The sequence below is a fragment of the Phacochoerus africanus genome, chromosome 9, assembly GCF_016906955.1.
Source record: "Phacochoerus africanus isolate WHEZ1 chromosome 9, ROS_Pafr_v1, whole genome shotgun sequence".
NCBI lineage: Eukaryota > Metazoa > Chordata > Mammalia > Artiodactyla > Suidae > Phacochoerus > Phacochoerus africanus.
This window is the reverse complement of record NC_062552.1, coordinates 31922030-32024183: the sequence shown is the minus strand read 5'-3', so window position 1 is coordinate 32024183 and position 102154 is coordinate 31922030. Positions and strand designations below refer to the sequence as shown.

Here is a 102154-nt window from a genome sequence, read left to right as displayed (position 1 = left end):
ACACAATGGCCAAAGCTGTCACATAAGGGAACTCAAATTCTAGGGCTCTATTCATCCCATGGACAAGCGTTCCAGAGGACCCAGAAATCTGACAGAGCTCTGGTCAATGGTCACTAACGGGCTGGCCTGAGTGCCAGCCAGGTTTGTTTCTGCTGCCTCACACCAAGCACAGGCTTAAAGCAAAGGTATACCAAGGAACCCTTTGCATGGAGGGATGTGATGGGTAGGAGAGGAGGGGAAGGGAGAGAACCAGAATGTGATTTTAGAGGTTCCCGTCGTGGCTCAGCAGTAACGAACCCAACTAGTATCCGTGAGGATGTGGATTTGTTCCCTGGCCTCACTCAATGGGTTAAGGATCCAGTGTTGCTGTGAGCGGTTGTATAGGTCGCAGACGTGGCTCGGATCTGGCATTACTGTGGCTGTGGTGCAGGCCCACAGCTGCAGCTCCCATTCGACCCTTAGCCTGGGAACTTCCTCATGTCTTGGGTGTGGCCCTAAAGAGACAAAAAAAAAAAAAAAAAATTGGACCAATTCAGTTGAAACTAAGGCTGAATGAGTCTATCTTCTAGCTACCAGCTTCCCCACGCACCCACCAAGAACATTAGAAACGCCATACCTGAGAAGACCGTGATCTTTTTGTTCACTATTCTGCCTTTGGAAGAAGCACGAAGGGGGAGTTTGTGGAGGAAGCAGGCAGCTTCTCTGCCTGGGTATCACCAAACAGCCCTAGCTTTGGAAAGCCGTCATACAAGGATTCCTCTTAACCCTGTACCTATATAGACTCCGTCAGCACCACTTCCTGCCAATGAGCTTCGAAGTTTCTGATTTGCTACAAGAAGTGCTTTATTTTACCCAAGGCCACCAGGTAGTCCTAGAGCTTGTATGCTGTCCCTGCTCTTGAGTGAATATTTGACCTGAGACTACCCTCAGCTTTCATCTTTCCAGAACAGGGGCCAACAGTTTAAAGATGTGTCCTCACGTGGAATTATCTCCACTCAATGATAATTTCCTGGACCTCTCCTCCCTTCACCATATACTTTGTAAAAAAGGTCATGAGAGGCGCACAGATCATTTAAGACATTACCATGGTCTTGCCTCAGGCACTGTTTTCCACCGCACTGGTCCCTGTGCTCTTCCTGACGAAGCAGCACATGAACCCTTCCTCACTCTCGGCAATGTTTAGGTTTCTTTGCTGAGTCCTCGCAGAGCTCACTGGTTGCCGATTCTCCCACAAGTGCATCACCTCACACTCACCCACACAGAACCTCACCTGTCACTTTCCTGAGTATTCACAGCCCGGTTTGTGAATCTCCTGTGATTTCACTTTTCTTTCTTTCTTTTTTAAATCTCTTCTGGTTTATTTTTCAATGCCTGGAAGTAGTGACATTTGATTTGCATAGTAATATCCTACTTTCAGGTTATTTATAAAGTTCTTAAATAAGGTTAAACCAAGTATCAACCTCTAGGAAATTACCCTGTTAATATCCTCTCTAGAAAGATGTTTATTCTTAAGTCTCTAAGTTGTTTCCTAAGCCTGACAGAATATTCCCATAATCTCATAGTAATTGGTGTTTTTAAAAGTTGCCTCAGTGAAGAACGATGACAAAAATTCTTTAAGTCTGAGCAAATTAGATCTTGTTCCTTCTTGAATGCATGTTTCTTTTTATCCTCAAAAAACTAGAACATACAAGTCAGGTGTGATTTCCCATAAAGGAAAGAAACCATTTTATCTTTCCTCTAACAGGTCGTGTGTGATTAAGGCTTTAGTGACACTACTTTACCATCTTGCCAACTCAAGGTGAGTCAGCTGATGAGCTTCTGTCCAATTAACACAGCTTGGAGCATATCGCAGAGCAGTAAGAATGAAGACAGAGTGCTGGGAAAGAATTAAGTAGGAAGGAAAAAGGGGGAAAATACCTCTTTTATCAGGCAGGGGCAAAAACGTAGCTGGGTTGAAGGGTTTGTTTTGTTTTGTTTGACTTGAGTCAAAATAACACAATTTTAAAGAGCCACAGTGATAGAGAGGGATGAGAGGCAGCAGGCCGAGATGTTTATGTTACAGTTTAAAACATATTTTCAGCTCCCAAACCACCAAGTGCTAAGGACAATGCTGGTAGAAACTCACAGCGCTGGGGAAGCAGATGTGCCAGGGAGCCCAGGGAGATGGGAAATGAACTCTGGGGTGCAGCTGTGGAAGACAGAGAGGACTCGGCAGGAACGGGGGGCCCAGCACCAAGCTCCCTGTGGACCCCATCACATCATGCCTCCAGCCTAACTCAGAGTGAATATTTTCCTTGACCGAGATTACAAACAGGCTGTGTTACCGACGATGGGAAGGATGATATAAGTGAGCCGCTACTGCTGTTTACTTCCTACCGCAGCATCGCAAGGATGAAAGTATCACAGAAAGGAAGCTTAACCCTGGAAAATCTGATTGTAATTCAGCCAAGACCGTATGAGCTTGGTTTCCTTTCCAAAAAAGGCAGAATCCATGTCTCACTTATTCTCGTCCCTCCCCTGGCTCCCACCCTGCTGGCTATTTCCTGTTCCTTTCTACCACCGTGGCCGCAGCTCAGGCCAAGGACTTCTCAGTCCACTTACAGGAGGCTCTGGGACACAGCATCTTTGGTGGCTCTGTGGGTGACTGGGGAGATGGCTACTCTGTCCTGTTTGTACAGGTTGTGGAGGAAGCAAATGTCTCTGCCATGGAACCAGGCGGTGAAATGACCCTACAGTGTTGAGAAGATGCCACCCAGTGCACAGAGGGCCAAAAGGCTTTATACAGGCAAGACGTGATGCTTGAGCCACACACAAAGCTGCCCCCAACTTCCGGAAAGGTGGTCATGCTTCACCCTGTCTCCCACACAAGTCAGCACAGCTGTAGAGAGGACACCGCCAAAAGCGGTGAGCCTCCTCTGCCGACCTGTCCAACACTGGTCGGCGCCTGTCGCGGGTGGTGCGACTGCTGGTGATCTCCTCCTCTCTCCGCAGCACAGATGTCTGAGCCTCTGCTGTCAGAGCTCAAAGAGGGGGTTATATTTCCTAATCTCCTGAAGAAGTTTTTCTTTATCCTGGTTGGCCTGAGCCAATGCTTGTTTAGTTTCTATAAGTTCCTTTTGTAGGGTAGGCAGTTCTTTCACCTGAGAAACAGTAAGTAATTCACAGTTAATGAATAAGGTAACACACTCGCAAAAACACCTAATAAGGGAATGAGGGGGAAGAATTCAAGCAGGACAACCCACATGTTTTGGCCAATGATCAAGAGAACCTGACCAGATCTTTTCTAGGAGCCTAATCCCCTCTTCAGGGCTCAGCGGTTACAGGGATGGCAACAGGTGAAAGATGTGGTAGCACATTTGCATCCAGCTCCTGATTTACTTCCTCAGTTCAGCACTTCTAGAAGCTGCTGCCAGGTGACCAGAGCCCACCACCCAGCTGTACATGGCACAGGCAACATTTTCAGCCCTCTGGGTGATTACAGCCCCTAAGGGGTCATGGGAAAGGTACGGCTCAGCTAGGTCCTCCCCTGCGGGCACCAGAAACACCTGTTCTTTGGGGGGCTGCCTCTTCTCGCTTTTCAGTACTTCAGCTGATGGTCTGTCCTGAGCAGCAGCTAGAAAAAAAGTAAAGGTTCTAAATCACAAACTGCTGGCAACAGGCAGACAATTCCTAGTTGTCACCTCTTCCCTTACAGGGGAAAAAAGGCAGAGGAGCCAGGAGGCTGTCAAGCCCAACTCACCACTGATGTGGAACACACCATCATCACTGCGCTTCAGCACGACATGCTCCATGGCCAGAGTGATGGGGACAGGGCCTGGAGATGTCGGATAGATGGGGGGGATATCATCCTGCACAAAAGAGGGAGACCACGTGATGTCCTGAACCGGCTCAGAGCAACTGAGGTAACAAGCCAGCTTCTCCCGTGGAGTTGAAGCACTTTTATGTCACTGTGTACCCATACATCCTTGCAGGGTGTGCGAGGCACAACTGAGCCTCTCCCACTCTGGAGACGGTGAAACTGAGGCTCTGACAACCTAATGTGCTTGCACAGTCATGCTGCATGCCACAGGTTAGGCTAGAGATAAGGCCACCTCACTGAACCCAGGAATTTTGCCAGTAACACATATTTGTGTACTATACTAAAACCGACAAGGAAGGCTAACATGCATTACCTCACTGGATCCTCATGTTTTACAGTGACAAGAAAAGAAGTTAACAGCTGTCACTGCCAGAATCCCTTGCCTGACAAAGTCTAGGGTAAAATCTGAAGTTCCTCTCACCTTTAGAGTAATCCTGGAGTTCAGGAGCTCAATCTTCATGGGAACTACCACTGGGGTCTCCTCGTCCTCCAAGAAAGGCCCCAGGCCATTGAGCACCGAAGTGAGCAGCTCAAGGTCACAGCCACGGAGCAAGAAATGCAGGAAGCCATTCTGTGCAGCCAGCAGAGAATGAACAGCTGCACCAGGGCCCACCTCAAAGCGAAGGCCCACAGCTGGCCTGATGTAGTCAGTCTTCAAAGTTGAGGATTCTTGAAAGCTTGTGCCTTTGACAAGAAAGGCAGGAAGAAAACATTAATTACTAGCCAGTGATTGTTGTAAGCACTTTATATATCCTTAATATGCATAACAATCCTATGCCAGAAGTATTATTATCATCCCCGTCTTAATTATGAAAGAACTAAGGCACAGAGAATAATCTGACCAACTTGTAAGTAACAAGGATACCATGCAGGAGTTCCTGTTGTGGCACAGCGGAAACAAATCTGACTAGGAACCATGAGGTTGCAGGTTCGATCCCTGGCCTCATTCAGTGGGTTAAGGATCTGGTGTTGCTGTGGCTCTAGTGTAGGTCATCGGCTACAGCTCTGATTAGAACCCTAACCTGGGAACCTCCATTTGCCACGGGTGTGGCCCTAAAAAGACAAAAAAAAGGGGGGGGGGACTTGCATATAGGCAGTCTGACTGCAGATTGTGGGCTTGGCTAATTTGCTATAATGCCTCTCATGGCAGAAGGGAAATTAAGGACCAATAAAAAGCAGGCCTTGCCATGAATCTGAGGCATTGGGCTAATGGCCAAGGGAAAGCTCTTAAAACAGAGGACCCTCGGAGTTCCCACTGTGGTGCAGTAGGTTAAGAACGCAACTGCAGGGAGTACTCATTGTGGCACAGGGGAAACAATCCGGCTAGGATCCATGAGGATGCAGGTTAGATCCCTGGCCTTACTCAGTGGGTCGGGGATCTGGAGTTGCCGTGAGCTACAGTGTAGGTTGCAGATGTAGCTCAGATCCTGTGTTGCTGTGGTGTAAGTCAGCAGCTGCAGCTCCAATTCGACCCCTAGCCTGGGAACTTCCATATGCCATGGTTGTGGCAAAGGAAAAAAACAAAAAAAAAAAACAAAAAAAAACCCAACTGTATCGACTTGGGCCGATATGGAAGCATGGGTTCAATCCTCTGCCTGGTGTAGTGGATTAAAGGATCCAACATCACTGCAGCTGTGGCACAAGCCACCATTGCACTCGGATTCAATCCCTGGCCCTGGAACTTCCATATGCTACGGTGCAGCCATAAAATTCAATAACAAAAACATACAGGACCCTCAACTCTTCTCCATTTGAATGTCCCTTCCTTCCTCCAAGTCTTTGTCTTCTCATGTCTGACAAAACCAAGCAGGAACTATGATAATTTCCTGAAAGCTGTATAAAGAACAATCTCAGGTGTAGCCAAGGATATGGAACAACTTAATATCTCTATATAACTGCAAATTGGCGCCCTATTTTGGAAAACCAGTTGGCATTATCTAGTAGAGTTAAAGCCATACCCGCACTAATGACCTAGAAATTATATTCTCAGGAATATAAACCTGGAGAAACTCTGCAGCATACATATCAAAGACATGTACAAGGATGGGCATGTCAAGACAACCCTATTTGAAATAGCAAAAAACAAGACAAAACTGGAAACAGCCCCAATGTCTGTTCAGAACAGATTGAAGAAGTAAATAGAGTAATGGGTTCAAGGGATATTTGGGGAGTGATGGTGATGGTTGCAGAACTCTGTAAGCTTACTAATATTTATCAAACTGTATGCTTACAATGAGTGGATTTCATAGTATACAAATTATACCTCAAGCAGTTTTTTGTTTGTTTGTTTTTAGGGCTGCACCCGTGGCATATGGAGGTTCCCTGGCTAAGGTTCAGATCGGAGCTGTAGCCACTGGTCTACACTACAGCCACAGCAATGCAGGATCTGAATCGAATCTATGACCTACACCACAGCTCACAGCAATGCCAAATCCTTAACCCACTGAGCAAGGCCAGGGGTCAAACCTGTGTCCTCAGGGATGCTAGTCAGATTTTTTCCCCTGAGCCACAGTGGGAAGTCCTCAAGCAATTTTTTAAAAAGCAAAAACCAGTATATTTCTACAATAGACTATTATAAAGTAGTGAAATGAATGAATTATAACTAACTCAACAACCTAGAAGAATATCATAATACTTGAAAGAAGCTAACAGAAAAGAATACAAACTATAGTTCCATTTAGAAAAACCTGAAGGAGTTCCTGTCATGGCTCAGTGGTTAACGAATCCGACTAGGAACCATGAGGTTGTGGGTTCTATCCCTGCCCTTGCTCAGTGGGTTAAGGATCCAGCGTTGCCATGAGCTGTGGTGTAGGTTGCAGACGCAGCTCGGATCTGGCGTTGTTGCTGTGGCTCTGGCATAGGCCGGCAGCTGTAGCTCCGATTAGACCCCTAGCCTGGGAACCTCCATATGCCGCAGGTGTGGCCCTAGAAAAAGGCAGAAAGTCCAAAAAAAAAAAAAGAAAAGAAAAACCTGGAAACCTGCAAAGCTAATTTATACATTGATACAAACACCTGCAAAGAATTGTAAAGTAAAACAAGAGAATGATAAATACAAAATAGTGATTCCCTCTGAAAGATGAGAGGCAAGAGAGGGAGAGGGGTTCAGGGGACTTCAAAGGTAGTCTTGCTGTTCTATTTATTAAACTAGGCAGTGGGAACATGAATTCTTTGTATCGCTAATATTTTACACTATGTATATATAAGTAATAAGTATTCTTTAGTATCTACTCACTTTTTTTTTTGCTTTTTAGGTACGTACCCACAGCATATGGAAGTTCCTGGGTTAGAGGTCGAATTGGGAGCTGTAGCTGCCAGCCTACACCGCAGCCAGAGCAACACCAGATCCAAGCCGAGTCTTCGACCTACACCACAGCTCACGGCAACGCCAGATCCTCAACCCACTGAGCAAGGCCAGGGATCGAACCCGCAACCTCATGGTTCCTAGTTGGATTCGTTAACCACTGAGCCACGACAGGAACTCCTCTACTCAATATTTTTTTAAAACATTGTTTAAAACAAAGCATGTAGCATAAGCCCAGATTTCCCCCTGTTATCTTTTAGAGTATAAATGATAATTCATATCAAAAGACCTAACCAGAAGTTCCCTGATCAGAAACAGCTTGTTGTTGGCAGCCTCACAAACAAACAAGTGAACACTGTCCTCATGCATAAGCTTTGTGAGCACCTGGGAAGTGAAGATGGAGAACAGCCTGCTGAATGCAAAGCCCCAGAAAGAGCTCCGGGAGGCCCCTTGCCAGAATCAGGCTTCATCAGAATTCTTCCTCCCCCAATGGCTGCTGGAAAGAAGGCCCAGGGTAGCTGCCCTTGGAGCACAGCGCCAGGAGCAAATTAAGCTATGGCTGTCTCAGAAAAATCCCACCAGCTCTCTTGGAATGGGCACCATCCTCACCTGGGCACTGTCCATGCAGGAACTGCCAGAGTCCCACGGTGCCCAGCTGCTGGAGGGTCAGCTCCTCTGCCTGCAGGGCCACGGTCAGGTCCTCACCACGTAGTTCAATCCCCAAAGACACCGCACTCACCTTCAGGACCAGAACTGAGACCTGTAAAAGCAGACTCTCTCAGTGGAGTCCCAGGCTTCCAGCTTAGAGCCTACCCTCCGCAGAGAAGAAAGCAGAACCCTGACCAGGTGAAGATTGAGGTCCTCCCCACTGGGTGAGACGGAACTGTTGGCCTCTGGTGACGCCTGGCCATAACTATCCACAACAGGGCTCCCTTGAACACCAGCACTGTCTACGACATTTGGCAGAGACCCTGATGGAAGAGATTCTGGACCAGACTCTGCATAAAAAGATAACAGAAGAAAGTTAAAAAGTTCTATTCAAGTCCAATCTCTAAAAACAGTGACAACTATAAAGGCAAAACAAAACATTTATGAGACAACTGGAAATTGAATACTAACTAGATATTTAATGAATTAGGGAATTATTGTTAATTTTTAAAAGTATGATAATGGTATTTGGTCACATTTTTTAAAAAGTGTGTAAATGGAGGCAACTCAAGTGTCTGTGGACAGGTGAATGGTTAAACAAAATGTGGTAGAAACATACAGTAAATATTAGCCTTACAAAGGAAGGAAATTCTAACACATACATGCAACATAAATGAACCTCAAGGACATGAAGTGAAATGAGTCAGTCCCAAAAGGACATACACTGTCTGATTCCATTTACACGAGGTACCCAGAGGGACAGGAAGTAGAATGGTGGTCGCCAGGGGCTGGGGGAAGAGGGAATGAGGAGTTATGGTTTAATGGGTAGAGGGTTTCAGTTTTGCAAGAGTTCTGGAAACAGATAGTGGTGATGGTTGCACAGTGATCTGAAGATATGTAATGCCACTAATGTTTAGCTTAAAAATAGTCAAGATAGTAAATTTTATGCTATGTATATTTGACCATAATTTTTAAAAATGTTTAATATTTAACAAATTTTGTATATTCTAGAGATGCATAATATTTATGGATAAAATGACATGGTTGGGATTTTCTTCACATTAATATGAGAGTCAGGGAAGTGAGCAGAAGAACACATGAAACAAGATTGCCATGAGTCCTTACCTATTAACCGAATCTAAGTAATGGGTATATGAAGGTTCATTATTTTATTCTGTCTTTTTTAAAATATTTGGATTTTTCCATAAAATATTAATAACACAACAAACATCCAGCTTAATAAACAGTGCTTTCTTTTTTTTATTTTATTTTCATGTAGATTTTTTTTTTCACAGCCACACCTGCAACACATGGAAGTTCCCAGGCTAGGGGTAGAATCAGAACTGCAGCTGCCAACCTATAGCATAGCCACAGCAACACCAGATCCAAGCCGAGTCTGTGACTTACAACACAGATCACAACAACGCCAGATCCTTAACCCACTGAGCAAGGCCAGGGATTGAACCCACAACTTCATTGTTCCCAGTTGGATTCGTTTTTGCTGCAACATGATGGGAATTCCCATTTAGATATTCTTAAGGGATGATTTTAAAAGTCCTCATTTCAATAAGCTGAAGGAACCAGTGTAACTCCTGGCAGTGATTAATCTAATTACCAAAAGTTACTTGTTTATCATAGACAAAAAGCTCCTAATTAATTTTCCAACAATAAAATACATAGTTAGACAAAAAACAGACAACAAACTCAACAAGCCACTGACACCAGCTGCAGAGTTAGTCCTACTGCTAGGGCTACAAGCTGTAAGACTAGTACTCTCTTCTTTGATCTGAGTCTTGTTCTGTGATAAAGGTCAAGTACTAATCAATAACCTAGAAGATGTGGGGATAAAGTCAGAGCTACAAATCCACTAAAATTTCTTTCTCATTTTGGTTTTGTTTAAGAAAATGTCTAGGGAGTTCCCGTTGTGGCTCAGGAGGTTAAGAACCTGACTAGTCTCCATGAGGATGAAGGTTTGATCCCTGGCCTTGCCCGGTGGGTTAAGGATCCAGCATTGCCACAAGCTGTAGCAAGGTCACAGATGCAGCTCGGATCTGGCATTGCTGTGGCTGTGGCACAGGCTGGAAGCTGCAGTTCTGATTCAACCCCTGGCCTGGGAACGTGAGGCCCTAAAAAGGAAAAAAAAAGGTCTATCTCTGCTCCTTCTGACCCTGATGGTCTGAATACAGCAGCAGGAAGAACCCTCTCTGAGCTCTACAACTCTGCCTGCCTGCTTCCACCTACCAGACTCTAAGAGCATCACAAAGCTCTCACTGCCATCACTATCCACAGAAATCCGGTCTTCAGGGCCACTGTTATCCAATGAGACACCATCAAATGACTGCTGAGATACTGTCCTCTTCATGGAGAAAAATCGGAGTCGGGCTGCACCTCCACTTACTGGGGCTGCCACCCCCTCATCTATCTTGGCCACGGGCTCCCTGTTTAAAAAACAGAAACAAAAACCACAAATGAGGCTTAGGAGTCATGCTGTTCCATTCCCTTGCAATACCATTCTTTTCAGCCCAGTTACTGTATCCATAAACTTTGATGTCAACTATTACCTGCTATAAGTCACACTATATTTCAACTGCTAGCGGTTCCGAATCCTCATATTCCAGTCTTTCAAATTGCACAAGCAGTTCTCCCATATCAACATTAAATGTGATGGTTATTCAGGGTCCTCCCATAAACAGAAGAGACCAACTATCTAGAGCCCTGGTACCCGAGGCCAGCCATGTTCATTTCTCAAGTATTTGCTGAATAATCTCTGCGAACAAGGCACCATACAAAGCACAGGGCAAGGTGGGGAGTGAATAAAGTGATGAATAAGACATTCCCTGTCTGCAAAGAATTTATATTCTATCAGGAAAGAGGAGACATACATAAATAACATTACATGGGAGTAAGTCACACATACAAACCAAAGGCTGGGCGATACAAAGAAGGGAAAGGATGAAGAGAAGGGATCAAAAATGGCTCTGTGGAACGAGGCAATGTTTGAGGTGGTCCTTGGACTATGAAAGAGGGAAAAGGACCTTCCATGGGGAAGACACAAATGAGCAAAGGCACAGAGCCGGAAAATAAAAAGTGCCTCTGGAGACCAGTGAGCAGCTCAACTCAGCTGGAGCATAAATTTTGCTGGGGGAGAGCAACGGAAGGTAGAGAGGAAGTTTCTTTAAAAAAAACCTTTAAAAGACCCTTTAGGAGCCTGTTGTGGCTCAGTGGTTTAAGAACCCAACTAGTATCCAAGAGGATGCAGGTTAGATCCCTGGTCTCACCCAGTGGGTTAAGGATCCAGCATTGCTGAGAGCAGTGGTGGAGGTCACAGATACAGTTCTGATCTGGTGTTGCTGTGGCTGTGGTGTAGGCCGGCAGCTACAGCTCTGACTCGACCCCTAGCCTGGGAAAATCCATATGCTGCAGATATTGACCTAAAAAGCAAAAAATAGGAGCTCCTGTCATGGCTCAGTAGCTAGTGAACCCGAATAGCATCCATGAGGATGCGGGTTCGATCCCTGGCCCTGTTAAAGATCTGGCGTCACTGCTATGGCTTGAGTTTGATCCCTGGCTGGAACTTTTACATGCTGTGGGCACAGCCAAATAAATAAATAAAAACGATTTGTTGAATGAAGGATGGAATTCTTCCTTCTCTGTTACTCTGGCAGATACTGAAAAGGTGCACTAGAAAGGGCAAGTCCAAAGCCCCAGCTTGTCTATTTACAAGATACAGGATCCACGGCTCATCCTCTCTGAAGCCTCAGTTTCCTAAGTTATAAATAGAATACGAACATCAGAAGCTACCTCACCAGGCTGCCATGGGGGCCAAATCAAACAAAATATTACATGAGAGCCCACTGAAAAGAATAAAATATCACAGAGGTGCCAGGTATTATTATTCTGATAGAGCCTCTCTGTATCAATAACAGTGAATCAGTAAAAGAGAAAACAACTTGATGCCAAGAAGCAATAAATGTTGACTTGAAAACTGTCCAAGAGAAGGCCAAGCTATACGGTGATATGCGAAAACCCATGGGATTTTGTATTATTTTATCGCAATCTCTGGCTCTCCCCTTACCACCAAATCAGATGTAATCATGAAAATAAAGTCTCTCCAATTGGCATATTTTTATCCCCTAAGAGACTGAAAGTCCCTCCGCTGCCCCACAGGCAACTCCGAAAACTAAAGGCTTTGCCACATTCACCAGGCTGCTCTATACCCGCCCCTGGACTATGTGGTGCTCCCTAGTCTCCAAGCGCACACGGCAGGAGACCTTGAGCCCCGGGGCCAGAGCGGGGAGGAAGAGGCGATGGGAAGGAGGCAGAGAACCACTCACTTGGCTGGAGGCAGAGACAGCATCCTGTGCACAGTGGAGGTCATTCGGTCGCGGCCCAGACTGAAAGCATCCTTTGTCAGGGACACGGCTTCCTTGGTGAGGTCCATGGTGGCATGCAGCGCCTCCTTGGTGGCATCCTTGGTTATGTGAATAGCACTGGACAGCTCCCCCTCGATGTTCTTCAAGGGGATGAGCTCACTCTGTCCATTCACAGCAGTGTCCCTGCCACCTGGGGGCTTCAATGGAGCTGGGGAGCTAGGCATTTGGGTTCTGCTCAGTTTCTTGGCCTCTAAGGAATCGACGGCCTCATGGCCCTTCCCTGCCTCCTGCTGTGCAAGAGCATCTGAGTCTTGCATTTCTCCACTGCTATGGAGAGGCAGTGGCCTATCCTGGGATGCATCCGGATTATCCACGCCACTATCCTCCAGAACCTTCTCAGGGCTTGCTGGGCTCTGTTCGGAGGAGGCGTCAGACTTCGGCTCCCTATCCTCCGAAGGAGACAGCTCCGAATCTATGAGGCTGGTAGTGTCTGAACCCTCAGAGTCAGCTTCCACGGTCCCAGGGGCAGGATGCATGAGCAGAGCCACCTCGGCACTGGGGAAGAGGACCCCAATGCAAGCTGTCTGGTCCTGCAGGGAAGACCCAGTCATAGCCTCTGTATCCTTAGTCAGCTGCTCCTGCAGACCCTGTAGCACCTCTTTCAGCCGGAGGAGAGCCAAGTACTGGTAGTGGTCAAGCCGCACACGCACGTGTGCCGGGGAGTGTACAAGCACATGCACGTCCGCTGTATCCTCCAGCTCTGGCAGAGGCCCTTTGTTGTCCACACCAGTGTCGCCTTCTTTCAGAATCTCCATGACTTCTGTAAGGCCTGAGAGGCTTTTCAAATCATGCTCGGTCTTTGACCTCTGATGGGACCCAGTGTCAGGGGCAAAGGCCTCAGAATGGACAGGACTGCCAAAGCTGGCTGATGGTTTCAGCCTCCCTTCTGTGGCCAGAAGGAGCTTCCGTGCCTGGGCTTGCTGCCAGCGGAGGGGTAGGCAGGCCCAAATGGACAAGGGGAAAGGGGCCACAAAATTCAAGGTATGGCCTTTGAAGTTCTCTGTTCCCTCAAAGTCCAAGGAGATCTGGGTGAAGTAGACGGACCAGAGATCCTGGGAGGCCTTGAGCCTCTGGGGAGGGAGGGTACTAGACTGAGGGAGGTGGGAATCCACCTGGAAAGCATGATGCAAAAAAAGCATGTGCAGAAGGCTAAAGCCGCCTGGAACCTTGGGAAACTGAACATAATTGGAATGAAAGAACTCAGCAGCAGCAAAACCCCGGAAAAGACTCTGGAGGTCTGGACAGCTACAGTGTGGGGCATGACGTGTATTGGTGGCAGTCATGCCTGAGGCAGAGAAGACAAGGGCCTGGGGACGATGCAACCCAGCCTGCTCTCTCTTCTCCAGCGGGAAGCTTACCTTCAGAGAGACAATGAAATGAAACTCAATTCAGAATGGCCATCTGAGCAACTCCACCACCCACCATTAACACACACCTGAAAGACCCTCTGGGCTGTAAAACTGTTTTCCTTCACTCCTATCAAATGGCCAGGACAGACCCCTGGATTATAGCCAATGCAGAAATGCAGCTGCCAACAGGGAACAAAAATCCCGCTCTCTCCCCACCTTCAACCAGAAAGCATCCAGTCGAATGTCCACGTGTTCATCCTTCTGGCTTGGATCTTCCAGTTTGTAGATAGCTTTGAACTGCTCCAAGCTGTGGTATAAATCCAGGCAGAAGAGGTTTCCCCAGAGCAAGCTGACAGGATCCACCGTAAATGTCAGACCGTTTAACTGAATGTAGAGGTTGGGACAGGGAACTGGAAAGCAGGGAAGAAAAGAACTGCCATGTATGAAGCAGCAGCTCTGCTCTTATTTACCAGCTAACGTTCAGTTTATTATCAAAATAGCAAAGGTACATTTTTACACAGGGAAGAGTTTTCAACAAAGATGTGCTAAACTACCTCAAACACCTAAAACTCCTAACATGAGAATATAAGCAGAGGCCCCATGGCTGACAAGTGTGAAGAGCATGCGCCTGACCATAAGAAATGTCCAGAGCAGATGCTCACCTGGAAGCTCCTGATTATCTGGGAAGTAGTACTCCGTGAACTCGATGTGGACGGCCGAGACCTGAGTGGGCAGGTTGTGAAGCTTCCGACTGCAGGAGAGAAGGGTAGATGGCTTCTTACTTGGCTGTCCGGCGGTAGAAACCTATGCAACCACAGATGGCTGTTAGCGTCTGTATAGCACCCAGAATACAATTTCCTCAATCTCCTCTGAGGTAGGAGGCCAAAGCCTCCACGTTCTTCCCAAGTCTGTCACGGGAGCACAGCGCTTTTCACTGTTATTCCAGGCACTCCCACCCCTGGCCCGCACTGCCTACGAGGTCGCCTGTTCAGTGAAAGCTTTGCAGTGGGGTAGCAGGAGGAAAGTGGGGGATCCCCAGTCCTGACCTCAGCAGCCATGCACAGCAAGAAACAGGCCCTAGTGTGAAATCCACCCGGAAGGGAAGGCAACAGCCCCTGAATTCCATAACCTTGGTCCCACTGGCTGCCCTTCCAATGAGTGGCTCCACCCGGTTCCAACCCTGCCCCCCGTGCCCTGTGCTCCTCACCTGGTGGATGTCCAAGTCATCCACGCGGATAACCAAGCAGCTGGAACGCAAGCGATTCCATGCGGGGGGCCGAAAGACAGCCTGTTGGCCCTGAGAGGGGCTTCTCTCAAGGGGGATCTTTCGAGGACTGGAGAGAGAATCTATGTAAAAATAAGAAGGTGGGAGAAGGAATCAGATACATTCAACTCTCATTATTAAGAGAATTCGGAGAGTAAAACCCCTAAGTTCATTAACGCTTTACGTAGGAAAGAAAGCTTAACCCTGGCAAGGCCCTGGAGGGAACTAAAAAACCGTAGTCTCCTTAGGACCAAGACAACATGCCACTGAACAGAGGTGATTAACAACCTCTCTTCAACAGAGCAGCTATCCCTGGAGACAAAAGGATGCTGTAAACAACAAAGTCACGGATGCCTCTTCATGGGATAAAGTTGGAATACTGAGCTGGGCCTAAGTTGGGATAAGTAGCCAGTTCAGTGCTTTATCATCACTGGATATTCAAAGGTCAATGTCAAGAGGCTAAGCAATGGGAGTCCTTCAGCTCCTCATAACCCACCTGCTTTCCTCCGGAAGGGAGAGTCTACCCCCAGGTACCAGGGTGGTTTCAGACCTGTCTCCTCATGCCACTTCTCCACTTTACTCTGAAATTCCATCACCAGCTTCTGGGCCCACTGGCCTCGGGTCTCCATGGCCTCACAGTGACGTACCCAATGTTTGCAGTTATCACCTGTGCCATAAAACAAAGCGATTCCCACTAAGGTCATGATCCAATGTCACAATTTTTCTTTTCCAATGGTATAATTTTCCATAGTTCAGAATCTGGGAGTCCCCGTCATGGCTTAATGGAAATGAATCTGACTAGTATCCATGAGGACACAGGTTCAATCCCTGGTCTCACTCAGTGCGTTAAAGATCTGGCATTGCCATGAGCTGTGGTGTAGGTCGCAGACACGGCTCAGATCTGGCATTGCTGTGGCAGTGGCGTAGGCCAGTGGCTATAGCTCCGATTCAACCCCTAGCCTGGGAACCTCCATATGCCACAAGTGTGGCCCTAAAAAGACAAAAACAAAAACAAAAAAAACAAAAAAAAAAAACAAAACAGAATCTGATCCCTCCCCCCAATCCAAAATTTTCTGGGATAAGTAAAAATTAGTGAGAGCACTCAAGTTCTTCTGGATTCTATATGCGCTTTTTCTCTAAGGCTCCCTGCAGGCCAGATACGGACTGCTGCCATCTTTGACTATGGACTATTGGAGAAGCCCTAAAACTAGTGGAAGTGAGAGGCAGATCGCAGAATCAAAAGCAACATCTCTCCGCACTGTCTCCCCTCATACATCTACTCATCAATGACAGACAGTCATCAGTAGTAGACTCTGCAAATTTCCAGATGTCCTCTTGAAAAAGACAACACCTCTCTGAGCATGTGCTGCAATCCCTGGCACCCTCCTGCTGGGCAGTCAGCATGAACCTAGGCATCTGCCCTCAACTCCGAGGCTAGGCTAAAACTGCTCCCATTCAGAATTCTCCTACCTGCCGAGTGGAAGGGGTAATAGTCAAATGCCATCTTGCGGAAAGTAAGCTGCATTGCACCACCCATGAGTCTGTTTGCAGAGACACCTATAAAAGAAAATTAAAGATGAAAAGCAGCAGAAGGCACGAAGGGGTCTAAATACCACTGGAAGCACTTGAAAGTCCTCCTAAGGGTCAGCTCCAAAGTCTAGCTGATACACAAGTACAGCTCAAAGGCCATGATATCAGGTGATCTGCAAGGCTGAGGCCCTGTTCTTTTGAACTGCAATGGACATTCTCTAAAAGATTTAAAAAAGAAGAAGAAGCATATTCCATTGTCTCTGTAAGTGGCTGCCAACTTTCAGAAAGACGAAAGGCAAAAAATGCAAAACTCATGGAGTTCCCATCGTGGCTCAGCAGAAATGAATCTGACTAGCATCCATGAGGGCAAAAGTTCGATCCCTGGACTCTCTCAGTGGGTTGAGGATCCAGCATTGCCGTGAGCTGTGGTGTGGGTTGCAGATGAGACTGGGATCCTGCATTGCTGTGTCTGGGGTGTAGGCTGGCAGCTACAGCTCTGATTGGACCCCTAGCCTGGGAACCTCCATATGCCGTGGGAGCGGCCCAAAAAATGGCAAAAAGACAAAAACAAAAACAAAAAACAAAAAAGAATTGTAAAAACATGGCCTATTTCTTCTGCGTAGATGTGCTGCCTGGCCCACCCTGTTCTGCACTTCCATCCTACTTCAGATGATGGGAAACACATCATCCTCAGCTGTAGGCTGGTACACCTACAACCAGGAGGGTCATTTCTATCCAATCTAGACATCACCACCCCAAGTTCTGGACTAATCAAAGACACACCTGCACCAATGTTCCTGATTCTCAACACTTTTTTCATAATTACCACCTCTTAGGAATCTGTTCAGATTTTTTTTCCTAATTGGCTCCTCTCTATGAAATTTAATACCACAGATATACCATGTATCTCATGTACTATATGTCTGTTGTGCTTTGTACACAAAAAAGAATAAAAATAAAGCTTTTTCCTCTTATTAAATGCAAAGTTAAGAAATACTAAGTAGGAGAGTTCCCGTTGTGGCTCAGCAGGTTAAGAACGTGACTAGAATCCATGAGGATGTGGGTTTAATCCCTGGTCCCTCAGTGGGTTAAGGATCCAGTGTTGTTGCAAGCTGTCACAGATGCAGCTCGGATTCCATCCCTGGCCTGGGAACTTCCATATGCCATGGGTGTGGCCAAAAAAAAAAAACGAAAATAAAAATAAAAATGAGTAATTCTTTTAAAAGTTAAATTAAAAAATTTAAAGCTGGAATTCCCATTGTGGCTTAGCGGTAACGGACCCAACTAGTATCTATGAGGATTCGGGTTTGATCCCTGGCCTCTCTCAGTGGGTTAAGGATCTGGCATTGCCATGAGCTGTGGTGTACTGCAGATGTGGCTTGGATCCTGCTTTGCTATGGCTGTGGTACAGGCCAGCAGCTGCAGCTCCAATTTGACCCTTACTCTGGGAACCTCCATATGCCTCGGGTACAGCTCTAAAAAAGAAAAAAAAATTAAAGCTATTAATACTACTTAACTTTATAACTATATTTACTGAGTAACCTTTTTTTTGGCCTTTTTTTTTAGGGCTGCACCTGCAGTATATGGAAGTTTCCAGGCTAGGGATCAAAACAGAGCTACAGCTGCCGGCCTACACTACAGCAACACAGGATCTCAGCCGTGTCTGTGACCTACACCACAGCTCACCACTCATGGCAACTCCAGATCCTTAACCCACTGAATGAGGCCAGGGATCAAACCATCCTCAAGGATACTAGTCAGTTTTGTTACCGCTGAGCCACAATGGTAATTTCCTGAGTAACTTTTAATGTAATTTATTTCTTAGATAAATTATGATGTACAGATTCACATGCAATTTAGCAATTTATATAAATACATAATAGTGATGTAATCAAATTTTTAATTAAAAAAAATTTTTTTGTCTTTTTAAGGCCACCCCTGCGGCATATGGAGGTTCCCAGGCTAGGGGTCAAATCTGAGCTGCAGCCACCAGCCTACATCATAGCCACAGCAACGTGGGATCCAAGCTGCATCTGCAACCTATATACCACAGCTCACAGCAACACTGGGTCCTTAACTCACTGAGGGAGGTCACGGAACAAACCCACATCCTTATGGATACTAGTTGGGTTCATTACCACTGAGCCACAGTGGAAACACCCGTGTTATATCTGAGATTTTTTTCACCCCCACCCCTCACTGAAGAACCAGTTTTCACTGTTCAGAATAGGCAAGCATCAAGACAGAAAGATCAGTGGTTATGTGGAGCTGTGAAGTGGGCAGTGACAGCTAAAAGATACAGAGTTTCTTTCAGGGATGCCAAAAATGTTCTAAACTTAAATTGTGGTGATGATCACACAGCCCTATGAATATACTTTAAAACACTGAACTGTATATTCTAAGCGGATGAATTGTATGGTATGTGAATTATATCTCAATAAATATATATCTCTTTAAAAGAGCACCTGCTGTGCTCTTTACCTGCTGTGGGGTGATATGCATTACCTAGGCTACCAGAGGGAGATCGATTCACAGCCATGCTCCCTCCATTGGATTTATTTGGAACTAAAAGAACAGTAAACCACACAGACTGAGCATAATAAAATAAGGTATAAAACTGAAATCAGGGAGTTCCCGTTGTGGCGCAGTGGTTAACGAATCCGACTAGGAACCATGAGGTTGCGGGTTCGGTCCCTGCCCTTGCTCAGTGGGTTAACGATCCGGCGTTGCCGTGAGCTGTGGTGTAGGTTGCAGACGCGGCTCGGATCCCGCGTTGCTGTGGCTCTGGCGTAGGCCAGTGGCTACAGCTCCGATTCAACCCCTAGCCTGGGAACCTCCATATGCCGCGGGAGTGGCCCAAGAAATAGCAACAACAACAAGAATAACAACAACAACAAAAGACAAAAAAAAAAAAACTGAAATCAAAAGTAATTATCAATTACCAATATATTTAATTATAAACACATAAGCATACATGACACATAAATGGTAAATGGTATACATAAATGACTAGTTAAAATTCTCCAGTAAGCAGGTGAGAAGAGACGAGCTTAGCCTTAAGAGAGGTAAGGAAAGTTTTGCTCACAGCCCTTATCCAGAGGGGAAACAGTTAAAAAGAGGTAGATTGGGAGATTCTGTCATGGCTCAGTGGTTAACGAACCTGGCTAGGATCCATGAGGTTTCAGGTTCAATCCCTGGCCTCGCTCAGTGGGTTAAGAATCCAGCATTACTGTGAGCTGTGGTGTAGATCACAGACATGGCTCGGATCCCACATTGCTGTGGCTGTGGTGTAGGCCAGCAGCTGTAGTTCTGATTTGACCCACAGCCTAGGAACTTCCATATGCCGTGGGTGCAGCCCTAAAAAGCAAAAAGAAAAAGATGCAGATGACACTCTTTACCCCATCAACCACCAACGTCCTTCTGGAAGCCTGAAGAGTAAGCTGCTCCAGTTTGATTTTAAGGGACACTGCTGCCCCATCTCAAGCCAAGCTGTTCCCAGTGACCTGCCATGTCTCTAATAACTTCACCTCCAGTACCAAGGGATAGATGGGTGTGTTAGGGGCCCCAACATCCAGGCTATGATGTCCCTAAGTGATAAAGCAGAGAGATGTAGCCTTCAAGGAGTCTCTAGAACAGCACTGTCCAAAAGAACACCTTCTATGGTCCATAGACTATAATGAGTGCTTGAAGTGTGGCTGGTGCAAATGAGGAAATGAATCTTTAATTTTATTTAACTTTGATTTTAATTCAAATAGGCACATTGGCTACTGGCTTCCATATTAGAAGAGAGTTCTAGAGCAACACTAGCCAATAGAAATATAATGTGAGCCACATAAGAAATTTAAAATTTTCTTGTAGTACTTAAAAAACATTTTTTTTGAAAAGTGAAATTAATTTTAATACTATGTATTATTTAAACCAATATGCCCCAAATATCACTTCAACATGTAATCAATATGCAAATAACCATCAAGTTATTCTACTCTTTTTTTGGACTAAATCTTAAAAATCCCATGTCCCCCAACTCCAGAGAATCTTAGCACCCTTCCACAAATGCCTGTTCTTCCTTCCTCTTTCTTCCCAAATCCAAGTCACAAGAACTCTGTGTTCCCTGCCCCTTCACAGAGTCCTATACCACCCCTGGGTATGTAGGCTGGGAGTTATCCCCCATCTAAAAGCATCTCTTCCAAAACTTCCCTAAATTCCACCAAGTAGATTAACTTAGCTTAATAAACAAATGGGGGCTTCAGGGGAGGCTAGTCCTTCACATCTTGGTGTAGATTATAGGACCCTGACACACAAACAGAACAGTGATATGTAGCCCTCAACAAGCAAAAAGATGGGAGTTCCCTGGTGGCCCAGTTGGTTAAGGATCTGGCACTGTTATTACTATGGTGCAGGTTCAACCCCTGGCCCCAGAACTTCCACATGCCTCAGTCAGTGGGTTAAGGATCCAGTGTTACCATGAGCTGTGGTATAGGTCGCAGACATGACTTGGATCCTGTTGCTGTGGCTGTGGCATAGGCTGGCAGCTGCAGCTCCAATCGGACTCCTAGCCTAGGAACTTCCGTATGCCACACCTCCATGTGTGGGGCATTAAAAAAAAAATTTTTTTTAAAAAGAATCTGATCATATTGGCTCGAGTGGCTGAGGAGGTGCGGGTTCAACCTCCAGTCTGGCACAGTGGACTAAAGGATCTGCACTACTGAGGCTGTGGTGTAAGTCACAGCTGCAGCTCATATTCAACTCCTGCCTTGGTAACTTTCATATGCCATGGGTATGGCTCTTAAAAAGAAAAAAAAAATATTTCTGAAAGGATTAAAAACAAAACTAAACCCCCAAGGTCTTTATAGTAACACTTGGAAGAAACAACCAAACAAAATAATAATAATTTTAGCAAAGAATTTCCAAAACTAGTACGTGGCAAACCAGTGAGTAACTTATTTCCTGTGAAGGCAAAAGCAATCTTTCTGCTGTCACTCCTCCTTCCAGCTCTTCCATGTTGAGAGCAGAGAGGGGCTGAAGTTACTTCAAGACCAAAGTATAGCAAACCAAGAGAGACAGTCAGGTTTGGTGCCCCAGCAAGAAGAGGCAGTAGGTTTCCCCAAGGAAAAGGAATTGATGGATACTCCTAGGTAACCATACGAGTTACCACATGGCTCAGAGGGTTAAGGATCCAGTGTTGTCATTGCAGTGGCTCAGGTCACTGCTATGGTGCAGGTTTGATCCCCAGCCTGGGACCTTCTGCTTGCCACAGGCGTGAGAAACAAAACCTTCGGAGAGGTTAAGGGAACAAGAGCACAATCTACCACATGACAGCATCTAAAACCAAGAGCAGGTAGCAAAGGGGAGTAGAGGGGGGACAAAGAGTATTGAAGGAACCAGCATCAGAGAAATAATAACACCTAAGAGTTGCCTATGACTAAGGTTCTCCAAATTCAGTCTATTATTTCGTTTGAGCCTGATAACAACCTGTGAGGTAAATGAGTAAGATGTGATTTTTTTTTTTTTTTTTTTTAAGGGCCGCACCAGCAGCATATGGAGGTTCCCAGGCTAGGGGTTGAATCGAAGCTGTAACTGCCGACCTACACCACAGCCACAGCACTGTGACATCCAAGCTGCATCTGTGACCTACACCACAGCTCATGGCAACGCCGGATCCTTAATCCACTGAGCGAGTCCAGGGATCGAACCCGAGTCCTCGTGGATACTAGTCAGGTTCATTAACCACTAAGCCACAACAGGAACTCCAAGTAAGATATGATTTAACTCAAGTTCACAAATGAAGAAACTCAGGGAGATGAAGTGATTTCCCTAAGGCTCCTGAAGGAAAGAAATGAGTCACTTTTTCATTCTGAATAAATGTATATGTGTATGTAATACCTGTTGCTCCATGGATGAAAAAATATGACAAGAACACAGCATAGGGAGTTTCCACTGTGGTGCAGTGGGTTAAGAATCTGACTGCAGAGGCTCAGGTTGCCAGGGAGGTGGGGTTTTGATCCCTGGCCTGGAGCCATGGGTTAAAGGATCTGGTGCTGCTGCAGCTGTGGTAGAGGTCGCAGCTGTGGCTCAGACTCAATCCCTGCCCCAGGAGTTTCCAGGTGCTGTGGGTGTGGCCATTTAAAACAAACAAACACAGCATGAGTTCCATGCTTGGGAAGAAAACATTTACACATGACTATTGATCAAAGATCTGAAAATTCTGAGGTTTCCTATAGTTGAATTTACTTTCCTGAAAGCTTAGTCCAGTGGTTACCATTGCCCAAAGGACTCAGGGGAGGGGAAAAAAAGTATGCATTGCTCGGGCTCTAGCCCTCACAATTCCAATTTAGCAGGTCTGGGAAGAAGCCTGGCAGCTGTAGCTTACTAAGTATCACAGGTGGTTCTGCTGTATCTTAAAAGAGCACTAGCTGACAGAACTGCCAGAGGAGCACTAAGGCCCAAGGAAGCCAAAGTAGTCCAAAGAGTCTTGAAAAGAGCCTTCCATCCCCAGACTTTGCCCAGAGCTGAAGGCACTGGTGGACCACCCCGCCCAGGCTCAGGCCTCATGGATACCTGGCTCTCGGGACTGGCTGTCATCACAAATGTGCAGGTCCAGGCGGGAGACGAGCAGATGGTAGGAGGACTCTTTCACATCAAATTTCTCAAAGTACTGGCTGAGGCGGCTGCTGCTGCTGCTGCTGCTGCTCCCCTGGCTGCCAGCAAACGCCGGGGCCCAGGACTGCTGGGCACTGGGAGCGGGTGGGGTGATCTACATGCAACAGAGAGAAAAACAAGAAGTCCAGGCCCACAGAGCCTCCTTGCTGGCCTTCTTGAAGCTTTAGTTCAGCCTGAAGAAAACCACAAACTGACAAGATGCCCCTTCATAACTATTGACATGGTAGCTCACTTAGGTCTGTCCCACACTGCAAAAAACCCAGTTATAATCAGTCTAATAACTGTAGGAGCACTGTTCTGAGATTAGAATTGCCTTCTAAGCCCTCAGCCCCCGAGACTTAGCTGAGAGATGCTAAAACACCTCCTCCAGGAAGTCTTCCCTAAATGCCCTCATTCAGTCCAGGGAGTTGGATGCCTCTTTGTGCTCTCAGGGCACAGGGTTTACTTCTATTAGAGCACTTATCACATCATATTGTAATAACTTGTTTATGGTCCCCATTTTAGGACAGAGAGAATTCCGAGGACAGGAACAAGAGGCTTTCCAGTGGCTAGCACCGTATACCTAAAACACTAGAGGTACCCAATGAATAGTCAGATACACGGGCAAAGCCTATGCGCATCCAGAAATGAATGACAAATTCCCCCAAATAAACCTAGTAAAGTCTAGACTCTACTGATGCAGGTATGAATTAGGTTCAGCCTCCCATCTCCCATCCCCACCAAGGGTAACTGTTTTGCCTCTAACCTGTGCAGGTTCAGGGGCCAGGCTCTTTCTCTGCTGGGCTGACTTCTCCATGGCCTCACTCAGTGACTCTGCGTATTTCATCATAGCCTTGAGCTGTGAGTCAGTCAGCACCCAGAGCAGGTCATCCAACAGGAACATCAGCTTGGAGGCTATCACATTGCAATCTTTGGTCTGAAGGGGCCACAAAGAACACAGGGTTCCACGGCTGGTACCACTCCAACTCCTCACAGTGACTACTGCCCAACCAATTTCAAAGATGGCTCTTCAATCCCCAATTCATGAAAGTATCAAGCACTTTGGAGAGTCAATTTCTTATAAAACTGCTAAAGCTTTCTGTGAGAGACAGGAAGCAGCAATCATCAACTGTCGGCTGGCTATGTCTCTCTACATGTGGGTAAAAACGGTGGTTTCCAAAATCATAATGTCAGGGAGGTGGGAGTGTTCTCCCATCAGTGGATACAGTGCAACATTGAATTGCAGGCCCTCCCCTTTCAAATGTCATTCTAGGGGCCAAGAACATTCAAGAAGGAAGAAACACCCACTCCCAGGCTGTCCAGGAGAATCAGAGATGGAAGTTTTCATGAGGTCAGGGAACACACTCACTCTTCTCTTGAGAGCTATTTGGATCCTGCCTTGGTTGGTAATAAGCCTCAGTGGAGTGGTGACTGGGTCCTGATCACCATTGTCTGTAGCATCTGCCTCAATTCGAAGTGTTTGCCAAGTGATCTCCTTAAATGTTAAAACCTAGGAGAGAGAGTAAAATCCCTTAATTCTGCGGATGAAATTAATTAAGAGGAAGGAAGTCCAAGGGAAAGAGATTAGCAAGGCAGAGACCCAGCATTCTCAGCTGGGACTGTCCCCGCAGAAGGCAGTGAATCAGAGATCCGTAACTGAGGAAAGGATGCAGCAGTAACCCTGGGGTTCCCGGGGATGCTCCGTGTGAGGAGATCCCCAAAGCAGAAACAATATCCTCTAAGAATCAGTCCTACTGTGAATCCCCCCTCCTCCCTGCCAGCAATGCAGGCTGTCACCTCTCCTCGACGGGGGTCAGTGATGCGGGTGAGGCGGAGGTCACTCTGCTGCCAGTTGGGGTTGACACTATAGCCCTGGAGCTGCCACAACTCAAAAGAAGCGTGGAAGGCCTTGGAGTGAATCTTGATGGTGATGGAATTGACGATGATGAACATCCCCTCCACCACCTTCTCGGCAAAGCCATACTCACTACAGCAAACGAGGGAGACCAGTGTTCAGAGTCATGCGAGACTTCATGCATACTCTTTATACTGGAAGACATCAGACAAGATTCTTTTTTTTTTCCCTTTTTAAGGGCCACAGCATATGGAAGTTCCCAGGCTAGGGGTTGAATCAGAGATACAGCTGCTGGCCTATACTACAGCCATAGCAATGCAGAATCCAAGCCAAGTCTGCAACCTACACCACAGCTGAGTGAGGCCAGAGATCGAACCCACATCTTCATGGATACTAGTCAGATTTGTTTCCATTGAGCTGCAATGGGAACTCCAGACAAGACTCTTAACGATGCCTGTTTTTGTCTTTTTTTTTTTCTGTCTTTTTGTCTTTTCTAGGGCCACACCCGAGGCATATGGAGGATCCCAGGCTAGGGGTCCAGTCAGAGCTACAGCTGCTGGCCTACGCCAGAGCCACAGCAACACCAGATCCGAGCCTCATCTGTGACCTACACCACAGCTCATAGCAACGCCGGATCCTTAACCCACTGAGCAAGGCCAGGGATCAAACCCGAAACCTCATGTTTCCTAGTTGGATTTGTTTCCTTTGAACCATGACGGGAACTCCCAATGATGCCTGTTTTTGGGTGCTAGAACTATGGGTGATCTTCAAAAATTTCTCTCCTCCCATTGTTGCTTTGCTAAATTTTTTACATATCAAAAAATTTTTATGGAGTTCCCATTGTGGCTCAGTGGCAATGAACCCAACTAGTATTCATGAGGATGTGGGTTCTACCCTGGCCTCACTCAGTGGGTTAAGGATCCAGTATAGCCTTGAGCTGTAGGTTGCAGATGTGGCTTGGATCCTGTGTTGCTGTGGCTGTGGTGTAGGCTGGCAGCTGTAGCTGTGATTTGACCCCTAGCCTGGAAACGTCCATATGCCACAAATGCGGCCCTAAAAAGCAAAAAGCAAAAGAAAAAAATATGACGATGGAGTACTCTTTTTTGGTCATGCCTGTGGCATGCAAAAGTTCCTGGCCAGGGATCGAGCCCATGCCACAGCAGTGGCAATACCAAATCCTTAACCCTCTGAAACAGCAGGTAACTCCTGGGATTGTTTATATATATTTATGTGTATATATATATTTATATATATAAATAAAGAATGGATAAAAGAAAGAGTTGACCTGGAAACAGTATCCCTCCTGTTAGAAAGAATAAATTGAAAAATCTTTTCACAGTCCTGAAATAAATATTTGAATATTGTCTGTGAGGAGAGGGATAACTATAGAAACACTAGGTTTCTATAATACCTTCAAAGACAGAACGTACTCTGTAAAAGTAGTGAAAAGAGGAAAGAAGTCCGGCTAGGTGAGCATGAGGTTTAATACTGTGACATCTGATCAAAAACAGTCCCATAGAGATTCAAATACACCCCAAAGAGCAAAGCTGAACTTCCCGGTGAGAAGTCAGGAACCTCTCAGGCAGGGAGAGGAACAAAGGCCATCCATCCTTAAAGTCCTTCAGGACATGGAAAACACAGATGCTCTTGACATACAGGGGAAACGGTTCTCATTAAAAGAGATAACAAGAAGGTCTGAGAATTACAAACTGAAATATTTATACATATATATATTTCCAATTTATATCATAAAGGGCTAATATCGCTGATGTATAAAGAGTTTTATACATGAGAAGAAAAATACCAAAAGATCAATAGAAATGGGACAAAACAGGGACAACTCGCAGAAAAATAAAAGCCAATAGAATTTAAACATAAAATGATGTTCAACTCCCTTATATATCAAAACTACACTGAGAAACATCTGATTTATGACAAAGGTGATAGTGCAATAGGGAAAAGACAGTTTTTTCAATAATGGTGCACGGTCAGCTTGAGGCTATCCATAGAGAGAAAAAAATAATATTGACTTTTATCTTACAACAAACAAACAAAAAACCAGTTTCAAGACTGACTGTAAATCTAAATGAGAAAGGTTCAATAATAAAGTTAAGACAATAAAGTTAGAAGAAAACACAGGAGAATATCTTCATCCCTTAAAATAGGAAAAAAGGAGTTTCCATCTTGGTGTAGTGGAAACAAATCCAACTAGGAACCATGAGGTTGCAGGTTCGATCCCTGGCCTCACTCAGTGGGTTAAGAATCCGGCAGCTGTGAGCTGTGGTGTAGGTCACAGACACAGCTCTGATCTGGCGTCACTGTGGCTGTGGTGCAGGCTGGCAGCTGTAGCTCCAATTAGACCCCTAGCCTGGGAACCTCCATATGCCACGGGTACAGCCCTAAAAAGCAAAAATAAAATAAAATGGGAAAAGAACCCTTAAATAAGACACAAAAACTGGCTAACCATAAAGGGAAAATTAAATATATAGAACTATGTTAGAATTAATAATTTCTGGTCAACAAAAAAAATAACATTAGCAGTGATAGTGAACCCACGTAGTAGGAGAAGATATTTGTAATACATGTATATAACCAAGGACTCGTTCCTGAATATATAAAGAACTTCTAGAAATTAATGAGAAAAAGACAAATAACCCAAAAGATAAATGGGCAAAATACTTCAATGTTTTTTGAGAGAGGGTATTTAAACCAATCACTGAAAAATGCAAATTAAAGAGTTTCCTGGGGCACAGCAGGTTAAGGATCCAGCATTGTCACTGCTGTAGCCTGAGTTACTGCTGTGGCATGAGTTCGATCCCTGGCCCAGGAACTTCTGCATGCTGCAGGTGCAGCCTAAAGAAAAGAAAAGTTACAGGAGTTCCCGTCGTGGCGCAGTGGTTAACGAATCCGACTAGGAACCATGAGGTTGCAGGTTCGGTCCCTGCCCTTGCTCAGTGGGTTAACGATCCGGCATTGCCGTGAGCTGTGGTGTAGGTTGCAGACGCGGCTCGGATCCCGCGTTGCTGTGGCTCTGGCGTAGGCCGGTGGCTACAGCTCTGATTCGACCCCTAGCCTGGGAACCTCCATATGCCGCGGGAGTGGCCCAAGAAATAGTAACAACAACAACAACAACAATAAAAACAACAAAAAAAAAAAAAAAAAAAAAAGACAAAAAAAAGAAAAGAAAAGTTACAAAATAAAAGTATAATGTAGAGTTCCTGCTGTGGTTCAGGAGTAACAAACGCAAATAATATCCATGAAGATGCAGGTTTGATCCCTGGCCTTGTTCAATGGGTTAAGGAGTGGGATGGGTTGGGAATCTGGGGTTAATAGATGCAAACTATTGCATTTGGAATGCATAAGAAATGAGATCCTGCTGTATAGCAATGGGAACTACATGTGGTCACTTATGATGGAGCATGGGGGAAGATAATGTTAGAAAAAGAATATATATATATGTATGTGTGGCTGGGTCATTTTGCTGTACAGTAGAAAACTGACAGAACACTGTAAACCTACTATAATGGAAAAAATAAAAATCATTTGGAAAAAGAGAAATATAGGAGTTCCCGTCATGGCGCAGTGGTTAACGAATCCGACTAGGAACCATGAGGCTGCAGGTTCTATGCCTGGCCTTGCTCAGTGGGTTAAGGATCCTGTGTTGCTGTGAGCTGTGGTGTAGGTCACAGACACGGCTCGATTTGGCGTTATTGTGGCTCTGGTGTAGGCCAATGGCTACAGCTCCAATTAGATCCCTAGCCTGCGAACCTCCATATGCCAAGGGAAGTGGCCCTAGAAAAGGTAAAAAGACCAAAAAAAAAAAAAAAGAGAGAGAGAGAAATATTTCTTTAAGGTGCTGGACATTGTTGAGGAGTCCATACTAAAGCTGTTTCTTGGAGTCCCCATCGTGGCTCAGCAGTTAATAAACCCGACTAGGATCCATGAGGATGTGGGTTCAATCCCTGCCCTCACTCAGTGGGTTAAGGATCTGGTGATATATTAGTGTATATACTAAAAACCAGTGAATTGTATACCTCAAAAGGATGATTTCTAAGCATGCGTTTTTTAAAATATGCTGGAAAAATACTAAGTGACTTATGTACAAGGTAATGTATTGCTACACTATTTGCAAGAGCAATAAATCTGTAATTAATTTAAATATCTGTCAAGAGAGAACTGGACATAAACTATGATGCCTCCACAAAATATACTGAGTATTTTACAGGTCAAAAGGAATAAGAAACATCTCTCTATATACTTCTATTAAGTGATCTCCAAGATATACTTTTCAAAGACAAAAGCAATATGAAAAGTGTTTAGGGTACACTTTTCTTTCTTTTATGTAAGAAAGAAAGTGGGGACAAAATAAATATACATATAACATACCTTGTCTTATAGTTTTAATTCTGGAACTATGTAATTTAACATAGTTAAAAAATAAATTTACAACAATTTAAAAATTAAAACCACACTGATATAAAACTCCTACGAGTTCCCATTGTGGCTCAGTGACTTAAGAACCTGCCTAGTGGGGAGTTCATGTCATGGCTCAGGGGTTAATGAACCCGACCAGTATCCATGAGGACTTGGGTTTGATCCCTGGCCTCGCTCAGTGGGTTAAGAAGAATCTGGTGTTTCCATGAGCTGTGGTGTAGGTCGCAGACGTGGCTTGGATCCCAAGTTGCTGTGGCTGTGGTGTAGGCCAGCAGCTGCAGCTTGATTCGACCCCAGCCTGGGAATCTCCATATGCTGCGGGTTCTGCCCTAAAAAAAAAAAGAATAAGGGTTCGATCCCTGGCCTCCCTCAGTGGGGTTATGGATCCAATGTTGCTGCAAGCTGTGGTATAAGTCACAGATGCAGCTCAGATCCAGCATTGCTGTGGCTGTCATGTAGGCTGGCAGCTGTGGCTCCAATTTGACCCCTAGCCTGGAAACTTCAATATGCCACAGGTGCGGCCCTAACGAGACAAAAATCAAACAAAAACCAAAAAACTTCCTAGAAGATAATGTAAGACAAAACCTAGATAATCCTGGGTATAGAGATTACATTTAAGATAGATATAACACCAAAAGCACAATTCATGAAAGAAATAATAGATACACCGGACTTCATTAAAATTAAAAATCTGTGAGAGTTCTCATTGTGGCATAGCAGAAATGAATCTGACTAGGAACCATGAGGATGCGGGTTTAGGATCTGGTGTTGCCGTGAGCTGTGGTATAGGTTGAAGATGAAGCTCAGATCCCGAGTGGCTGTGGCTATGGCACAGGCCAGCAGCTGTAGCTCCGATTTGACCTTTAGCTTGAGAACTTCCATATCCGTGGGTGAGGCCATATAAAGCAATAAATAAATATATAAATAAATAAACAATTCAAAAAAATTTTTAAATGGACAAAAGACCTTAATAGATCATTTACCAAAGATGATATACAGATGGCAAATAAGCACATGTCTTATAAGCTCTACATCATCACATGTCATCAGGGAAATGCAAATTGGAAGTTATAGTACAGTGAGATTGTACTATACCCCTATTAAAATGGCAAAAATCCACATCCCTGACAACATTTAATGCTGACAAGGATGTGGAGCAGCAGTAATTCTCATTCATTGCTGGTAGGAAAGTAAAATGGTACAGCCACTCTGGGAGACAGTTTAGTGGTTTCATCGAAAAGCAAACATGCTCTTACCATGTGATGCAGCACTCATGCTCCTTTGTAGTTTCCCAAAGGAATTGAAAACTATGTCCACAAGAAAACCTACACATGGATACTTATAGCAGCTTTAACCATAACTACCAAAATTTGGAAGCAACCAAGCTGCCATAACAGCTGAATGGATAAATTGCTGTACATCCAGACAATGGAATATTATTCAGCACTAAAAAAGAAATGAGCTATAGAGTTAAATGCATATTACTAAGTGAAAGAAAACAGTTTACAAAAATGGAATTATACTGTATGATTCTAACTTGTATGACATTCTGGAAAAGGAAAAGCATATGTTCTTGTTCTTTTTATGGGAGAATGACATTTAGAAACCATTGGGTTGAAGTTCCTGTCGTGGCTCAGTGGTTAATGAATCTGATTAGCAACCATGAGGACGTGGGTTCAATTCCTGGCCTCACTCAGTGGGTTAAGGATCCAGTGTTGCCATGAGCTGTGGTGCTAGGTCGCAGACGTGGCTTGGATCTGGCATTGCTATAGGCTCGCAGCTGCAGCTCCCATTAGACCCCTAGCCTGGGAACCTCCATATGCCACTAGTGGGGGCCTAAAAATAAAGGAAGGAAGGAAGGAAGGAAGGAAGGAAGGAAGGAAGGAAGGAAGGAAGGAAGGAAGGAAGGAAGGAAAGAAAGAAAGAAAGAAAGAAAGAAAGAAAGAAAGAAAGAAAGAAAGAAAGAAAGAAAGAAAGAAAGAAAGAAACGAACGAACCTCAAAAGACCAGTGGTTGCCAGGGTTTGGAGTGGGGAAAAAGATAAATAAGCAGAGCAGAAAGGATTTTTAGGGCAGTGAAAATACACTGTATGAGGAAGTTCCCTTGTGACAAGTGGGTTAAGTATCCAGAGCTACTGCAGATATGGCTCAGGTCGCAACTACGGCCCCAGTTTGACCCTGGCTGGGGAATTTCCACATGCCATGGGCACAGCCAAAATAAATAAGTAAAACTCAGTGTATGATAAGATCCTGGTGAATATATGTCACTATACATTTGTCCAAACCTAAAGAATGTACCATGAAGAGTGAACCTTAATGTAAACCATGGACTTTGTGTGATTATTAGGTATCAGTGTAAGTTCATCTACTGTAACAAATGTCCCATGCTGGTGGGGGTGTCAGTAATGGGGGAGGCTGTGCATGTGTGAGAGCAGGGGGTATGTGGGAAATCTCTGTGCCTTCCTCTAACACAACTGTTTAAACTTAAAACTGCTCTTTAAAAATATGTTTTGGAGTTCCCGTCGTGACTCAGTGGTTAACGAATGCGACTAGGAACCATGAGGTTGCGGGTTCAATCCCTGGCCTTGCTCAGTGGGTTAAGGATTCGCTGTTGCCGTGAGCTACAGTGTAGGTTGCAGATGCAGCTCGGATCCCGCATTGCTGTGGCTGTGGTGTAGGCCGGCAGCTACAGCTCCAATTTGGGGTCTAAATTTGACTGATTTTTAATTTGCTTTTCTTACCTAATTGCTGCATATTGTGGACATCTCACTGCAGCATTGTCAGTAAGATCTAGAGTCAGATCCTCATTCTAAAAGGTATAGTTTTTTTTAATTAAAATTTTATTGAAGTTGATTTACAATATGTTAATTTCTGCTGTTCAGCAAAGTGCCTCGGTTATACCTATGTGTATATTCTTTTTCATATTCTTTTCCATCATGGTTTACCCCAGGGTATTGAGGAGCGCTCCCTGTGCTGTCCGGTAGGACCATGTTGTTTATCCGTTCACCATATACTAGTTTGCATCTGCTAACCCCAAACTCCCAGTCCTCCCCCTCTCCTCACCCCCTTGGCAAACACAAATTTGTTCTCTATGTCTCTGAGTCTGTTTTTGTTTTACGGATAACTTGATTTGTACCGTATTTTATATTCCACATATAAATGACGTCCTGCAGGATTTGCCTAAGAAGCCTAGTATTCTGTTCCCTGTTCCCAGTGGGTTAAGGATCTGGCGTTGCCGTGAGCTGTGGTGTAGGTTTCAGACTTGACTTGGATCCCGTGTTGCTGTGGCTCTGGCATAGGCTGGTGGCTACAGCTCTGATTCGACCCCTAGCCTGGGAACCTCCATATGCCATGGGATCAGCCCAAGAAATGGCAAAAAGTCAAAAAAATATATATATATATATGTTTTAAGGGGTTCCCATTATGGCAGTAACAAATCTAACTATTAACCATGAAGGATATGGGTTTGATTCTCAGCCCCGCTCAGTGGGTTAAGGATCTAGCACTGCTGTGAGCTGCGGTGTACGTCAAAGACCTGGCTTAGATTCAGCATTCTTGTGGCTGTGGCATAGGCTGGCAGCTGCAGCTCCAATTAAACCCCTAGCCTGGGAATCTCCATATGCCCCAGGTGTGGCCCTAAAAAAAAAAAAAAAAAATCAAATCAAGCCTTTAAATCTAACTACACCAAATATAACGTGTAGAGCTCTTCAGAGCCACAGTGTATTGTAAAAAAATATCTTAGAGACAATTTGGAAAAAATAAATATGAAACAAGTATTAGATGATATTAAGGAATTCCCTTTTTTTTTTTTTTTAGGAATTCCTATCTATTAATTGTGATAATAGTATGTGGGTTTTTTTTCCTTAATCCTTGTTTGCTAAAGATAAATAATACAGAAATATTTACAGATGGAATCACATGGTGTCTGAGACTTGCTTTCAAGTACTACAGCCTACATACACACAAAGTGGCAGAAGAAGGGTAGAAAAAGAATGGTAAAATATGGATAATTGTAGAAGTTAAATCGTGGGTATATGCGGGTTCGTTAAACTATTCTCTCTACTTTAGTGTATGTCTGAAATTTTCTATAATAAAAAGTTTTTATTGTAGTTCCTACTGTGGCTCAGTGGGTTAAGAACCCAACTAGTATCCATGAGGATGTGGGTTATATCCCTGGCCTCACTCAGTGGGTTAAGGATCCAGTGTTGCCGTGAGCTGTGGTGTAGGTAGCAGACAAGGCTCGGATCCAGCGTTGCTGTGGCTGCCCAGGAATTTCCATATGCCATAGGTGCAGACCTAAAAAGAAAAAGAAGTTTACTTTTTGGAGTTCCTGTCGTGGCTCAGTGGTAACAAACCCAGCTAGTATCCATGAGAATGCAGGTTCGATCCCTGGCCTAGCTCAGTGGGCTAAGGATCTGGCGTTGCTGTGGTGTAGGCCAGCAGCTACAGCTCTGATTTGACCCCTAGCCTGGAAACTTCCATATGCTGTAAGTGTGGCTCTAAAAAGACCAAAAAAAAAAAGTTTTTGTGTTTTAACTAAAAGAGGATCTGGACCAGTTAATATGCTAGAAACAACAGATCCAAGGCAACTAACCTCTGTCCTGAAGCGAGGGCGATGGGAGACTGCCCATTGGGGTGCCGAGGTTCCTCACATGTCTTCATCTCCACTTCTACCTTGTCCAGACACTGAAACAAAAGCCATGGAGAGTTAATAAGCATCTGCACAAAAACCCACACAGCACAGACTGTGTCCTATCCATCTCTGTGCTCCAATACCTAGGCAAGTGCTGTGCCCACAGTGGAAAGACAGTAAGTGTTTTTGTGGGTTTTTTTGTCTTTTCAGGGTTGCACTAGTGGCATATGGAGGTCCGAAGGCTGGGGGCTGAATGGGAGCTGTAGCTGCTGGCCTACACCACAGCCACAGCAACTCGGGATCCAAGCCTCGTCTGTCTCCTACACCACAGCTCTCGGCAACGCCAGATCCTTAACCCACTCAGTGAGGCCAGGGATCAAACCTGAGTCCTCTTGGATACTAGTCGGGTTCATTACTGCTGATCCACATCGGGGAACTACAGATAATAACTGTTTGTTGAATGAATGAATGAACGAACTGAATTGCAAAAGAGAGGCCTCATCTTCCCCCCTTCCATTTCCATTAGCAGCAGAACCCCTTTACATGCATGGGATTAGCTCATAGCAGAAAATGAAAACAAACCAAGTTACAGAGAGGTAACTATTCCTGGGGACTCCAGTGTTTGGGACAAAGACATGTATCAGGAGTTCCTTTCATGGCCTCACTCAGTGGGTTAAGGATCTGGCGTTGCCGTGAGCTGTGCTTTAGGTTGCAGATGCGGATCAGATCCTGAATTGCTGTGGCTGTAGTGTAGGCCGGCAGCTGCAGCTCCGATTCAACCCCTAGCTTGGGAACTTCCATATGCCACACGTTCCGCCCTCAAAAGAAAAAAAAAAAGTCATATATCATTCAGTTCCTAAAGGGCTTTCAGCAGATAATCACCCAACAGTCCACAGGACCAAAACTGCTAATCTTTCCTCTGTCACGAATCCAAAACAAATGTAAAGGTAGAACCTGGGCAGCAAAACTTGTTACAAAAAGCAAAAATCAAAACAAAACAAAACCAACTCAGACATCAGAGTCTTGTGTCTCAATGCTAATTGCTACACTGCTCAGTAGTTCCAGGAAAAAGCCCAGACAACAGTCACTCCGTCTCCAAGAGCAGCTCACCCGCCTGACAGAAGCACCCACACTCCCAAAAGGGACAGCCTACAGGACTTCTCCCCGTCTTAGGTCTTTTAAAACCTCGCCCTGGCTATCCCCACTGGATTACTTGAAATCAAGAAAGGCCATTACCAAGCAAATTGGGTGTGTCTTCAACTTTGTCCATTGGATCTGCAAGAGGAAAGCAAAGACTCAGGGCTGTGGGAGCCACCCCTCAGGAAGATGGGCCCACTGGCCAAGGAGAGCAACAGCAGCCTGACCCGCTTTCTCACCCGGATGGAGGCCCTGTTGCAGTAGACCCGAGTGATGGCTAACCAGGTGGGAAGCTCCAGCACATTCTGGAGAACCTCTTCATCCAGCTCCAGGTTGGTCAGCTGACCCTCCCCTTTCAGGGTGCTCAAGTTAATTTTGTCCGGGGAAAGATTCTTGGTGAACCTGAAAGAGTGATGATAAGAAGCTATTATTTCCATGGAAATCTGCAAGTGGGCATTATAACCAACAACACTTCTCGATTTGGAGAAAAGAGAAAATTGAGGAACAAATGTGCTCTAGTGACCACACAGCCTCTACGCCATGTAAAATGTCAGGTGAAACATATACTGTCATGACTGTCATCTTTCTGCTAAAGAACCTACAATGGGGATTCTGGAAAGATGGTTGTAGCAGTGGCAACACAGCCTTTAGTATTTCTGAATCCCCACATAAAAACAGCATCTACAGGAGTTCCCATTATGGCTCAGTGGGTTAAGGATTCAGCATTGCTGCAAGATGAGGCTTGGATCCCTTGTTGCTGTAGCTGTGGTGTAGGCTGGCAGCCATAGTTTCTATTCAATCCCTAACCTGGGAACTTCCATATGCTGCAGGTGCAGCCCTATTAAGAAAAAAAAAAAAAAAAACCTAGCAACTAGAAAGCAACTTAAAAACCCATGGATAACATTTAAAACAAAACTAGGAGTTCTTGTTGTGGTACAGTGGGTTAAGGATCCAGCGTTTTCACAGCTGTGGCTTGGATCCGATCCCTGGCCGGGAACTTCAGTATGCCGAAGGTGCAGCCATAAAATTAAAAAACAAAAAACTAGATGATAGAGAGTCTTTATAAAACCCCTACATACAAGCAGGAAGGGGAAAAAAATATCAACAGCCAAAAGACATGAGTGCTATAAGCAGCTGTGCAGATCAACACAGAGGAAAACAACAGAGCATCTGACCAGAGAACAGAAGAATCCTAAGATAACCAAGTACTCAATGAAAAGCAATGTTGGCCAATCGAGAATAGCAACCAAAACTGGAGGGGGTCTTGTCACACTGCAAAGGGCCCAAAGGGGCTGACGCAGTCTAACTCTATTAACTCACAGAACTAACCAAGGCTCCGTCCTAGGACAGGGTGCCCACACTGAGAAGAAATTGCTGGAAGAGGAATCCAAACTGAGCGAAACAGAAATGTAGAAGAGAGTTGGAGTTCCTGTTGTGGTGCAGCCGAAACAAATCCGACTAGTAACCATGAAGTTGAGGATTCGATCCCTGGCCTCACTCAGTGGGTTAAGGATCTGGCATTGCCATGAGCTGTAGTGTACGTCGCCGATGCAGCTCGGATCTGGCATTGCTGTGGCTGGCAACTGTAGCTCCAGCCCCTAGCCTGGGAAGTTCCATATGCCACAGGTGCGGCACCAAAAAGAAAAAAAGAAAAAGAGAGTTCCCTGGTAGCTCAGTGGGTTAAGGATCTGGCTTTGTCACTGCTTTGGCATGAGTTGCTGCTGTGGCCGGGGTCTGATCCCTGGCTCAGGAACTTTCGCATACTACAGGTGCAGCCAAAAAAGAAAAAGGAGAAGAAGAAGAAATGAAGAAAAGAGATGGTGCAAATAAAAGTGGGTCAAGGAATGGTAACAGACCAGGACATCTCAGAAAGTAGGCCACTGTATTTTTTTACTACTTGAAACAACAGTTGAGAGGGCTCCACAAGGTTAGAATATAAAACAGTAACAGGCTGATTACAGGCTTGTTAAGTAGGGTAAAGTGAAGCCCCAGACCTTTACACATACCTTTACTGATGTGATAAAAGAACACACAACCCCCAATAACCTTGCCAAAGGGACTGAACCTGAATCTCATTGTGCTACTGAGTCCAGTTGCTAATGTGCAGGAAATACAGAAAACAAGAGGAAAACCGAACTGCACCTTATGTATGCAATCAGCAAAATCCAGATCATGGGAAACTGTACAGGTCAAGTGGCTTGGACATAAACAATTCACACAGGTGCCAGTCTTCTCACTATTACACACTCATTGTCTCCAGCTGGTTCCCATGCTCTTGCCACTCATGCCCTTTCCTGGAACATCCTCATAATGATTTAACATTCAAGGCACAATTCACTCACTAAGGCTTTCTTTCCCTAACTGCTGCAGCTCACATTAAACTCTTATCTCCTACATCCTTGGAATCTGCACACACACCTAAGTCATAATCAGAGAGGGTCTTAGGATGTTCTCAATGTCTTAGGATGTTCCCCTGCACACTAGATGTTAAGCTAACTTTGAGGTCAGAGGCTTGGTCGTAGCTATTCCTCCTGATCAAAATAATTACCTGACAGATGCTGGGCCTACGTACATCTTGGGTAACTGCCCTGCTGACCGACTACTCCCAGCTCCCTTTCTGCATCTTTTCAGCTGGATCAAGGCCGGTTCCTCGTAGTATAACCCTCTCTCCTGTTTGACAAATTGTCTAGATGAATCTCATCCCTGTAATTTCTCCCTGTTGTTGCCTCTCATAATCACTATTTTCTACCCCAGTAATGAATTCGATTTGTCCATTCAGCCATAACTATACTTAACCCTTACATATATTAGATGCTAATAGTTAACTTCAGGGGCACATGTTGCTGACCAACGTTTTTTCCCACATATATCCTTTCCTTTCACTAAGCAGGGCTTCTGATTTTCCCTGGGGCATAAGATCACGGTGCAAGGGTTTCATCTTTACTATTTTCTCCCGCAGGGCCTAATATGATGCCTAATGTGCCTAATATGTGAAAGGTTCTGAACCTTTTTTCTTTTTTTTTTTTTTTTTGCTTTTTAGTGCTACACCTGCAGCATATGGAAGTTCCCAGGATAGGGGTCGAATTGGAGCTACAGCTGCCAGCCTACACCACAACCACAGCAACACAGGATCCAAGCTTGAATCTTGGACCTACACCAGAGATCACAGCAACACCAGATCCCCGACTCACAGAGCGAGGCCAGGGATTGAACCCACATCCTCATGGATACTAGTCGGATTCATTTCTGCTGCGCCACAACGGGAATTCCCTGTAACAATTTTTTAAATGATGGTAAAAAAAATTTTTTTAGAAATTTATGAAATACAGGAGTTCTCGTCGTGGCACAGTGGTTAACGAATCCGACTAGGAACCATGAGGTTTCAGGTTCGATCCCTGGCCTTGCTCAGTGCGTTAAGGATCCAGCATTGCTGTGAGCTGTGGTGTAGGTTGCAGACGAGGCTCGGATCCCATGTTGCTGTGGCTCTGGCGTAGGCCAGCGGCTATAGCTGTGATTTGACCCCTCACCTGGGAACCTCCATATGGCGTGGGATCGGCCCTAGAAAAGGCAAAAAGACAAAAAAAAAGTAATTTATAAAATACAAAACAGTACTATATGATATTGAGAGATAGGTAGGAAAACACTGGCATGATAACAAATTCAGGACAGTGCATATCTGTGGAACGAGGGGTGTGGTCCATAGGAAGTTTCCCCGGTATGGACAATGCTTATTTCTCACATTGAGGGGTGACTATATGGCTATTCATTATATTACTCACTAAGCCCTTTTTTTTTTTTTTTTTTGTCTCTTTAGGGCCACACCCATGGCATATGGAAGTTCCCAGGCTAGGGGTTGAATAGGAGCTGTAGCTGCCAGCCTATACCACAGCCACAGCAACGTGGGATCTGAGCCACATTTTCAACCTAACCACAGCTCACAGCAATGCCAGATCCTTAACCCACTGAGCGAGACCAGGGAGCGAACCTGTATCCTCATGGATACTAGTTGGGTTTGTTAACCACTGAGCCAGGACGGGAACTCCAATATAATAGTTTTGAGGACTATATATCACCTCTCCTCCAAACAAATCTAATAAGACCCCACCTCCCTACCTCTATTGAGAGTCATGCTAGCAGTGAGCCACGGTCAGAGATGGGGATAAGGAGCCCCTCGATATGCAAGAGCAGGAAGAAAGGGTGAGAATCATTAGATAAGCTAGTTTTCCTTATGATAAAAACCTATTTTCAAGAAAAGAAAGTGATAGGGACTTTTTTCAAGTATGTTGCTCTCTGGAGAAAAAGGAACATATTTCAAATAAAATGAAACAGTCAAAAGTAAGTTACACCACTTAACTAGCACTGACATTCTCAGAGTGACCATACTACATAGGTACCATATATATAATTCCTATATTGTGTTCCATGCAAAATCTAACTCTATTTACAGCTCCATATAAAATAAATGTCATTTTTCAAGCCTTGAAAAAATAAAAAAGTATAAGACTGTTACATTTCATCCTAACCGTGCCAGTATTTAGGAGGATGTGTCTCAAACTGGTCCTTGGATCACAAAGGAGGACTCACTTTGGTGTGTCTATTTTAACATGCGGATTACTGGGCCAGACCCCAGGTAATGCTGACTCACAGTGGGGAGGGGGAAGGAATCTACATGTTTAACATACTCCAGGTGATTCTTCTTTTCTCTAAAGTTGGAGAAAGGTTTAATTGGAGGTTTCGGTTAACGAGTTAAGATGATTCAAGGAATGGAAAATGAAAGTCTGTAGACGGAAAAGAAATGCATAAACTCATTCTTCAAGAACAAAGTTTTCAACTTCTAGTCTTATTATAGCTTGGTGGTTAAGAGCACAGGCTTCAGAGTTAGACATGAGCTCAAAACCTGGCTCTCTCCCTTACTAATGTTGTGACTACGCAAACTGTTCAACCAAGTTTACGGGGCTGTCGGGATTAAAGAGCTAACATACATTAAATACTTGGCACTTATTAAGTGCTCAATGATTAGTAATCATCATTATTTCTAGATTGCATTGCTCTCTCCCTTTAGAAAAGGCTTAAATCATTATCTTTAAATGGTGCTCCCTTGTGGGCTTTGAATCCAGCTTTGTCGCTGCAGCAGCTTAGGTCACTTCTGTAGCGCCAGTAGGATCCCTAGCCAAGGAACTTCCACATGCAGCAGGTGCAGCCGAAAAACAAAAATAAAAACTTGCTATCTTTAAAAAAAAAAGTTTAGGAGGCTTAGATTATTATTCTAGGACTCAGGTTGTCTTCAAGAGAGACCCCTCAGATCTACCTTTCTACCTCAATGCATCATCCTCTGTTCCTACTATGCCTTTTTTTCTGGCCAGGCCTCAGCATGTGGAAGTTCCTGGGCCAGTGATCACACCTGTGCCACAGCAGATGACAATGCCAAATCCTTAACCACTAGGCCACAGGGAACTCCCCACTATGCCTATTTCTTTCTTTCCTTTCTTTCCTCCTTCCTCCTTTCCTTCCTTTCTTTCGGCTATGCCTGAGGCATGTGGAAGCCCCTTGGCTAGGGATCGAATCCACACCACAGCAGTGACCCCAGCTGCTATACTGACAACATGGAATCCTTAACCTGCCATGCCACAAGGGAATTCCCCCCACTATGCCTATGTCTATTCTTTCCACCTGAGTATCTAGAAACTGAAAACTGAACAAAGTTAAAATGGGATTAATGTGGAGTCCCCATCATGGGACAGCAAGAATGAATCCAACTAGGAACCATGAAGTTGCCAGTTTGATCCCTGGCCTCGCTCAGTGGGTTAAGGATCTGGTGTTGCCGTGAGCTGTAGTGTAGGTCACAGATGTGGCTCAGATCTGATGTTGCTGTGGCATAGACCGGCAGGTGCAGCTCCGATTCAACCCTTGCGTGGGAACCTCCATATGCTGTGGGTTCGGCCCTAAAAAACAAACTAACAAAAAAAAACCCCAAAAAACACTGAATTGCTGTTCCCCAGAAAGGCTTCCCATTATATCTCACTCTGGCTCCAGGAACAGATTTTCACCCCTTGTCCCTCTAATACTAATGGGTCACTAGAGAACAACCACAGACAGGGAACGAAATTATAAGTAAAGCTAGTCAAAGTCCAACTTGTAAAGGCAGGTCAACCAACTGAAAACAACAGGGGTATAGTTTGTTACTAGCAGAGTCTATGGCATTTGCAGCCATGTCATCTGGCAAATGACAACACTGACTTCTTCAGGGCAGTTCTGTGGAGAGAATTCTGTGCCCCACTTTATCCTGACAGTAACCAGGTAGCCTTATGTTTCTGATGGTCATGGAAATGACTGCAAGTGTGTGAACACCAGCCAGCCAGGACTGGGACTAACCTCAGTGGGGACCGCTCAGCAGCCTGCTGGCACACTGCCCCTGTCAACTGCACTAACAGAGGAACAATCAGAAAAGCACAAAACCCAGAAGGACCTGTCTTCCTACCTCAAAGTTGATAAGGCCCCAGATGGTAAGTAATCATTCGTATTTTCAGGTAGTACACAGAAGAATAACAAGTGGGAAGGTAAACTTCATTTTATGATACAATTTTGACTTATAAGAGTAGAGAATCTCTATACAGAGATTACCTGCTTCAACCTCTATCTACTCATACAATCCCTCTTCCCTGTTGTCCCAGACATTGTTAATCTGCCTGGACATACAGGAATGATGATTTAACATCTTTTTCTAGGCCACTGCTGAAAATGGAGCTTCAAATAATTGTATGTCCTTTTACCCTACAGGCGAGGCTGTATCAATGTCCTTTGGTGAACTAAGAAAGTGTCATTTGAAAACATAATTAATTTGGTACACCACACATGGGGATAAACCTCATTCTCTGACTTACGACTAGCAGAAAACCAAGCTACTAATGTTAATGATAACATTTTATTTTGTACCAGGAACTGAACTAAGGAAGTTAAACATATTATCTCAATTAGCCTTCATAATACCTCATATGAAGTATGCATCACTACCCCCTTTTATTTCATATTATTATTTTTTAAATAATGCTGAATTTGATCCCTGGCCTCACTCAAAGGGTTAAGGATCCTACATTGCTGTGACCTGTGGTGTAGACTGCAGACCCAGCTTGGATCTGGCATTGCTATGGCTGTAGTATAGGCTGGGATCTGCAGCCCAGGAACTACCATATGCCTCCAGTGTGGCTGTAAAAAGAAAAAAAAAAAAAATGTGTTCCTCCCCAATATACCTGGAACAGAATGAATTTATAAGCAATTTCAGAAATGGTTGGATGAAAAATGTATCTATATGTATAACTGAGTCATTTTTCACAGCAGAAATTGGTACAACACTGTCAATCAAGTATACTTTTTTTTTGCGGGGGGGGGGAGCTGCACCCTCGGCATATGGAGATTCCCAGGCTAGGGGTCAAACTGGAGCTACAGCTGCCAGCCTACACCACAGCTACAGCAACGCCAGATCCGAGCTGCATCTGTGACCTACACCACAGCTCATGACAATGCTGCTTCCTTAACCCATTGAGCAAGACCACGGATTGAACCTGCAACCTAATGGTTCCTAGTCAGGTTCATTTCCGCTGCACCACGATGGGAACACCTATTTTTTTATTTAAAATAAGAAATAAAATAAAAAGAAATGGTTGGAGGACATCCTTCCCCTTTTTACAACCTACTATAGACTGCTTAACCTGTGTAAGAAGAATAAATCAAAATCTGGGGGTAGGAGTTCCTGTCATGGCTCAGTGGTTAACGAATCCAACTAGGAACCATGAGGTTGCGGGTTTGATCCCTGGACTCGATCAGTGGGTTAAGGATCCAGCACTGCTGTGAGCTGTGGTGTAGGTTGCAGGTGCAGCTCTGATCCAGTGTTGCTGTGGCTGTGGCATAAGCTGGCGGCTACAGCTCCAATGGGATCCCTAGCCTGGGAAACTTCATATGCCATTGGTGCAGCCCTAAGAGGACAAAAAAAAAAAAAAAAAAATCTGGGGGCAGACGGAGTTCTCTGGTGGCACAACGGGTTAAGGATCTGGTGTTGTCACCGTAGTGGCTTTAGTCCCTGCTATGGCATGGGTTTGCTCTCTGGTCTGGGAACTTCCACAAGCCGCAGGTACAGCCAAAACGTGGAAGGGGTGGGGTAAGAGTTACAGTTTAACTCCATCAAAAACCTTTCTGCATTTCACCAATCCAATCAGACTAATAAAATCTTTCTTAAGTATGCCCAAAGCTAATCTACCACCATTCCAGCACTAACGCCCAGTCTTTACCAAGAACCCTGACAAGAGATCACAGAGGTCACTGCCATCAGCTCTAAGATCAAATATGCAAGTAAGTAATTCACAAGAACTGAACAGCACTAAACGGCCAAGAGTGCTCTAATTATTCTCTAAGGGCTGCTGATGGTACAGGCAGATCTTCTGGGCCACCATGGGCTGTTCTCCCATAGCAGTAATAATAATATAATGTACATTTGCTTTTTCATTTATCAATTTACTTTTAGGAGTCAACAAAAAAAATGGATAAGCTAGTTAGTTAGTTGTTTTTTAGGGCCATACCCGCAGCATATGGAAGTCCCCAGGCTAGGGGTCAAATCAGAGCTGCAGCCACAGGCCTATGCTATAGACACAGCAACGCAGGATCCGAGTTGCATCTGTGACCTGCACCACAGCTCACAGCAATGCTGGATCCTTAACCCACTGAGAGGGGCCAGGAATTGAGCCTGCATCCTCATGTATACTAGTTGGGTTCATTAATGCTGAGTCACAACGGGAACTCCATGATATAACCTTTTTAGTTTCTCAGAAATGCAGTATGAATTCTAAGAATTCTTCAACGTGTTTTTGTCTGCATTTATCATAATAACAAAGACTAGGTTAAAACATGATCCCTGGAGCCAGTTGTTGTGGGGGAGGTTTATGGAGGTTTGCTTAACCAAGGAAACCACTGTGATCTGAGATCTAATCCGAAAGCACCCAACAATTCCTGGCACAAATTTCATTCGGTATTTGTGCTCCTAATTGAGGATGATATCACTGAATCCAAGGGTGGCTGAAAAGGCTAATGGCAACCTGCTATTTATTCCACTTCAAGAATGTGGGAAAACATTTTCTAGCCATCTGTTACTGTTACTGAGCATAGAAGCTAAGATGCAACCAAGTTGGAAAAACAGATTTTGATCGGGTTTCACTTCTACCAGAGGATTGCAATCTGCCAAAGAGACAACAGAGAAAGGCTCTCAGACATCTTTGTGAAAATGTAGCACAATGTTGGGGAGTGAGAATTCTAGATTTGCAGATTCATAGACTTTCAGAGCTAGAAGGGATCTTAAATAATCACTCAGTCCAAATCTGTAATTTGCAAATGGCCAAAGTTAAATGACTTGCACGAGAGTCAGAGTAAAGCTCGAACTAATTCAATGGCAGAAATGGGGCTTAACCCAGCTTTCATTATACTCTCTCACTACCCTGCACCCTGTAATTCAGTACCTTTATTGTGAATAACAGAATCAATAAATTGTAATAATCAGCCTGCTTCAAACCCCACAGAAACTGAACCCTCATAGAAGAAGTAAATGTCTGCAAATACACTTTGCTCCCTTCACTGGTTTTTTTTTTCTGCTAAGGTGATCACAGCCCAGGCCTTGGCTTCTAAGCGTCCTACCCAAGTCCACATCAGAGTATTTTCACTGACCAGCCACACCACAGACTTCTAGTAAATCCTTTAAGCAAAGATGTAACCCAATGCTGAAGTAACTGATTTAGACCCAAGACCCCAAAATTATCTCAACAAAACACCTCAAGCATTAAAGTAGCTAACATTATTCCATCCTGATAACCTTCTGGAATATGCCATTCAGTCTTAGAGGTTTGCTAGTTAGTTTTGCTCTCAAAACTTCTGCATGATTGGAGATCCCACTGTGGCTCAGTGGTTAATGAACCCAACTAGTATCCATGAGGATGTGGGTTCGATCTTTGGGTTGAGGATCTGGCGTCGCCATGAGCTGCAGTTTGCAGATGCAGCTCAGATCCCACATTGCTGTGGCTGTGGTATAGGCCAGCCACTAGAGTCCCAATTCGACCCTTAGCCTGGGAACCTCCCTATGCAGCAGTGCGGCCCTAAAAAGACAAAACCCAAAAAACTTTTGCATGATCAGATACCTGACTTTCTGGAGAAAATTCTCTGTCTAGATGTTTGTTGTTCACAATATTGGGTTTAACTTTTTTTGTGTGAAGTGTAATTATATAGAGTGACTTATTTCTGAACTCTCTATTTTCTTCCACTGATTCATTTACCCTTATGCCCATACCCCACTCTATTACTAAAGCCTTGTTTTATTTTATTTTTTCTTTTTATGGCTGCACCCTTTGGCAAATGGAAGTTTCCAGGTCAGGGACTGAATCCAAGCTGCAGGTGCAACTCAATCCACAGCTGTGGCAATGTGCAGCCTTTAACACACTGCACTGGGTATCGAACCCACACCTCCAAAGTGACCCCAGCCACCGCAGTCGGATTCTTTTATTTTTTTTCCTCCTTTTTTTGTATTTTTTTAAACGACAGTTCATTTACAATGTTGTGCCAATTTCTGCTGTACACATATATTCATTCTTTTTCTATCATCCTCCATCATGTTCTATCTCAAGAGATTGGACACTGTTTCCTGTGCTATAGAGAAGGACCCCATTGTTTATCCATTCTAAATGGAATAGTTTGCATCTACTAACCCTAAACTCCCAGTCCATCCCACTCCCTCCTCCCTCTCCCTTGGCAACCACAAGTCTGTTCTCCATGTCTGAGTCTGTTTCTGTTCTATAGATAGGTTCATTTGTGCCATATTTTAGATTTCATATATCAGTGATATCATATGATATTTGCCTCTTTTCAGACTTTCTTCATTTAGTATGAGAATAACTAGTTGCATCCATGTTGCTGCAAATGGCATTATTTCATTCACTTTTATGGCTGAGTAGTATTCCATTGTGTATATGCACCACATATTAATCCATTCATCTGCCAATAGGCATTTAGATTGTTTCCACATCTTGGCTATCGTGAATAGTGCTGACATCAACATATGAGTGTGCGTATCTTTCTGAATTACAGTTTTGTCCAAATATATGCCCAAGAATGGGATTCCTGGATCATGTGGTAGTTCTATAGCTTTTTGAGGTACTTCCATACTGTTTTCCATAGTGGTTGTACCAATTTACATTCCCACCAATGGTAGGAGGCGTCCCTTTTCTCCACACCCTCTCCAGCATTTGTCATTTGTAGACTTATTAATGATAGCCTCTCTGACCAGTGTAAGGAGGTCCCTTATTGTAGTTTTGGTTTGCATTTCTGTAATAATTAGTGATGTTGAACATTTTTCATGTGCCACTGGCCACCCGTATATCTTCTGCCCATTTTTTGAATGGGTTGTTTTTGTTGTCATTGTTGAGTTGTATAAGTTGTGTATTTTGGAGAAAAGCCCCTGTTGGTTGCATTGTTTGCGACTATTTTCTCCCATTCCGTAGACTGTCTTTTTGCTTTTTTTATGGTTTTCTTTGCTGTGCCGAAGCTTGTAAGTTTGATTAGGTCCCATTTGTTTATTTTTGTTTTTATTTCTATTGCTTTGGGAGACTGACCTAAAAAAAACATTTGTACTGGGCCGGGGGCGGGAGGGAAAAATAGTAAACATTTATACAGTTTATGTCAAAGAATGTTTCACTTATGTTCTCTTCTAGGAGTTTTATGGTGTCTTGTCTCATGTTTAAGTTTTTAAGCCATTTTGAGTTTACTTTTGTGCCTGGTGTGAGGGTGTGCAGTCAGATTCTTAACCCACAGCACCATGGCAGGAACTTATTTTATTTATTTATTTATTTATTGTTATATTTTTAGGGCCACACCTGTGGTGTATGGAAATTCCCAGGCTAGGGGTCAAATTGGAGCTGTAGCTGCCGGCCTACACCACAGCCACAGCAACACTGGATCTGAGCCACATCTGCAACCTACACCACAGCTCACAGCAATGCCAGATCCTAACCCTCTGAGCAAGGCCAGGGATCAAAACTGTGTTCTCATGGATACTAGTCAGATTCATTTCTGCTGAGCCATGACGGGAACTCCCATTTCCATATAAAAGTTTTAATTAACCTACCAATTTCTTTTGGAAAAAATAGTAAAGCACCTGCTGAAATTCTGAATGGGATTGCATTGACTCTATAGCTCAATTTAGGGAGACCTGAGATAATAGAAATGAGTCAGCTTATCCTTGAACATGGTACACATGTATTTATTTAGGTCTTCTTTCACCTCTCCCAGCAATGTTTTATAATTTTCAGTGTATCTCTTTTCTTTATTTCTGTATACTTAATGTTTGACACTATTGTAAAGGATATTTTTAAATTTTTTTCTAGTTTTTTGTTGCTAGAATATAAGTGATATTTTTATATTGACTTTGTATCCTGCACCCTTACTAAACTCAGTTATTAGCTCTAGAAGTTGTTTTGTAGATTCCTTAGGATTTTCTTTTCTTTTTTTTTTTTTTTCTTTTTAGGGCTACGCGTGTGGCATATGGAAGTTCCCAGGCTAGGGGTCAAACTGGAATTACAGCTGCCAGCCTACACCACAGCCATAGCAATGCTGGATCTGAGCTGCATCTTGGACCTACACCACAACTCATGGAAACGCCCAATCCTTAATCCACAGAGCAGGGCTAGGGATCGAACCCACGTCCTCATGGATACTAGTCAGATTCATTTCTGCTTTGCCACAAGGGGAACTCCAGGATTTTCTATGTAAATAATTATACCATCTGTGAATAGAGACAGTCTTACTTCTTCATTTCCAATCTTGTGACAACTGATATTTATATATTGATCTTGTATCCTGCAACCTGGCAGAACTCACTTTTTTTTTTTTTTTTTTTGCTTTTTAGAGCAACACCATTGGCATATGGAGGTTCCCAGCTAAGGGTCGAACCAGAGCTATAGCTGCTGTCCTATACTATAGCCACAGCAACACCAGATCCCTGGCCCACTGAGAGAGGCCAGGGATCAAACCCACATCCTCATGGATACTAGTCAGATTTGTTTCCATTGCACCAAATGGGAATTCCCTAAACTCACTTATTAGTTCTAATAAAAAATTTTTTTAAAAGTCATAAGATTTTCTGCATGGACGTTCACATTATCTGCAATATCCTTGTCAGGTTTTGTTTTTTGTCTTTTTGTCTTTTCTATGGCCGCACCCGCGGCCTATAGAGGTTCCCAGGCTAGGGTGTCTAATCGGAGCTATAGCTGACAGCCTACACCACAGCCACAGCAACACCAGATCCAAGCCGAGTCTGCGACCTATATCACAGCTCACGGCAACACCAGATCCTTAACCCACTGAGCAAGGCCAGGGATTGAACCCGCAACCTCATGGTTCCTAGTTGGATTAATTTCCTCTGCACCACTACAGGAACTCCCTTTAATATCTGTTGTTGTTGTTGTTGTTGTTGCTATTTCTTGGGCCGCTCCCGCGGCATATGGAGGTTCCCAGGCTAGGGGTTGAATCGGAGCTGTAGCCACCGGCCTACGCCAGAGCCACAGCAACGCAGGATCCGAGCCGCATCTGCAACCTACACCACAGCTCATGGCAACGCCGGATCGTTAACCCACTGAACAAGGGCAGGGACCGAACCCGCAACCTCATGGTTCCTAGTCGGATTCGTTAACCACTGCGCCACGACGGGAACCCCCCTTTAATATCTTTTTAACATCAGTAAGATCTATCCATGTCCCCTGTTTTATCCATGATAGTATTTTTTTTGGGGGGGGGGTGCACTGCATGTGCAGCATTTAGAAGTTCCCAAGCTAGGGGTTGAATCGGAGTTACTGCTGCCAGCCACAGCCACAGCCGCACCAGATCCGACTGGTGTCTGCAACCTATACCACAGCTCATGGCAATGCCAGATCCTTAACCCACTGAGCTGGGCCAGGGATTGAATCTACATCCTCATGGGTGCTAGTCGGGGTTGTTTCTGCTGAGCCACAATGGGAACACCCCATGATAGTATTTACGTTTTCTCTTTTTTTCTTGATCTTGCTAAAATTCATTTTTGATCTTTAAAAAAAAATTTGACTTTATTTATTTTCTGTATTGTTTGCCCGGTTTTCAATCTTACTGACTTCTACTCATATCTTTATTTTTCCCTTTTTCTATTTATTTATTTTCTCATTTTTTTTCTAGTTTTTTAAGTTGGAGACTTTGATCATGATTTAAAACTTTTTTCTAGTACAAACACAGTTATAAATTTCTCAATACCCATATTATTTGTTGTATCCCACAAGTTTTGATATAATTTTCATTGTCAACTAGCTAGAAATAACCTTGTAAATCAACTATACTTCAATAAAACTTAAAAAATACTAGCTGGAAATATTTTCTTTCTTTGTCTTTTCTTATGTCTCTTATGCTGTACCCACGGCATATGGAAGTTTCCAGGCTAGGGGTCAAATCGGAGCTGCAGCAGCCAGTCTACACCACAGGTCATGACAATGCCAGATCCTTAACCCACTGAGTGAGGCCAGGGATCAAACTCATATCCACATGGATACTAGTCAGGTTTGTTACTGCTTAGCCACGATGGTAACTCCTGGAAATATTTTCTAATTTCTTTATGATGTCTTCTTTGGCCATGAGCTTAGAAATTATTTTAAATATCCCAAATGGTGGGAGCTTTTCTTTTTTTTTTAAGGGTTTTTTGTTTAATACATCTGAAAAATATGCAAATACAAAGAATTCAGACATAGAAAAGCACTGGTTCAATACTAATGAAATTTACAAGAATTAGGATTTGGGGAAGGTGGGGACGTTTACCTAGAATTTTTACAAACTGGAAACTGCAACCAAAATAAACTGATAAAATCCCTATTAACACTTATGAAGAGTCTGCATATGATTCTCCCCAGGATTTTTATTAAGCTAGAGAGACTCAACTGGCTGCCCTAGGGTTCCTCATACGCAAAACAGAAATAGGGGGATTCCCCTGACTGGTCCCCATGTTGTTAAATGTTCTCCCCACCCCCATCCCACCCCCAGCTTCTTAATGAAGCAGGTCTCCATTCTCCTAACTTGGAAGAGGATGTGAATCATCCATAGACATCTGTCTTCTAGCACCACCCCTCGGATTTCCTCTATATACCAGGTCTTCAGCTGTGTTCTAGGAAGACCACATCACACAATATTCAGCTGCACGTCTATGCTCAGCATATTAAGACAATGACTGACGGGGGGAAAAATGTTTTTTAATCACATACTCAATCCATTTGGTGTATTTCAAAAGGTGCAATACTTTGCTTCATTTATCAGTGAAAGAAGTTAGAAATTAACTTCAAAAAAATAGGAAATGGCAAATGAATTTCTTTGAAAGTCACAGTCACATATAATGCATCCTAGAAAAAAGGAGGGGCAAGACAGGTTCCAACCTACTTTCATGAGTATCATCAAATACTGGACCTACTTAAGGGTGGAGAGAAAAGGCAGCTTTCAAAAAGGAGTATATTATTAAATGAGGCGTTTACTATATGCCTTCCTAAGAGCACCAGGTGGGAAACATGTTTTCTAAACTAGATCTAGGAAGTGGAATGTGGAATCAACCTGTCCTCTTCCCCTTAAGGAAGGGCTGTCCAATGGTTAATGAATTTAAAAAACATGACTAAATAAGAACTCGCCCCCACACCACCCCATCTAAAAAACAGACCATAAAAGCAGGGAGGGGGAACCCTAGATATCCCAGATTACTCTCCAGAGTGGAACCCAGGAAGAGCTTCAACCATCACAAGCATGCCTTGCTTTTAAACAAACAAACAAAAACTAGTACTAATCACTTTCCTGACAATACACAACTACTCAAAATTAACTAGTACTGAGAGGGGAAGGAGGCCGTGCCTACAGGCCTTGTCTCACACGAGTGCATATAGGTAGGTGCAGGGCATTTGTCATTATCGCAAAAACAAATTTTGATTTTTATTTATTTTATTTTTTTGCTTTTTAGGGCCACAACTGCGGTACGTGGAAATTCCCAGGCTTGGGGTCGAATCGGAGCTACAGCTGCCAGCCTACAGCAATGTGGATCCGAGCTGCGTCTGCGACCTACACCACAGCTCACGGCAACACCAGATCCCTGACCCACTGAGCGAGGCCAGGGATTGAACCCGCATCTTCATGGTTCCTAGTTGGGTTCGTTAACCGCTGAGTCACAAAGGGAACTCCCAAATTTTAATTTTTAATCTTTAGTTTGATTTAAACATTGCTTTCAGTATGATGCCAACACCAGCTGTGCAGAAAGGGCTCTGGAGAGACGTTCATAGCAGCACACACCTGCAGCTCTTCTTCGGTTCTAGAGGCTCCAGGGCAGCCAATGTTGCTGTGTCGAATACATTCTTTAGGCCTTTCTGTGTAAGTGCAGAACACTCCACATACTTGACAGCCTTCAGGTTATGGGCCAGTTTTCAGCAGTCTCTGGAGTGGAAGGCCTCTGTTTATTCTGGGCAAGGAGAGGGGTCATCTCTGAGATCAATTTGGGTCCCAATAAGCAAGAAAGGAGTCTTTGGACAGTGGTGAGTTATCTCCGGCACCCACTTTTCTTTCACGTTTTCAAACAAGGATAGAGAGACCACTGAAAAACAGACTAGAAATACATCTGTTTGTGGATAACTCAGCAGTCGTAATCTGTCATAATCCTCTTGCCCTACAGTATCAAAAAGTCCAAGAGTGTGTGGCTCTTCACCAATCATAACTGTGACTGCAGAGTTGTCCAGAACAGTTGGTACGTTTGTTGTGTAGGATATCAGGAGACATGTTTTACCAACGGCACCATCGCCCACAACGCACTTAATTGTCTACATTGCTGGAACAGTTCTGTATCCACTTTACATATTTCAAATTTGATGACGACCTCAGCTCCTCCTCTGGGCATTGGCAGCACTTCGCAGGGTCTCCTCAGCCGCCCAGCTTTTCTAGTTACGTTATTGTTATTGACTTCTAATTTAGTTCCACTGTGGTCAGGGAATATACTACATAAGACTTCAACATTTTGAAGTTTACTGAGACATATTTTACACATATGGTCTATTTTGGTGAAAAATTTATGTACTTAAATGTGTATCCTGCAGTTGTTATGTGTAGTATTCTGTAAATGTCAATTAGGCATGGTGGTGCATGTTATTCATATCTTCTATATCTTTACTGATTATTTTTCAGGTTGTTCTATCAACAACTGAGGGAGGATTAGAAATATCCAACTATGATTTTGAATTTGCCCTTTTCTCATTTCATTTTTTTAATGATTTTTATTTTTTTCCATTACAGTGTTTACAGTGTTTTATCATTCCAAGGGCAATAGTTTGCATCTATTAACTCCAGATTCTCAGTCCACCCCACTCCCTTCCCCCCTCCCTTGGCAACCACAGTCTATTTTCCAAGTCCATGATTTTGCTTTTCTGTGGAAAGGTCCATTTGTGCCATAAATCAGATTCCAGATATAAGTGATATCATACGGTATGTCTTTTTCTGACTTACTTCACTCAGTATGAGAGTCTATAGCTCCATCTGTGTTGCTGAAAATGGCATTATTTTGTTCTTTTTTATGGCTGAGTAGTAGTCCATTATGTATATGTACCAAAACTTCTTAATCCATTCATCTGTCGATGGTAATTTAGGTTGTTTCCATGTCTTGGCTATTGTGAATAGTGCTGCAGTGAACATATGGGTGCATGTGTCTTTTTCAAGGGAAGTTTTGTCTGGGTATATGCCCAGGAGTGGGATTGCTGGATCATATGGTAGTTCTATATTTAGTTTTCTGAGGTACCTCCATCCTGTTTTCCATAGTGGTTGTACCAGCTTACGTTCCTGCCAACAGTTTAGGAGAGTTCCCGTTTCTCCACACCCTCTCCAGCATTTGTTTTGTTGACTTATTAATGATGTCCATTCTGACTGGTGTGAGGTGGTACCTCATAGTAGTTTTGATTTGCATTTCTCTAATAATCAGTGATGATGCGCATTTTTCACGTGCTTGTTGGCCGTCTGTATATCTTCTTTGGAGAAATGTCTATTCAGATCTTTTGCCCATTTTTTCATTTGCTGTTGAGTTGTATAAGTTGTTTGTATATTTTAGAGATTAAGCCCTCATCAGTTGCACCATTCGAAACTATTTTCTGCCATTCTGTAAGCTGTGTTTTTGGTTTTTTTATGGTTTCCTTTGCTGTGCGAAAGTACCCTTTTCTCATTTTATTTATTTATTTATTTATTGCTTTTTAGGGCCACACCCACAGCATATGGAGGTTCCCAGGCTAGGGGTCTAATCAGAGCTACAACTGCTAGCCTACACCACAGCCATAGCAATGCCAGATCTGAGCCACATCTTCAACCTACACCACAGCTCACGGCAACGCTGGATCCTTAACCCACTGAGCAAGGCCAGGGATTGAACCTGCAACCTCATGGTTCCTAGTCATATTCATTTCTGCTATGCCACAAAGGGAACTCCCCCTTTTCTCATTTTAATTGTCTGTTTTTATTTCATTTATATTGAAGCTCTCTCAGGTTGATACACATTTATCATTATTTGTTTTTCTGATGAAGTTACTTTTACTATGAAATGTTTCTTTTTATCTCTAGTAGTAATCTTTGTCTTGAGGTCTATTTTGTCTGAAAATATAGCCATTCCAGCTTTCTTGTGCTTACTGTTCACATGATGTACCTTTTTATCATTTCCACTTTTTTTTCTTTTTATGGTTATACCTGTAGCATATGGAAATTCCCAGGCCAGGGGTCAAATTGGAGCTGTAGCTGTGGCCTACACTGCAGCCTGAAGCTATACCAGATCCTTAACCCACTGAGCAAAACCAGGGACCTGCTCCACAGCAGTGACCTGAGCAGCTGCAGTGAAAATGCCAATCCTGGAGTTTCCATTGAGGCTCAGTGGTAACAAACCTGACTAGTATCCACAAGGATGTGGATTTGATCCTTGGCCTAGCTCAGTGGGTTAAGGATCCAGTGTTGACATGAGCTGTGATGGAGGTCACAGACATGGCTCAGATCTGGTGTTGCTATGGCTGTGGTGTAGGTCAGCAGCTACAGCTCCAATTTGACCCCTATGCCAAAGGTATGGCCCTAAAAAGCAGAAAAAAAAAAAGAAAAGCCAACATTTAAGCTGTTGTGCCCCAAGGGAAATTCTCCTACTGCTTTTTTTTTTTTTTTAATTTAGTTATCAGCCATTATTTCTTCTAATTTTTTTTTTTCTGTCTTGTCCTTTTAGGGCTGCACCAACAGCATATGGAGGTTCCCAGGCTAGGGGTCGAATGTGAACTACAGCTGCTGGTCTGCACCACAGCCACAGCAACACAGGATCCAAGCCGTGTCTGAAACCTACACCATAGCTGAAGGCAACGCCAGATCCTTAACCCACCAAGCAAGGCCAGGGATCGAACCTGCAACCTTATGGCTCCTAGTCAGATTCATTTCTGCTGTGCCATGCCAGGAACTCCTCTCCTAATGTTTTTTAATGCCTTGTTTTAGTTATCAGTAGACAACAAATCACTCCAAACCTAGTACCATAAAGCAATAAGCATTTTACTACGCTCACAGATTCTATGCATTAGAAATCCATTTGAGAGACAACTGCAGTTGCTTTTCTATGATTCATGATATCTGGGGCCTCACCTAGGAAGATATGAATGGCTAGGAGTTGGGATCACCTGGACGCCGCTTCATTCACATGGATGGGCCCTGAGCTGGAATGTCCCAAGGGTTGGGCTCAGCCAGGGCTGTTGACTGGACACCTACATGTGGTTGCTCCATGTAGCCTGGATGTCACTTTTACTCCCATTCTGTTGGTTACAAGTAAGCCACTAAGGCCAAGAGAAACACATGTAGGATGATACTGTTTCAGCCATCTTTAGAAAGTACAGTCTGCAAGATAAGACATCTCCTTTCCTTCTAGAACTCCAATTACACTTTTTTTTTTTTCTTTTTGGCTATGGCCAGGGCATATGGAAATTCCTGGCCCAGGAACTGAACCTCCACCAGAGCAGTGATCCAAGCCACAGCAATAACAATGCCAGATCCTTCACCCACTGAGCCACAGGAAACTCCAATTATACATATTTTAATATTGTCCCATAGTCACTGAGGCTCTGTTTTTGTTTCTCAACCTTTTCTGTTCTTCAGAATAGATAATTATTATTGTTCTGTTTTCAAGTTCATGGACACTTTCTTTAGACATTTCCGATCTGCTGCTGAGCAAATCCAATAAATTTCTCATATCAGATATTGTACTTCTAAGTTGTAGATTTTACATTTGGTTCTTTTTATACTCTCCATTTCTCTGCTAAGATTCTCCATTTGTTCATTTATTACTGCCAAGTTTGCTGTAAAATCCTTGTCTGATAATTCCAACATCTGAGTCATCTTGGGGTCATTTCTATTGACTGCTATTCTCTGGACAATGAGTCACATTTCCTTTATCAAACATCTAGTCATTTATTATTGCATACTGGACATTATTGAGATTCTGGATTCTGTCAATCTTCCTCTGAAGAATTTTGTTCAGTTGGGCAATTAATTTGGCTAGTTTCATATTCCAAACTCTGTTTTCCCTGTAGGGGACAGAGCTGAATCTTAGCTCTTTTCTTTTAGCTTTCAACCACTGTCTTTTCTAGGCCCTGTGGAGACTTCTCCCACACACATCAGGGATTTGAGCACAGTTTAAAAGTAGATTTAGGGCACCCCTTCTGTCCTTCCTTCTGAGATTTATCTCCTCATTTTCCAGTCCCTCTAAGAGCCCTTAGCTCTATCCTGACTCCCCCAGCTTGGAAGACTGCAGACTTTTGCTTAAGTGTTAACCATCACCCACCATGCAAACTGGGGAGTATCCTCAGGCAAAATGCTATATAAATGAGAATTCAACCAGCACAGTTTTCATCTTTCAAGTTCCCTGTCAGTTAATGCCTTGATTTGGTCACTTTCCAAAGTCTTCAAGTAGTTGTTTTTTATATATTGCTCAGAACTCATAATTGTTATATGAGGGAGGGTAAGGCCAATATAAGATACTCCTATATTATTAGAACTAGAACCCCTTTCTACTATCACTATGCTTTCCCCAGGAGGCAACTATGATGTGAGTCATCAAAAATACCTATGACCAGATGTGAGCAAATGCACCCTCTCAGAGAGGTCAATAAAGATAATGGGTAAGTCATGTTCTTTCCATTGGTATAGCACTTACTATAAAATTTCAAAGCAATATAAAAAGGTATAAAAGAGGGAGTTCCCGTCGTGGCTCAGTGGTTAACGAATCCAACTAGGAACCAAAAGGTTGCAGGTTCGATCCCTGGCCTTGCTCAGAGGGTTAAGGATCCGGTGTTGCTGTGAGCTGTGGTGTAGGTCACAGACAAGGCTCAGATCCCATGTTGCTGTGCCTCTGGTGTAGGCCGGCAGCTACAGCTCCGATTTGACCCTTAGCCTGGGAACCTCCATATGCTGTGGGAGCGGCCCAAGAAATGGCAAAAAGACAAAAAAAAAAAGGTATAAAAGAGAAAATGACAGTTTTACTATATAGAAGTAATTATACATCAAGACAGACAGGTGTATAAAATAAAATATTCCATATATTCTAAAACTTGCTTTTTTCTTCAATGAATAATGTATCTTGGGAATTTTATACTGTCAAATTTTTAATGCTTTTTAGTAATTGGATAGTTATCTACAAACAATACCTTTGTATAAATGTACTATAATTTATTTAATAAAGTCTCCACTGATTTCTCTTTTACATCAATTTCATTAAATAGCCTTGTAGGTTTTTCTCACTTTTTGACTCCTTCTCTAGGATGGATTCATAGAAATGAAGCTGCACATTTTACAGTTTGACAGATATTGCCAAATTTCCCTTCATAGACCTAATACTGATTCATGCTCTCAACAAGTATAACCAATTGTACAAATTTCTCCATACTTATGGTAGCTTTGTCATTTGAAATACTCCCATTTACCCTACTCCCCATCCCAATATGAGGCCACCCAATATTCTGGAAATTCTGGAGAGGTTTTCCTTCCTTAATTCTCAACAACAGTCCTGATGAACATTCTAATTCCCTCCTCTAAGCCTGGCACCTTGCCAAACCCTACACTGTTTAGCCGAAACCATAATGCCCTGTCTGGTTTGAGCCAGTCTTGTTCTAGAATTGAACACGTGTAATTTGGCCTACTAGCAAGGGTCCAAAGGGCTCAGTGGTTAACGAACCTGACTAGGATCCACGAGGATGCGAGTTCGATCCCTGGCCTCACTCAGTGGGTTAAGGATCCAGCATTGCCGTGAGCTGTGGTGTAGCTCACAGACTCAGTTTGGATCCTGAGTTGCTGTGGCTGTGGTGCAGTCTGGGAACTTCCGTATGCCATAGGTACAACCTTAAAAAGCAAAAAAAAAACAAAAAAAAGTTAGTAGGTTCAAGCCACATAAAGTAGTTGTGGAAGACACAAAGAAGAGTGCACAATAAAGTACGGGTCTCTAATCCTATGAACAGCACTATGAGCTAGGACTGTGTCATTTAGATCTTTGTCTAACACAAAGTCCAGGATAAGCATGCTCAGTGAATGCTTATTGACAATAATAAGAAACAAATCAATGATAATTGCCAAATAAGGGGAACTAATGGGTATATCCAACAATCCATCCACATTCTTTCTCCCACTGCAAAGCAACTATATAATATGTCTGATTATCCAATCATGTTAAACCAAGTTTAAGAGTGTCATCTGAAAACACAGAAATAAATACATCAGTGCAGCTGAGGTAGAAGGCACACCACACCCTTCCCATTCACAACAATCAGAAAGTAGAGGTTTTTAAAAGGGAGAGAGAGAAAGAGAGACTAGGATATTCTAAAAGCTCTATCTAAAAGATTTTTATAATAAAAAATAAAATCAGGAAAAATAAAGAAGATATTTCTGAGAAAATTATTTTTAAAATAATAGCTAATATTTCATAATTGTTTACTCTATTCCAGGCACTGTCTTAAGTACTTTCTTATATATTTTTATTTAATTTATCTCAATGACCACAACTATTGCCTCCAAATTACAGATGAGGAAACCTAAGCATAGAAAGACAGGATAACTTGCCCAAGGTCACAGAGCTAGTGAACTAGGATTCAAGATTAGGCAGTCTGGCTCAAGAACTTGCAGTCTTTCCTATACTAAACCATCTCTCTGACTTTTAACAAAGGTAGAAAAGTTTGGAGAAACTCCAGTTGCCTCAGACCCAGGTCGATAGCAACAGAGAACAAGCTAAGCCCTATCCAGATGCCTTGGCATAGTACCCAAGCCTCTGTGACCCGGCCCCTATCCTTCCAGTATCATTTCCAGCTGGGTTCCACCCTTCAACCCCACATTCCAGGATGCAGAACCAGAGGCACTCTCCTAAATACACTTGCTACTCCTCAACCCAGAACTACTGCTCATGCAGCAACTTCTGCCTGGCATCACCTTTCTGCCCTTGACTGTCTGTGCCCCCTGGCGCCGCAGATACTTCTGAATACTTGACTGAGCTTATTGTTTACAGGTCTGTTTGTCTCTATAGACAGTCAAGTCCTCGAACAGGAATCTTGTCTCATTTGTCTTTGAGCTCCTGGTGCTTGGCATACAATGCAGATGGTCAATAAAAGTTTCTGGAAAGAATTAATGAATAAATGGTCTCAGAAACAGAGTCCTCAAAGACAGCCCAGGGCCTGGAGCTAGCTGAGGGGAAGGTGAGACCAAGAATGGCTGAGACACCACCTGTAAACCTTCCTCAAAGAGGACGAGGAACCTCTCCTGTGGGCTCAGAGGTCTAAGAAGCCACAGTCAACCCCACCTGAAAGGAAGGGAGACAGCAAGAGCTCTGCTGAGGTTCAACAAAAGGACATCCCACAATACACCGCCAGGCCTCCAACTTCATGTCAACCTTTGCTGAGACATTTCCTTAAATGAAATGAGTTCCTGGACACTGCAGCCCCTTCTTTCACACAGATTTAAAAAAAAAAAAAAAAAAAAGAGAGAGAGAGAGAGATGGGGAAGGGGCGGAAGGCAGAGAGAAAATCGAGAAAGAAAATTTATATTAGAAAAGGGAAACGCATATTTTCAGCTCTGCCTGGAAACGTGTTACACCAGATGGCAGAAGGAAGTCAGCTTGAATGAACTTAGCCCATCCCTATCTGGATTTTCTACATATCAGAACACCCCAAGTCTCAAATGGCTCATACATACCACAAACTGCCACTCAGACCCCTGCCCCATCCTCAGTGCTGCTGCAACAGAAACTATTTTTGGAAAATAAAAAACAATTTCAGAGCTTCCAGAGTATCTGCAGATTCAGAAGCTACGCAAGAGTAGCTTAGGAGAGCTGACCCTACAGGACATATTACGAACCAGAGTTGGTCTAATTAGAGCAGCACTCCTGCCTCAGAATATGTTCTCTCTTCTTCCCCTTGACTTAGCTGAAATTATATATACCCTAAAGGATTGGGAATTTGGTAAGAAGGTAAGGAGAGCAGAGCACACAGGCCTGGAGGTAGGGAAGAATGGTAGCAGAGCACTGAGAAGCCATGACAAGAGGGCCTTAAGAGGTGAGAGAGAGGCATAAAGGAGAGAAGAGAGTGTGCCAAGATCAACCTTCAGCTGCTTCAGATTTGAGTCTAAGTCAGTGGTCCTCAACCCTAAGAGACTCAACCTGATGAGTGGCACTGCCAAGAGTGACAATATTTCCAAAACAAAGTTCCAAACAGCCGCCCCTCCTCTGACCCCTCACCCTGTGGTAGCTGCAGTCCTGGAATAATCACTGTAGTTTTTTTGTTTTGTTTTGTTTTGTCTTTTCGCCATCTCTAGGGCCGCTCCCGCAGCACATGGAGGTTCCCAGGCTAGGAGTCCAGTCGAAGCTGTAGCCACCAGCCTATGCCAGAGCCACAGCAATGCCAGATCCAAGCCACGTCTGTGACCTACACCACAGCTCACAGCAACGCCGGATCCTTAACCCACTGAGCAAGGCCAGGGATCAAACCTGCAACCTCATGGTTCCTAGTCGGATTCGTTAACGAACCGAGCCACAGCCACGACGGGAACTCCATAATCATGGTAGTTTAAAGCTGTGCAGTATAAGTAGACTTATATAATCTAAACAGGTAATTCACCTCTGTAAACATCTAACACACGTTCAGAAGTCAAAAAAGGACAAAGGACAATGATCAGAGCTGAGCCTGCAACCTACACCACAGCCCATGGCAATGCCAGATCCTTAACCCACTGAGCGAGGCCGGGGATGGAACCTGCATCCTCATGGATACTAGTTGGATTCGCTTCCACTGCACCATAATAGGAACTCCAAAAGGATGTTTATGTATGTATAACTGGGTCACACTGCTGTACATAACAAATTGGCAGAACACTGTAAATCAACTATAATTAAAAAATTTTAGAAGCTCCTGTCATGGCTCAGCAGAAACGAATCTGACTAGTATCCATGACGATGTAGGTTCAATCCCTGGCCTTGCTCAGTGGTTAAGGATCCAGTGTTGCTGTGAGCTGTGGTATAGGTTGCAGACGTGGCTCAGATCTGGCGTTGCTGTGGCTGTGGCGTAGGCCAGTGGTTACAGCTCCGATTCAACCCCTAGCCTGGGAACCTCCATATGCCATGGGTGTGACCCTAAAAAGCCTAATAATAATAATAATAATTTTTAAAAAGAATAAAGACCAGGAATAAAAAACAAAAACTATGAAATCTGAATTTTAGTTTCTTAAGATAAAAAGTTATGCCAATGGGGTACTAAGCTTACAGAATAGAATGAAATTATTTAATATCCAAGGTAGTCTGAAGATAAAATGTTTAACAAAAACCTGAGTGCCTAAAGAACAGCCCCACTGGAGTTCCCTGGTGGCCCAGCAGTTAAAGGATCTAACATTGTCATTGCTGTGGCATGGGTTCAACCCCAGGCCTGCGAACATCTACAGGCTATGGATACAACCAAAAAAAACGAACAGCCCCTCCTTTTTATTTAAGGTACATGATTGTTATTTTGACAGGGAGCAAAGCTTCACATCCATTCCAAGTGAGAAATGTTATGGGTTAATGGTTACAACTTACCCGAATCATTTTCATTGGACCCGCCCAATTTGAACATTTATTCAAAAAGATCTTATGTTTTCAAGGTTCTGACATTTCCATGTGACTAAAATTTACAAATATATCAGAATTTGAAAATTAGACAGAGGCACAAATAAATTGGCCATCTGGTTTACCACAGATGAAGTAAAGAGATTCTCAAAATATATCCACCAGAAAAGCTAAAATGAAAAAGAGGAAAAATACCAGGTATTGGCAAAGATGTAGGGCAACCAGAACTTCTGGTAAAAGTGCAATTGGTACAGCCACTTTGGAAAATGGTTTGGCAATATCTATTAAAATTTAACATACACGGAGTTCCCGTCGTGGCTCAGTGGTTAACGAATCCGACTAGGAACCGTGAGGTTGCAGGGTTCAGTCCCTGCCCTTGCTCAGTGGGTTAACGATCCGGCGTTGCCGTGAGCTGTGGTGTAAGTTGCAGACGCGGCTCGGATCCCACGTTGCTGTGGCTCTGGCGTAGGCCGGTGGCTACAGATCCGATTCGACCCCTAGCCTGGGAACCTCCATATGCCACGGGAGTGGCCCAAGAAATAGCAACAACAACAACAACAACAACAACAACAACAAAGACAAAAAAAAAGTTTAACATACAGGAGTTCTCCTATGGTGGGTTAAGGATCCAGCATTGTCACTGAAATGGCCTGCATTGCTGCTGTGGCACAGGTTCGACACCTGGCCTGGTAACTTTCACATGCTGTGGGCATGACCGAAAAAAATTTAACATAGACATATAGAAATCCCACTCTTAAGTATATCCCCAAGAAATACGTGTTCATTTTTTCACTGAAGGATATGTATTAGAATGTTCCTAGTGGCACTATTTATAAGCATAGCCCTAAACTAGGAACCTATCCAAAGGTCCATTAACAGTGAAATGTAGAAATAAATTTAGGTCTAGTCACATAATAGAATACTATACAGCAATTAAAAAGGAAAATCTACAAATTGATACAAGAGAGATTAACTTCACAAAAATAATGTTGAAGTCAGACAGGACCATATACACTCCATGATCCCATTTGTATAAAGTACAAAAAAAAGACAAAACTAATCTACATTGTTAGAAATCAGGACAGTGGCTACGCTTTGGTGGAAATAATAATGGAAGATGAAACAAGGGGGCTTCTTGGTGCTGTTCCTTCATGTGGGTGCTGGTGACAAGAGTATGTTCAGTTCGAAATACTCAATAGATTAGAAGTATTATAGCAGTAGGGTGATTAAAGAGTGCACCTCTAGAATGACAGTGACTGTGTTTGAATCTCAGTTCCATCACTTATTAGTTATGCTTTGGGGCAAGTTATTTAACCTCTCTGCGCCTTTCTTTTTTTCTCCCCTACCCATGGCATATGGAAGTTCCCAGTCCAGGGATTAGATCTGAGCTACAGCTGCAACCTATACCACAGCTGTGGCAATGCTGGATCCTTAACCAACTGCACCACAGCAGGAACTCCTCCATTTCTTCATCTATAAAATGGGCCTAATATGTCTGAGATTAGTCTGAGAATTAAATCATCATAAGACTTGGAAACTACTTATTCACACAGTTGGCTATTATTAAATATCTGCTAAGTAAATAAAAGTACTTATCCTCAAACAACACTACAAGAAGAGGAGGGAAACAAAGACATCCATGATTTCACTATTACTAGAAAATGCACAGAATAATTATTTGGTGATAATAAGTAAAGTCTTGTATAAAGGTGGCTGACCTGGAAGCTGAGACTAGGCCTACAAACCTTCACCTAAACAGAACCCTGGGCAAGCGGTCAGCCTCTCTGAGCCTGCAGCTCCCCGCTGTCCACCATCTGGCTGGCTCAGACAGTTCCTTCAGGCTGATGAGTAATAATGAGTAGAGGAGGCACTGATCAGAAACTAAGAGTGTTGAGTTCACAGTCAGGCTCTCTTATTCTCCAGAAGGACTCTGAAAACTTCTATACCTCGGAGTTTCACCTAATGCTTTTTTTTTTTTTTTGTCTTTTGTCTTTGTTGTTGTTGTTGTTGCTATTTCTTGGGCCACTCCCGCGGCATATGGAGGTTCCCAGGCTAGGGGTTGAATCGGAGCTGTAGCCACCGGCCTACGCCAGAGCCACAGCAACGCAGGATCCGAGCCGCATCTGCAACCTACACCACAGCTCACGGCAACGCCGGATCGTTAACCCACTGAGCAAGGGCAGGGACTGAACCCGCAACCTCACGGTTCCTAGTCGGATTCGTTAACCACTGCGCCACGACGGGAACTCCACCTAATGCTTATATTTTTAAAAATAGCTACCATGTCTATCAGCCATGTCTCTGTCACTCTGGGTCACATTTCCAGCAGCCACTTAGAGTAAATAATTAAGACTTCTGATGGGTTTCTACAAGAGCCATTTGGCTGAGGTGTTTTCATCCACACCATGGTAGTGTCCCTAGCTTCTCTGGCCATGTTATAATAGCTACTTTTTATTACTACTTCCATGCCAGACACTATAATAATACTTTATCCCCAATTCTCAAAAAAAGTCTGCCAGGTATGTATTATTCTTCCTTATTCTCATCTTTTATGGATAAGAAAACTAAGGTTCAGAAAGGCTGCTCTGGGGAGTTCCCGTCGTGGCGCAGTGGTTAACGAATCCGACTAGGAACCGTGAGGTTGCGGGTTCAGTCCCTGCCCTTGCTCAGTGGGTTAACGATCCGGCGTTGCCATGAGCTGTGGTGTAAGTTGCAGACGCGGCTCGGATCCCACGTTGCTGTGGCTCTGGCGTAGGCCGGTGGCTACAGATCCGATTCGACCCCTAGCCTGGGAACCTCCATATACCGCGGGAACGGCCCAAGAAATAGCAGCAACAACAACAACAACAACAAAGACAAAAAAAAAAAAAGAGAGAGAGAGAAAAAAAAAGAAAGGCTGCTCTGTTCATCAGGGGGCAGCTGGAAGGTGAATCTAGCCTGTCCAGCTCCAGAAAAAATGCTCCTTCCCTGAGCCATAGTCCCTTGACTTACTTTACAATCAATCACACTTCTTCTTACTTGTACAACAAAAAGACATGAGCTAAGGCGATCTAAAACAAGAATAATCCAATTCTGTGAAAAATCCATTTTGGATATTTTTAAGTGATTACTTTTGTTTCTGAGTAAAGGTCTCCTCCTGGGTCTGTTTAAATGAACACTGTACATTGAAGCTATTTGTATTACACAGCTGCCATCCAAAGCATAGGATAAAGCCCTTCGAAGACATTTATACTTCTTCCCTGCTAAATCTCCAGTGCCCAGATCAGCACCTGGCCTGGAGTGGACATGTAACAAAAATGTCTTGAATACATCCTCCTTAAATCCTTTACCAAACACTCTACCAATAAGTAGGATGCATTCCAACAAGATACTTTACTATCTGAAACTTCATGACCAAAATTAAATGTAATATGCAAGTCACGGGGATATTCTTCCTGTGGTAGGATACTCCTCCAGGTCAAGTGGCACTGCCATCATCAGCAAGAAGTAATTATTAAACACCTACAAATATTACTTAACATAGTAACCCAGTATACATTCTCTCTTTCCCCAGCAGGTTTGGCAAGCCACAGAAGCTACAGTTCCCCTCCAGGCAGGCCAGCCTCTGTAGGTGTAGTAGAGACCATACAGTGACACACATGTCACAAGCAGGATCAGGCAGCTTTTCCAAGTTAGACCACCAGAAAGGTCTCAGGAGTTTGATCTTTCCCCCAATGAGACCCACGTCCTAGCACCTTTTCCTTAAGCCTTGAAACTGCAGCCCTGAATAACCTTCTTCTCCTCCTCCTCAGTCAACCACACAACCCTGAGGAAATAAGAAATTTCTGCCAATGTCCGATATACCTATTCTCACTTCATCTAAAAGAGATACTTTATTTACTAAGGATCACTGAATGTGTCAGCACATACTATTAAAATTTCTTTTTTAAAACTCCATCTTCATAGAGAATACACAAAATATGTGTGTCCTACAGGGGAAAGTATACCAGAATTAGGAAGTCAAGTTCTATTTCTCTACTTTAAGGTCCACTGCAACTTGGGCAAGTCACTTTTCCTCAGTCATAAAATGAGGGGTTGAACTAGTCAGGGGTTATTCACCTAATTCCAGGATGCCTTATGGGGTTAAGGCATGTGCTTTAGGGGTTCTCAACTCTCCCCATCCAGGGAACTTATATAAAAAATTACCTGTTTGCATATGTGGATTTTTCTGGAGAAGTCTATGGCTTATATCAAATTGTCACACAAGTTGTGGCCCAAAAAATAACCATAGCTCATGTTTTATTGAGAACTTACTGTGTGCTAGACCCTTCTATATCAACGCATGTAAGTCTCACAATAACCCTTTGAGTTAGATACTATTATTATCCCCACTTTACAGTTGAAGAAAGTAAACCAGAAAGAGCCCTGGCTCTTAAACACAGCACTACTTTAGGTGAGATCACCTCTAAACCCTAAAATTCTCTGATTCTATGCTTTTTCAAAATAGTTCATTAGTGGTTTTCTTTTAGCTAAATTTTCTGTCTCATTTCACAATCATTAGTCCTACACTTAAGTCTTTACACAGACCAGCCAAACTCATGGAACACTCAAATGTCAGCTGAAAAAGAATATATTAGGGAATTAACCCAAGTAACAGGTCCAAAGGCACTTTCTAGCTCCAGCTTCCAATGTGCTTTTACTTTCAAAAGATGTATCTGAATCTAAATACTAATTAAATTCTAAAATCAAAGTAACAATAAATTAGCCAGACTGTCAGCCAGAAAAGGCAAAGGGGTGGTAGCAACAGTGTTTCACACCACTAACCAAGGCAATGAGAAGAGGAGGAAAGATACATTAGTGCAAGGCCTGGGGTCCCATATTGACTGACTTCTCCCCCAAATTCCACCTCCAGAAAACCACTGACCCCCTAAAGCCAAGGCTGGGATCAGTCTCCACTTGGGAGACAAAGACTGTCTAAAGGTATCAAGGCATCACCAAGCCCTGCCTGGAATAAGGAGTTGAAAAGGAAGTGAAAGGCTAGATTCCAGTTCTTGTGGACACCAGTTCTTGACAACCCAGAATCCTAACACAGGGGGCAGTGGTCACCCAGATTCAAATGAACTCTTTGGCCCACCACCTGGTTCCAGACCAAATGACTTGAAGGACATAACATTGCTTAGTAAGTGGCTACAAAGCAGAAGTGGACATCGTTAGTTCTTTCCACAGGCCATCAAAACACCTTCACATCTTAAAGGGAAGGTTGTTGAAACTTCATGCCCAGCTCTCATGACCTTTCTCCATTTAGTCTGTGATAAGGAGAAGAGAAGCAAAGGAAGGAGAAAGGAGATCAGAGGCTCGGCCCAGGGTGCAAGAACTAGACCTTTTTTCTAGGGCTGCACCCACGGCATATGGAGGTTCCCAGGCTAAGGGTCAAATCGGAGCTATAGCTGCCAAGCCTATGCCAGAGCCACAGCAACGCAGGATCCGAGCCGCATCTGCAACCTACACCACAGCTCACGGCAACGCCGGATCCTTAACCCACTGAACAAGGGCAGGGACCGAACCCGCAACCTCATGGTTCCTAGTCGGATTCGTTAACCACTGCGCCACGACAGGAACTCCATCCAACTAGCCTTTTTTCAAGGGTGATGCAACAGGGTCAGCCAGACGATGAAGAGGAGGAGCTGGGAGCTTCTGGGAAGGAGAAACCAGTGCCCGGGTTGGAAATCTGGGCGGAAGAATGGGTCATGCAAGACTGGATGACAGGGTCATCTAGACCGGGCCGGAATGAAGGGTCTAGTCCGCGGCATAAGGAGGAAGAGGAAGGTGGGGAGGGGATAGTGGGCGGGTAAAGAGGCGGGCTGAGAGCCCGGAGGGAGGGACAGCGGGTCCTTAGCGCAGAGGAGACCACAAGGGGTGGGCAGGGAAGGGTGTAAAGGCGGGGGCCACGGAGTGACGGGCAGAGGGCCCGGGGGACAGACATGCAAGGGGACGGGGTGACCTGGTGGGCAGTGTGGGACCTGAGGGCGCGAGCAGCCGGTCAGGGCACTCTGGGCGTCGGCAGGGACCGGGGTTGCTAAGACGAGGAGGAGAGCCTGGGCTCCCGTGCACAGGCAGGGGCGCCGGGTCCCCGAGGGCCCAGGGCGAGGGAACAGCAGAGCGGTGACAACGGTAGGAGCCACCGGAGCGGGGAGGAGACTGTCCGGCTCGAGTTGAGGCGGGGATGGCCGCGGAGTCCCGGCCCGGAGCACGGCGCAGGGGGGGAGGGTCCAAGGGGACGAGGAAGGGCCCGGGACCGCTGGGGGCCGGCGCTGGCGCTCTCACCGGGACAGGTGCTTCAGGATCTGCTTCTTAATGAGCCCGGCCATGCCGGAGCCGCGGCCCGCGTGGAAGGCAGGCGGGCAGCTGCGGCCTCCTCAGCGACGGAGAAGAGGCGGCCCCTCACCTCGCCGCGGCGCGGGGACCGGATGCCGCCGCCACAGCCGCCGCCATGGCGCTCTCCTGCCCCTGCCCGGGCGTCTGGAGCTCCGCCACGATCCCACCCACCCGCGCGGCGACGCGGAGCTCGCGCGCCGCCCGCCCGGCTCGCGACCGCGGCGGCCTGGGGCGCGCGCTCTGAGAGGGGATGGCGCGGCGGCGGGAGCGCGCGCGGCGAGGGGCGGGGTCCCCGCTCTCCCTCAGCTGGCATCGAGCGCCTCCCGCCTGGCTCGCGGCGGGCCGGGGACGAGCCCTGTTGGAGGGGCGCGCGCGGCGGCGGAGGGGCGCGCGCGGCGGCGGGGGCGCGCGCGGGGCGGGCGGGCGCCCTGCTCTCCCTCAGCCTGTGGTCGGCCTCTCAGTGGTGGGAGATCCGAGAGCTTCGCCTCTGAGCTTCGGGAGGTACACACCCCGGCAGTAGTCAGGAAGTCTCAGGGAAAGGCGGCGTGTAGTGTTTTCAGGAACTTGCTAGCTAATTGCATACCTCCTGGCCCCTTCTCATTCATTTCCCTCACACGTTCACTCATTTGTTGAGCACCAGCTCACCGCGCTCCGGGATGACGCTGGAGTGAAAAGTAGAATCGGGGCGCTCTGCTGCCTGTGTTAAGGGGTGAGAGCGGGCACCCCTTAGCCTCTACCTGGTTAACCAGTGGGTACTCGTTTTATTTGGCACGGGGGTGCACTGCAGAGACAGCACAAAGGGAGACTAATTTTATTTTATTTTTTTATTTTATGGCCGCACAGGCGGCATATGGAAGTTCCCGGGCCAGGGATTGAATCCCGGCTGGAGCTGCCATCTACCGGGCCGCTGCCAGAACAAGGAACACTTTTGGGGAGGGAGGGCTTTTTTAGGGCCGCGCGGCACATGGAAGTTCCCAGGCTAGGGATCGAATCAGAGGTCCAGCTGTCGACCTATACCACAGCCACAGCAACGCAGGATCCTTAACCCACTGAGCGGGGCCAGGGATCCAACCCGCACGGACAATATATCAGGTTCTTTTCCGCTGAGCCACGAAGGAACTCCAGAACAAGGAATCCTTTAACCCACCTCCCGGTGCTGGGGATTGAACCCACACCTCCGCGGTGATCCCAAACCGCTTCAGGTGGATTCCCAACCCACTGCATCACAGCTGGAACTGAGAGACAGAACCAAGGACTTTAGGGATCAACTTGGTTTTACAAATAAGGAAACTGAGGCTTAGGGAAATAGTTGAAAGAGCTTATTCAAGGTAACAGCTCAAGACTAGAACCCAAGTATTCTTACTCTCAGCCCCATGCTACTTCCACTCTATTTCGTCCATACACTTTATTTTATTTATTTATTTATTTATTTATTTATTTATTTATTTTTGCTATTTCTTGGGCCGCTCCCGTGGCATATGGAGGTTCCCAGGCTAGGGGTCGAATCGGAGCTGTAGCCACCGGCCTACACCAGAGCCACAGCAACGCAGGATCCGAGCCGCGTCTGCAACCTACACCACAGCTCACGGCAACGCCGGATCCTTAACCCACTGAGCAAGGGCAGGGATCGAACCCGCAACCTCATGGTTCCTAGTCGGATTCGTTAACCACTGCGCCACGACGGGAACTCCTCGTGCATACACTTTAAAAAGTTAACCCAGGAATTTCCTGGTGGCCTTGCGGTTGGGGATCTGGCACTGTCACTGCTGTGTTGTGGGTTCGATTCCTTGCCAGGGAAATTCCTCATGTGGTGGGCCCAGCCAAAAAGAAAGGAAAAACAAAAAAAACAAAAAACGGCCTAACCCATATGCCAGGGACACCTGTAGATTCTGGCAAAGGTGGGAGGGTGGCAGTTTTCTAGACTTAAACCTTTAAGCAAAAACCTGAGCAAAATACTCTCCAAGAGAGGATTGTAAGTAATTTGGCAGTCAGTTAATTTTAAATTTATTCACTTGTGAATAGGTAATACAAGAACCTAACTCAAAAATTAAGTCTCCTCCCTCCCCTGTCTTCAGCCATCAATTCCCCTCCCCTAACAGTTATGACTCCAGAGATAGTCTAAACATGGTGACATGGCGAGCCATGTAAATATTAGTTTTGTTTTGCTGTTTAGGGCCACACCCGCAACACATGGAGGTTCCCAGGCTAGGGGCTGAATCCGAGGTACAGCTGCCGGCCCATGCCACAGCAATGCAAGATCCAAGCTGCTTCTGCAACCTACACCACAGTTCATGGCAATGTCGGAATCCTCAACCCAGAGAGAAGCCAGCTCTCGGACCCACAACCTCATGGTTACCTCATGAATCCTCATGGAAACCTCGGATTCGTTTCTGCTGCACCACAACAAGAACTCCAATGTTAAATTTTTCTAAATAAATAAACAGACAATGCATTCGTGTGCCTATCTCTTAGTCATGGCAAGTTCAATTTTCCCCATAAGTCCCCAAATTACCTTTTAATTTACATACTAATTTTTACGGTCTCAGGTATGGCATATGGAAGTTTCCAGGCTTGAGTCGAATCAGAGCTGCAGCTGCCAACCTACACCACAGCTCACAGCAACACCAGATTGTTAACACACTCAGTGAGGCCTGGGATCGAACCTGCATCCTCATGGGTACTAGTCAGGTTCATTTCTGCTGAGGCAGGACAGGAACTCCCCCATTGGCGTTACTTGATTGTCACAGCTTCTTCAGCTCCAAGTCTGGTACATAGGAGGCAAAAAGAAAACCTGGAGAGCGTATTATGTCGTTCCGTTCCCCAGGTCCCAAGTTCCCTAGCAAGTCTGCCTTCTCTCCACCTTTCAGGGTTTCTTATGCTTTTTAGTCATATACAATGTCCAGGGTTTCAGATGTAAGAAAAGAAAAATGACATCAATTCCTTCCTTCTGGAAGCAGAACTCAGTACGTTTTTAAAAACCTTTTATGTCAAAGTAATTATAGACTCACAGGAAGTTAAGATAACACAGAGAAGCCCAAGTACCCTTCACCAGCTTTCCAGCAACGGTTACATCTTACGTAACTACAGTACATTGTAAACCCAAGAAACCGATACTGGCATGTGTGTGCCCGAGAGCGTATGTTTGTGTCTCTTTAATCAGGAATGTAGACTTGAGTAAATACTACCACGACAGAGAGACAGGACTATTCTACCACCACAAAGATCTCCTTCATGCTCCCCCTTTATAGTCACTCCCTGCTCCCCCACCACCCCCAACACCCTTGCTAACCCTTGGCAACTACCAATTTGGTCATCTCAATAATGTCATTTATATAGGGAATCATGCAGTAGGTGACCTTTTCAGAATGGCTTTTTTCACTCAGCATACTGCCCTTGAGATCCATCCAAATTGCTGAATCAATAGTTCATTCTTTTTTTTTTTATTGCTGACACGGTCCACAATCCATATGTGCTTTAAACACCTAGGTGATCAATTTCAGACCCAGTATCTTCCCTCATCTGCTTGGTAGGATGGCCACATATCTAAATTCATGACTAAAGACACATTTGTACATACTCTGCTTTGTACAAATGAAAGAGGACATACATAATGCCCAAAGAAAGATTATGCAAACTAGGAAAGATAGTTCATAAAAAACTCAAAAGCACGAGGGTTGAGTAGCAAAGAGATAAAACTGCTGTCTATAGTTTTCTTGAGTAGTGTCTAGTTTGTGGTAGCTATGACTTCAAAACGACTTATAACAAAGTGCACATACTTAAGGTGTACAGGAATTCCCTCATGGCTCAGCAGGTTAAGGATCCAGTGTTGTCACTGCAGAGGATCAAGTCACTGCTGTGGCATGGGTTCGATCCCTGGCCTGGGAACTTCTATATGCCACAGGCACAGCCAAAAAATAAAGTGTACAGTTTTTAGTTTTGACATGTATACACATCTGTGAAGACATCACATCAAGATAATAAAATATCCACCATGCTCAACAGCACTAGCTGTTTGGAGCAACACTGGCCTTGCTGCTCTAATAGAATAAGTAGACTCCCACTTCAAGGTCCCTGTACTTACTGGAAAGCTTGAGCCCTAGGCATTTGCCTAACTTCCCCCCAACAACTATTCACTGTCTTTCCCACGGAGTCATCTCTGATCTGGCACTCCCTATGCCACTTAACCTGCTTTATTTTTCTTTATGGCATGTACCACCTAACATTGGTATTTTTGTTTATTGTCTGTCATCCCCTTTAGAATGTAAGCTCCACAGGGAGTTCCCTGTGGCATAGTGGGTTAAGGACCTGGTGCTGTCACTGCAATGGCTTGGATTGCTGATGTGGTGTGGGTTCTATCCCTAGCCCAGGAACTTCCATATGCTGAGGGCATGGACAAAAATAAAAAAAAAAAGAGAAAATGTAAGCTCCCTAGGAGAAGGAAGGACTTTGTTTTACTATCATGTTCCCATCACTCAGAACAGTGTCCAAATGCAGAGCAATGTTAGAGGGGCAGACCTGAGGCAGGCTAGCAGGACAAGCTCATCAATTATTACTCTCCTCCTAGAGCACCTTTATCAGTTAGGTAGGTTCAACTGCATATAACAGAAAACTCAAGATAACAGATGGCTTCCATAAAAAAGATGTTTACTTCTCCTTCACATACAAGTCTAAGGTAGGCAGTACATGGTACCTCTCCAGTCACTAGGGACCTATGTTCCTTCTATCTTGCCAACATCATCTTTAGTTGCCAATTCATGGTCCAAGAGGTTGCCTGCATTTCAAACAAACATCATATCCACATTCCTGACAACAGAAAAAAGGGCAGAAAAAAAGCATGTTCTCTCCTGCCACATGGCCTCACCTAGCTACAGCTATGGGAAATGTGCTATTCATCCAGATAAAAATTACACAGGCTATTATTAAGGATGGTAAAAGATACTGGGGTGGGCAATCAGTAATGTCTAATCACTACTCCAGGCTCTTCCTTTTGTCCTCTTTACAAGCTTCTACCTACCAGCAGAGGCCCAAGAGATAAAAGGCATGAAGAGGGGGAAAATATAGCAATTGAGTATAAAGGTAAAATTCTTTATCCTACCTTTTACTTCTTTATTCTTTCAACAAGTACTAGGATGTGATGTTTAGGCAACAAAGAGCAGGGGTAGATGAGGAAACTTGTTTCTTGGGGTCACTGTGAAAGCTAACTACTTACAAACAGGAGTTCCTGGTGGCCTAGAGTTTAAGGATCCAACTTTGTCACTGCTGTAGCTCAGGTCACCACTATGGTGTGGGTTTGACTCCTAGCCTGGAACCTTCATATGCTGCAGGATCGGCCAAAAAAAAATAGTAAGTACTTACAAAGGACTGAGACTTTGGCCTCTGTTGAGTCCAAAGTCTCATTACTAGATGAGGATATAAGTCAAGGGGCTCTTCTTGACTGGCAGCCAGGACAAGGTATTTATTCAAAAGGAACAAGTATGGAAAAACTAAACAATCATCTGATGGGTAATGAAAATTACTGTCACCAATGAGGAGCAGATGGCTGTGTGCCTGCTGCAGACGTGATATCCCAGGGACACCACTGGGAACACGGACCAAAACGTAATCATGAGGAAATATCAGGGAAACCTAATATGAGAAATGAGGAACATTCTATTAAACAAAAGCTGGTGAGGAAGTTCCCCTGTGGCTCAGTGGGTTAAGAACCTGACTAGTATCCATAACGATAGAGGTTCAATCCCTGGCTTCGCTCAGTGAGTGAAGGATCTGGTGTTGTCATAGGTCTCAGTGTAGGTCCCAGACACGGCTCGGATCCTGCGTTGCTATGGCTGTGGCATAGGCCGGCAGCTCCAACTTGACCCCTAGCCTGGGAACTTCAGCATGCCACGGGTTCAGCCCTAAAAAAAGAAAAAGGAAAAAAAAGGTGGTGAGACAGTCAGAGTCATAAAGGACAAAGACAAGCCGAAGGATTATTCTAGATTAAAAGACACTAGAAGATATGACCAAAAAATGAAGTACATTATTCCAGAGAGGATTCTGTAAACTAAGAACAATGTTGGAACAATGGAAAAAGTCAAAACATGGCTGGTAGATTAAGTTATTGAATCAGGTTGATAACTAAACCACAGCTGTGTATGAGGGTATACTTTTTTTTTTTTCTCTCTCTTTCTAGGGCCACACCCACAGCACATGGAGGTTCCCAGGCTGTGGGTCGAATCGGAGCTGCAGCCACAGGCCTCTGCCATAGACACAGCAACCCAAGATCTGAGCTGCGTCTGAGACCTACACCACAGCCATGGCAATGCCAGATCCTTAATCCACTGAGCGAGGCCAGGGATCAAACCTGCACCCTCACGGATACTAGTCTGGTTCGTTACTGCTGAGCCACAACAGAAACTCCAAGGATATACTTATTCTTTTTCTTTTTTTTTTACAACTGCACCTGCAGGATATGGAAGTTCCCAGGCTAGGCTCAAATCTGAGCTGTAGCTGCCAGCCTATGCCGCAGCCACAGCAACGCTGGATCTGAGCTACATCTGTGACCTACACTGAAGCTTGTGGTACCACTGGATCCTTAACCCAACTGAGAAGGCCAGGGATCAAACCTGCATCCTCATGATACTACGTTGAGTTCTTAACTCGCTGAGCCACAACAGTAACTCCTGGAAATACTCATTCTTAAGTAAAGGGCATGATTTAAACAATTTGGTCTCAAATAGAATGTACACATAGAAGAGAAGGCAAAGAGTGCAAGCACAAATAATAAAGCAAGAAGAAATGCTAACAGCCAACAAAAGGTGATTTAGGGTGATTCTGGTCAAAGGGTATAATATATAAGCAGTTCTTAAATTTTTCTGTAAGTTTGAAATCCACCACCCTGACCCTTGAAGAGCAAGAACAAGGAGTTCCCACTGTGATGCAGTGGGTTAAATATCCAACTGCAGTGGCTCAGTGGAGGTGCATGTTCCATCCCCTCCCTGGCACAGTGAGTGAGTTAAGGATCCGGTGTTGCTTCAGCTGTGGCACAGGTCGCATCTATGGCTTGGATTGAATCCCTGGCCCAGGAACTTCCATATACTGCAGGTGCAGCCATAAACTTAAATAAATAATTTTTTTTTTTTTAAAGAGTGAGAACAAGTAACATTCAGATTATTCCTGTACTTTTTCTTTTTAATGGCTGCACCCACAGCATGTGCAGGTTGCCAGGCCAGGGACTGAACCTAAGCTGCAGCTGTGGCAACACCGGATCCTTTAACTCACTGCTTCTGGCCAGGGCTCAAACCCTCTGGAGCACCCCATGCTGCTGCAGTCAGATTCTTAACCCACTGTGCCACAGCAGAAATTCCCTCCTGTACTTTTCAGATCAGCTATTGTGCATTTGATTCTAAACCAGAAAGTCTAACCTTTTTAAGTTTTCAATTGAGAAGGAAAGAAATGTCTCTAATTAGTTAATATTTATTAAGGTTTTCAGGAGTTCCTGTCGTGGCTCAGTGGTTAATGAATCTGACTAGGAACCATGAAGTGGTGGGTTTGATCTCCGGCCTCGCTTAGTGGGTTAAGGACCCAGCGTTGCTGTGAGCTGTGGTGTAGGTCGCAGACACAGTTCGGATCCCGAGTTGACATGGCTCTGGCAGAGGCAGGCGGCTATAGCTCCGATTAGACCCCTAGCCTGGGAATTGCCGTATGTCACAGGTGTGGCCCTAGAAAAGACGAAAAAAAAAAAAAAAAAAAGGTTTTCATGTAAAACAATATACCAGGCAAGCCTTCAGAACACACTGCCAGAGAAACCTAAGGTAGGCCATGCTTTTTCTCTTCTGTTCACCAAATAAAAGATACCATCTGACTGAAGCTATATAATTGGGACAAACACTTAATCACTACTGGACTTGTTCCATACAAGATGACCAAATTATCCTGTGGCTCTATGCAAGGATCCCATTTCTCATGCAGCCTGGAATCAAGGGGACTGGCATTCTGACAAACCATTAAAGCCAGGCAGTAGACATGATGACAGCTTAGACTTTAACTACCCTCCCGATGGCCCTGGATCTGTTCACAGAAAAGGAAATAAATATGTTATTCCACACTGACACTAACTTCTTCAATTCTTGATGTCTATTGGTATTCTGGTTTGCACCTATAAAAATTCTCACATTACAGCAGACTATTTCATTTCAACTTGTCTTTTTAGGGCTATACCCCCAGCACATGGAGGTTCTCAGGCTAGGGGTCAAATCATGGCTGTAGCTATTCGCTTATGCCACAGCAACACCAGATCCGAGATGCATCTGTGACCTACACCACATCTCACAGCAACAGAGTCTCCAACCCACTGAGCGAGGCCAGGGATCAAACCTGCGGCCTCATGGATGCTAGTCAGATTCGCTTCCGCTGAGCCACGACGGGAACTCCTTGACTCATATTTTAGAATTAAAACCAAATGTCTAGGAGTTCCCGTCGCGGTGCAGTGATTAACGAATCCGACTAAGAACCATGAGGTTGCGGGTTCAATCCCTGGACTTGCTCAGTGGGTTAAGGATCCGGTGTTGCCATGAGCTGTGGTGTAGGTCACAGGCGCGGCTCAAATCCCGCATTGCTGTGGCTCTGGCGTAGGCTGGCAGCTACAGCTCCACTTGGACCCCTAGCCTGGGAACCTCCATATGCCGTGGGAACGGCCCAAGAAATGGCAAAAAGACAAAAACAAACAAACAAAAAAAACAGATGTCTAAAGGTATAAATCAACAGCAGTAAATAGGTTCATCTTCTTCACAGCCTCTTACAAAGGAAGTGTCTTCTAATCCTTCACTGTAATAGTTTGCCCTAGAAGGAGTTAAGAAACAAAATAAAAAGAACTTATTTATTCCCACTTTTGACCACTGTAGCTAAATATGTTAAACTTTTAAGTTATCATGTGGTTTTTCTGAAACTATATAAAACAATTTCTTCAGCTAGAAATGTTTCTAGAGTGGATTTTTCAACCTTAAGAACATACTGTGGAAAAAGCTTCCTTTTAGGAAAATCTGGGTTATTGCCAAGTATCTGAGGCTATTTTAAAAACTTAGATAGGTATATCTGTGGGCTTTATGTACACACAGGCTCTTTGCCCCACGCCTGACAAGAGTTGTCCAAACCAGAAACCTGCTGAGTCACATGTAAACTCAACTGGCAGTATCCCCTAACAAACACTTAAGTCTGCAGAAGATTTTAAAAGCAAATCTGAGCTATAAAAATCAGACATATAAACTACCAATTTCTGAGACTCAAGACCTTCTTTAAAAATGTGACAATAAACAACTAAGAAGCAACAAGCAATCCTGGCAAAAAGTTCAGACTAGGAAGTTGACTCAGCTCTACAGAGGCTGAATATAAAGATCATCTCACTGTAAGGAACTCTTATTTCTAACCTGTTTACAAAAGGACAGCAGCAAAAAACACAGTGTTAGGTGAACAAACCAAGGTGCAGAATAATGTGCATCCCCATCAGTACAGAACTTCCTTCTTCTGGAATATGCCACTTTGTGGATCCATCATACTTGATAAATCAGCCCTCTGTCATGGACATGTATGTGACTTCCAGTCTTTTGCTGCAGTGCATAATCTTGTACACATGTCACTCTGTACATGTACCAGTCTATCTGGAGGATAAATTCCTAGATGTGGAAATGCTAAGTCAGAGGATATAGGAATCCCGTAATTCTGAAAGTTAACTGCCACATCCTCCCCGGAGGTTCTAACAATTTTCACTCCCACTTGCAGTGTGAAATAGGAGTTTAGTTTTTATACTGAACTGAATATGAACAGTGTCAATAGCTTATTATAGATGGCTCCCTGAAAATACCTCTGTTTTATAGCGTGGTAATATAACAAATGACGTTCTAAAGATACTTTCTGCACCATGGAAATCTGTGTAATTTTTCTATTACTAACAGAAAACTTTCTAACTATTTAAAGTCCAAGAAAAAGAGGAGCTGAGAGAAAGGAGAAGTTGGGGTTAAAGCAATTCTTGCTATTCTTAGCTGACATGCACTTACTGTGAAGGCTTTTTCCCTACTTCAGCATAAAAGACTTCAAAATTTCCACTTACTACACAATGTATTTATTATTCATGTGAAAATTAACCATGTGCTATTTATTACTTTAATCAACAAAAGCTCTACAAGGAGTTCCCATCGTGGCTAAGTGGTTAACGAACCTAACTAGTATCCATTGAGAATGTGGGTTCGATCCCTGGCCTTGCTCAGTGGGTTAAGGATCCAGTGTTGCCATGAGCTGTGGTGTAGGTCGCAGATGCAGCTCAGATCCCATGTTGCTGTAGTCATGGTGGAGGCCAGCAGCTATAGCTCCGATTAGACCCCCTAGCCTGGGAACCTCCATGGGCTGCTGGTACAGCCCTAAAAAGACAAAAAAAAAAAAAAAAGCTCTACAAATGTTAGGTTTACCAAAGTCTTTGCACAAGAGAACTTTACTAAATAAAGACAAGGTACCCAAAGGGACCCACCCTATAGCTAAGGGAAAAGAACGTCATGCAGAGGGCATGCTGAAGAGAGAATGAGTTAGAGAAACACAACTGGGATGCCTCATCTTCTTTATAATACAAAAAGAACACAGAAGGGAGAAAAAAGGAACACGTTTTTAAAACTAAAAGAGTTGACAATTTTATTTTCACATTTCACAATACAAATGAAAATTGCTTTTTGTCCCACTACTCCCCTCCAAAACTACTCTCTCTTTGATAGGAAGGGGGAGGAGTCTTCCTTGTCATGCTGTTGGAAAACACCCAGAGTCACAGCACCATGATCTCCTGGTGAAGCAGAACAAGTAACATAAAACTGATACAAAGAGGCTCCCCAATCTCCTTATCTGTCTGGCCGAGTCATTCCTGGCCGAGTGGGCACCATCATGGGGCGGGCGGGAGGTCTCATCATTGGGGGCCCAGGCATCATTGGCATGTGGCCTCCCATAGGCGGCCTCATTCCAGGAGCTGCAGGCAAAACAAAGAAAAGGAAAAAAAAACAGTCAGAAAATACTACAAATGAGAGCTTGATGGGACTTCTATTAAAGACAAAAAAAAGTAGCCCCCCCTGCAAAATGCTGGAAAAAAGACATACTTGACAGAAGAAATGCAACGAATTCATCACATTTGTAAATTACTAAGACATTCTCAAACAAAAAAACAAAAAGGTCAACACAAGAACCGTATGGGAATCATGATCTAATGATAGTAAGGGGGAAACTATTAATAGACTGCTTTCCAGAAATCACCAGGGACTAGTTCCCTAAATTGACCTTTTTCTCACTCAGGGAAATTCACAACTATGTCACATGTTACTCAGTCAGCTCTTTTAATCAGTTCTATCCACCAGGAGCTATTTCATGAATGTACACAGGCACAGAGGACAATCTTACCACTAAGCGTTTGTTCGGAGTTGTAGGAAAGGTGAGCAGGAGGCCCATGCTGAGAACCTGTTAGTAACCATACTTAGCTCAAGTCAAGAAAAATAATAGGCAATAATGTGATTCATAACAATTAGCACACACACACACAAATCTGACTTTTCTAATGCATTTCAGAAACTATTAATAATTTTTTTTGAAAGTTCCATCAATATACCAGTCAAATAAATGAGCCAGGGAAGGGAGGGCAAGCAGACAGGTGGGGGCTGGGGAGGAATACAGGAAGCTTTGTGGGACAGGTGACATTCTACTTCCTCAGCTGGGTGGTGGGTTCACGGTATTAATTATATTATTATGCCTCATAATTTTCATGTTACGTATCTTCTTTGTAAATATCAAATTTTACCTAATTATTTTTCAACTAAGTAATTTTTATTAAAGGCCTGCACTAAATGGTTCAAGAGAAAACTGTTGAAAGTTGAATATAGCCTCATCACAAAAAGTAAACACAAGTATATGCAAAGACACAAAATCCAACAAGAACAGATTTTTTTTTTTTTGGTCTTTTTGTCTTTTAGGGCCACACCTGTGGCATATGGAGGTTCCCAGGCCAGGGGTCGAATCGGAGCTGTAGCCACCAGCCTACGCCAGAGCCACAGCAACTCAGGATCTGAGCCGTGTCTGTGACCTACACCACAGCTCACGGCAACACCGGATCCTTAACCCACTGAGTGAGGCCAGGAATCGAATCCAAGTCCTCATGGATGCTAGTCAGGTTCGTTAAGCACTGAGCCATAATGGAGACTCCCAGAATTTTTCAAGATAAATTTCAACAGAAACAGAAAATACTAAACTTCTAAATAACTTATTTTAAAAAAAATCCCTCTATAACATCACTTGTATTCAGCATTTCTTAGAAGAAACTGATCTAGACCAAAGATTGAAAACGAGGCACCTGAAAACTCATTTGCTTTGTACTCCATCATGTATTAAATTTTAGTTGTCAACACTGGCAACTAATGTCTTATTACTGATAAGTAATTCTAGATTCTTTTTTTCATTGTTTTATTTTAGAAATGTTCAAACATACACCAGCATAGGAAAAAGAATATAATGAACATCCATGTACCCATCATCCAGCTTCAACAAATATCCACCCATGGCCAACCTCATTTATCTTGTCCCCATTCACTCTTATCCCTGCCCACCCCCCGACTTCTCAATTGTTTTAATGCAAATACCATAATTTTATTATTTTATTCCAGCTAAAAACAACAACAAAATACTCAGGAGAACTGGCAATACCCAGTCTGCATTTTCAAACCTCAACCACAGGCTGATGCTGAGCTCTCGAAGCCTCCTTTAGATGGGTCATGCATTCCCAGCTCATACCCTTAATTCCTCTAGGAATTTGAATTTGTGACCCCAATTCAAGAATGTAAAAGACATCTAAACCACTCTGATTGTGCTTTGGGTTCACAAGCCAGTTAAGGCAGGAGGACGACCTCTCTACATCCCTGTAATACGATACCCACAGAGAACATCCTGAATCCTTCTGGCTAGGAAGCTACTCTAATACCTTTGTAGAAAAAGAACTGTTACTATAAAAACTAAGCTGATACTAAGACTCAGGCAAATCATTCCTCACAAGTTCTCACAAATTTGGTAGGTAAGACAATCATCAACAATTGCACCTAAATTTCCTCATACCCTTTAGTGAAACTAAAGTTGGTAAAGAAGCATCATGGGTATGGCTTATTGCTTAATACAAGAAACATACGCTGCTCTAATCAGTAGGCTCATTTTCAAAGCAAAGGCCCTGACCAGGTATCAGAAAAATCTGCAAATTAATGCACATTTATGTGTATGTTAAAATTCTGAGGTAGAAGTTTTTTTTTTTCCCCCTTGTTGAATAAAAAGACTAACTACCAAGCCTAAGGCCTTTTTCTTATATACTAATTTGGCCTAGTTAAACTGCAAGATTAAATAAACCATAAGGGGTAGCTCTGCTCCAAATCAAAACTGAGAAGTTTAGCAGCATAAAGATCTATCTACTCTTCCCTTTATTCTGAGTGGAACAAGCTCTTCCACTCTTCTCTTATTATAAATGGCCAAAAGTCAAAAGTCAGGAGGGGGCAAGCAAGCAGGAGGTGGGGGCAGAAGGAAAAAAGAGTCTTAGCTTGCTTTTAGTATCCAGGGTCTTTGGAAACCATCTAATTACACTAATAAACCAAAAGCTTCTTTTTCTTTATCATTATAGATTCACCAAATGTTGTTTGTTTCAATAACACATTTAGACAGCTAATTAAGAATTCCATTTAAATGGAGAACTAGGACACAATGGAGCATCCTAGAAGGAAAAGAGGTTCAAACTTACCAGGTCCCACGGGCATCATTCCAGGAGGAGGGGGGCCCATCATTGGCATCATGGGAGGGCCCCCCATGTGGGGTGCTGGCATCATACCAGGACGAGGAGGACCCGCTAAAAGAAAAAATGGGGCCTGAGATTGAGATATGCTTGCATAACAACATTTTCTCTTATTAATGAAACAGGGCCTCAAGGTCTGGCCCAAATTCTGTAACAGTTCTGTAACTGCTCATAGTTTCTTTTATAGCAGTAGATCCACAAAAATCGAATGCTACAAAACTTTATTTACATTATGACTAAAAAAAAACAAGAACAATCCTGCTTAGACAGAAGTGGAAGACAAAGACAAGTTCCCTTGGTTAAAAAATTCCAGCAGTTTTAGGAGTTCCCGTCGTAGCGCAGCAGAAAAGAATCCCACTAGGACCCATGAGGTTGCAGGTTCGATCCCTGGCCTCGCTCAGGGGGTTAAGGATCGGGCGTTGCCATTGGTGTGGGTCGCAGACGTGGCTCGGATCTGGCGTTGCTGTGGCTGTGGTGTAGGCCGGCAGCTGTAGCTCTGATTAGACCGCTAGCCTGGGAACCTGTGGGTGCAGCCCTAAAAAGACAAAAAAATTCCAGCAGTTTTGGAGTTCCCTGGTGACACAGCACATTAAGGATCCAATGTTGTCACTGTTGCGGTGCAGGTTTAATCCCTAACCCAGGAACTTCTGTATGCTGCAGGTACAGTCAAAAAAAAAAAAAAAAAAGAAAGAAAGAAAACAAACAAAAACCTAGGTTTCCCCCCCTACAACTTTTTAGGGGCACACTCGCAGCATAAGGAAGTTACCAGGCTAGGGGTTGAATTGGAGTTGCGGCTGCCAGCCTATGCCACAGCCACAGGAACAGCAACGTAGGACCCAAGCCTCGTCTGCGACCTACTCCACAGCTCACAGCAACGCCAGATCCTTAACCCACTGAGCGAGGCCAGGATCAAACCTGCATCCTTATGGATCTTAGTCAGGTTCGTTACCGATGAGCCACAATGGGAACTCCCACAAAAAGCTAGGTTTCAGAGAGTTTTGGAAATATGAAAATGTACATGCAGAGATATTCCTTACAGTATCATTTACAATAGCAAAATCTGGAAAGACTTAAATATCCAACAATAAATATGGTAACATTAATCATGATACATTCATACCACTGACTATTCTACTTAAAATGGAGCTGACTGCCAACCAATCAGGACAGAGTAGGAGAGAGCAATGACTAAAGCTGCTATGAGTTGAGGCCTGACCAGTTCCCAGGATGGCAGGATTCCATGAAGGGTTTGGTGGGTTACTAGCAGTCTACCTGCATCAGTGTTCGACTATATTATACACAGACTACTACTTTTTTTTCTGACCTTGCCCACGGCATGTGGAAGTTCCTGAGCCAGGGAATCAACCTCATACCACAGCAGTGACAATGCCAGATCCTTAACCTGGGATCCTTAACCTGCTTGCCACAGAGAATTCCAACAGGCTACTTGTCTATGTTTATAGCCACAATTATTTACAGGACTGCATTTTAGGTCTGAGTTCAATTTCACTCTGAACCCTTCCAGGAGGGCCAAAGAACTTGGCCCGGTTACTCGATCTCTTCTTGTCTGTCATGCAGAAACAGCAAATATTCCCAGGGAGTTGAGGCCTTTGATCCATTCCTCTTTTAACTATCAATTTTTGTCTTTCACGAGGTATTTGTATTAGGGTTAGATGGGTTAGAAGATAAAGACTGAGGAATTTATCAGCTACTCAGTCCTCCAGTGTTGTAATCAAAGCAGTAAATAATTTAGTGGACTCAGCAATACCTCTGTACATCGGCTAATCTAAACCCAGGTACATTCTGAGTTTTCCACTGAATCTCGGATTAACCTGAGATGCCACAAATATAATATCCTAGTAAAATGCAATCAGGAGGTAACTCTAAAGATGTTTCAGAAACTATACCACTAAAGCTGTTTCATATTCTTATGTATTCATTTAATGAGCACTTGAAAGCCAACAAAACAAAGCACCACCTGCCCAGTTACATGCTTCAAGATCAAAACTTCATAAACTTACGGAGACTGGGAGGAGGTGGGATCATTGCCCCCGCAGGAGGAGGAGCAGAGAATGGAGTAGGAGGTATCTTTCCTTGCTGAAATGCAGCGGCTTTGAAGAGATTGAGAAAAAAATAACACACAATGAATAAGAATTCAACAACCGATTTATTTACTTATTTATTTATGCACTTATTGTCTTGGGGCGGAGGGGAACACACCTGAGGTATATGGAAGTTCCCAGGCTAGGGGTTGAGGGTTGAATCAGAGCTGTAGCTGCTGGCCTACGCCACAGCCACAGCCATACCCATAACAGATCCAAGCCACAATTGTGGCCTACATCACAGCTCACAGCAATGCCAGATCCTTAATGCACTGAGCAAGGCGAGGGATCGAACCCATATCCTTACGGATACTGGTCAGATTTGTTTCCACTGAGCCATGACGGGAACTCCCAACAACCCACTTGCTGATGAAAATAACCACTTTCTTTCAAACCTTTAATGGTCCCATTATTTTACTCTAAAAAGCATCAATCTAAGATTACTACAACATGGCCTCTAAAGTTCTCAAATCAACTTCAGGTATTCACCAGCTAAAAGTGTAATTAATTGCCCTACTGATTGGGCTTAAAAAACCTTTTTATTTAGTCAGCATTTCTATGGATGAATTAACCATGAGAGACTGGAGTGAAAATCTTCTACTTATAAATGTTTTACCCAAGACAAGCAGTCATCTTTAATCTGTAGATGTAATTATACTCTGTATAATAACAAACAATCTGCAATCATACTCAATTCAAGCTGCTCATAGTTTTGTTTGAAAATACACATGATACCTGCCCAGAGGCCGGGCTTTGTAAAATGTCAATCCTTCTTACATATGCTTTCCTGCGTCAAAACAATACACCACTTGGGTTTAACAGTTTTAAAGACAATGCACTGAATGAAGAGATGTGAAAGAAACAAAGATTTCAAAGCAAGAGCCTGCCCTGAAGGAATCTATAATCTTAAAAAATGTCCAATAGGAGGAAGGGACAGTAGGTGCCATGTCCAGCCACGAAGATGGCAAGAAGAAGCCCCTGAAGCAGCCCAAGGAGGTGGACAAGGAAGATGAGGCATTCAAGCAGGAACAGAAGAAACTCAGTTAAAAGCAAAGGCCGCAGGGAAAGGCCCCTTGGCCACAGGTGGAATTAAGAAATTTTGCAAAAAGTATAAACTATTTGTTCTGCCTGAGGCAATGATGTCCATTCCTGTTTAAACATCTGGATTCCCTGTTGTAACGTCTTTTGCCACCTATAGCTAGAATGAAGTGTTGTCTTGGAACCTATTGTACATTTAAGAATAAACTTTTGTTAAAAATTAATTAATTAAAATTGTCCAATAAAATTACCTTTTTTCTTTCAGATAGTATGAGGTACAAATGAAAACAAAAGAAACTGAAGATCATTTATATTCGGTTTGGGAAGGGAATCATCATAAATACACTAAAATACACATTCATGAACTTTATTCCTGAATCTGTTAGCCCTTCCCAATTCAGTGCAGCCTGTAGCCCAGGTACTTCCCAATTCTACCCCACCCCCACTAGTGATAATTCACCAGGGCCAGACCCCAAAACTGACCTAGGGTGGAGATTTATGTCTCCAAATAGAATCTGTGTTCTCTAAGGGATCATATCCCTTAGAGGGGATATGGGTTTTCCAATCAAAAGACACCTTGAACACCCTGTGTAAGGCAGCCTGCAAAGACTGAAGCAGGAGTGGTGAAGCCCCTGGCTCAGGGGCAGACTCGTCCAACGGTGCGCCCGCCCCAGGAGGTTATGTTCCTAAGGGCTCGCTTCCTCTCCTCTGACTTCCATCAAAAATGTTTATTCATCCTAAATTATTCTGGGTACAAAAAATAGCAAACATAATGCTAACCTTTAATGCAAAAAGGTTCTACCATATTTTCAAATAAAGGGAAAAGTGATTACATTATATTCTTCCCAGACAAAATGGAACAATGTCTGAGATTTGCTCCCTAATAATCCAGGGGGGGAAAGGGAGTAGAGGAGGCTATTTGCTGGCTCCCAACAAGGGTAATTTTGTCCCCTTGGGGATGCCAAGCAATGCTTGGAGGTATTTTCAGTCACAGCTGGAAGTCACTATTAGCATCTGGTGGGTAATAGGTTGCTGCTGAACATCCTACATAGGACAGCCCCCCAGTAAAGAATTAGCCAGATGTAAATATCAACAGTGCTATGTCTGAGAACCTTGGTATAAATGAAACAAGACTATTACAGTTGAGTGATGGGGCAGAGCAGATCATGAGGTGGTGGTGACCATGGGAGGTTTGGTTAAAGTTGTCTGTTGTGCTTAAGTGCTGGAGAGGGTGTGGAGAAAAAGGAACCCTAGTACACTGTTGGTGGGATTGTAAATTGGTGCAATCACTGTGGAAAACAGTATGGAGATTCCTCAGAAAGCTAAAAAAAGAACTACCATTTGATCCAGCAATCCCACTCCTGGGCATCTATCCAGAGAAAACCATGACTCGCAAAGACACATGTACTCCGATGTTCACTGCAGCAATATTTACAATAGCCAAGACATGGAAACAACCTAAATGTCCATCGACAGAGGAGTGGATCAAGAAGAGGCAGTACATATACAAGATGGAATATTACTCAGCCATTAAAAGGAACAAACCACCGCATTTTTAGCAACATGGATGGACCTAGAAATTATCATGCCAAGTGAAGTCAGTCAGACAATGAGACACCAGCATCAAATGCTTTCACTGACATGTGGAATCTGAAAAAAGGACAGAATGAACTTCTTTGCAGAATAGATACTGACTCACAGACTGAAAAACTTATGGTTTCCAAAGGAGACAGTTTGGGGGGTGGGGGGATGTGCTGGGGTTGTGGTATGGAAATCCTATAAAATTGGATTGTGATGATCATTGTACAACTATAAATGTAATAAATTCATTGAGTAATAAAAAAAATTTTTTTAATTAAAAAAACTAGCAGGATTTTCTATTAATCTAAGTCTGCACTGTACTAGTGTTACAGGTTTCAAGTCCCCTTGAAGGAGATTAAACCCCAAAGCCTCTGGCCATACCTCACTGTAATGCCCCTTCCCCCACCTTAACCAGCCTGGGCTGCTCACTCCCTGCTAGAGAAGGAATGTCGCCCATTCCTCACCCACCTCTACATAACCTGTTCCCCATGCAAATAAGGCATCCTGACCAAGACCAATCAGAAGAACAAACTGGGTCTCAACTCAGGTCCGCATCATGGGGTATAAAGACTACTGCAGAGTTGGGCCCTTGTTTTTAACCCAAGTGCACATGAGTCTTCTCTCTCCCTCCCTGAAAATGTACTTTTACCTTAATAAATTTCTAAAATGTTCGCCATTCCAATGCTTTGCTATGGCGAGACAGGGACCAAGGAAACTGTGACTGTATCACCAGGATTGGAGAGAGGCCTGCACCTAAATTTATCATTGCGAAATTAAACAAAATTATAAACTAAGAAAAAAATAAAATAAAGTTGTCTATTGTGCTTAAAATTTTCTGTGATTGCTCTGCCCCCCCCACCCTGGCCAACTTTTTTGGCTGAACCTGAGGCATGCGGAAGTTCACAGGCCAGGGATTGCACCTGCACCACATCAGCAACTTGGGCTGATGCAGTGACAACACCAGATAATTAACCTGCTATACCAAAGGGGAATTCCCTGTTTTGCTTTTAAAAAAAAAAAAAAAAAAAAAAAGCACTACCATCAAAACCATACTTGCCTGCCAGCTGTTAGTATGATGATTAGAAAAGACCATCTTTCAAATACACCAGGATAATCTAACATAGAAATGCAACATCTCCTTCTGGCAGTGCCTTGAACCCAATGATGTTCCTAACTAATGATTCTAATTAAACAAACAAAAGAGGTGGTATGTACAGCAGGGGTCCAAAACATGCCCAGAATATTCAGGCATATCAGTTACTTCCTTTCTGATCAGTTATCTTTGATACCTGATTGCTCTAACCTCAATAATTAATATTAATGTGTTTCCATATCCCTGGGAAACCAATGACCTTCCACTTCTTGCATTCAACTCATCAGAATGCTCCTATTTATTATTCAGAATCCACTGCTTCTGTGAAAAACAACAGAGAGACAGAAAGAATGGGACCATTCTACCACATCAGAACAATAGACCGAAACATACTTGTTTTGTCAATCAGGCTCTGAGCCTGCTCTTCCATCCATTTCTGATAGTAGTCTTTCACATTCTCTTTGTGCTTCCTACCACTGCAGTGTGTCTTTCTCACAGATGGCTGTAAAACAAAAATATCAGTCAGAGAAACAAATATCCAAAACCAGGAATTTTTTTAAAGCCTTACCTTTACATAGCCTTTAGCCACTTTAGCTGGTGGCTAAAGCATCACTTGAAAACATGATCCAGCAGTGTACTGTGGTCATTTATCTACTGTATTTATTATCTAAACATGGGCCAGCCACCTGATCTTGTAGAGAAAAAGTACTAGAACACAACCATGTTCATTTGTTTTTGTATACTCTATGTCTTCTCTCTACAACAGCAGAGTTGAGCAATTACAACAAAGACCGTATGATCCATAAACCTAAAATAATTACAGTCTGGCATTTAAAGAAAAGGTCTGCAACCCGCTGATCTAGAACACAGTGCCATTTTAATGCCCTTTCACAGGTTATTCTACAGCAAAATAATATAACTTACATATATTTAAATAACTGTTTATAGAAATATACTCTTTTAAAGGACCCTGGGTCTAGAATATAGACTAGCAGCAACCTGAGCCACAGTAGTGGCAATGCCAGATACTTAACCCACTGAACCACCAGGGAACTCCCATTTGTTCATTCTTTAACAGCTTTATTGAGATAAAAATGACATAGATGTTTGTATAACATTGCGAATGTACTTAATGGCACTGTACTTACACTTAATGGCAAAAGTTACGTTATTAATATTTTGCCACAAAAATTAACAAAAAAAAAACCTTTCTTAACAATAACAAGAAAGACATATGATAGAAATTCCCATTGTGGCTCTATGGTAATGAACCCAAGTAGTATCCATGAGGACACGGGTTTGATCCCTGGCCTTGCTTAGTGGGTTAAGGATCTGGTGTTGCAGTGAGCTGTGGTGTGGGTTGGCAGCTATAGCTCCGATTCTACCCCTAGCCTGGGAACTCCCATGTGCCTCGGGTAAGGCCCTAAAAAGACCAAAAAAAAAAAAAAAAAAGGAAACCAACTATAATGCAAAAAATAAAAATCATTTTTAAAAAATGAAATAGGAGTTCCCGTTGTGGTTCAGTGGTTAACGAATCCGACTAGGAACCATGAGGTTGCGGGTTCGGTCCCTGCCCTTGCTCAGTGGGTTAATGATCCGGCGTTGCCACGAGCTGTGGTGTAGGTTGCAGACTCGGCTTAGATCCAGAGTTGCTGTGGCTCTGGCACAGGCCGGCTGCTATAGCTCCGATTAGACCCCTAGCCTGGGAACCTCCATATGCCACAGAAGCGGCCCTAGAAATGGCAAAAAAAATTAAATAAATAAATAATTAAAAATTAAAAAATGAAATAAACTTAAAAAAATATGATAAACTCTGCACACTTAATCTTTTGTGGGTTTTTTTTGGGGGGGGGGGGGCTGAGCCCACAGCATGAGGAAGTTCACTTGCCAAGGATCGAACCTGAGCCACAGTAGCAACTTGAGCCACTGCAGTGACACCATATCCCCAACCTGCTGCGCAAGAAAACGTTAACTTTTTTCTTTCCTTTTTTTTTTTTTTTTTTGCTTTTTAGGGCCACACGAGTGGCATATGGAAGTTCCCAGGCTAGGGGTTGAATCGGAGCTATAATTGCTAGTCTATGCCACAGCCACATCTGTGACCTACACCACAGCTCAAAGAAATGCCGGATCCTTAACCCACTGAGCGAGGCCAGGGATCAAACCCGAATCCTCATGGATACTAGTCGGGATCGTTACCTCTGAGCCACAATGGGAACGCTCTAACCTTTTTTTAAGTTAACATTTATTTAGCTTTTACTGCGTGCTAGACACCATGCTACGTAATTTACAATCAGTAAATTTCAGGTGCGTGGTACAGTGGAATACTAGTCAGAAAGAACAAATCACTGATACATGCTATACGGACAAAACTCAAAAACGTGCTGAGTAAAAGACACCAGACACACATACAGAGTATATAAGATTCCATTCATGTAAAGTTTAAAACCAGTAATAATGACCTCAAGTAATAAAAACCATATCAGGAGTTCCCGTTGTGGCGCAGTGGTTAACGAATCCGACTAGGAACCATGAGGTTGCGGGTTCGATCCCAGCCCTTGCTCAGTGGGTTAACGATCTGGTGTTGCTGTGAGCTGTGGTGTAGGTTGCAGACGCGGCTCGGATCCTGCGTTGCTGTGGCTCTGGTGTAGTCCGGTGGCTACAGCTCCGATTTGACCCCTAGCCTGGGAACCTCCATATGCCGCAGGAGCCGCCCAGGAAATAGCAAAAAGACCAAAAAAAAAAAAAAACCAAACCTAAAACAAAACAAAAACCCGATCAGTTGGAGCTGGGAGTGCAGGGGACTGACTGCAAAAAAGAGACAGGAACTTTCTAAAGTGATAGAAATGTTCTACATCTTGATGTATGCATCAAGTTGTAATTATCTGACAAATCATCAAACTATACTGTGTTCATCTAGTTGAGTATAAATTATAACCTAACAAAAGTACTGAAGAAAACCACAAGATTATTACCTTCTAATTATGCTTAAAGACTTGTCCAAAAACAGCAAACCAAGGCCTAGAATCCAGATCTCATTCAGATGCATCTCAGGTCTGCCTGCCCATCTCCTACCTCTCTTCACATCATTGCTTCAGTGGTAGCAGATATGACCAATGTCATGTGAGCAGAAATTGTCTTTTCATGGTCTACATTTCAAAATACTGTTCCCTGTCTCCCAAACCACTGCTTACACTATATAACAATGATGCCTTCAGTGAAATAACAGAATTATGCCTAAGAACAAGAAAAGTTCCAAAGTTAGAGCACTGAATGTTTTATACATTTCAAAGTCCACCACAGAGACCGCTTCAAACACCACGGAAACTTCCTATTTTCACAAGATACCACACTAGAACATTATTACAAGATTTCCTGATGTTTCTCACAAAGCAGTATTTGTTTTAAAGAGATCCTTTTCCATACTCTGAATTCTAGTACTAGCTACAGTGAATGTATGATAACACAGCACTGGAAAATGATAGAAAGGCATAGCCCCCACATTAACAATTTCAGAAAATTAGGGGCTAGAGGGGGTTAGGGACATAAAACCAAAACAAAACAAAAAGACAGGCAAGCTACTACTAATACCAACTTACTGGAGGCATCTCCTCCAGGACAATCTTTATTCTTTTTAAATTTTTTAATTAATTAATTAATTTATTTATTTATATTTTTTTGTCTTTTTTGCCTTTTCTAGGGCTGCTCCCGCAACATATGGAGGTTCCCAGGCTAGGCTGAATCGGAGCTGTAGCCGCCGGCCTACACCAGAGCCACAGCAATGTCGGATCCGAGCCGACTCTGCAACCTACACCACAGCTTATGGCAATGCTGGATCCTTAACCCACTGAGAAAGGCCAGGGACCGAACCCGCAACCTCATGGTTCCTAGTCGGATTTGTTAACCACTGCGCCATGTGGGAACTCCAATCTTTAATAATATCTAGAACCATTACTTCTTCCAGAGGAACCACCTTACTTACATGTTCCACAAATCTATTAATGCTGAACTATATCTGACCATGTGTTACAAAGAATTCCCAACGATGGGAGTTCCCTTTGTGGTGCAGCTGTGACTAGGATGCAGACAAGGCTCAGATCCTATGTTGCCGAGGCACAGACCGGCAGCTGTAGCTCTGATTCACGCCCTCTCGTTTGTTTTTGCTGTACCCCAAGCATGTGAAAGTTCCCAGGCCAGGGATCAAACCTGTCCCACAGCAGTGACAATGTGGGATCCTTAAACAGCTGTGCCACAAGGGAACTCCTTGTTACCGTTACTTTTAAATGAATTAGTATATTTTAGGTTTTAATTTTATTATTATTATTTTTTTGTCTTTTGTCTTTTTTGTTGTTGTTGTTGTTGCTATTTCTTGGGCCGCTCCCACGGCATATGGAGGTTCCCAGGCTAGGGGTCGAATCGGAGCTGTAGCCACCGGACTACGCCAGAGCCACAGCAACGCGGGATCCGAGCCGCGTCTGCAACCTACACCACAGCTCACGGCAACGCCGGATCGTTAACCCACTGAGCAAGGGCAGGGATCGAACCCGCAACCTCATGGTTCCTAGTCGGATTCGTTAACCACTGCGCCACGACGGGAACTCCTGGTTTTAATTTTAAATACAGCAAATTTTGTAGCTATAACCCACTCCTTTAAAAAATATACAATCCAGTAATTTTTAATAGCATAAAAGGGCTGTGAAACAGACTTGAGAGCGCTGGCATGGAAGCTCTGGAGCTAGAATGTCTAGGCAAATCTAGTCAGTTATCAACACTGCCTCATTTTCCCCCTTGGTAAAATGGAAAATACTAACATCATAGGATTATCATGAGCATTAACCAAAATGATACATGTAAAATATCTGGAACACTGTCTGACACACAGTAAATATTCAATTTTAGTTGCTACTATTATTTGTTAAGCAGTTTTAATTCAATGAAAGTACTCACTTTCAAATTTAGGCATTTCTTTCCAATTTAATTGATTAAACATTTGAGAACCTTGACACAATCAAGTATTTGAAATTTAGGACATTTTCCTAGAATTTTTACTTGTCATATAAATTTTTTTCACCTTTAAATTTGCTAGGAGTTCCCGTCATGGCTCAGTGGTTAACAGACCCAACTAGTAACCATGAGGATGCCGGTTCCATCCCTGGTCTCACTCAGTGGATTAAAGATCCAGTGTTGGCGTGAGCTGTGGTGTAGGTCGCTCAGATCCCGAGTTGCTATGGCTGTGGCGTAGGGCAGCGGCTACAGCTCCTACTTACCCCTAGCCTGGGAACCTCCTCCTATGCCACGGATGTGGCCCTAGATACACAAAAGACAAAATAAATAAATAAATAAAAACTTGTTAAAGCTTTATTGTTCTGGGTCTTCACTGAAAACACTGACTACTGGAAAATTAATAACTCTGAATTATAAAGAGAGTTACAGGAAGAGTGGAAAAACAAACACCCCAAAGTATTTTCTCCAATCAAAATAAAAAGTACGAATTACAAAAATTTTTTTAAATCTAATTTATTGGAATCCCCTTTGTGGTGCAGTGAAATGAACTCGACTAGTATCCATGAGGATGCAGGTTCAATCCCTGGCTTCACTCAATGGGTCAGGGATCTGGCACTGACATGAGCTGTGGTGTAGGTCGAAGATGAGGCTCCCATGAGGCTTGTTTATTATTTATTTATTTAAGCCAACTCGAGGTATATAAAGTGCCCCAGCCAGGGACAGATCCAAGCCGCATTTTCGACCTAAGCTGCAGCTTCGGCAACGCCAGATCCTTAACCCACTGGGCTGGGCAGTGGATCAAACCTACATCCCAGAGCTCCCAAGACGCCCTATTATTTTTTTAATTCCACATATAAGTGATAACACAGCGTATTTGTCTTTCTCTGACTTATTTCAATAAGCATAATACTCTCTGCGTCCATCCACGCTGTTGCTAATGGCAAACATATCTGGTTCTCTGAAACTTAACAAAAACGCTACTTACAGAGTCATGGGTGAGGTATGTATCGCAGTAGTCACAATAAAACCTGGAAAGAGGAGGAAGGTAGAAAAAAGAAAAGACGACAACCAGTTAATAAAGGCCTGTTCACTAAGGTTCTGTTCGTGTAGGTAAAATATAAAACAAAGTAAAAGACCTATTTAAAATTCGAAGACATCAAACAAAACGTCCTGACACAAACCAAGCCTTTTGGTTGCCTTAGGCAGCGCCGACCTCCACTCTCGAAAAGGGCTATCTAGCGCTCCCGGTCTCATGCCCTCCTCTAGACTCCCTCGTTCCCCCAAGGGCCCCAGGAGCCAGAACCCGCTCTTTGCTTCCCGGGAGGGCCACGTTCAGCGACTGCGAACGCGGACACCCCCAGATTCAGGGGCCCACTCACTTGGGCATGATGCTCTTCAGGCCGTTGGCTATTCCGTTCCGCGCCGCCCGGAAGTGACGCACACAGTAGGCGCCCGCGCGAGAGAATCTTTGAGTCAAAAGCGACTGCAAAAAAATCCCTCCCTTCCTCCAATCCAAACGCCCGCGTGGGCGTCACCTGCGTCAGCGTGAAGCTAGGGGCGGGGTTTGTCCTACCTATCCTTAACTTTCCGGAAGGCGGGAAGGGGGGGCGGTACTAAGTAGCTCCCTGAGGCTCAAACCACGCCCATGTCTCCTAGAGTGTTGATACTCCCGGAAACATGTTTTTCATCCTTTCGAGTCATCTAATGATTGCCTGCTATACAATAAAGTCAGTATGAGGTGGGTTAGATGTAGCCAAATGCAATGGCGGGGGGGATGAAGCATGGAAGAGGGGCATTTGGCTTTAAATAAGACAGAAAACTTGCTGAGAAAGTGACAACTGAGAAATAACAGGTTTCTTAAAGCAAGAAAGCCTGGTACAAGTCGTTTTACATAAGTGTCAGTCACTCTAGAGGTGATAGAATCCCAAGTTTGAAGTCCCCTCCCTGCTTTCGAGTACATGCATGAATTATTTAGTCTTTCTGAACCTCAATTTCCTCCTCTGAAAAATACGAATAATTCTTACCGGTGAGGTCCTGTTGGAGACCACTGAAACTGCTGAACTTGGCAGTAAACCAATTTGGTGCACGTGCAAAAGCACAACCACTAAGAGATAGTTTTATTATTACCTGCACCTGACTTTGGCTCATTAACCTACATCACCTTCCCTAATAAAAGTCGTGAGGGAGTTCCCATAGTGGCTGAGTGGTTAACTAATCCGGCTAGGAACCATGAGGTTGCGTGTTGGATCCCTGGTCTCCCTCAGTGGGTTAAGGATCCGGCGTTGCAGTGAGCTGTGGTGTAGGTCGCAGACGCAGCTCGGATCCCGCGTTGCTGTGGCTCTGGCTTAGGTGGGCGGCTACAGCTCTGATTAGACCCCTAGCCTAGGAGCCTCCATATGCCGCAAGTGCTGCTCTAGAAGACAAAAAAAAAAAAAAAAAAAGAGGAAATAATGTTGGGAACTAGGGGGGAGGACTCTTGCTTCTTTTGCTCCATATTCAAATAATAATTATAAATAGTATAATGATATAATAATAATTAATAAAAATGGATAATAAGAAATATTTGAATATTTACTATCTCTTGGGTGCTTTGTCAAATGGGAAAAAAATGGAAAGGACATCCTAAAATTTAAGAGTTATGCTTTACTTGGCAGACAAAACTGAGGACTTAAGCCTGGAAGACAGCCTCTCAGCTCTGAGGAACTGTTCTGAAGAGGTAAGGGAGGAGCCAGAAAATACAGATTTACAACGAAAACCAGATTGTCAGAACATCAAAAGATTATTGTTAACTAGAGAAAGCCAGACATCTCAATGAGTTTATCACTTTTCTATTTAGGGGAAGAAGCAAGAGTCTGGGCTCATGGAAATCATTACTACCTAAAGCCAATATCATGCTTTTCTCCATCCTGAATCCTCTCAGGGTGCACAGTTGGAGATAGCTAGTAGCTGCTGGCTTGATGGCCTCAACATTTTCCACATTTTTCATTCACACTTTAAATGCATTAATTCATTTAATCTATTTAACAATGCTTTTATTCATATTTCAGATGAGGAAACTGAGCTCCAACAAGATTAAATGTACCACAAAAATTAACTGCACAATGAAGTTATCAGGCTTTCACCATCCTAATACAGTGGTAAATCTTACCGTTATTAATGTAGGACAATCATTTTCGTGTGTCTCCTGCTAGGAGGCTAACATTAAGTAGACATCATCAACTATGATGTATTCTTACCAAAAATGTTTGATTTGGATCTAATAAAATATATACAATAAGCAAGAGGATCAAGCTAAAGGAAAGCAAAAAGCAAACAGATTCTTGTTCTGTTCTGTGGGACATTCTGCAGAACAACTGCCTTCTTTCCTTCAAATCAAAATGTCATTATGTATTAAAATATTTTAAGAGACATGACATTCAGATGTAGTGTACGGTCCAGGGTTAGTTCTTAGTTTGGACAAACCAGCTATAAAGAACACTTGGGAAAATTGGGCCTTAATGTGCCAGTACTAAAAACCCACATTTGTGCAAACAGCCTGAGTTGATTTCTTCTTAAGGGGAACGATTCATGAATTATGTTTTGATTTTTTTTCCTATTTTCTCTCTGTCCTGATCCTAGGCCTGTTTTGCCCTCACATCCATTCCTCGCCTTTCTCCTGCTCCTTTCAGCATGGCAGAGGAGGGGGACTCCATACAGGAAAGATGCATGTCCTTCACTCCTGTGCTGGGAGGCCTCCGTACTGAGTTGCTGGGCTCCATTAATGTGAGGCACTTCTGGAGATTGGAGGGATTGAAGAAACAGCCAAGGTATCCCCACTCCTGCCCCACCCCCAAACCAGAGTATCCATCCCCACCCCCACCCCACCTCCAACTTCTAGCAGCTGATCCAAGCCTTTGGTCTCTGGTAACACCATGTCCTTCTGCCCGTCCACTGTAACGGTGGCAATAACTTCTTGCTATTGCTCTTCTCTCGGCTACTTCATTGTTCTGTTTTACTTTTTATCCCGGCCAATATCTACATAAACCAATTCTTTGAAGTAAATTCCCTGTATTAAATACTTCGAAAGATCTCTTTTCTAGGACTCAGAAGATGTTCTAACTGGTTCCTCCTAGTTCCTCCTAGCTCCAATGGGGATCTCCCCGCATCTTGCCTACGGCCCTCTTATCAGGTAAAGCAGTGCTTTTCACACTTTCCCTCTGAGTGTCACAGGCTATGAGAGAGAGCTCATTTGTTGCCTTCATTCCCCTCTATCCACAATGAAAATTCCAAGCTAGCTTGAAATGCCCTTGAACTCTTGTGTATTAACCTAAAAACGCATAATGTTTCCAATCTACTTTATTACACATCCATGTTTTTCAATTTTTTAAGGTATTTTACACTTAAAATGAATTTTATTTAATTTTGAATAGGTGATAATACATGATGTTCCCTAGGCACACCCCCTCACCAGTTTCTTGCATGTCCTTCTAAAGATAGACTATGCATATGCAAACATAAACATATGTTTCCTGGTTCTATTTTATTTATTTATTTATTTTTGTCTTTTTAGCTATTTCTTGGGCCGCTCCCGCGGCATATGGAGGTTCCCAGGCTAGGGGTCAAATTGGAGCTGTAGCCACCAGCCTACGCCAGAGCCACAGCAACGCAGGATCCGAGCCGCGTCTGCAACCTACACCACAGCTCACGGCAATGCTGGATCGTTAACCCACTGAGCAAGGGCAGGGACCGAACCCGCAACCTCATGGTTCCTAGTCGGATTCGTTAACCACTGCGCCACGACGGGAATTCCCCCTGGTTCTATTTTAAATGCATAGTATTACCGTGACTTCAGTCAGTGGGCTTAGGATCCAGCATTGCTTCAAGCTGCAGTGTAAGTCACAGGTGTGGCTCGGATCCAGCATTACTTTGGCTGTGGTATAGGCCGGCAGCCGCAGCTCAGATTTGAGCCCTAGCTCTGCAACTTCCATATACTGCAGGTATGGCCCTAAAAATTAATAAATAAATAATTTCCTGTCTTTTGTTATTACAATGATGCCGCAGTATCTAGTTATATGGCCTATTTGCAAGTATATTTGTGGGATGCATTTCTAGAACTGGAATCACTGGGTTCAAGAGCTTTGCATGTATAAGTCTGAAAGGTACTCTGAAGTTGCCCTCCATTGTAGTTGTATTTAGTTAACAATTATGAATTTAATCATAGTTTAATAAGTTGAAATCATTTGATTTATCTTAAACTAATTCTCATATTTGGTTCATTCAAGTCCTCTTTGAGTTCATTCATAAACCAAGCTTATTGCTCAGAGTGAAATTAGGATTAATGCTATGGTAAGTATGATTTTAGGTTATTTGTTTGGGATACTCAGCATAGAGGTAAGAAGAGGACAATTTCTAGATTAAACAGGAGGAATGGGATGGCTACTAGGAAAAATTTTATGGAAAAAGGTAGGCAGGGTGATCCTATGGAATCAAATCTACATTCATAGGGGCTTGGTTTTTCTGTATAAATATGTAATTGAGGGGTATTCAGTCTGATAAGTTAAGAAGTCATTGTTTTGTAACTTTAACTTCTCTTATGAATAAAGTTCAGCTTTTTTTATGATTTTTATTTTTTCCATTATAGATGATTTCTTTCTGTCAATTTTCTACTGTAGAGCATGGTGACCCAGTTACACATACATGTATACATTCTTTTTTTCTCACATTATCATGCTCCATCGTAAGTGATCAGACCTAGTTCCCAGTGCTACACACCAGGATTTCATTGCTAATCTTCTTCTTTTTTTTTTTAATGGCCACATCCAGTATATGGAAGTTCCCAGGCCGCAGATTAAATATCAGCCTTAGCAGCAACCTACACACCTTCTCAGCAGTGAAGGGAGCCAGGTTCTTTATATATATATATATACATAGTGAAAGGGAGAGAGAGATTTACAATGTTTTGTCAGTATCTGGTGTACAGCAAAGTGATCCAGTTATATATACATTTTTCTCACATTATCCTCCATCATCTTCCATCACTAAGTGATCAGATATAGTTCCTCGTGCTATATAGCACAATCTCATTGCTTGTCCACTCCAAATGCAATAGCTTGCATCTACTAACTCCAAACTCCCAGTCCATTCCACTCCCTCCCCCCTCCTTGGCAACCACAAGTTTGTTCTCAATGTCTGTTTCTGTTCTGCGGATAGGTTCATTTGTGCCATATATGCCACTAGATTCCAGATATGTGATATCATATGTCTTTCTCCTTCTGACTTACTTCACTTAGTATGAGAGTCTCTAGTTCCATCCCTGTTGCTGCAATGGCATTGTTTTGTTCTCTTTTATGTCTAAGTAGTATTCCATTGTGTCTATACCAAATCTTTTTTTTTTTTTTTTTTTGTCTGTTTGCCTTTTCTAGGGCCACTCCTGCGGCATATGGAGGTTCCCAGGCTAGGGGTCTAATTGGAGCTGTAGCTGCCAACCTATAGCAACTCGGAATCCAAGCCACATCTGCAAACTAGACCACAGCTCACGGCAACGCCAAATCCTTAACCCACTGAGCAAGGCCAGGTATCAAACCTGAAACCTCATGGTTCCTATTCGGATTTGTTAACCACTGCGCCACCAAGGGAACTCCTATACCAAATCTTCTTAATCCATTCATTTGTCAATGGACATTTAGATTGTTTCCATGTCTTGGCTATTGTGAATAGTGTTGCAGTGAACATAGGGGTGCATGTATCTCTTTCAATGAAAGCTTTGTCTGGATAGATGCCCAGGAGCGGGATTGCTGGGTCATATGTTAGTTCTATATTTAATTTTCCAAGGTACCTCCGTAGTAGTTGTACCAATTTACATTCCCACCAACAGTGTAGGCGGGTTCCCTTTTCTCCACACCCTCTCTAGCATTTGTTATCTGTAGATTTACTAATCATGGTCATTCTGACAGGTGTGAGGTAGTACCTCAATGTAGTTTTTTTTGTCTTGTTTTTGTTTTTGTTTTTTTAGGTCTGCACTGGTGGCATATGGAGGTTCCCAGGCTAGGGGTCCAAACCGAGCTACAGCTGCTGGCCTACACCACAGCCACAGCAACACTGGATCACTGAGCAAGGCCAGGGATGGAACCTGCATCCTCATGGATCCTAGTTCATTAACCACTGAGCCGCAATGAGAACTCCTCGATGTAGTTTTGATTTGCATTTCTCTAATAGTGAGTGATGTTGAGCATTTTTTCACATGCCTGTTGGCCATCCTTATGTCTTCTCTGGAGAAATGTCTATGTACGTTTTCTGCCCATTTTTCAATTGGGTTGTTTGGTTTGTTTTGCTGTTGAGTGGTATGCATCGTTTGTACATTTTGGAGATTGAGCCCTTGTTGGTTGCATCGTTTGCAACTATTTTCTCCCATTTGTAGGTTGTTTTTTATTTGTCTTTTTATGGTTTCCAGGAGCCATGTTCTTAACCAACTGCACCACAGAAGGAACTGCCAAGTTGAGCAATTTTTTTTTTTTAATGTTTAAGAGCCTTAAAGAGTCTATGGAGCCTTCTATTTAGACTACCTTTTCACGTCCTTTGCCTATTTGTTATATCATTAGTCTCGTCTTTTTCCTTGGATTTGTAGAGAACTCTTCATATATTAAGGAAATGAGCAAATATGTTTCCACATGTTGTTCGTCTTTGGCTTTATCTGGGGTGATTTTTATATGAAAATATTTAAATATATGTTTCAGTCAAATAGTAATCTGTTCTAGAGTTTCTGGATTTTATGTTAAGATTTTCTTCTAAGATTTATTTTTTTAATCCTCATATTTTTCTATTTTTTATTATTTAAACATAATTGATTTACAGTGTTGTGCTAGTTTCAGCTGTATAGCACAGTGATTGGGTTTCTCGGGAGTTTTTTTTGTCTTTTTTTTTTTAGGGCCTCACTCGCAGCATATGGAGGGTCCCAGGCTAGGGGTCTAATCTGAGCTGTAGCCGCCGGCCTATACCACAGCCACAGCGACACCAGATCCGAGCCCCGTCTTCGACCTACATCACAGCTCATGGCAACACCAGATCTGTAACCCACTGAGCGAGGCCAGGGATCGAACCGCAACCTCATTGTTCCTAGTCGGATTCATTTCCATTGCACCACGATGGGAACTCCTGATTGGGTTTTATATGTATGTAAGTATGTTCTTTTTCAGATTATTTTTCCTTATAAGTTATTACAAAATACTGAGTGTAGTTCCCAGTGCTATATTCACAGGGATGCTCAGCATAAGGGTAAGAGGAGGACAATTTCTAGATCCTTGCTGTTTATTTTTTTTCTTTTCATTCTTTTCTTTTTTCTTTTTTTTTTTTTTTTGGCTGCACCCATGGCATGCAGAAGTTCTCAGGCCAGGGATCAAATCTAAGCTACAGCTGCAACCTATGCCACAGCTGTGGTGATAATGGATCCTTAACCTTCTTAGCCACAGGGAACACCTGTTTTATATACAGTAGTTTGTATATATCAATCCCATTATCCTAGTTTATCCATCCCCCACCCTGCCCTTTTGGTAGCCATAAGTTTGTTCTTATGTCCTTGGATCTATTTCTGTTTTTTAAATAAGTTCATTTCAATCTTTTTTTTTTCTTTTTTTAGATTTCACGAATAAGTGATATCATACATTTGTCTTTGCCTGGCTTACTTCACTTAGTATGCTAATCTCTTCAATCCATCCATGTTGCTACAAATGACATTATTTCATTCTTTTGGAGTTCCTGTTGTAGTTGTGGATTAAGAACCTAACTACAATACATGAGGAGGTGGGTTCATTCCCTGGCCTTGCTCAGTAGGTTAAGGATCTGATGTTGTGACAAGCTGTGGCATAGGTCAGAGATGTGGCCCAGAACTGGTGTTACTGTGGCTGTGGCATCTGCTGCAGGTGCAGCCCTAAAAAAGAAAAAAAATTCTCTTTTATGGCTGAGTAATATTCCATTGCTTATATCTACCACATCGTGTTCATCCATCCCTCTGTTGATAGACATTTAGGTTGCTTCCATGTCTTGGCTATGGTAAATAGTGCTGCAGTGAACATTGGGGTGTATGTATATTTTCAAATTTTAGTTTGCTCTGGATATATACCCCTGAGTATGACTGCTGGATCACGTGGTAACTCTATTATTAAACTTTGTTATTAGGTTTTTAAGGAAACTCCGTACTCTTCTCCATAGTGGCTGTAACCAATTAACATTCCCACCAACAGTGTAGGAGGATTCCTTTTTCTCCATATCCCCTCCAGCATTTATTATTTGTAGACTTTTTCTTTTCTTTTTCAGCCACACCCACAGCATATACAAATCCCTGTGCCAGGGACTGAATATGAGCCAGAACTTCGACCTATGCCACAGCTGCCGCAACGCCAGATCATTAACCCAGTGCACTGGGCCACCACCTCCACAGAGACAAGCCAGATTATTAACCCATTGTGTGACAGTGGGAACTTCTTATTTGTGGAATTTTTGATGATAGCCATTGTGACCAGAGTAAGGAGGTATTTCATTGTGCTTTTGATTTGCCTTTCTCTAATGATTAGTGATGTTGAGCGTTTTTTCATATGCCTTTCGGCCATCTGTATGTTTTCTTTGGAGAAATGATCTTCTGCCCTTTTTTTTTTTTTTTTTTTGTCTTTTGTCTTTTGTCTTTTTAGGGCCACACCTGAGGCATATGGAAGTTCCCAGGCTAGGGGTCTAATTGGAGCTGTTGCTGCCGGCCTATGCCAGAGCCACAGCAATGCCAGATCCAAGCTGCGTCTGCAGCTTACACCACGGCAATGCCATATCCTTAACCCACTGAGTGAGGCCAGGGATCAAACCTGCAACCTTATGGTTCCTAGTCGGATTTGTTTCCACTGCGCCACAGTGGGAACTACTGCCCGTTTTTTTTTTTTT

At 43.6% G+C, this 102154-nt stretch overlaps 2 protein-coding genes and 1 pseudogene across 4 annotated transcripts; all 3 read right to left on the bottom strand.

Annotated features, from left to right (window-relative positions):
* Positions 1-1337: 1337 nt before the first annotated feature.
* BLTP3A (bridge-like lipid transfer protein family member 3A) lies at positions 1338-67756 on the bottom strand. 2 transcript variants are annotated; one of them, XM_047795079.1, is made up of 21 exons: positions 67570-67756; positions 35321-35483; positions 35181-35219; positions 33906-33997; positions 24821-25010; positions 24393-24533; positions 23790-23960; positions 22943-23138; positions 16325-16411; positions 15351-15521; positions 14798-14937; positions 14253-14394; positions 13807-14000; positions 12143-13599; positions 10050-10246; positions 8004-8158; positions 7770-7920; positions 4281-4543; positions 3740-3848; positions 3546-3613; positions 1338-3140 (listed from the first exon to the last, which is right to left on the bottom strand). In XM_047795079.1, the coding sequence occupies exons 1-21, from the start codon at positions 67611-67613 to the stop codon at positions 3015-3017; spliced, it is 4296 nt and encodes a 1431-aa protein (XP_047651035.1). In that variant the 5' UTR covers positions 67614-67756; the 3' UTR covers positions 1338-3014. The 2 variants fall into 2 exon arrangements, with proteins under 2 accessions (XP_047651035.1, XP_047651036.1); XM_047795080.1 differs by having other exon boundaries at positions 15405-15521.
* LOC125135221 (cell division control protein 42 homolog) lies at positions 51305-51970 on the bottom strand (annotated as a pseudogene).
* Positions 67757-78246: 10490 nt separating the features above from the next.
* Positions 78247-93718, bottom strand: SNRPC (small nuclear ribonucleoprotein polypeptide C). Of its 2 annotated transcripts, XM_047796425.1 has the most exons (7): positions 93634-93718; positions 93240-93282; positions 87647-87755; positions 83461-83550; positions 81389-81493; positions 79024-79080; positions 78247-78598 (listed from the first exon to the last, which is right to left on the bottom strand). In XM_047796425.1, the coding sequence occupies exons 1-7, from the start codon at positions 93639-93641 to the stop codon at positions 78474-78476; spliced, it is 537 nt and encodes a 178-aa protein (XP_047652381.1). In that variant the 5' UTR covers positions 93642-93718; the 3' UTR covers positions 78247-78473. The 2 variants fall into 2 exon arrangements, with proteins under 2 accessions (XP_047652381.1, XP_047652382.1); XM_047796426.1 differs by lacking the exon at positions 79024-79080.
* Positions 93719-102154: the final 8436 nt, after the last annotated feature.

What these genes read in the sequence shown, in the direction of transcription:
- SNRPC (XM_047796425.1), bottom strand. An exon ending in AATGATGCCCGTGGGACCTG is followed by an intron (nt 79,081 to 81,388) that starts GTAAGTTTGAAC and finishes GGTTACTAACAG; the next exon opens with GTTCTCAGCATGGGCCTCCT. An exon ending in CTCCGAACAAACGCTTAGTG is followed by an intron (nt 78,599 to 79,023) that starts GTAAGATTGTCC and finishes TTTTGCCTGCAG; the next exon opens with CTCCTGGAATGAGGCCGCCT.
- BLTP3A (XM_047795079.1), bottom strand. Translation starts at nt 67,613, where the DNA reads ATGGCCGGGCTCATTAAGAAGCAGATCCTGAAGCACCTGTCCCG. An exon ending in ATGACTTGGACATCCACCAG is followed by an intron (nt 14,395 to 14,797) that starts GTGAGGAGCACA and finishes GTGGTTGCATAG; the next exon opens with GTTTCTACCGCCGGACAGCC. An exon ending in AGATAATCAGGAGCTTCCAG is followed by an intron (nt 14,001 to 14,252) that starts GTGAGCATCTGC and finishes CCTGCTTTCCAG; the next exon opens with TTCCCTGTCCCAACCTCTAC.